Here is a 144179-nt window from a genome sequence, read left to right on the forward strand (position 1 = left end):
TTCTACACCTTGCACTATCAGTCACTCATGTATCAACACATCTCTGTGCTCAAAGCATTGGCTTACATTCTAGCTCTAGATGAAATGCATGTAATGCGTTAATATGATAGACATGATGTTGAAATTGAATATTCATTGGAAACTTTAAAGGACACAGTTGACTTGATGCCATTGAATTATCAAAACCTTTGTATATAAATTTACTTTCACTGAATGCTAGATTCAAATCAGCTAAATTTAGAATTTCTTATCAACCACCAGAGATTAACTCTTTGTGTTGATTACCATGCCACAATGAGAAGTACTCGGTTCTTTGTAAATAGAGTATGTGAACTTTTCCCATTCTCAGTACTTATGGCAGAAGGTCAATTTCAAGCTTATGATTTAGACTGCATAACATTTGTGTTGTCAATGGTCTGTGCAAAACATCAAATTACTTCTAATATGGTACCTGTTACAGTGAAAGGTGTTTCAAGTCACTTCAGAAGGCCACTTCTGGAGTAATTAGTGACATGGGGGAGATATGCAAATGCTTGTACAAAGAGAGTTTAAGGAAGGAAAGGGGAGTGAGGAGGATTTAGGGATGTAATGCCAGGCCTTGGGCCTCGACATCTGAAAACACCACCTGGAAACAGCTGATGTGTGGGAGGTAGTGATGCAAGACGTCAAAGTCAGAGGAACAAATTTCTGGGAGAAATGGTTGGAACTGGGATGGTGGAGGGAAGGAAGGAGGTGATCTATGAAGGGATTGAAACAAATTAATCATAATCTGGATGTCCATCCGCTATCTTAGATCCGCAGGAACAGTGATGATAAGTGAGCCTAACGGTGTGGGATTGGATAAGGACACACATTTCCGAATGTAATGGACCCTAAGTTTTCTGGGAGCAGCAAGCTGCCTGCACTTGTTGAGATGAACATACCCACCTCCAATCCCTACCTACTTCTAGGATTGGATTGATATGGAGTATGTCATCAAGTATTAATTTAACCCCCAAAGGTAACTCTGACTTCATTGGTGAGGCCCTTCAAAGCTCAGGTTCATCCGGCTATAAATAGCAAATCCCACCCACAGAAATGCTTTGATAGCTGGTTAAAATCTCACCTCTGGTGAGCCACAAAGTCCATGAAGGTGTGCGAATCTATATAGAAATGTTGGATAGGCCTGGAGGTGATAAAGGTCTTAGCATGAGATGGACTGAAACATGAATGAGGAGGTGAAACTGTGCAATTTTCAGATGAAGAACACATGGACTTAACAGGTACTCATGTTGTGATTCGGTAAGCATTAATTTCCTCAGAAAGTCACTTGATTTTCCATAATGCATTGCAAAGTTAAAACAGGTGCACCTTCGGCAATGAGTATTCAACACTTCAGTTATTCTTACCATAATAGAGACTGGATGGTATGTGGAGTAGGTCAAACCTCACTTAAAGGTATGACCAGCCTTAAATATTAAATGTTCTATGATCAATTGAACCCCATTTCATTAATTTTTAACAACTACCTAATTGCTAATTTTAATAAACCTGATGTGCAACTTTAGGTCCAAATTGCATTGTCTAATGGAAGATTTATTCTTCTGTTTTTCGAAGATTCAGTGAGCAAGAGCAGGCTTGTGTCAGTTCAGAAAGGGAATTACAGTAGTAAGGATTTCTGTTTGACCCTTGGGCATTTAGTTGTTGACAGATTCTGTGCATATCAAATCATTGTCTGGTTCAGAGGTATCAAGGGTTTCCTTAACAGCATACCCTTTACATTAAGCACATGACAAATATTAGGCAAAGCAGAAAAATAGAACAGCTGGTTTATGGCCACTATTCTCATTGAATGAATTGCTGATGTTATAAGGATAGAGGGGTGGGGGTACAGAGAAGGTCATACAATTCATCACAAAGTAGGAGGGGAAATCAAATAATAAATTACATGTGTCCTACACTGGACCTTAGACATTGCTGAGGTTCTGGCCTGTTCTAACTGCAGACCATAGGGGCTTAGGTCAAGGTTGTTTATTCAGCCTTTAGAAGCAAGTAACTGTTAAGGTATATGCAATGCTTAATTGCTATAAATCTGGTGTAACTGCATTCTCTAATAATATGACTTATTTACATGACTATATACAATTGCACCAAACTGCTTCCCCTCACTGAAGAAATTGCATGTACACAGTCTTTAAAGATTCATTCTGTTAACTCGCTTCCTTATTCAGTTTGACCTCCTCGGCTGTGTGCTTTTCTCTGACATTGTACGTGTTACTGATACTGAGCAATCTGATTCACTGCTATTCTGTGTCTCTTGAATAGTGGTTGACTCTGTATCAATGTCAGGAATAGATTCATCAGCACACATTATTTCAGTCTTCAGGTATGTCTCTTGCTGTGATCATTAGATCTACATGGATATTTCTGATATAATTTCTGATACAAGTACCCTTTCAAGACTACTGATTTAAATTACCTCACCAAAGCCCTATCACTGAGTCTCGTACTTGGTCATTGGTTTGGTAACTCAAACACTCTCACTCTGTTAAAATTTGCTTTTCTTTTTATCAAAACATTGCCGACTACTTCAATTGCTGTCTTTATGACTTCAACTGCTGTTATTGTTTTACCCTGTACTACCTCAATGCACTGTGTAGTGAATTGATCTATACGAACGGTATGCAAGACAAATTTTTCACTGTACCTCAGTACAAGTGACAAATAATAAACCAATACCAATACCAATTATGAGCATTCTCAGATGTCAGCACCAGGAAATCATCATTTATAAGTTGCAGTCAGAAAATCCACCTTTCCATAGAACCATAGAACCATAGAACCATATAGCACAAAACAGGCCCTTCGGCCCACCATGTTGTGCCGTCCATCAAACCACCCTCACAATACCTAACCCCTTCCTCCCGCATATCCCCCCATCCCACACTCCTCCATATGCCTATCCGACAAGCTCTTGAACCTGTTCAATGTATCTGCCTCCACCACCACCCCAGGTAGTGCATTCCATGCACCAACCACTCTCTGGGTGAAAAACCTCCCCCCTGACATCTCCCCTAAACCTCCCACCCATAACCTTAAAGCCATGACCTCTCGTCTTGAGCATTGGTGCCCTGGGAAGGAGGCGCTGACTGTCTACTCTATCTATTCCTCTCAGTATTTTATATACCTCTATCATGTCTCCTCTCATCCTCCTCCTTTCCAGTGAATAAAGCCCTAGCACCTTAAGCCTCTCCTCATATTCAATACTCTCTAATCCAGGCAGCATCCTGGTAAATCTCCTCTGCACCCTCTCCAACGCCTCCACATCCTTCCTATAATGAGGCGACCAGAACTGAACACAGTACTCTAAGTGTGGCCTCATTGGCCTTCTTAACTGCTCTTTCCACCTGTGAGGCAACTTTCAGTGAACTGTGAATATGAACCCCCAGATCCCTCTGCTCCTCCACACTGCCAAGTACCTTGCCATTCACCCAGTACTCTGCCCTGGAGTTTGTCCTTCCAAAGTGTACCACCTCACACTTCTCCGGATTGAACTCCATCTGCCACTTGTCAGCCCAGCTCTGCATCCTATCAATATCCCTCTGTAAGCTCCGACAGCCCTCCACACTATCCACAACACCGCCTATCTTAGTGTCATCTGCAAACTTTACTAACCCAGCCCTCCACCCCCTCATCTAAGTCATCTATAAATATCATAAAAGTAGAGGTCCCAGAACCGATTCCTGCAGGACACCACTAGTCACTGCCTTCCAATCCGAGGGCACTCCTTCCACCACAACCTCTGCTTTCTACATGCAAGCCAATTCCTAATCCACACAGCCAAGCTTCCTTGGATCCCTTGGCCTCTGACCTTCTGAAGAAGCCTACCATGAGGAACCTTATCAAACGCCTTACTAAAATCCATGTAAACCACATCCACCACACTGCCCTCATCAATCTTTCTGGTCACCTCCTCAAAGAACTCTATCAGGCTTGTGAGGCAAGATCTTCCCTTCACAAAGCCATGCTGGCTGTCCCTAATCAGTCCATGATTCTCTAGGTGTTCATAAATCCTATCCCTTAGAATCCTTTCTAACAGCTTACCCACCACAGACATGAGACTCACCGGTCTATAATTCCCTGGCCTATCCCTATTACCTTTTTTGAACAAGGGGACAACATTCGCAACCCTCCAATCCTCTGGCACCATCCCCGTGGACAACGAGGACTCAAAGATCCTTACCAGCGGTTCAACAATCTCCTCCCTAGTCTCTCGAAGCAGCCTGGGGAAAATCCCATCAGGACCCGGAGATTTATCTGTCTTGATATTATTTAACAACTTCAACACATCCTCTCTCTTGATATCTACAACCTCGAGAACATTACCCCTACCATCACTCCCTTCTGTGTCATCAAGACCCCTCTCCCTGGTGAATACCGAAGAGAAGTACTCATTGAGAACTTCTCCCACTTCCGCCGCCTCCAGGCAAATTCTCCCACCTTTGTTCTTAATCGGACCTACCTTCACCCTAACCATCCTCCTACCCTTCACGTACTTGAAAAAGGCCTTGGGATTTTCCTTAACCCTACTAGCCAAAGCCTTTTCATGTCCCCTTCTAGCTCTCCTCAGCCCTTTCTTAAGTTCCTTCCTCGCTACCCTATATTTCTCACGGGCCCTGTCTGAACCTTGCTGCTTATACCTCACGTATGCTACCTTCTTCTCCCTAACAAGTTGTTCCACCTCTCTCGTCACCCATGGTTCCTTCACCCTGCCATTCCTTCTCTGCCTCACCGGGACATATTTATCCCTAACATCCTGCATAAGATCCCTGAACATCAACCACATCTCCATGGTACATTTTCCTTCAAAAAGGACATCCCAATTTACACTCCCAAGTTCTCTCCTTATAGCCTCATAGTTCACCCTTCCCCAGTTGAAAATCCTCTTGTCCTCTCTGCACCTGTCCCTGTCCATGACAATTTTAAAGGTTATGGAGCAATGGTCACTGTCCCCCAAATGCTCACCCACCAATAGATCCTTCACCTGTCCCGGTTCATTTCCTAAAACTAGATCTAACATGACATTCCCTCTAGTCGGCCTGTCAACATACTGCGTCAGGAATCCCTCCTGGACACATTTAACAAATTCCGTCCCATCTAAACCTTTGGCACTAAGCAGGTTCCAGTCTATATTTGGGAAGTTGAAGTCTCCCATTATTACAACCCTGTTATTTTTGCTTCTCTCCAAACACTGCCTGCCAATCTGCTCCTCTATATCTCTACTGCTACCGGGGGGCCGATAGAATACTCCTAGTAGAGTAACTGCTCCTTTCTTCTTCCTTAATTCTACCCATACGGACTCTAGAGATGATCCTTCTACGACATCCATTTTTTCCACAGCCGTAACAGTGTCCCTGACCAGTATCGTCACCCCTCCTCCTCTTCTCCCCCCTTCCCTATCCCTCTTAAAACACCGAAAATCAGGAATATTCAATATCCACTCCTCTCCTGACGTCAGCCACGTCTCAGTAATAGTCACGATATCATAGTCCCCCATACTTATCCAAGCCCTCAGTTCATCCCCCTTATTCCTGACACTTCTTGCATTTAAGTAAACACACTTCAGTCCATCTACCTTACTACTTTCATAGCCTGTATTCTGCTTCTCCTTCCCCAAAGCCTCTCTACCTGTTCACTACCAAAATCACACAATTCAAACTGTAACCTGAACAAAACATAAACTTGAGCAGTAAGCACTTCAATCAAGTCAATTTTAGTCATATTAACTAAACTTTACCTGTTATTGCAAGACACAGACATTGCCTTTATTCTCTCCACCCCTTTCCCTCTCCCCAACTTAACAAACCCTCATTTTTTTCGCTATTCCAATTCTGAAAAAAGGGTCTTTGACTCAAAATGTTCACTCTGTTTCGCTTTCCATGGTGGCTGCCTGACATGTTGAGTATTTCCAGCACTTACTGTTTTCAGCCCTTTAAGACTGGCCTTAAGGGCGAATGACTGAATCACTTGTAACAAAAGTCCTTCAGTCAAAAGTCTGTTGCCGTGTCAAGGCTCATCTCTATTGACTTTCCATCAGTCAGGACTTATACAATGTAGTCATGTCTTCAGTAAGAAGGTATAACTCAGGGTGAACCAAAGTTGACTGAAATGCCCATTCCAAGATGTAGTGGGGACCCAACAACAGTGCTTATTTTTTCCTAACAGGCTGTAAACTGAAAAGAAATCCTGGAGAATATGTTCATACAGTTATTTTTTTCTTCTGGACGAGGTCATCAAAAGTTACAAATTATTTCATATAAAACAAGATGGCTCAAATGTGGCTAGGTCTGTCTTCAAAAATTATTTAAATATTAGCTTTAAGAACTCATAAACAAATTTAAATGCTGATAAGCTTTTTTTTTCCTCCGTCAAAACACCCATGTTGTGCTAATAGTCAACACATCAAACATTCCTAAGTTGGACGATTCATGGTCTTGTAGCAGGCAAACAGGGCAAAGATAGTGCAATCAAAAGGGAAGGTTGCATCAATCAAATTGTCACAGGTGTGATTTTTAGATTGTAAAGTAAGGAGAGCTCTGAAGATTTTGAAATGACTTGCAAAGAGCTATTCCACAGGTTGAGTTCTGTCTAAAATTGTCCAGGGTTAAAGAGTAAGTAATATTCAAAGTTAAAGCTGGCAAGGGAACTGCAAACAGAATTGACAACCGTGGAGAAAGAGAGGGGTGTATTGTATGTATATGCAGCAGGTTACAGTTAAGGGTTAAAGCAATGCAAGATAAAAACTATAGAGGTCTTATTAGAGGATGACAGTTTGAAGTATTTTACATCATATTAATTTCATGTAACACCTTATATCATATTATTTGTAGTGCTGTGTTTATATTAATTTATTTGAGGCATTTAGTTGCTTTTAATAAACTTTCTGAAAGAATTCTTGCTCAAGCTTTTCTGTGAGCCTTGACTAGTTTTCTTCATTCGGATGGGTTCAGGCTGAACTCAGAATAGGTGTAAGAGAAGCTACCTTCAGATTTGGCACCCAATACGTGGCATTGATGGCGAGAAAATGGAAGATATGATAGAGCAGTGCCTGAGTGAGAAAGTGGTCTGTGCTGTTGCAGCTGCAACCAATTAAAAATGTTGGGAAATGGGAGGAAATGCATGTTACTAAAAGAGTTGAAAATTGATAAAATAGGCATAGCTGTTATAGAGGCAGAGAACATAGCAGTTAAGTTGGCAATATGAGGAAAAATACATAAAGTTGCAGGAAAAACATGAAGGACTGCAGGAGAAGGATGTGGTAATAGTGAGATTGATGGCAGAAAATTAAGAGGTTATACAGGACAGAGAAAAAAAGAAGAGAACAAAGATGAGGTCAAATGATTTAGAGACGCAGATAGTTGAATTACGACATCAGTGTGGAAAATTACACGAAGCAGTGGATGATGAACAGGATGAAAATAATCAACTGTTTCGGGAGTTCAATGATTTAATTGCAGCTCTCTGCGTACTGTGAAACCAAGAACAGGAATTTGAAGCATGTGATGATCATTCAATATGCAAAAGAGAAACTGAATGGCTGCAGAAGAAGTTGCAGAGACGGAGAAGTGTGATTTGTCCGATGATGGGACTGTAGACAGAGGGAATATTCTAGACACATTGTGTAAAATGATAGAAGAGAAAACTATGGAAGATGAAAGAAAAAATAATAATGCAGAGCAAGGAGTAATGTGCCTGGTAGGGCAGACAAAACAATTCCTATAGAGACCCGGTGGTTTCAATTTATGATAAAGCTTATACTCCCTCACAATTAAAGGAAACTGCAAGAGATCTGGGAACCCTGCATTGGGGAGGAAATATGGAAGGACACCTTTTGTATTTGTAAATGGTAGCTGCAATGCAGGGCTTTGATTATGCCTAGAAGAAGTGTCCATTTTTTAGTTTAGATAGGACAGTGTTGGCTAGATTACTCCAATCATTAACTGCGCCTGGCTCGAGTTAATTTGAGATGATGAACATTAAGATAAGATGAGATCTTTATTAGTCACATGTACATCGAAGCACACAGTGAAATACATCTTTTGCGTAGTGATTTTGGGGGGCAGCCCGCAAGTGTCGCCATGCTTCCGGCGCCAACATAGCATGCCCATAACTTCCTAACCCGTACGTCTTTGGAATGTGGGAGGAAACCGGAGCACCCGGAGGAAACCCACACAGACATGGGGAGAACGTACAAGCTCCTTACAGACAGTGGCTGGATTTGAACCCGGGTCGCTAGCGCTGTAAAGCATTGTGCTAACCACTATGCTACCATGGATATGGGACAGGTAATCATTTAAAACCATAGCAAAAATTATGCAGGAGGAGGAGGAACACTCACAAGCATTCGCTAATAGACTGAGGCCTTTTTATAATGAAGTACAAGGTAGAGCGTTAGATCAGCACTGACGATTGGAGATAATCCCCATTGATACTTAGGAGCCATTCTAGTTTACACAGAACCTGTTACTAACAAAACCATGTCATGAACTCATTTGGGAGATCTGGGCATGGCAGAAGATCGAAAGTTGAGGAAATTGGTGAAGCTTTGGTAGGACAAGTAGGATGAACTCCCGCCAATGGCACATATAATTTTAAATGAATATTAGGAAGTAAAACCCATAAGGGAGAACTCTAACACATATTCAACATGTAAGTTGAAGCAGGAGCTTGAAATAAAGCAAAAACAAACTGCTGGGGGAACTCAGCAGATCGAGTGGCATCTGTGGAGGCAGAAGAAGTTTTTTAATTTCAAAAATAAACTTTATTCATAAAAAATATGCGTACAGAAAACACAGTGCATTGCTCTCTTTTCATTTGTAGTGTCGTACAGTTGATACTTTCACAGTATTATCAGTTCTATACACTGGTAATGTTAGCACATTCTGTGTACAAAGCACCATTGCCACTCATGTGGCCTCCTGCGATGATACAAACTTCAAGCGTTTGGGAGGCTCCTACACCGGACTTTGCCCCTCAATATCTAGTGGCAGAAGGGCCTTACACTGCAATCCTTCCCTACAAAGCCTTCACGATGGCTGCACCGAGCTTCAGAGCATCCCTCAGCATGTACTCCTGTGACCTGAAATGTACCAGTTGGCAGCATTCCCATATGGACATCTCATTGTACTGGAAGACCAACAAGTTTCAGGCAGACCAAAGAGCATCTTTCACCAGGTTGATGATCTTCCAGCAGCACTCGATGTCTGTCTCAGTGTGTGTCCCTGGGAACAGCCTGTAGATCAGAGTCTTCTGTTACACAGCTGCTCAGGATGAACTGCGACAAGGCACCGTGCATCATTCTCCAGATCTTCTCTGCAAATACACAGTCCGGAAAGAGGTGGGCAACTGTCTCATCCTCGTCACAGCTGTCCCGAGGGGAGCGTGCATTGGGAGTGAGATTCCAACCGTACAGGGAGGATCTGACAGAGAGGGCCTCTCTCACCGCCAGCATGCGAGGTCTTGGTGATTTTGGTGAGTACTGGCAAGGAGGCTTTCTGCCAGATGATTTGCACAGTCTGTTCAGGGAACTTCCCCACAGGATCCATTGTCTCTTTGTCCTGCAGTGCCTGCAGGACGTTCTATGCTGACCACTGCCCGATGGACTTGTGGTCAGAGGTGTTTTTTCTGAAAAAACTTTCCCAGGAAGGATAGGTGGTGCAGCAATGTCCAACTAACTGGGACATTGCGCAGCAATGGGGCCAGACCTACCCTTTGCAACACTGAGGACAGCACGTAGCGACACTTGGTGCCCGTGTATGTCAGTCTGATGCAGCCACACACAAGATGACCATCAGGATGAAGCCGATGTTGGTTCCATTGTCCAGGGACCTGTGCCTTGCGATCTGTCAGACCCATTCCATCTTGGATCCCCAGATGAACTGGAAGATGGCTCGAGTGACTGCCAGGGTACCAGGTAAGATGGGGGATGATGGACAGATGGAGCCAGGAGTGGGAGGAGGAGTTTAGAGACAGAAGCTGGTGGGTGATAGATGAAAACAGATAAGGAAGAAGAAGACAATGGGCAGATGGAACCAGGTGGGGAAGATGAGGGGAAGGTAGAGACAGAGGCTGGAAGGTGATAAGTAGAACCAGAGGAGGGAGGGATGGCAAGTAGATGGAACCAAATGGAGAAGGGGATATGGAATGTAGGCTGCGAAGAAACCCAGGTAGAGAGATTCATGCTGAAAGGAACTGTTTCAATTATGGTAATGTAGGACATATTGCCTTGGATTGTAGGTCAAATGGAGCTTGTAATCTAGCTACTGTCATTGATCAGAGGTTGAAAAGTGCGAAAACTTTGAAGCTGTGGAAGTTTTGGTTGACACGGGATGTTTGAATGCATGTGTGAGCATGATTATTATAGAGTCATAGAGTACTACAGTACAGAAATAGGCCCTTTGGCCCATCTAGTCCATGCTGGCCTGATCTTCTGCCTAGTCCCATCTACCTGCACCCGGACCATATCCCTCCAAACCCCTCCCATCCATGTACCTATCCAAACCTCTCTTAAATGTTACAATTGAACCCACATCTACCACTTCTGCTGGCAGCTCCTTCCACACTCACACCACCCTGAGTGAAGAAGTTTAGGTATTGGTATTGGTATTAGTTTATTATTGTCACTTGTACCGAGGTACAGTGAAAAACTTGTCTTGCATACCAATCGTACAGGTCAATTCATTACACAGTGCCATTACATTGAGTTAGTACAGAGTGCATGGAGGTAGTACAGGTAAAAACAATAACAATACAGAGTAAAGTGTCACAGCTACAGAGGAAATGCAGTGCAGGTAAACAATAAGGTGCAAGGTCACAACAAGGTAGATTGTGAGGTCAGAGTCCACCTCATCGTATAAGGGAACCGTTCAATAGTCTTATCAGAGTGGGATAGAAACTGTCCTTGAGCCTGGCGGTATGTGCCCTCAGGCTCCTGTATCTTCTACCTGATGGAAGAGGAAAGAAGAGAGAATGACCCAGGTGGGTGGGGTCTTTGATTATGCTGGCTGCTTCACCAAGGCAGCAAGAGATAAAGATAGAGTCCAAGGAGGGGAGGCTGGTTTCTGTGATGTGTTGGGCTTTGTCCACAACTCTCTGCAGTTTCTTGCGGTCCTGGGCAGAGCAGTTGTCGCACCAAGCCATGATATATCCAGATAGGATTACTTCTATGCTTTCTAAGTTTCCCCTCAGATTCCCCTTGTGCATTTCACTTTTCACCCTAAACCTATGACCTCTATTTCTAGTCTCACCCAGCCTCAGGGAAAAAAGCCTGCATGCATTCACCCTATCTATACCTCTCATAATTTTGTATAAGTCTGTAAGACCTCCCCTCATTGTCCTGCGCTCCAGGGAATAAACTCCTAACCTATTCAACCTTTCCCTGTAACTCAGGTCCTCAAGCCTCAGCAACATCCTTGTAAATTTTCTCTGCACTCCTTCAAGCATATTGATATCTTTCCTTTTAGATAGGTGACCAGAACTGCACACAATACATGCAATTCGTGAATACACACAATACGGCCTTACCAATGTCTTATACAACTTCAACATAACATTCCAACTCAATACCCTGATTTATGATGGACAAAGTGCTAAGAGCTCTCTTTATGACCCTATCTACCTGTGATACCACTTTCAAGGAACTATGGATCTGTACTCTCAAGTCCCTTTATTCTACCGCACACCTCACACCTCAGAGCCCTATCATTCACTGTATAAGTCTTACCCTGGTGTGTCCTCCCAAAGTGCAACACCTCACACTTACCTGCATTAAATCCCATCTGCTGTTTATCAGCCCATTTACTTAGCTGGTCAAGATTACGTTGCAACTTTTGATAGCCTTCCTCGCTGTCCACTACGCCCCCAATCTTGGAGTCATTTGCAAATTTACTGATCCAGTTTACCACATTATCATTTAAATCATTAATATAGATGATAAGCAACAACGGACCCAGCACCATTCCTGCGGCACACCACTAGTCACCGGCCTCCAGCAAGAGAGACAACCATCTACTACCACTCTCTGCTTCTTCCCACTAAGCCAATGTTGAATCCAAATGGCTACTTCATCCTGAATGCCAAGCAACTTAACCTTCTGGACCAGCCTCCCATGTGGGACTTTGTCTTAGGTCTTGCTAAAGTCCACATAGGCAAAATCAGCTGCCTTTCCCTCATCGACCATCTTGGTAACCTCCTCGAAAAACTCTAAGATTGTTCAGACATGACCTACCAAGCACAAAGCCATGTTGACTATCCCTAATCAGGCCCTGTCTATCCAAATACTTATATATCCTGTCCCTGAGAATACCTGCTAATAATTTGCTTACCACTGACATCAGGCTCACTGGCCTATAATTTCCTGGCTTATTCTTAGAGCCTTTCTTGAACAAGACTTTCTTGAATAAGACTTTCTTTTATGGTCTTAAATTTAAGAAGTCACCTTCAAATGTGCACGATTATGCTTTAAACTGCCTTGTTTCAATCCTGGAGAGTAAGTCATTTTCCGAATGGAAGTTCAGCAACTTTTCAATTCCTTTTGATTAACTTAAAGAGAAAGAGGAAGGAGAGACATTGTGTGAGGGAGTGAGGAAGTGAAAAAGGCTGTTGATATTTGTTAAATCTGTGTTCAGAGTATGTTTAATTAATCCCACCTTCCAGACAATAAAATGTGACTAAGGAAAAGATCCTGTGTTACTTGATGTGACATTAACACACAGGACCTCATATGCTTTAACAGGAAGTATCTCTTTAAGGAGTTGTGTGAATGTGTGAACTCTGTGAAACTTCACCTAGTTTTCCCTTTTTTTTCCTTAGGAATGGGTGTTAAAATTTTATTTGACTGTAGAAATCAACCGTTTTAAGTTTTACAGTTTTTTGCAAATGAAGGAAAGCACAAGCTTGGATTTTGTTAGTTACCTCTGTTTTTGGCACATGTTCTGTTTTTTTTAATTTGTTTTCCTTTTCTTTTTCCTTTGTTAACTGAATTAATATTGGAAGTGATGGAAAGACGCACATTCCACAATGGCCAGTTCAAGTCCAGTTAATGTTCTGATTCATGTGAGAGTCTCTAATTACAGATGCGAGATTCTTACAAATTAAAATTTAGGGTAGAAACTCAGTCTTTTTCCTAGTGTGGAAATGTCAAATACTAGAGGACATAGCTTTAAAGTGAGAGGGGGATAGTGTGGAGGAGTTTTGCAAGGTAAGGTTTTTACACAGAGAGTAGTAGGTGCCAGAACATGTTGCCAGTGGAGGTGGTAGAAGCAGACACAATAGCAATGTTTAGGAGGCATTTAGACAAGCACATGAACAGGCAGGGGATAGAGGAATACCAGCCATGTACAGTCATGGGATTTGTTAGAATGGCATCATGGTCAGCACAGACATGGTGGGACCAAGGGCCTGTTCCTGTGTTGTATTGTTCTATGTTTTATGTTCTATGGTCCATGTAAAAATTAGTAATTTGAACTGGCATTTTAAAAAATTGATGATTAATGAAACTTTAAAATTGATATTTTCGAAAATAGTTTGGAACAACTTGGAGTAATCTGAAATGTTAATGTTCTTAATGAGAATGTGTTTTTCCCAAAAGGCTAGGGCTGATGTTACTCATAATCTTTGCCATTTAAACCAATGTGAAGAAGAGCTTTTGTCTCAGAAAGTAAAAATGAGGACTCCTGTTTTGTAACTCTTGGGATGTTTAATAAAACACATTTTAAGTTGGGTTACTGAGTTCTACTCCAATCCATTCTGTGAGATTTGGGGTGTGGATTTCATTAAGTATATGCATGCATGTGAAAGGAACAATTACATTGGTAGCGAGCATGGCTGAAATATTTCAGCCTCACACAGTGGAATGGATAAGTTGAGGAGAAGATCTATCAAGTGGAGATAACTCATCCTGGTGGGATATCGGCATGGATATTAAAATCCATGTTTTGAGTTTCACTTCTACAGGAGTCAGGAGCTGAGAGTGAGAGCAGGAATCTTTAAGTAGGCAGGTCTCATTGATTGGCTAATTGGAGAGCACTTTAACCAATAAAAGGAAGGTGAGGTTAATTGAAGTAGCTATTTTGGTGTAGGCCATTGTCAGAGAGGGGAGTTGGACTTTGGTTAGAGAGGTTTTGGTGAGGAGCAGGTGAGCTTTTTAATTTCTTATTCATTCTGAGCACTTGACTCAGTGTTGGCAGGATGGCAGTTAGGGCAGTGGAATCCTCCTCTTGTAAGATGTAGGAAGTCAGGGAACCTCACAGTCTCCCTGATGATGATACCTGTGGGAATTGCACCCAGCTGCAGCTTATGACAAACCAACTCAAGGAGCCGGATCTGGATGTACTCAGGATCATCTGGGATGTGGAGAGCATTATAGAAGAGACTTTTACTGAGATAGTCACACCCAAAGTGCAAGCTTCAGATAGATGGATGACCACCAGGAGATGTAAGGGGAGTGCAGGGTTCCCCTGTGACCATTCCCCTCACTAGCAGATATACCTCCTTGGATTCTGTTGAGGGGGATGATCTTTCAGGGGTGAGCAGCAGCAGTCAGGTCTCTAGCACTGTGAGCAGCTCTGAGGCTCAGAGGGAAAGGGTGAAGTCAGAGAGGGCTATAATGATAGGAGACTTGTAAGTGAGGGGGACAGACAGGAAATTCTGTTGTCACAGAAGAGATGCCAGGATGATGTGTTGCTGCCAGGGTCAAGGATGTCTCTGAGCAAGGGAAGAACATTCTCAAGCAGGAGGTCAACCAGCCAGAGGTTGTTTTACATGTTGGTACAAATGACATGAGTAGAACAAGAGATGAGATTCTGTAGAATGAGTATGGGGAGTTAGGTAAGGAGTTAAGAAGCAGGACCTCGAGGGTAGTGATCTCTGGACTACTCCCAGTGCCATGCGCTAGCAAGTCCAAAATGGAAAGATAGGCCAGATGAATTTGTGACTGGGCAGGGACTTTAGTTCTTGGACCATGGGGATCTCTTCTGGGGTAGATGTAAGCTGTACAAGAGGGACAGGTTGCACTTGAACTAGAGAGGGACCAATATCCTTGCAGGGAAGTTTGCTTGTGCTATATGGGAGAGTTTAAATGAGATTGGCAGGGGAATGGGACTCTGAGCAGGAGCAAGCCATGGGATAAAGCAGTAACCAGCAAGAGCAAGGTTAGTAATCAGAATAGCCTGGGACACAAGTAAAGGCAGGGAAAAAATACTCAATTAAGCTATGCTTATTTTAATGCATGAGGATTAATAGGTAGAGTGGATGAATTTAGTGTGGTTTGGGTCTGGGGATTAGGATATTATAGCTATGACAGAAACATGGCTGAGAGGGGAGAACTGGCAGCTCAATATTCCAGGATACAGATGCTACAGGTGTGACAGAGGTACAGGTAAGTGAGAGGGTATTGCCTTTTTGATAAGGGAGAACGTAACAGCAGTGCTTAGAGATGACATTCTTGGGGGATTGTCTAGTGGGCCCATAATGGGTAGAACTTGGGAACAAGAAAGGGAGTGTACCCTCTAGTGGAGATCTATTATTAGACCCAATTGTCAGCAGGAACTTGGTGAGCAGATGTGTGGAGAAATTGCTCATAGTTGTAAGAATAATAGGTTTGTATTAGTGGGGAAACTTTAATTTCCCTGGTGTTGATTGGATACCCAGAGTGTTAAGGGCCTGGATGGGATGGAATTTGTGGAATGTGTCCAGGAAAGTCTCCTGAATAGAAAGAGAGGCCCCTATTTGGGAGGGTGCAATACTGGACAACCTCTTGGAGCGAGGCAGGACAAATAACTGTGCTGGCATTCAGGGAGCACTGTGGCTCACAGTGATGGAGGAGGGGAGCACAGGTTAGGGTCCTTAACTGGAGTTGGTTTATTATTGTCACATGTACTGAGGTACAGTGACAAACTTGTCTTGCATACTGTTCATACAGGTCAATTCACACAGTACATTCAGGTAGTACAATGTAAAACTTAACAATAAAGTGTAACAGCTACAGAGGAAGTGTGGTACAGGTAGACAATAAGATGCAAGGTCACAATGAGGTAGATTGAGGACAAGATTCCATCTTATTGTACTAGGGAACTATCCAATAGTCTTATAACAGTGGGATAGAAGCTATCCTTGGGTCTGGTATGTGTTTTCAGACTTTTGTACCTTCTGCCTGATGGGAGAGGGGAGAATGTCCAGGGTAAGTGGGGTCTTTGATTACGCTGGCTGCATTACTGAGGCAGTGAAGTATAGACAGTCCACAGAGGGGAGGCTGGTTTTTGTGATGCGCTGAGCTGTGTCCACAACTCTCTGCAGTTTTTTTGTGGTCACGGGCAAAGCAGCAAAGTTCCAAGCTGTGATGCATCCAAATTGGGTGTTTTCTATGGTGCATTGATAAGAAATTGAGGGTTGATGTGGACATGACAGACTTCTCTACTTCTTCAGGAGGCTATAGGTGCTGGTGAGCTTTCTTGGCCATGGTGTCAATGTGGTTGGACCAGGACAAGCTATTGGTGATGTTCACTCCAAGGAACTTGCATCTCCCAACCTTCTTGACCTCAGCACAGTTGATGTAGACAGAAGCATAGGCACTGCTCAATTTCCTGAAGTCAAAGACCAGCTTTTCTTTTTTGCTGACATTGAGGGAAAGGTTGTTGTCATGACACCATGCCTCTATCTCCTTCCTGTACTCCTTGTTGTTATTTGATATATGGCCCACTACAGTGGTATCATCTGCAAACTTGTGGATGGAGTTAGAGCAGAATCTGGCCACACAGTCATGTGTAAAGGGAATAGAGTAGGGGGCTGAAGATGCAGCCTTGTGGGTCACCAGTGTTGAGAATAATTGTGGCGGAGGTGTTGCTGCCTATCCTTACTGATTGCGGTCTGTTGGCCAGGAAGTCAAGGATCCATTTGCAGAAGGTGTTAACTCCCAGGTTTAGGAGTTTGGTGATGTTTGCTTGGAATTAGTACTGAAGGTGGAGCTGTAGTTAATAAACAAGTCTAATATAGGTGTTTTTACTGTCCAAATGTTCCAGAGCTGAGTGTAGGGCCAGGGAGACAGTGCCCACTGTAGACCTGTTTTGGCAGTAGGCAAATTGCAAGGGTGGAGGGTGTCTGGGAGGCTGGAGTTAATGTGTGCCATGACCAGCACTAAACGCTTCATGATGGTGGATGTTAGAGCCACCAGGCAGTAGTCATTAAGGAACATTTCCTTGTTTATCTTGGGTACTGGGTTGATAGTGGACATCTTAAAGCAGGTGGGAACTTCAGACTGAAGCAGGAGAGATTAAAATGTCCGCAAATACCCCTGCCAGCTGATCTGCTCGGGATCAAAGGACAGTCAGGGACACCATCTGGGTCAGATGCTTTCTGTGGGTTCACACTCTGGAAGACAAATCTTGCGTCTGTAACAGTCACCATAGGTTTGGGTGCATTGGAGGCTGTCATAGTGGGTGGTGACATACCAGTCCCCTTCTGTACAGAACATACATAGAATGTGTTAAGCTCATCAAGAAGTGATATGCTTATTATTGATGCTGCCTGATTTCACTTTGTCACCTGTTTAGAGTATATAAGCCCTGTCACAACTGACTGCTGGTCTGGGACTCTATTTTTGGACTGATGTGGTCTTTAGGCATCTCTGGCTCTATGGAGGTTGTATCTCAATTTCTTGTAAAGGTCAGGGTCATCTGATTTGAATGCTACAGTCCCAGATTTCAGTAGGGAGCAGGACTAATTTTGAGTGAATTAGACAGGACCTAGCAGAGGTCAATTGGGTGAACCTGTTTGAAGGGAAAGGAATGAATGGCAAGTGGAAGGCTTTAAGAGTGAGATGTCAAGAGTCCAGAGACTGCATGGTCCTGTTAGGGTGAAGGGTAAACAGGGCATGTTTAGGGAACCCTGGCTGACAGATATTAAGGTTCTTGTCAAGAAAAGAAGCATACAATGGGTTTAGGAGGTTGGGGACGAGTGAATCCCTTGACTATAAAGATTAAGAATACACTTAAGAGGGAAATCAGGAGGGAAAAGGGTATGAGATGGATCTGATAGGTAAGGTTAAGGAAAATCAAGAGGTTCTATTAGATATATTAAGAGTAAAAGGGTGGGTGGGGAGAGAGTAGGTACCCTTAGATCAGCAGGGCCATCTATGTCTTGAGCTGTGAGAGATCAGTGGGATTTTAACAAATGTTTCTGTTTGAGGAGAAAATTGTAGTTGCTCATGAGATAAGGGAAACAAGTGGAAATGTTTTGGAGGACATTCAAATTACCAGGGAGGTATTTGCAGCCTTAGATTGCATTAAGGTGGATAAACCCCCAAGACCTGACTGAGTACTTCCCCAGAAAATGTGGGAAGCTAGGGAAGGAATCGCAGAGGCCTTTGCAGAAATATTTGCTTCATTGTTGGCCACTAATGAAGTTCCTGAAGATTGAAAGGTGGCTAATGACCTTCTGTTTAAGAAGGGTAGCAAGGACAAGATGGGGAACAACAGACTGGTCAGCCTGACATCAGTAATTGAGGAGTTCCTGGAGGGGATGCTAAGGGACAGGATCTACTAGCATTTGGATAGCCAGTCTGATCGGGAGTCCGCATGGCTTGGTGCATGAGAAATAATGTTTGATGAATTTGGTGGGGCATTGGTTGTTGTCTATTTGGACTTTAGCAAGGCCTTTGACAAGGTTCCACATGGCAGGCTAGTCTGGAAGATTAGGTCCCCTGGAATCCAGGGAGACTAAATTAGGTGGATTCAAAATTGGCTCAGCAGTAGGAAGTAGAGGATGGTGGCTGAAGTTTGCTTCTAGGAACAGAGACTGGTGACTAGTGGTGTCCCGCAGAGGTTGGTGTTGGAACCTGTTTTTGTTATTTATATAAATGATTTGGCTGCAAATGTACAAGGCTTCAGTAACAAAATTAGCTATTGTTGATAGTGAAGAAGGTTATCGTAGATTACACAAGAATCTTGATCAGTTAGGGAAGTGGGCCAAGGAGTGGCAAATGGATTTCAATATAGATAAGTGTGAAGTGATGCATTTTGGAAAGTCAAACCAGTGTGGGACTTGCACTGTGAACGGTAGGGTAGAAGGGAGTAATGCAACAGGGAGTAAAAGTGCACAGTTCATTGAAAGTGGTGTCACAGATGACGGTGTTGAAAAAAGTGTTTAGCATGTTGGCCTTCATTAGTCAGGGCACTGAGTATAGGAGTTGGGACATTATGTTGCTGTTGTCCAAGTTGTTGGTGAGGCCGCACTTGGAGTACTATGTACAGCTTTGGTCACCCTGTCAAAGGAAAGGTGTGGTTAAACTGGAAAGAGTGTAGAAAAGATTTACTAGTATGTTCCTAGGACTAGAGGGCCTGAGTTGTAGGGAGAGGTTGGCCAAGCTCAGTCTTTATTCCTTGGGACATAAGAGAATGAAGGGTGACCTTGTAGCATTGTTTAAAATTGAGAGGCATCAATAAAGTGGATAAGCCTTTTCTCCAGGGTAGAACAGAACACTACAGCACAGGACCTTTTGTCCACAATGTTATGCTGACACTTTATCCTGCTCTAAGATCTATCTAACCCTTCCCTCCCACGTAGCCCCCTATATTTCTATCATTCATGTGTCTAAGAGTCTCTTAAATGTCCCTAATGTATCCATCCCCACAACCTCTGCAGGCAGTGCATGCCACACACCCATAACTGTGTAAAAGAAAAAAAACTTACCCCTGACATTCCCCTCATACCTTTGTCCAATCACCTTAAAATGATGTCCCCTTGTGTTAGCCATTGTCACCCTGGGAAAGTCTCTGACTGTCCACTCGATCTATGCTTCTTATCTTGTATACCTCTATCAAGTCACCTCTCATCATCCTCGTCTCCAAAGAGAAGCCCTAGCTTGCTCAACCTAACCTCACAAGACATGCTCTCCAATCCAGGCAACATCCTGGTAAATCTCCTCTGCACCGTCTCTAAAGTTTCCACATCCTTCCTATAATGAGGTGACCAGAACTGAACATAATACTCCAAGTGTGGTCTGACCAGAGTTCTATAGCACTGCATCACCACACGGCTCTTGAACTCAATACCCCGACTAATGAAGGCCAACACTCCATTTGCTGCCTTAACAACCCTATCAACCTGTTTGGAAACCTTGAGGGATCTATGTATGTAGACCCCAAGATCCCTCTGTTCCTCCACATTGCTAAGAGTCCTGCCATTAACCTTGTATTCTGCCTTCAAATTCAATCTTTCAAAGTGTATCACTTCACACTTTTCTGCGTTGAACTCCATCTGCCACTTCTCAGCTCTGCATTCAATCAATGTCCTATTGTAACCTGCAGCAATCTTCTACAATATTCACAACACTATCAACCTTCGTGTCATCAGCAAACTTACTAACCCACCCTTCCACATCCTCATCCAAGTCATTTATAAAAATCACAGAGGAAGGGTCCCAGAACAGATCCCTGTGGAATACCACTGGTCACTGACCTCCAGGCAGAATATGCTCCATCTACCACCACCCTCTGTCTTCTATGGGCGAGCCAATTCTGAATCCAAAACAGAGTCCAAAACTAGGGAGCATAGGTTTGGGGTTAGAGGGGAAATATTTAAAAGGGACCTAAGGGGCAACTTTCCAGAAGATAGAGTATATGGGATGAGCTGCCAGAGGAAGTGGTTGAAGCAGGTACATTAGCATAATTTAAGAAGCAGTTGGATAGGTACATGGAGGAGAGGGGCCTGAAGGGATATGGGCTGAATGCAGGAAATTTGGACTTGCTTGGTGGACAATGTGGTCAGCATGGATGTTGGGCTGAAGGGCCTGTATCCACACTGTATTGCTCTGACTGTCTATAACTTTCATTGCCTCTGCCACTCGATTTGTGTGCAATAAAATAACTGCGGGGGTCCCAGGCATAAAGCTACAATGGACCTCTTGCATCACTCAATTAATACTTAGTGGCATGTAAAATAATTTGTTTGCTTGTATCTTTCTTTGAAATCCTGCTCCCAAGACTGCCAGAGAATGTGTGCCGGAGGAAAACCCATGTCCCAAATATTGGGATAAAAGAAAAATATGACACTATTTGTTTTTTGAGCTGTCTTATTATCAAGCCTTGAAGTTTTGTTGAAGCACTGATGCACGCACTTCCAGCAAGAGAAGCTGTATTACAGACTCCCTTAGGAAGTACACTGAATTCCACTTGTCTGATGAATGTATTTTCCTTGCTGGCTTTCAAAATTTATATACCTACTTTCAAAACAATCTGCATACATGGTATGTAAAATGTATTAAATCTGAGAGTTATGATGTTCAATCTAGAAAACTCAATCAACCAAAAATAATGTGGTTTAGCATATAATTATTATAGAGCAAACTGGTATGTCAGGAATTTCTAAAAGATCAAGTAGTAAAGATGATAGTGACTGAAAAGGAGAGTGTACTTCTTAAGGCATATGACCATTGAGATTTAGGAAGGTTACACAAGGTTCATATTCTACCCTGATTTCTTTAAGTGACTAGTATGCATTCAGAATAATCAAATTGTCCAAACTAAAGAAATTGTTCCCCTGTACATTGTAGGCAGTGGAAGCTGTTTCCATAAAAAATTTTGTGCAGGGCCACTGGAGGAAACATGTATTTTTAACATGGTCAATCTCCAAGGTGAAAATGTACATTGGTTACTTTTTGTCCTCCTTTGGAATAAGTAGAATGCATGCTTGACAGTTTTATTTGATTTAATAAGTTTGCACCAATGTTAGGATTGCCTAAATGGAATCTGAATATTCCTTGGAGGCAAAGCTTTTACACATAGGAATGGGCATGGCTATAATACTAGGATAGATCTGTTAGAAGGCTGAAAATCTGCATCTTTTCACTGAATTCCCAGAAATTGAGAATCTTGGTGGGGTGTCATCCACCCAATCCAGAGATGATGGCCCTATGAGGAGGGGACATTAGCAAGGTGTTGATCCTGACCCAGCAAACTCTGTATCCACAGCCAAGCAGGTCAAAATAAAATGAAGATAGGCGTTCCATTGGACTACCTTGGAAAGGGCTAATTTGGTCATCTGTCTAAGGTAGGGTAGGTTAAGTATAAATTAAGTGCGTGCCTCTGATTCTGGAGTAAAATTATTGGAAGCTTTCACATTTTTTTGTAATTTGCACATTATTTTTTGCAAGGGTAGGTTGAGCATAAGGATGCTTGATAAAATGTGGGAGATAAAGCTTATATTGAGCAGCTTTGTAACAAGCCTCAGCCCCACCCCAGCATAGCCTTCTGTTGAAATACCTCCAGACTAAGATGTGGAGACATTTAGGTGTAGTTTCTAACTCCCTGTTAAAGGGAGCAACACATGGTTGTTGACATTTGACTGAATTGAGAAATCTGGGCTAAAGATAGCAGTTTCTAGGAGAATGTACCAATTTGTTCTCCTGGTGTTTGCATGTGAAATTTGTGCATAAACCTTGTGTGATGGCTTAAACATTTAAGCAGTCCTATTGTTTGTTTCAGTGTAAAATAAGGGAATAATTCAAGAAGCCTGCGCATCACCTGATTGTAGAATGCACTGACTGAAGTCCTGCAGTTTGTGGTCTTTGCAGCAGTACTCAGTGGCAAATAGAGAACTTGAATAACTCCTGTGCCACCTTTGTGGTCAGCGTTTGAGTTGAGACAAATGCAGCACGATACCCAACCTATGAAATGTTCTTGCTACCAATGCAATTATGTCGTTGGTACAAACAAAGTTCTGATCAAAGATGATCTCTCGGATGTTGCTAGGGAGGGAAATGGACAATGGGTATGCCTTTCAATGCCAATGGAAAATGGTTAGACTTCCTGCAGAAGATGGTCAATGCCAAGAAGGAGCACAACCTAATGAAAGCTTGCTACTAAACACATTCATAAGTCTAAATAGTGACATAGGCTTGTGCTTTTGGGCATATCATGGTTCTTTGACTGACCAGCAGTGTGGAGTTAACACTAGAACCAAAGGGAGATCAGTTGTGCCCTGGTGGCACATTCAGAGAGAACCACATTGCAGCACACTACTTACAAAATAAAAGGCTGTCTGCCTTATCTTCATCCTGCTGTGGCAGGGAGTAGGTGAGGGCTGTGGCTTCATTGGACAGACTGTGAAAGTCATCAAATGACAATGGGTATGAGACTCCGAGAGAAGGGCAGGACTGGCAGCTCAGTCTTCCAGGATACAGATGCTGCAGAATTAAGAGGTACAGGTAATTGGGGGGGGGGTGTTGCCCTTTTGATAAGGGAGGATATAATAGTTCTTAGAGATAACATTCTTGGAGGATCATTCAGTGGGGCCATATGGGTAGAACTTAGGAACAAGAAGGGGAGTGTACACTCCTCTGGAGATGAATTATTCTAAGGGGCTGTATTATAGATGCCCCAATAGTCAGCAGGAACTTGAGGAGCAGGTGTGTAGAGAAATTGCTCAGTTGTTAGAACAATAAGGCTGTATTAGTGGGAAATTTGATCAGTGTTAAGGGCCTGAATGGGGTGGCATTTGAAATGTGTCCAGGAAAGTTTCCTCAGTCAATATACAGAGGGTCCTACTTGGGAGGGTGCAATATTGCACAACCTCTTGGGTAATGAGGTGGCAGTCAGGGAGCACTTTGGCTCTGGCAACCGTAATTCTATTAGTTTTAAGATGGTGATGGAAAAGGTCCACAGGTTAAGGGTTCTAAACTGGAGCAGGGCTAATTTTGAGGGAATTAGGCAGAATCTGGCAGAGGTTGATTAGGAGAGCATGTTTGAAGGGAAAGAAATGAATGGCAAGTGGGAGGCTCTTAAGGGTGTGTTATCAGGAGTCCAGGGGGAGCATGTTCCTATTAGGGTGAAGGATAACCCTGGCAAGTTTAGGGAAACTTGGCTGTCAAAAGATAGAGGCTCTGGTCAAGAAAGAGGTAAGCATACATTGGGTTTTGGAGGTAGGGGATGAGTGAATCCCTTTGAGTTAGTCAAAGCAATACAGCACAGGTATAGGCCATTCACCCCAATGTGTCTATGCTGATCACGTTGTCCACCTAGCTAGTTCCTGTGTCCGGCCCATATCCCTCCATGTACCTATCCAAGTGCTGCTTAACTGATACTATTGTACCTGCCTCAACCACTTCCTCTGGCAGCTCATTCAATATACACTGTCCGTGGGGGGGAAAAAGATTGTCCCTCTGGTCCCTTTTAAATCTCTTCTCCCTCACCCTAAATCTATGCCCCTTAGTTTTGGACTCTGCTACCCTGGGGGAAAAGACTGTTACCCTCAACCTTATCTATGCCTCAAATTTTTTAAACACTTCTCTAAGCTTGCCCCTCATTTTCCAATGTTCCAAGGAATAAAGACCTAGCCTGGCCAACCTCCCTATAACTCAGGCCTGTAGTCCTGGCAAAATCCTTAAATCTTTTTTGCACTCTTTCCAGTTTAACCATGTCTTTTCTATAACAAGTGACCAAAACTGTTCAAAGTACTGCCTCACCAACGATTGGAATTGGTTTATTGTCACATGTTCAGAGGTACAGTGAAAAACCTTGTCTTGCATACCATTCACACAGATCAATTCATTACACTGCTTTGAGATGGTACAAGGTAAACCAATAACAGAATGCAGAATAAAGTGTAACAGCTATAGAGAAAGTGCCTTGTAGGTAGACAGTAAGGTACAAGGTCATAATAAGGTAGATTGTAAGGTCAAGAGTCCATCTTATCGTACTAGGGAACCATTCAATAGAAGCTGTCCTTGAGCCTGTAGTATGTGCTTCCAGGCCTTTGTATCTTTGATTATGCTGGTCCTGAGCAGAGCAGTTGTCATACCAAGTGGTGAAGCATCTGGATAGGATGCTTTCTAGTGAGTGTCAAAGGGGATATGCCAAATTTCTTTAGCCTCCCAGGAAGTAGAGGCACTGGTGAGCTTTCTTGGCCATGGTGTCTGTGGTTGGACTAGGACAGGCTATTGATGTTCACTCCTAAGAACATGAAGCTTTCGACCCTCTCGACCTCAGCACCATTGAGACAGGAGCATGTGTACTGCCACCCCCCTCCTGAAGTCAATGACCAGCTTTTTTGTGTTGTTGATATTGAGGGAATGGTTGTTATTATAACACCACGTCACTAAGCTCTCTCTCCTCCATGAACTCTGACTCATTGTTATTTGAAATACAGCCCACTATGGTGGTGTCACCTGCAAACTTGTAGATGGAGTTGGAGCAGAATCTAGCCACTCAGTCACGTGTGCAGTGAGTAGAGTAGGGGACTGAGGTGCAGCTTTGTGGGGCACCAGTGTTGAGAATAATCGTGCCAGAGGTGTTGCTGCTTATCTTGTACTAATTACGGTCTGTTGGTGAAAGGCAAGGATCCAGTTGCAGAGGGAGGTGTTGAGTCCCAGGTCTTATAGTTTGGTGATAAGTTTGCTTGGAGTTATAGTATTGAAGGCAGAGCTCTGGTCAATAAATATAGCCTGACATGGGTGTCTTTACGATCTAGATGCTCCAGAGATGAGTGTAGGTCCAGGGAGAAGGTGTCTGCTGTAGACCTGTTTTGGCAGTAGGTGAATTGCAGTGGGTCAAGATTGTCTGGGAGGCTGGAGTTAATACTTGCCATGACCTGCCTCTTGAAGCACTTCATGATGGTGGATGTCAGATCCACTGGGTGGTGGTCATTAAGGCAATGGTTACCTTTTTCTTTGGTACCAGGATGATGGTGGTTGTCTTAAAGCAGGTGAGAACCTTATTGAAGCAGGGAGAGGTTTAAAAATGTCTAAGTACCCCCTCCCCCCCCCCCCCCCCCCCCCCCATCATTTGATCTGGACAGGATCTAAGGACATGTCCACATGCACTATCCAGGCCAGGTACTTTCCATAGCTTCACTCTCCGGAAGACTGATCTTGTATCCACAATAGTGACTGTGGGTTCAGGTACATTGGAGGCTGCCAGGGTAGGTGGAGACATTCCAATCCCCTTCTGTTCAAAATGTACATAGAATGTGTTAAGTTCATCAGGAAGGGATGTGTTGTTGCTGGTGATGCTGCCCAACTTTGTTTTGTAGCCCATTTATAGCATGTAAGCCATGCCACAACTGATGGCTGGTTTGGGACTCTTTTGGACTGGTATTGTCTCTTGGCATCTCTGATCAATGACTTGTACAACTGTAACATAATGTCCCAACTTCTATTCTCAGTGCCCTGACTGATGAAGGCTAGCCTGCTAAACACCTTTTTCACCTCTCTACCTGTGACGCCACTTTCAATGAACTATGCACTTGTCCTGCTAGGTTCCTTTGTTTCATTACACCCCCTAGTGCCCTACCATTCATAGTACAAGTCCTTCTCTATTTGACGTTCCAAAATGCATCACCTCCCACATCTATATTAAAATCCATACACCACTCCTCAGCCCACTTCCCTAACTGACCAGAATTCCTTGTAATCTATGATAACCTTCTTCACTATCAATAACACCTAACTTCATGTCATCCACAAACTTACTGATCAAGCCTTGTGCATTCACATCCAAATCATATAAATAACAAGGGTCCCAACACTGACCCCAGAGGGACACCACTCATCACTGGTCTCCATTCTGAGAAAAAATTTTCAAACACCACCTTCTGCTTCCTACCTCCAAGCCAATTTTGAATCCACCTAACTAGGATTCGATGGAACCTAATCTTCCAGACCAGCCTACCATGCAGAACCTTGTCAAAGGCCTTGCTAAAGTACAAATAGACAACCACTTACCATACCTTCATCTACCCTTTATATTACCTCTTCAAAACACTCTAAAAGGTTTGTCAAACACAACTTCCCACACAAAGCCATGTTGACTCCTAATCGGGCTCTGTCTATCCAAATGCTGGTAGATCCTGTCCCTCAGAATTCTCTCCGGGAATGTCCCCACTACTGATGGCAGATTGAGTGTCCTTGCTACCCTTTTTAAACAATGGAAGGGCATTGGTAACCTTCCAGTCTTTAGGAACTTCACCAGTGGCTATCAATGAAGCAAACATCTCTGCAAGGGTCTCTGCAATTTCTTCTCTATCCTCCCACAAAGTCCAAGAATGTACTACCAGGCTCTGGAGGCTCCACCCTAATGTGCTTTAATGCTGCAAGTACCTCTTCCCTGGTAATATGAATATTCTCCAGAATATCTCCACTTGTTTCCCTTATCTCTTGAGCAACCATGATTTTCTCCTCAGTAAATACCAATGAGAAATGTGCACTTTAAGAAAAAACCCACCCATCTCCTGCAGCTTGAGCCCTGCAGATCTAAGGAGTTCTACTCCCTCTCTAGCCATCCTATTACTCTTAATATATCTATAGAACCTCTTGATTTTCCTTAGCCTTACCTGCCATATCCATCTCATACCCTTACTTTGTTCTCCTGATTTCCTCAAGTGTATTCTTAATCTTTTTATAATCAAGGGTAAGGATGTACAAGTAGTTGGTAAGGCCACATTTGGAATACTTGCAGTTTTGGTCATCCTGTTACCAGAAAGATGTGGTTAAACTGGAAAGAGTGCAGAAAAGATTTACAAGGATTTGCCAGAACCAGATGGCCTGTGTAAAAGGGGGAGGTTGGCCAGGCTAGCTCTTTATTCTTTAGAATGAGGGGCAACTTTATAGGAGTGTTTAAAATTGAGGCATGGGTAAGGTGGACAGTAAGTCTTTTACCCAGTGTAGGGGAGCCCAAAACTAGGGGGCATAGATTTAAGGTGCAAGGGGAAAGATTTAAAAGGGACCTGAGGGGCAATATTTTCATGCAGAGGGTGGTGAGTATATGGAATGAGTTGACAGAGGAAGTGGTTGAGGAAAGTACAATAGTATCATTTAAGTACTTGGATAGGTACATGGAAGGGAGGGGCCTGGTTGGATATGGGCTGAACTCAGGAAATTGGGACTAGCTAGGTGGACATCAGTCAGCACGGACTCATTAGGCTGAAAGGCCTGTATCTGTGCTGTGTTGCTCTATAACTCTCCAGAACATGGTCCAGGCAACTTGCTCAGGAATACTGGCAGTTCTGCAGTGAACTGGCAACAATTAGTCCCCAAGCACTGACAAGTTCTGAACTCCCACACAAATCTGGTGCTTTTGGCTGATATTCACCAGAGACTTCCTGGCTGCTTTCCTCTGCTGGACTCTGCAGTGGAGTGTGCAATTGCTTGTGTTCTCTAGCACATCCACTGGGGATCTGTCTTTCAGAACCTGTGCCAGGTTTGACCCAGCCAAGTGTCCAGATGCCCATTCACTTGAATGCTGATTATGGGGCTGTGGAGTGCAAAATTCATAAAGTTGCATTTAATTGCCTGTGTTTGATTTAATGTTTTCAATTGTTTGAATGTTTGTTTTTGGTTTTTTTGGTAGTTCAAGGTCATTCAGAAGTATTCAAAAACCTTTTCAGCTTAGACAGGAATCCTTTCTGTGGATGTGGTTTGCTAGCTGCCAAAATATTTTCAACCATTTCAAAGTCAACATTGAGTTTATTGTTATATTTCCAAGTACTACTTTGCACAGGTGCAATGAAAACCTTACTTGCAGCAGCATTACAGGCACATAGCCTCAGATACACAATATTCACAAGAAAAACATAAATTAAACAGCAATTGCACATAATTTTTAAAACAAAAAAAGCAAAGTCCATTCTGGTGCAAAATGGGACTAGTGTTGCTATTAGTGAAGTAGTGATTAGGGTTGTGCAGGATGTTTCAGAACCAAATGATTGAAGGGAAGTAGCTGTTCTTGAATCTGGTGGAGTGAGAGTTTAGGCTTCTGTACCTCCTGCCTGTTGGTAGCTGCAAGAAGATGGCATGGCTGGGGTGTGGGGGGCGATCTTTGATAGATGTTGCTGCCTTGAGGCAGCAACTCATGTACTTCCAATGGTGGGGAGGGATGTGCTTGTGATGTATTGGGCTGAGTCCACTTCTCTCCATGGCTTTTTGCATTCCTGCACATTTGAATTGCTGTACCAGACCATGATGCAACCAGTCAGGATTCTTGCAATAAGTGAGATTTGTCCTTGTTTATCCATGGGGCTAGACTATGTCACACAAGGTCTCTCAAAACTTGTCCTGGATGCTTGAGTTCAGCATATTTAGCCTTTGGAATAGCTGTCAGTTGAGTTCATGACCTCCAGTAGTGAGTGAACATTTTAAGGTGCTTTCAGCAACTTCAGGGCCAAAATCTTCACTTGACCCCAGTGATGTTTCCAGTGGCTGTGGCCCTGTACCTCTGATTTAATTGTACCCTCTGGCAGTCTACCCAGCAAGGATGATTAATGGATATCTGGAAAAATGGATAGCTTTGTCCTGCAAGGTTCACCTGGCCTTCATCACAGCAGCTGAAATACGGCAGAGACATTGGACTTCCTCTAAATGAATAAATCACTGGATAACTTCCCACCTGCATAACATTGACCATAAGAAACTCTATTGAGAAGGTTGTTGAACTGTTTGAAGTTCACAAGGATGTCCTTAAGTTTTACCCAGAGTGTAAACTATGTACCAATTCTGCAAATTCTAGGTAAACCTGATGAATTCCCCTCAATATGAAGAACCCCTGTCCTATTGCAAATGCAATGATGCATCACAAATGCAACATGCATCAGCATAGAATGGTTGCAAGTCTGGGAAAAATCAAGGTCATTCTGTTCTTCAGTTCCTGTCAGGTATTGGGGTGGGGGGGAGGGGAGAGCTGGTGGGTGAAATGTGTGGGTAGTGGGTGGATGGAACTGGAAGGGAGATGAAGATGCATAACTAGTGGGGGTATGGGAAAGGGCGCAAAATTGGGAGGATCGGAGGATGATCTGAAGGAAAGAGTGGGGGTTAGCAGGGAAACTCACTGGAGGTGAGGGTCACCTGAAACTAGAAAATTCAATGTTCATATCATTGGGATGTAGAATGCTCTGGAGGAATGAGGTATTTCCCTAGTTTGTGTTGGGCTTCACCCTAGCAGTGGAGAAGGCCAAAGATGGACAGGTCAGTGTGGGAATGGAAAGAAATTGAAATGACCTGCAACTGGGAGCTCAGGGTTGTCTTTGGACAGCATAGGTGCTATGCAAATCATTCACTGAGTCTGTGCTTGGTCTCAATGTAGTGGAGGCCACATTGGAAGCACCGAATGCAGCAGACAAGTTTGGAGGAGGTGCATGTGAATCTTTGCCTTACCTGGAAGGGCAGAATTGTGTTGAGGGAGGGTGTGTAACCACCTGCAGTTGCAGGAGAAAGAGCCAGGGATCAGGGAGGAGTGGATAGGGAGGGATGAGAATCACAGCATGGTCCTTAAGGAAGGCAGAAAGGGGTGGGAAGGGGAAGATGTCACTCATGGTGGGATCCCATTGCAGATGGTGGAAATGTTGGGTCTCATTCCACCAATCACCCCCGTTTCATCACTTCTTCCCTGTCTTCCCTGTCTTCCCTGTCTTCCCTGTCTTCCCTGTCTTCCCTGTCTTCCCTGTCTTCCCTGTCTTCCCTGTCTTCCCTGTCTTCCCTGTCTTCCCTGTCTTCCCTGTCTTCCCTTGCAGGGGGTCAACCTGAAATGTCAACAATACCTCCATTTTTCCACCCCCCTACCCCCCCCACAGATGCTCCTCAGCCTGCTGAGTTCCTCTAACAGATTGTTTGTTGCTCCATCTGCAGTCTCTTGTCTCCATGAAACACAGCATTGAAGCCTTTACCTCAATAATGAAGAAAAACACTGCAGCTGCAATGTTCAACCCGGCCAGACCTGGTAAGTCTACCATCACTAACTTGCATGTAACTAGTCAGATATTAAATGTAAATGGGGGTTTCTTTTTCCTCTTCTGTCCTAACTTTTTGTGCCTGACCTATACTATGTCAAGTACATCTACATGGCCCAATGTAGCAGTTGCCAAATGAGTTGTTGGTCCAATGGTGCATGCTATTTACTTTGAACATGCATGCTATTTACTTTGAACATGCATGCTATTTACTTTGAACATGCATGCATCATGTGCATGGAACTGATGATTCAGTGATACAAGACAATGAGATGTGCTCGTAATGTTTTATTCCCAAATCAATTGATATTGCACAAATGGGGCAAGAAACCTGTGAATTTCTATCTTGTTCTCTGAAGGGACCATGTCTCAATTTCATATTTTCAGAAAGCTAAAGAAAGCCACTACCCATCTCTATAGCATACAGCAGAACCATGTCCTTGACATCTTTTCTCAGGTATGCAGAAAGAAAAAGCATGTGCATATTCATATGATTGACTACAAAACCAGCCCTTGTAATCATAAAAGAAATGTTATCATTGTAAGTGTTTTCTTTGGAATATTTTGATCCCATAATCACTCCCTGGCTGGGATCAATGCAGCCTTCCAGGTCCAAAGACCTACTGCCATTTGATCTTATTTATGTAGCTGTGATTGAATTGACACACATCACTTGCTGTGTCTCACCTGCCAAGAACTGCAAATATTTGAAATGTCAATCCATTTGATAATATCAAAGGTTTTGAAATAACAAAGATAATAAAAGAAAACATTCATGTCTCAATATAAAGGGTTGTCCCAGCACACAAATTCCAGTTGAGTATGAAAATCTGACTTAAAGGAGATGGCCAAGGCTGCTTGTTGAACAATCCCAAACCAGACTCACTTCTGCAGAGTCTTCATTGAACAGGTCAAGGTCATTCAAGTAGGTAGATTTATAATTTAGTGGCTGGTGGTAATGTTTACTGACATGAAGAAAATTCTTGCTTCTAGAATCTAATTATTTTAATTGATGAGTACTTTAAATTTACAGTAAACTCGGGTCTCGCTCCACCAGCCACTGCCTGGTGAATTTGTCAATTCACAAGGGGCTGCAGAGCACTGAAGCAGATGCAGTGCACAGCAGTATTCATCTGGTAAAGCCAGATCGATTGTTTCTAAATGTAAATACAACTACACAGACTGATTTTTAATCATTCTTGTCTGGCAGCAACAAAGTGGGAATCTAAACATTTTCCAATGCATTATTGTCTGCCATAACTTTTAACTGTTCCGTTTTCAGAACTGTCATATTTTCAGCAGTGTACCTTGCTAATTCTTTAAGGGTGGGATCAGTGGATAGCATTTCAAACCTGGCACGATGTTAGTTGTTAGTTGTAGCTGTGAAATTTACATCCACATCTCAAGCATTCCCCAACCTCCTGAGAGGGTGGGTCTGTGTAAGTTCCTCTGAAAGGAGGAACCATGAGTGGTGTAAGAATGTATTGATTTGATGATACAATGACTCAAATTAAGGAAAGACATGTATTTCCTGTATGTTATTATGAATAAAGGATATTTTTGTAATGTACTGTTTCTTTGGAAAATTTGACTAGGCCTAATTTGACTTCCTGCTGCAAGTTAATCGTGTGTGGTGAATGCAAATTCTGCATCAGTAGTGCATTGGATGATGTAAATTGCCATGCAACACCTATTGAACAACCATCTGCTTTTACTAATGCAGCATTGGATTAAGTCCTCCTCAAAATTCCTTTCCTTACCTTTTAATGCTTCTGGCACCTCCACCCATCCTGACACCAGTCTCAATCCAGTTCCTAAATGTTCTCATTTCTCTAGTATTCTACTCCTTCCAATTCTCTGGAGTCTTCTGACCCAACAATACAAAGCTCTTCAAACAACCTGTTATGCAAGCCCAATCCCCGACTTGCTGACACCCTCCATATATGCCCAACTTTATCCAATTCCCATCAATCTCCTTTTGAGGCACCCAATGAGGGCCCAGATCTCCATCCTTCCTCCTGCTTTCCCCTTCCACCACCACACCGCGCCCCCCCCCCCCAAAACCAAACTCCAGGTTACAGACATTGACAGCAACTCCAATCCTCTCCCCAGCCCAAATCCTTTCAGATAACCTTCATCTTGGGCCCTGATCCTGAACCTACCTGAAGACCCACTCCTACAATCAGCTTTCTTTAACTCGCCTCCAATCCCTGGCCATGGGTCAGTGGTTTGGTTTCAGATAAGAGGCAAATATGCCTGGTGTTCCCCAGGGATCAGGGTTTGGAATGCCACATAATCTGCAGTATAATAACCCATACTGGATTTGGAAGGGAAAAAAGGTTGAGTAAATCAACCAAACTGAATAAAAGATTGAAAGAAAAATTATACCCAGTGATCTTTTTGAGTTTAGAAATCAGTGTTGGGATTCAGTCATATCCAAAAATTGGTCTTGCGCTCAAATGGTTTCAATCACTATTGTGCTTTCTGCTAATTGTTATTTCTAACCTTTCAAAGAAACCATTGAAATAAAACTTGTTTTGATGGAAGACAACCCTTAGTCAAAACTGATAATTCTAAAGTGTTAGCTATTGCATACTTTTGAAATTATTAAATGGTTTTGTTTGATTTTGCTTTTTACAATTTTTAATCATGTGTTACACAATGCACTGACTAAAATGGTTTTGATATAAACTTTTTTCATCTGTACTAATTACAAATGAGTTAAGAGCAGGTGTAGGCCATTTGGTCCCTTACACACTCTACCATTTAATAACATGACTGATCAGATTTTATTGTAACTTCAACTCTGAATCCCTGTCCAGCCACAGTAGCCTTTACTCATTTATTACCAAGAATCTATTTCTCTGCCTTAAGAATATTTAAAGATTCTGTTTCCACTGCCCTTTGCAGAACAGATTTCCAAAGACTCAATCATTTATCTGTTTTAAATTGGTGACCACTAATTTTAAAAAATGATGCTTAGTTCTAGATTCTCCCATATGAGGAAACATCTTCTCCAGAGGACCCCTGGGATCTTGTTTCAATAAGTCCTCTTCTGAACTCTACTGGGTATAAGCCAAACCTATCCAACTTTTCTTCATAAGGCAACCTGCCAATTCTATGTACTAGTCTAATGATTAGTCCTGATGCAGTGTTTTGACCTGAAATGTTGACAATTCCATTTTCTCCCCCAACCCACAGATGCTGCTCAACCTGGTAAGTTCTTCCAGCAGATTGCAGATACTAGAATCTGGACCAACAGTCTCTTGTCTCCATTATTCTAATAAACCTTCTGAGCTGCTTTCAATGTATTAACACTGCTGAACTAAAGAGACTAAGATGTGATGTATAATTAAAATGCTACCTTCCTATTTGCTGTACTCCAAGTAGTTAAAGTGAACAATGTTGTGTATTGCTACAGAAATTTAATAAATTACAAAGGCATTTAGACAGGTACATAAATAGGAAAGGTTTAGAGGGATATGGGCCAAATGCAGGCAAATGGATTAGCTCAGGTAGACAACTTGGTCAGCATAGATGAGTTAGGCTGAAGGGCCTGTTTCTGTGCTGTATGACTCTAGTTATCCCCTTGCAATAAACAATAACATTTTATAAGCTTTACTAATTACTAGCTGTAGCTGCATTCTAGCACTTTGTGAAACCACCTTTAGGACTAACTGACCTCTCTGCATTTCAGAGCTATGCAATATCTCAATTTGGGTAACATGCTTCCTATATACTTAAATGTCTGCTGGAGTATGGCTGGCAGGATTTGGTGAGCAACATGACCACAAAAGGGAAGTGTGACTGGATATCCAGCAAGAGGTGAAAACAGGGTGCAAGCCAAGTCCAGTGCAATGCAACTCATTGCATTTCTGATCCCATGAATGGTTTTGAGCTGAAATTTAAACCAAAACTCCACTTCAGAACACGAGCAGAATTTCAAGTGCAATATATGCCTGGTTTGTTGACTGTGCTCCAAAAAGAAACCTGTTTGAATAATTTTTGTCTGTTAATCTTGGTGGGCTAATTGGAATAAAGGAATCACTGAACCTGGCAGCCTGAGAAACTGAATACTGAGATACTATTTTTAACCTTCTATCATAATCAGATTGTTACAAGTGTATATATTATTAAATCAACTCCCTTGCAATGTCAAGTTGAATAACTCTTCTCTGCCATTAGCAATCATTATTGCAATCACCAATGTAAAATATTCAAAAGATTAAGTTGGATAGCATTGTAAAACAATAGCTGAAATGGCAATGCACGATTATCTCAGACTCATTCAGCTGCCTGCAGGTTGTAACACAAAGCTCAAATTATCAGCTCGTTATCATGATTTCAGCATCCAGGTAGTATGAACCTTATGGGTCATTGCCTTAGTTCATCACTACACGCCCCATTTTCATTCTGCACACCAATTGCTCTCATAATCTACCTATTTTGTGTACATGTGAGTTCATAGTTATACAACATGGAAGCAGGCCCTTCAGCTCAACTCATTCAGGCTGACCATGATGCCTTTCTGAGGTAGCCCTACTTGCCTGCATTGGGACCATATCCCTCTAAATGTTAACTGTCCATGAACCTGTCCAAATGCCTTTTAAATTTTGTAACTGTACCTGCCTTCACCTCTTCCTCTGGCAGCTTATTCTGTATACCCACCACCCTCTGTGTGGGGGGGAAAAAACTTGTCCCTCAGATCCCCTTTAAATCTTTTCCCACTCAAATCTATGCCCTCCAGTTTTAGATTCCCCTACCCTTGGGGGGGGGGGGGGGAGGGAGAGGGAGAGGGGGTGATGTGGAAACAGTGTACATCCACCTTATCAACACCTCTTGATTTTATAAACCTCTATAAGGTTACCCCACAGCCACCTTCGTTCAAGGAAAAACAGTCCCAGCCTATCAAGTCTCTTATAACTCAAGCCCTCCAATCCTGACAACATCCTTGTAAATCATTTCTGCACCCTCTCCAGCTTAATCACGTCCTTCCTATCATATGGTGATCAGAACTGCACATAATATTCCAGGTGCAGTCTTATCAATATCTTGTACAGCTGTAACATGATGTCCCAACTCTTGTACTCAATGCCCTGTCTGATGAAAGCAAGCATGCCATATGCCTTCATCACCTTGTCTACCTGTGTTGCTACTTTCAGGGAACTTGGTTCCTTGGTCTCTCTTCTATAACACACCCCAGGACACTTTATTTACTGTGTATGTCTTGCCCTGGTTTAACTTCCCAAAATCCATCACTTGACACTTGTATGAGTTAAATTCCATTTGTCACTCCCTTGTGCTGCTGTTGCATGCAGTAGAGCCTTTCCCCATATGGCAGCTGACACAATGCATTCCACAGATGCAGGTGCTCTACAACACACAATAACTGATGCTTGCAGCCCCAAAACAACAGGTACCTACCAGACACATTTTCCCAGAGTGAGGAAAGTATGCTTTGATCTTATCGTTAGATCCATTTATAGTGTCAACTATTTATTCTGTTTCTCTGCCTATGAAAAATGGGCATTCCAGTGGAAAATTTTCTATCGAAACCTGGTAAAAGGAAACAATCAAAATACAGACACAGTAAAATGGAACATGGACCATTCTGGGAGCAAACAAAAGATCTTGTAAGAAATTTCTTTTAGACATTGGTTGAAAGTTAGTTGGAATAGTATTCCCCTCATTTGCTCAAATCCTCACAACAGTTGGCTCCTACTACCGCACTTAGTCCTAAAATGTTTGCTTTCTATATGCCAAGTTTTCCAGGGCTGATCACCAATTCACTTCAGAGTTACTACTTATTGTGAATTAATCTTTTTAAAAAGTGACCATCTGTTTTACAAAGCCTGACTCACCATTGGAAAAGATGCTAACTTATAAACAGGGCAAAATACAGACCTATCCATTCATGAAAATAAAATTTTGGGCAGATGTTGCATTGAGTCAAGATATTCTGATCACTTAAGCTGAAGTTTCATGCTCAAACCTTTCTTCAGAAATGTTTCTTCCTCGACAATTACATTCCACACGGTGTTATTGAACAGTGTTTACATTGGTCCCTCACTTACCATTCAGGATCTGTTCCCAGGAATGACGATGTTCGTAGGTTTGCTGTTAACAGAGGTCATTATAGCATTATACATAGATGCATTACTGACAATACTGCTGTGCAGGGAACCTATCACAAACCTCTGCTCCACATGTTCTATTCCTGGAATCTAAGTGCTAGGAAGCAGCCTCAAAACCAGCAATGCATTTCCTGTGGCTTTTCACAACCTAATGATTTCTCTGTGGTAACAAGCTCAATGGTGGTAACTGGCCCTTGAGCTTGTGCAGCCAAACGAGAAGAGGGGGGAGACAGTAGCTTCCAATGTGAGCTGAAGAGAAGTGGTGGGATCCAGGCTGGAGAAGTTCCCCATCAATGGTGTACTGTCACAGCTCAGCCCAGCTCGTCCAACAGCAGCCCTCACAGGCTGCATTGAGTCATGGGCAGTTCATTGCCTGGAGAGCACCATGGGCGGCCAGGGATTTGTGCCAGATCCCTGGCAAAGCAGCCTGTGCAGATCCTCCTTAAAATACAGGAGATATGTATCAAAGTGTTCAGACTGGAGGTTTAGGAGTGCTGTAATGAATCACTGCTCCATGGAGCAATATCAAATGGGTATTCATATGGAATCATTTATTTAATTACACTTCCAGATTTCCCAACTCATAATTACCTTCAATCCTTCAAGGAACAAGCAGGTAGTTACTTCATTCTTTTCATCATAATAAACTACAAGCGTTTATGCATGCACTCACAAGCTTCAATATTAATAAATTCAAAACTTTGCTTCCTTAGATGCATCCACTGGGGTATTAGCTACAGGTCAGTTAACAAAGCTTTCTTGGTTCTAAGTCAGAAGGTTGCAAGTTCAAGTTTCATTCCAGAGACTTGAGAGCAACAGTGATTTTTCCATTGGAGAACTGATTGTGTGTTATAATACTGGAGATGATTTCCTGGGAGAATACGTTAAACACAAGATCTACTCACTTTCTCAGATAAATAGCTCCGTGGCACTATCTCAAAGGAGAGCTGGAGAGCAGACAATGTCCTAGCCAATAGTTAGTCAACGTAATTTATTATCCAGCTAAACTGATTTTTTGTCGCCTCTGGCACGGAGAACGAGATGAGGTCTAGGGTAGATCAGCCATGATCACGATGAAAAGCAGAGCAGATTTGAGGAACTGAGTGGCCTGCTCCCGCTCCTATTTTTCTTGTGTTCATGTGTGTGTACAATGTGTTAACGGAAGCTTACTTTGGTGCAAACTGAATGCTATAGTTTCTAGTTTATAACAGTGACTGTGTTTCAAAAGTAATTCATTGGCTGTAAAGTGCTTTGGGATGTGTGGCTTCATTTTTTTTAAAACAAGTATAATGTATCATAAGTCAACCATCTATGGTGTTTCACACAGAATGTCAAGAACAAAACAAAGTATATTATTCCAGATGAAGCAGAGTTAGAGGGAAGAGTATAATCGGATGAGGTACACAGGGATAATTAATGTACTTAAAATCATACACTCTGTCCTTTTTACATTGCCAGTATAAATTCCTATGTCAACCTCTATAAGGGAAACTGCCCATGTAAATTTGTAGAACTATAATTACAGTTGGCTGTGGTGACGCTGCAGTCCCTCCACTAATGGCAGATTATAATAACAGTATGCCAACTCAGATCGTTTTCATTATTAATATGGGCGTGGGAATTTATAATGGAAAGAATTGAAAGGAAGTGTGTGCAGATGCATAACTGTGAAAATATTATAACTCAATCTCCAGTGGTGGCTTTCATGGGAAGTTAGGGGATATCTGATCTGGACTCTGGATTTTATGGTGCCTAATGAAGAATGTATCATTGTACAATTATTTAGAAATGGCAATGGAATGAAAGCATGCAATTAGAATTTGGGTTCATATGTTAGGTTATGGGATTTTGATGTAATTGTAGTAGTTTGAAATAGGGGGAAAAGAAGAATAATGTGCAATACAAAATTGCAAAGTGATATGTAATTATATTGGTTATTTGTAATTTTCACATGCAGTTTTTTTATGATCTGTATCTGGATATCACTTTCCTGTGTATTTCATGGGTCAGTTATATGATAAATGTTTTGGAATGTTATACATGTATGTGTTAATTTCATTGCTTGTTCAAATCCAAGTGCAGAGTTATGTCAACGATCCTTAAGTTGGTAGAACTTTCATCTCTAATTCAAAAGGTTATTATTCATATTCCTGAGAACTGAGTACAAAATCTAGGCTGACAATCCAATGGTTCTTTTTGAAGAGATATCTGCCTTCACTGATGTATATATAAAAAAAATCCAGTCACATTATTTGAAGAATAAAGAATTTCTCAATTGCCTGATTAAAATGTATTCTTCAACTTATTATTGAAAATTTGATTGGTCATGATTGTATTGTCTGTAGGATCTGTGGGCACATTGTTTGCCCACAGTTCCTTTCCTTACATGTTGAACTCACTTTGAAAAATGTGTATCTGGCTGTAAAGTGCTTTGAACATCCTGAGGCACATAAGTATTAAACTTAGAACACAGAACAGTACAGCACAGTACGGGCCCCTCAGCCCACGATGTTGTGTCGACCTATGTAAACCTACTCCATGATCAATCTAGCCCTTCCCTCCAACACAGCCCATAACCCTCCATTTTTCTTACATGTGACTATCTAAGAGTCTTTTAAATTTCCTTATTGTATCAGCCTTGACCATTGCCCCCAGTAGTGCATTTGAGGCACCCACCACTCTCTGTGCTTTGAAAAAAAAAACTACCTCTGACATCTCCCCTAAACTTTCCTCCTCTGACCTTAAACTGATGTTCTCTGGTATTGTCCATTACTGCCCTGGGGATAAAGGTGCTGGCTGTCCACTCTATGTCTCTCATGATGTTAAACACCTCTATCAAGTCACCTCTCATTCTGCGTCACTCCAAAGAAAGTCCTAGCTCATTTAACCTTTCCTCATAAGGCAGGTAGCATCCTGGTAAATCTCCTCTGCACTCTCACTAAAACTTCCACATTCTTCCTATAATGAGGTGACCAGAACTAAAGACAATACTCTAAGTGTGGTCTAACCAGAGTTTTATAGAACTGCAACATTACCTCATGGTTCTTGAACTCCATCCCCTGACTATTGAAGGCCAACACATCATACGCTGCCTTAATCGCCCTGTCAACTTGCCCGGCGACTTTGAGGGATCTGTGGACTTGGACCCCAAGATCCCTCTGTTCCTCCACCCTGCTAAGACTCCTTCCGTTAACATTGTACTCCACCTTCAAGTTCGGTCTTCCAAAGTGTATCACTTCACACTTTTCTGGATTTAACACTTTTCCGATCAACTCTGCATCCTGTCTATATCCTGTTGTAACCTACAACAATCTTCTACACTATCCACAACACCTTCAACCTTCGTGTCATCTGCAAATTTACTAACCCATCCCTCCACTTCTTCATCCAAGTCATTTATAAAAATCACAAAGAGCAGGGGTCCCAGAACAGATCCCTGTGGAACACAATAGTCACCAACCTCCAGGGAGAATATTCTCCATCTACTACCATCCTCCGCTTTCTGTGGGCAAGCTAATTCTGAATCCATGCAGCCAAGTGTCCATGGATCCCATGCCTCATGACTTTCTGGATGAGCCTACTATGGAGAACTTTGTCAAATGCATTATTAAAGTCCATACACACCATATCCACCGCTCTACCTTCATCAATTTCTTCTGTCACCTCCTCGAAAAACTCAGGCTTGTGAGGCACGACCTGCCCCTCAAAAAGCCATGCTGACTATCCCTAATAAGACTATGCCTCTCCAAATGCTTGTAAGTCCTGTCCCTTAGAATCCTCTCCAATAGCTTGCCCACCACTGACGTAAGACTCAATGGTCTATAATTCCCAGGATTATCTCTATTACCTTTCTTGAACAAGGCAACAACATTTGCCATTCTCCAATCCTCTGGTACCACTTCTATGGCAGGGGAGGATGCAAATATCATCATCAATGCCCCAGCAATCTCTTCCCTCGCTTCCCATAGTAACCTGGGATATATCCCATCTGACCCCAGGACTTATCTATCTTAATGTTTTTCAGAAGCTGATGAATGTGAGGTCAGTGCAGATTATGTTGCAAAGTCCCTCTCCTTAGTGAACACAAAATATTCATCAAGGACTTCCTCTGCCTCCAGGCACATATTTCCCCCTCTATCCCTAAGCAGTCCTTCCCTCACTCTAGTCATCCTCCTGTTCTTCACGTATGTGTAGAATGCCTTGGGTTTTCTTTAATTCCACTCACCAAGGCCTTCTCATGCCCTCTTCTAGCTCTCCTAAGTCCCTTCTTAAGCTCCTTCCTGGCTACCTTAAGAGCCCTGCCTGATTTTTGCTTTCTAAACCTCAAGTATGCTTCCTTCCTAAGTATTCTTCATATGACCTAAACAGCCTCATCATTTCTGCTGTGCATTTCCCTGGGAGCATCTGTTCCCAACTTACGCTTCCAGGTTCCTACCTAATACTATCGTAATTAGCCCTCCCCCAATTAAAAACCTTCCCCTATCATCTGCTCCATGGCAATGCTAAAGGTCATTGAATTGTGGTCACTCTCTCTGAAATGCTCACCCACCGAGAGGTCTGTCATCTGACCAGGTTCATTGCCCAGTACTGGATCCAGTGTGGCCTCTCCTCTAGTTGGCCTGTTCATGTACTGTGTCAGGAATCCTTCCTGGACACACCTAACAAATTCTGCCCCATCTAACTTTTTGCATTAAGGAGATGCCAATCAATATTAGGGAAATTGAAGTCTTCCATGACAACAACCCTGTTATTTTTGCATCTTTCCAAAACCTGCCTACTTATCTGCTCCTCAGTGTCCCAGTGGCTACTGGGGACCTATAGAATACTCCCAATAGCATAATCACTCCCTTCCTGTTTCTGACTTCCATCTTGCACTGACTTAGTAGATAATTGCTCCACAATGTCCTCCCTTTCTGCCGCTGTGATACCACCACTCCCTGCTCTTTTACCACCCTCCCTATCCCTTTTGTAACATCTAACCCCAGAACATCAAGCAGCCAATCCTGCCCTTGCAATAGTCAAGTGTCTGTAATGGCCACAACATCGTAATTCTACATACTGATCCATACTCTAAATTCGTCACCCTTATTCTAAATTTTTTTTAATTAAATTTCATTGACAGCACGGTAACAGGCGCCCTTCTGGCCTAACGAGTCCGCGCCGCCCATTTTAAACCCAAATTAACCTACCCATACGTCTTTGCAATGTGGAGGAAACTGGAGCATCCGGAGGAAACCCACGCAGACATGGGAGAACGTACAAACTCCTTACAGACAGCGACGGGAATTGAACCCCGATCGCTGGTGCTGTAACAGCGTTGCATACTTCTCGCATTAAAGGAAACACATTTCAACCCATCCAGCTGACTGCATTTATGCCCTGTCCACTGCCTATCCTTCCTTACATGGCATATACCTTTACACAAGCTGCTCCACCATCTGACCTCACCCTTTGGTTCCCATCCCCCGGCAACCTAGTTTAAACCCACACAACAGTTCTAGCAAACCTGGACTACAGAGGATGCCATCTCCCTGGCCCTACACTCAGCTCTGGAGCATCTGGACAGTAAAGACACCTATGTTAGACTATTGTTTATTGACTACAGCTCTGCCTTCAATACAATAATGCCAAGCAAGCTTGTCACCAAAATCTGAGACTAGGACTCAACACCTTCCCTCTGTAACTGGATCCTTGACTTTCTAACAAACAGACTGCAATCAGTGAGGATAGGCAGCAATACCTCCGCACGATTATTCTCAACATTGGTGCCCCACAAGGCTGTGTCCTCAGCCCTCTAATCTACTCCCTATACACTTATGACTGTATGGCTAGATTCTGCTCTAACTCCATCTACAAGTTTGCAGATGATACCACCGTTGTAGGCCATATCTCAAACTGCAATGAGTCGGAGTACAGGAAGGCCATAGAGAGCTTAGTGGAATGATGTCAACAAAACAGCTGGTCATTGACTTCAGGAAAGGGGGCAGTGTACATGCACCTGTCTACATCAATGGTTGCTGAGGTGGAGAGGGTTGAGAGCTTCAAGTTCCTGGGAGGTGAACACCACCAACAGACTGTCCTGGTCAAATCATGTAGATGCCCACGACCAAGAAAGCTCACCAGCGCCTTTACTTTCTCAGGAGCTCAAGAAATTGGTTTCTTCCCTTTGACTCTCACCAACTTCTACTGATGAACCATAGAAAGCATCCTATCTGGAGGGATCATGGCTTGGTACGGCAACTGCTCTGCCCAGGACCGCAAGAAACTGCAGATAGTTGTGGACCACAGCCCAGCGTATCACAGACATCAGTCTCCCCTCCTTGGAACTCTATGTCTTTATCTCTCGTTATCTTGGTGAAGCAGCCAACATAATCAAGACCCCACCCACCAGGGACATTCTCTCTTCTCTCCTCTTCCATTGGGTAGAAGATACAGGAGCCTGAGGGCATGTACCACCAGACTTAAGGACAGCTTCTATCCACTGTTGATGAGACTATTGAACGGTTCCCTTATGCAATGAGATGGACTACGACCTCACGATCTACCTTGTTGTGACATTGCACCTTATTGCACTGCACTTTCTGTATAGCTGTGACACTTTACTATGTACTGTTACTGTTTTTACCTTTACTACCTCAATGCACTCTGTACTAACTCAATGTAACTGCACTGTGTAATGAATTGACCTGTACGATCGGTTTGCAGGACAAGTTTTCACTGTACCTCAGTACAAGTGACAATAATAAACCAATACCAATACCAATGCAAGGACATTGGTCCCTCTCAAGTTTAGGTGTAACCCGTTCCCTTTTGTACAGGTCATACCTTCCCCAGAAGAGATCCCAGTGATACATAAATCTGAAACCCTTGCCCCCTGCACCAACTCTTCAGCTACGTATTTGTCTGCCATATCTTCCTATTTCTTACCCTCACTGGCGCGTGACACAGGCAGCAATCCAGAGATTACCACCCTTATGGTCCTGCTTTTAAGCTTCGTTCCCTAACTCCCTATATTCCCTCTTCAGGGCCTCATTCCTTTTCCTATCTATGCCATTGGCACCAATGTGCACCACGACTTCTGGCTGCTCTCCCTCCCCCTTAAGAATGCTGTGGACTCAATCCAAGAAGTCTCTGACCCTGGTACCTTGGAGGGAACATACCATCCGGGAGTCTTGTTCTCATTCACAGAATCTCATGTCTGTTTCCCTAACCAATGAATCCCCTATTCCTATTGCTCTCCTCTTCTCCCCCCTTCCCTTCTGTGCCACAGAGTCAGACTCAGTGCCAGAGACCTGGCCGCTGTGGCTTTCCCCTAGTAGATCGATTTCCACATTCCCCCCCGACCCAAAATAGTTAAGTCGATGAGTCAATTCATTATTTTGACGAGGTACTTTAAAAGAGTAATTTGATAAGTTATTGTCAAATGGAGTGGAGGGATGAAACATCAGAAAAGGATACTGTTGGCTATGAAGAAGTAAGTGATAATCTGCAGAGGAGAACAATGGATGTAAGCATCAAGCTAGAAAAGGTTGATTCACTGGTAATGTTGAAAAGTTGGAAAACAAAGTTTTCTGATCAAGAAATTCTTTTGTAGAGTTCTGAACAAGACACAGTGCTGTGCAGTTGAAAATCAGCAAGACTGTGCCCATTTCTGAATGTCTTAATGTCTTTCAGGAAATATAACTCCTCCTTTCTCAGTAGAATTTTTATTCACCTCTACCACTTCTTTCATGGTGTAGAACTCCCCCCAACTGATATCAACATGCATACAGTGTGCAAATTCACTAGTACTGAAGTTTTCAATCTCCCTGGTCTGAAAACCACAATTCCTATTTCTCAAATAACAAGCAGCTTTTACTATTCTTTTGTCCCCTGGAAACCATACCATTTAAAAGGCCCAGCTCTCAAGCTGTATTCTTTGTTCTCAAAGTGATCTTTGACCTCCTGAGACCTCCCACATCCCAAAAATGTGCATGATGGTAGGTTAATTGGCCACTGTAAATTTGCTTGACGCTGAATGGTAGAATCTACAGGGAAGTTGATGGGAATGTGGGGAGAATTGAAATGAATTAGGGTAGGATTAGTGGAAATGAATAATGATGGTTGCGTGGACTCTAGAGGGTCAAAGGGCCTGCTTCTGTACTGTGTCTCTCTATGACTCTATAACTGACCCATGTGAAGCAGACAACATGGGAACAGGGATACACAAGAATGTGCATATTTCCACAAAGTTCAAGCATGCAAATACTGCACTTATAGAGGTCTCCCCAGCAGCTTCTTGTCAGGAGCACCTGGCTGTAGTCCAGGGAGTCTACACGATGGCCCTTGCACAAAGATCCACACTGTTCTTCACCAATGTAATCAGGCCCCTAAAGCCCCATGGAAGTTTTCTTCTACCTCCCCACACCATCTATTCATTGAGCATCTATTGCCAAAGAGCAGCAACAGTCTCCAGCAGCTGGAAGAGTGCAACTTGGCTATATGTCCCTTTAACAGCTGGGTGTGAGGTTGTAGTTCTTAGGCTAAATGCCAGCAGTTGTGAGAACTGGGAAAGTTCAACAGAATTCACGACTCTGAAGCTGACCATTTTGTGCCATTTTCTGACTTTTATAAACAGCATTTAGAGTGACAAACAATCCTAGTTTAATATCATTAAAGGACTGCCAAGACATTTTCTGGACCAGGAACTCCAAAGAGATGTGAGCACAGAAGAGGTCATTGAAAGACAGAGGGTGCAGAAAAATAAGTTTTGCACAGCACTAAAAGGAATGGTGAGCTAAATGTAATTTTTTTTGAAGTCCTGGAGAAAATATGACACAATGTTCATTAAAATAGAAAAAAAATGCCAGTGTAGATACAAAAAGGGGAAATTGAAAAATAACATGACCAGTGTGATTTCCATATGCTTAATTTAGGCTGTTGTGCTTAATTTAGATGAAAAATAAAGTATGTGCGATAAGACTAAAATGATCAGAAGAAGATTGTCAAAGGCTACAGCAGAATATAGATCAGTTGGAAATATGGGCAGAAAATGGGAAAATGGCAGATGGAGTTTAATCCGGACAAGTGGCAAGAGTGAGGTGTTGCAGTTTGGGAGGTCAATGTAAGGGGAAATTACAGTAAATGACAGGACCCTTAGGAGCATTGATGTACAGAGAGATCTTGGGGCCCAAGTCCATAGCTCTCTGAAAGTGGCCACACAAGTAGATAAGATGGTATAAAAGGTGTATGGCATGCTTGCCTTCTTTGGTTGGAGCAGTGAATATAAGGTCAGGAAGTCATGTGCAGCTGCATAAAACTTTGGTTAGGCTGCATTTGAAGTCTAGTGTGCATTTCTGGTCATCCTGTTACAGGAAGAATGTGGAGGCTTTGGAGAGGGTGCAGAAGAGGTTCACCAAGATACTGCATGGATTAGAGAGTATTAGCTATAAGAAAAGGTTGGACAAGCTTGGATTGTTTTCTCTGGAGTGACGGAGGCTGAGGGGACACCTGATCAATGTTTATAAATTATGAGAGACATACAAATGGTAGATAGTCAGAGTCTTTCTCCCAGGGTAGTAATGTTAAATACTAGAAGACATAGCTTTAAGCTGAGAATGGGAAAGTTTAAAGGAGATCTGCAGGGTAAGCTTATCACACAGAAAGTGTCCGGAACATGTTGTCAAGGGTGGTGGTGGAAGCAGACACAATAGTGGTGTCTAAAGGGCATTTAGACAGGCACATGAACAGGAAGGGAATGAAGGGATATGGGTCATGTCTGGGAAGATAACTTCAGTTTAATTTGTCATCATGGTCGGCACAGATATCATAGATAGAAGGGCCTATTCCTGTGCTGCACTGTTCTATGCTCTATGTTCTAAATGCTTGGAGTAGACTGAAAACAAAATAGTGTATAGAATTTAAGAACAAGACTTTGCTACAAAAAGGGTAATTGCAATAAAACTAAGCAAAGCACTAAACTCTTTACGTTCAATCTAATGTTCAGGTCAGCGCATATTTCTCTTTGTGCTTCAGGGTTAGCAATGTAAATTTCAGGCAAAGTGGTCCGGGGAAGACGACCTGGACTTTTAAAGGATGCAGTGAGAATTGGGCAGGAGGGGGAGATGGATGGCAGTGGAACAGTGAATGAATGTGGAACATTGACCGGAAGGTAAAGGTTAAAGTCACAAAGACGGGTTGAGTCCTTCTCACCTGACAACCCTGTGCCTGCTGATCTACATCGTCCACCAATGCCTTGGATTTAAACTTCTCAACCTCCTGTTTAAATCCTTCCATGACCTAATCATCCTTTCACTTCTAGCCATACAAGTTTTCCATAAATTCTTTCAACTTTATCACCCAATGCATCCCTGAATTTTTTGTTCTGACTGGATGCTGAATCCTATATTTCCTCTGTAAAAAATGTTCCACTTCCCAGTTCTCCTCTAAGACATTTAAAAAAAATCCCTCTGATCAGATGTTAGCTCGCCCTCCTGATATCTCTTCTTGGCTGTGAGTCAATTTCTAATTGCACTCCTATGAAGTGTGTTTTGACATGTTCCTACTTTAACGATGTTATATAAATGGAAATTCTTGTCTAATTCTCTACAGGCATCTTAGTTAAAAAGTAAATGATTTATAACTATTTAAAAATTTCCTATTTTAATTTGATGAACATTTGGTTATAGGAATATATATGAGTGGTTTTAGACTTAAATCATTTTGCTTTAGTTTCAAATTTAGGAGCAAGGAATTAATGGTTATTGAAGAGATCAGCCAGGGGAGGAAAGAGAGAGAGAAAGACAGAGAGAGACTTGTAATGATTTAATAAATTGCCAAGTTGCACATTGTTATTTATTATACTGGACTTCCTCGTCTACAGATGGCAACTTAGGCCATATTATTCTTCTTGAGCTTTTAACAAGGCTTTCCGTGTACCGACCATAAGCTCCAGCTAAGATGACAGCAAGGCTGAGGAGGGTCAGAATTCTGTGTGACAGTTTGATGGCTGCAGAAGTGAAGCTGTCAGTAAGAGGGCCATACAGTGCCAGCACAGGATATGGAGGTTATGTTCCAAATGTTCATAGGCACAGAAAAAAGAGAAAGAGAGACAGGACTTGGTGAAGCCTCAATGGACACAATGTAGGAAGTGTTCTCCATCACAAAAGTCCATGGGATTACTCTGCAAGCAACAGCAAAGTCCATTTGACAGCTGGCAGCAATGAGACTAGAATAATGAAAAAAGATCAGATACTGGCTGTACTACTGGGTGGAGGGGCTGAAATTACTAGAGCAACAGCAAAAATGTAATTCAAACTAGTTGTAATGAATTTATTTAAGTAAGATATGGCTTTACATTGATTGACACATAACCTGGATGTTTGAATTTTAATATGTTGCACTGCTTTAGTTCCGTAATTTGTGTTAAATTACAAGAGTTGTCAGGGATGTGTCCTTAGTATTATGGAGCAAACGTGTATATGCACACCCGCATTCTCCGGGCCTTTTTTGGAATGATTATGGGATGGTTGTGTGTATGTGCATTGTGGAAGGGTGTGGTCAGGTGAGAGGATGTGGGGAGACCTATGCCCTTATTACTGCCCCCACTTGGATCCACACCTTGAGGATTCTCCTTTGGATTACAAAGTTTGTAAATCATATTTTTACTCCTCACTCATGTATGAGCTCCTGGAAATGCTGAGAACAAGAAGGCTATAAGTAATATTGTGCAGACAACCACTGTTGTCCTTGAGATTCCATTACCTGGAGCATTAAAGAGTGCCCTTCAGAAAGGGCTTCTCACTTCCTCACCAACTCCCACAGCCTTTATAATCTTGCATTAATGAGGTCAAACCCTCGCTCCCTGCACAGTAGCAGATGCACAAAGAGCAAGATGGAACATGACAAACTAGGTAGGTGGTAAGAGCAAGAGGCCCTCCTTGGATGTGCTGCTAGGCACGTAAAATCTCTCTATGGTACTGCTGAGAACCTTTCCCTACTGAATAAAGACTCAGACAAAGAAGCAGCATTTGCCTGTGTTGCAACAGAAATAGATGTCTCAGTCATCAAATACTGCACCGTAGTTGAGTCTTCAGGAATTGACATGGAGCTGTCCACAACTTTCATGCTGCAGTGAATGAGTTTCAGGTTCCACAGAAAGCTGCGCACAAATTCAGAGCTGTACTCTCCCTATATGGCTAGTTTATGTAGGCTTTCATATAGGCTGACAATGCAACAAACATCTTGGCATGGGCACATGTGTCTTCGTCTATAGGCTGCCCTATTATAGTCCTTTACTGAGTTTTCTAGGATTAAAGCATGTGTGCAATCTCAATCTCCAGTTAAATAGCACACAATCTATCCTTTCCCTCTTCCTGGCCATTTGGTCTTGTTAGCTCATCTTGTGCAGATCCAGTCTTTATGCTTCACTTTCTCCTCAACCAGGGCAATATCCTTCCTGCATCCAACTTCAGCTTTCTAAGAATTTTTGTAAATTTCAATGAGATATTTTCTAATACTTTGAAACTCGGGAATACTGGCCTAATTGACTCAATCTCCCATTAAATGGGAAACCTACATCCTGGTAACCAATCTAATGAACCTTTGTTGAATCCCCTCTATGGTCAGTGTATCCTTTTTTAATCTGTACATAGTTCTCCAGGAGTACTCACTGAAGCCAAATATAATTGCAGTAAGACATCTTTATTACTGCACTCAAACTTTCTCATAATAAAGGACAACTTAACACATGCCTTTCTAACTGCTTGCTGCACCAGTATATTGGCTTTCAAAGGCCTGTGTAGAAGGTCACCTAAGTCCCTTTGAATGTTGACATTACCCAATCTCTCACATCTTAACTGTAGCACGTCCACCCATTCCACCAGCCTGTCTTTATCTTCAGAAGCCCATTATAATTATCCTCATGTTTCCAAGTTTTATGTCATCTGAGAAATTGGAAATTGTGCACTGTACACCTAATTCAAGTCATTAATATATATTATGTAAGGATGGGGTTCTAGTGCCACATCCTGCTGATACAACTGTATGTTTCCTCCCAGCCCAATAAAAGAACAGTCTCTGTTGCTCTGTTTCAGTCACATAGCCAACCTTCTATACACATTGACACTGCCTCCTTAAATTTCAAGGGCTTGAAACTCGACAACAAATTTATTTGCAGTGTTTTATTCAAACATCTTTTAAAAGTCCTTATAGACCACATCAGCTGCCATTTTTCCCCAGTAACCCTCTCTGTTAACTTGTGAAGAAACCCTATGAAGTTAGGTAAGCATGAAAGTAAACGTGATTTGCCTTTAACAAATTAATGTTGGGTTTCCTAGTAAAATTACTTCTCCTATAATGACTAACTATGACTAACTCCTGTAATGGCTAATTATATTCTCTAAAAAGTTTCCTACCATTAAGGTAAAACGGATTGGCCTGAAGATTTCCAAATGCTGAGCAATGACTTTCAGCAGTGGTTGGAGACAGTAAGAACTTTCCCTCTAAGAGGTGCAGGCGTGAATTCAATCATCAACAGTTTGATCCAGCTGATTCTGGGTACTCCTAAAATTATTCTCCATTAATGCTGGTTGATGCTTTTTAAAAGCAGCAATCATTGCCTAAGGATATCTCACAAATTTCAAGCAGGAGTTATGCCGAGTCAGAATCCCTGGTCCCTTTGCACATCACTATTTTACAGCATGTTTTCTTCCCTCATCAAATTTCTTGATTGTAATTATATAAAGTCATTTCCCCTCACAAAATCAGCAATCATGATGGTCAGGGTAAGAAAATTTGGCACCAACAAGATTGCACAGAAAATTTACTGGCATAACTCCAATAGGAAAGCTAGTAAATGGAAAAAATAATTACAAAATGGGAGTTTGTCAAGGTAATAATCCTGTGCTCAAGGTTGGTGAGTTTTTGCAAACTGTTGAGCCCTGGTTTTGTGGTTTAGATATTATCTAGACCAGTCAGATGTTTTCAAGTCTTCTAACATACACAGCCATCTGTTATTTCTGTATGTACTCTGCAAAGTAATTTACAGCAATTGAAGGCAGTTTATTGTTAGTCACTCATAGATCTATGCACTCGTCCTATTCCCATAGATACCTACAGAACTCACTGCTGCAAAAGCTTCTTTGGTAGTGTTGATATTATATAATATTTTATTATTCATTAGTTTGCTTAATGCAGTTCATATTGTAACTCAGGGATGACCATAAATTTTTCAAAGGAGTCAAATCCCAGATCTTTCAATAAAATCAATTTTTGTATGCTCCACTTTTCTACTTCTATACTTTTATATCAAGAAAATATTTTTAAGGATGGGTAAATGGAAGTTTCCAAGGATTTTAACAGTTATTTAATATACAAGCATTAAATCCATCATTACTAGAATAAGAATTACCTGAATTCTTAATGAAGGCTGATGCGAGATATGCTTTTTATATATTTCATACATGTTGAATTAACCATGGTAATCAATGATAAGAATTAGATCAGTACTGAGGGGAGATGAACAAGAAATGCCAGAAGCTATTCCTGCACTTGACCATGGATTTTTTTGATACTACAGCTTTTTTTGTGGTCATATGTGTACAAACAGAAAAGGCAGGCAAAGTACTTAAACCTAAAGGAGGCAATGATGGAGTAAGGAGAGACTTACACAGGAGAATATATACCTCTCGGCTGAAGCCTCACAATGCTGCATTTGGTTCATGATGCAATTCTTAAAACGGTGCATTATTGGCCTTTTATGAGCAAATTGTCAGATAGAGTTACCCCAGCAGGAACGTGATAACTGTTATTTCAATTTCAGAAACCGCTGTTCTTACCTCAGCCATGCAGGGACTGTAGAAGTGAAAACAACAAAAAAAATGTTTAAAGAAAGCCAAAAATATAAAAAGCTGGAAATACTCAGCAGGTCAGTTAGTTTCTGTAGACAGAACAGATATATTATCTGGCCTCAAGTCTTTGTCAGAATCTGGTACTAAAAGTGATTGTTGTCAATATCTATGCTGTTGATTTCTTTTAATTCCACATGATAGCTCTGTTAACAAAGGTTATTTGTATGCAACATATAGATCACAGTTCTATTTGTTAAGCATGCAATTGCCACATCTATTTATGACTCATTCATTACATACTTTCTCGGCAGGTTAAGTTTGATGACTTCAATGTTTGGCAAAAGTGATTATTTAATCAGCCAGAGTCAAATTAGAATTAAGTGAACTGAAGACCTTGCTTTATTAATCAAAGGATATTTTGAAAGACATTTCAACTTCTGAGTCAAGTCTTCAGATATTCCCTTTAGTAAGTATGAAATTATATTAGTGTAGTAGATGAGGAACTTAAAGGTCACAAGCTAAAATTTTCATCACAGAAGGTTGAGAGATTTTAATTTAATAAGCACGATGATTTATATTTCAATGACAGAAAACTAATTGTGAAAAATAACATTCATTCAGTAATGTCCACTTGATCTGTCATACATGTCATTCCTGTCCTATTCTTTGTAGTTAACATCTACTGCCTTCTGAAATGGCTAAAAAATCTTTTCAATTGTCAACAATTGCCATAGATTTAAAAAGGAATAAAATTCCAAACCCATTTTGAAGCATCAAGAATAAAATCAAGGCAAACATAATCTTTAAAAAAAGCCACACAAATATATGGAATCTTATTCTCAAATTAGGAGACTTATCCAAGAGACTATTCAAGCTGTTGTTTAACAATTGACTTCCTGGAATTGTACCTTGCAGTCAAGATCACAGATTATCATTTCAACAGCTATTTCTGACCTCAGTGGCACTACCACAATTAGGACAGCGTGAAAAAAAAGTAGGCACAAGAGATTCTGCATATGCTGGAATCTGGAGCAACACACGCAAAATCCTAGATGAACTCAACAGGTCAGGCAGAAAAATAAACAGTCGACGTTTTGGGTCAAGACCTTTCATCAGGACTCTTTCCTCCTTTTTGAGTCTAAACCTCATGAGTTACTTTATTTCACCTGCACCTGTAGACCACCTTAAATACTTTTGTTGCTACATGCTATTGGTCCCTTCAGCAATTTATGATAACTAGTAACTACCCAGGCAACAATAAGTGTGTGGCCTTCATGTCTACTGATGAAAGTGGAGAGGAGAGTGCCTCAGTAATCCCATGCTCAATTACATCTTAAGAGAACGGAGTTCTAAATTTCAATATTTGAACTTATAGTATTGAGACATTTATCATTTGGTAAAGTGTCAATAGAATCTGATTCTCAAGTTCATTGAGATCCGGAACTGATAGTGTGTGATGTAATTCATACAGAAAATAGCACTGTGTAGCATTCTTTAAAACTGAAGAATAGTGAAGATTTTAAACAAACTGGCTGGAGGAGGGAAAAATAAATGCTGCCATGGTAAGCTAGAGAGTATGTAAAAAGCAAGAGCTTCCAGGATTCAATGAATTTATGTTTACTTTGTCAATAATCATAACAACCCTCCAAAACACAATTCAAATAAAGTTCCACCAAACCTAAAACAAACTGAAAAACTTTGACAATTCCGTCCCCTTCAACACCCTATCCCACTACCACTGAATATAGTTCTTAATGAACTCACCTCTGCAAAATCATGTTCTCCTGTCCAACAGAAGCATTATTCCATTACTGCTTCTGGTTCACATCCTTTGTCCTCCCAATTATTGAACTACTTTCCCCACCACACTCACTACTTCCACTGTAATGTTCTCACTCCATTCTCACTTCCCTTCTTATCACTTTCTCTTTCTCCCCTTCCTCTGATCATATTCCCTCTTCTATTTTGTTTCCATTCTTCCTCTTCCCATTCTCTTCTCTTCTAGCTTCTATCTCTCCCTCTCCATCTTTCTTCACTCTCTCTCTCTTGCTCTCTCTCTTTCTCTCTCTCTCTCTCTCATCAGTGCAATTCATCATGCTACCCTCTGAAGACTGCACTTTCTCTAGGCTAATAGTCTTAGGTTTCAGCTGCCCTGTGCACCCAGACTTGACAAGATTCATCCATCCATTCTGGGAGTGTGCTTTATCTTGCAGGGTGAGTGGACACAGATGTTGAGATCACACAGCATTAATTGAATTATAAAGTATTCTAATATTCCGAAGACTCACACGAACCATGCACAGACTTATTTATGCATCTTTGCTCTGAACCTCCACATAGATTTTATAGAAATTACAGGGAATTTACAGAAGATATACTTATTTTCACAGTTACTAACCAAGATACATCCAGTGTTTGCCAATATTAATATCTTCTCGGATGCTTTCTGAATTGCACCTTTTGATTTCAATTTGGTAGCATGAAAGAGAGTGACAGAGAACACTATGTTCGAAGTTGATGTTAGAAACTGATATTGGGCATAATGTAAAGCAAGTGCTGATTCATTCTCAGGCCTTTTTATGATACTGACAAAGAGCAATTTTATCCTGTTTTTCTCTTTAATCTGTTGCCATACTCAAGCATAGTATAATGAACATTATAAATAAGAATGGACTATTTATAAAATAAAGAGACATCATGAAAACTGCAATTGGAAAATGCATAAAATTAAAATTAATCCCAATAATATATTACAGTGAAACAGCAATGAAATTAATGGGAATGTAAAATAATTTAAGGTCCCAGGCTTACACAGGTTTGTTACTTTGACTATGGCAGACCATCTGCAGGCACATCATAAAATTTTGTGTTTAAATATGAATACCACTACAACCTTGGGAGCATTAGAAATGAAATAGATAAATTTCACTTTGCATTGCTTTTACATTCCCCTTGTGATATCTGTAGGCACTATCAAAATAGATGATTATTGATTAAACAGTAATTAAATCAGTTCCATGTTAGACTGCACATAGAACTTATATATAATTAACTGCAGCTAATTTCACAATGAATGCAATGGCATAATCATTCATTGTGTGAGTATCATTATGCATCCTGCCCAAGCAGTGCATAATAACTGGTACTGACAACTCATAGTGGTACAAAAAATGACCAAAAACAGTAGAGAGAATGGGATTGGTAGTGTATCTACTACATGATTTAAATTTTGTTGGATTTTTCTTTCTATTGAGGTCACTGTGCAACACTACCAAATCCAAGAGAAATTTAAGGCAGATTCTAAATTTGTAATGTCAGTTATTCATCTCATTGAGATTCACCAGACTCTCTGCACAAGTGGACTACTGCAATTTCTTGACAAGATTTACTTGAAAGTAAATCCATAATTATGAAACAGTTTGGGATGTCCTAGAGACATGAAAAGTGCTTGTCTGAAATGCAACTTGTTCTTTTATCCGACCCTATTGTTTCACATAATTTGCTCTCCATTGCTCTGTTCCTTGTCAGTCAAGGATGCATTATCCTCCTTCTGAAGACTTTATTTCTCAAAGGAATGTATATTTGTTGAGAAAATGTTTGCCTTGTTTGTCTTATGGCAAACCCTTCATCTAGTTTTCAAATATATTTTGGTTAAATCATCCCTCCATCTTTTGATTTTAAGTGCATTACTCTCAAACTTGATTTAAAAGTCTATTATATTGTGACTACACCATCTTTTAGCGAGAAAGTTTCACACTCCAATACTTTCCAGGTGAAAAGCTTTCTCAAGTATCCTCTAACCTTTCTGCCAGTAACTGTAATTCTATGTCCTTTATTTACTAACTTATTGATCCCTGCCATAAGATTGCTATTTAATCCTCTTTCCTTACACATGGTGAAAATTTTATTTAGCATGTTCCCCAAGTGGTTTCATAATGCATTTCTCCAGGAAACTATCCTGATGCAATCTATACTGTTGTCCTTCAAACCTTTTGCACCTGGAGGATGCACTGAGAGTGGCAAAGATGCAGAATGTACACTGGGTGGGAGACTTAACATCCATCACTAAGAGTGGCTCTGTAGCACCACCACTGACTGAGCTGGCTGAGTACACAATGGGCATTATTGCTAGATTGGGTCCATGACACACAGTGAGGCAACCAACAAGAGAGAAAACCTACTTGATCTCATCTTCACCAATCTACCTGTCACAGATGCATCTGCCTACGACAGTATCAGTAGGAGTGATCACTGCAGGGTCCTTGTGGAGACGAAATTCCAGCTTCACAGTGAAAATACACTTCATCACATTGTATGGCATGACTAACATGCTGAATGGGGCAGACTACGAACAGATCTCACAACTCAGGAATGGGAACCCATGAAGTGCTGTGGGCCATCAGCAACAGCAGAATTGTACTCAACCACAATCTGCAACCTCATGGCCCAGCATATCCCCTGTTCTACCATCACCATCAGACCAGGGGATCAACCCTGGTTCAATGAAGAATGCAAGAGGCATGCTAGGAATCAGACCAGTCACATCTCAGAATGAGGTGTGCCTGGTGTTACTATTTTCATGCCAAATGTAATCAGTATGCAATATGCAGAGCCAAGCCATGTCACAATCAGTAGATCAGATCTAAGCTCTGCAGTCCTGCCACATCCCATCTCGAATGGTGGTGGACAATTCAACAACTCACTGGAGGAAGACAAGGCTCAACAGATATCCCCATTCTCCATTATGGGGGAGCTAAAACGTTTGTAAGAATCTTCAGCCAGAAATGCTGAGTGGATGATCCATCTCAGCCTCCTCCGTGGTCCCTAGCATGATAGATGCCCATCTTCAGTCAATTCGATTCACTCCATGTGATATCAAGAGATGGCTAAAGGCATTGGATACAGCAAAGGTTCTGGGCCCTGACAATATTCCAGCAATAGTACTGCAGACTTATGCTCCAGAAATTACTGCACACTTGGCCAAGCTGTTCCACTACACCTATAAAACCAGCATCTACCCGACATTATGGAAAATTACCCAGGTGTGTCCTGTCCTCAAGAAGCAGGACAAATCCAACCCAGTTAATTACTGCCCCATGAGTCTACTCTCAGTCATCTGCAAAGTGATGGAAGGGATAATTGATGGTGTTATCCAGCAGCACTTGCTTAGCAACAAGCTGCTCACAGAAGCTCAGTTTGGGTTCTGTCAAACTCACTTAGCTCCTGACCTCATTGCACCCTTGGTCTAAACATGGACAAAAGAGCTGAACTCCAGAGGTGAAGTGAGAGTAAATGGCCTCCTTTAAGGAGCCCTGTCTAAACTAATAGGAATCAGAGGAAAAAAACTTATGCTGGTTGGAATCATACCTAGCACAAAGGAAGATGGTGTTGGTGGTTGGAAGACAATCAAGGTTGTAAACTGGATTCAAAATTGGCTGTGTGGGAGAAGACAGAGAGTGGTAGTGGACGATTGTTTCTCAGACTGGAGGCCTGTGACTAGTGGTGTGCCTCAGGGATCTGTGCTGGAACTATTGTTGTTTGTTGTCTATAACAATGATCTAGATGATAATGTAGTAAATTGGATCAGCAAGTTTGCCGATGACACTAAGATTGGAGGCGTTGTGGACAGCGAGGAAGGCTTTCAAAGCTTGCAGAGGGATCTGAAACAAATAGAAGAATGGGCCAGAAAATGGCAGATGGAATTTAATGCAGGCAAGTGTAAGGTGTTGCATTTTGGAAGGACAAGTCAAGGTAGGACATACACAGTAAATGGTAGGGCACTGAGGAGTGCGGAGGAACAAAGGGATCTGGAAGTTCAGAAACATAATTCCCTGAAAGTGGTGCCGCAGGTAGACAGGGTTGTAAAAAAGCCTTTTGGCATCCTGGCATTCATAAATCAATACTTTGAGTACAGGAGTTGGGATGTTATGGTGAGGTTGTAAAAGATATTGGTGAGGCCAAATTTGGAGTATTGCGTGCAGTTCTGGTCACCTAACTATAGGAAGGATATCAGTAAGATTGAAAGAGTGCAGAGGAGATCTACTAGAATGTTGCCGGGTCTTCAGGAGTTGAATTACAGGGAAAGATTGAACTGGTTAGGACTTTATTCTTTGGAGCGCAGAAGAATGAGGGGAGATTTGATAGAGGTTTACAAAATTATGAGGGGTATAGACAGAGTTAATGCAAGTAGGCTCTTTCCACTTAGATTAGGAGAGATAAGTACGAGAGGACATGGCTTTAGGGTGAAAGGAGAAAGGTTTAGGGGGAACATTAGGGGGAACTTCACTCAAAGAGTGGTGGGAGTATGGAACGGGCTGCCATCTGATGTAGTAAATGTGGGCTCACTCTTGAGTTTTAAGAATAAATTGGACAGATACATGGACGGGAGAGGTCTGGAGGGTTATGGATTGGGTGCAGGTAAATGGGACTAGCAGAATAATGTTTTGGCACAGACTAGAAGGGCCAAATGGCCTGTTTTACTGTGCTGTAGTGTTCTATGGTTCTATGGTTCCATCTCAACCACAGGACATCATTGTGCCCTAGGCCCAACCCTCTTCAGCTGCTTCATCAATGACCTTCCTTCAATCATAAGGTCAGAAGTAGGGATGTTTCATTGATAACTGTGCAATGCTCAGTACCATTTGCAACTCCTCAGATAACGGAGCAATCCACATCCAAATGCAGCAAGACCCGGACAATATCCAGGCCTGGACTGACAGGTGGCAAGTAACATTTGTATCATTATAGAGACATAGTTGCAAACAGGGGACCATATTCAAGGGCAACACACAAAGTTGCTGGAGGAACTCAGTGGTCAGGCAGTATCTATGGAGGTAAATGGACAGTAGATGATACATCAGGATCATGAGCTCATTACATCATAGCATCATTAGGTTGAGTCTTGGAATGGAAAAGTTGACCTGTGCACAAAAGTTGAGCAGATTAGGCCTATACTCATTGGAATAAAGAAGGATGAGAGGTAAACTGATAGGGTGAATGCTATGTTCCTCTTTTTATCTAGAGCTGGGCAACATAGTTTCTGAATAAGGAGTTACTTAAATGAGAGAGAAAAAAAATTACAATGAATAGTTAATAGGAACAATTGTTCACATGCAAACACCAGACTACAACCTATTTCTATTGTATCCTGGGATTGATATCACAGAGCTCCCAGCATTTTATGGATAGTACAAGCAATAATCAGCTGTTGAAACTCCAAGGCAAACCTGTCAACAAAGACCAGTATCAATTACAATGACAGCTTGAAATGTTTAGGCAGGCTGTAACCACTTGAAATGATTGACTCTTGAAAATAAGTATGTTATGTTTACATAGGTGGCAGCCACTCGACACAATCGGTTCACAAAACTAGCCACAATATTCATCCAAGCCCTGATTGGTTACACTAAGGTGTATATGTATGTACATCAATATGTACTTGTCCTGTAATGGTACAGACAGCAAATGTACCGTCATCATGAGGCCTTCTGGAATACTTGACCAGCGGTACACAGCAAATGGTGCAGATGAGACACAGGTTGAGATAACAGAAGTCCACACTTACAGTTTGAGAGGCATACTGAAACTCTGAGCCAGGCCACACTGATAAGATAAGGCTAGTCAAAAAAATTTTTAAAAAGTTGAAAAATGTCAAGTTTATTGTCATATGCACAAGTATATCTATGCACAGGTGCAATGAAAAACTTACTTGCAGCAACATCACAGGCACATAGCATCAGAGACACAACATTCACAAGATAAACATAAATTAAACAAAATTATATAAGAAGGAACACAATTAGAACAAAAAGAAACAAAACTAGTGGCTGAGGGAAACAATGGACAATCAAGATACCTAACACCAAAGTAACAAGGAGATGCCAAGAGGGGACTACCGTCTCAAACACATGCCATCATACCATGGAAGTCTGCTGTAGCTATCTGAACATCAGGAGCACCAAAAATGACATCTGATGGGCTGTCAATTACTTCTCACATATTATCATTGTACCAAAATAAATAAAACACCAATTATTTTGATTGTAAGGGAGACTCTCTCACCTGATCTCCCCTCTATGCGTGCTTGTACTGAGTATCATTAAAGGTTAATTTTATCTATTGCTCCATTGTATGGCTCTTCACCCACAATGGCCCATTTAAGACAGAGATAAGGAGGATTTTTTTCTTTTAGTGGGTTGTGAATCTCTGGAATTCTCTATCCTAGAGAGCTGCAGGGGTGGAGTGACTGAATATATTCAAAGTGATGTAGACAGGAGTTGAAGGGTATGGGGAGAAAGTGGGAAAGTGGTTTTGAAGCCAAGATTGGATCTGCAATGATCTTAGTGAATCATGGAACTGGTATGAGGGGCTAATTGACCTAATCCTGCCCCTATGTTCTATTTTATTTATAGTTTAATAACTATATAACCCAGAAGAGATAATGAACTAGGAGGATAGCAACACCAAATTAGGAAGATGTAAACTGACAGAATGGGCAAATAGCAAATGAAATTTAATACAAAGAACAGATATACTTTTGACAGAGAAAAAAATTTGCAGCAACAGTATAGACCAAGTAGCACAGAGCAGAGGGAACTCGATGTAAATGTACAGAATATTAAAGGCAGCAAAGCTTGTTGAGAGAGCAGTTAGTAAAGTACAATATTTGTGATGTTGACCTCATAAAAAGAGGTATAGAGTATAGAAGGAGAGAGGTTATCTTTTTAAAACAGTGATTCAGCCAAACACAGAATATTAGGTTGGATCACACAGATGGCTCGCCTGAGGGTCTGTAGGGAGTCACCAGCCAGCTTCAGTGCATTTGACAGCATCTTCCAGACTTCGCATCTGTGCACTGGTATGCACCGTAAGTCACATTTGGATGTATCTAACTCTTGCCCTGTCCCTAGACTTGCCATCGAGTCTAGGGATGTTCCATAAGTTGCTGAATTGGAGTACTGGATATTCTTCATCTCGAGCTCTTCAACTCTACACCAGGCATTTAGGTACCTCATCCATTTGAATGGGATTGCCACCTTCATTAGAAAGATAGGTTTACTTTATTTTTATTTCCACATGTATTTAGTTTTTAATTAATTAACAACAGTTTAATGATTGTGTGTATTATTTTTAATTTTTAAAAATGTTAAAATTATTTAAATCAACTCCACCTGTTTTTAAATGTCTCTGAATATCAGAAACATTTAATGGCAGTGATGTAGGCCATTGACAAATGAAACTACATCTCAGAATAGAGTAATGATCTTCCTAGACACTCGATTCTTTGATAGAATTATAGATTCATTACAGCACAGAGGAGGCCATTCAGCTCATCAAGTCCATGCCAGCTCCTTGTAGAGCAATCTTATAATCTTATAATCCGTTTTTTTCCTGCAGCCCTACTTACTATTTTTCCTCAAGTGCCTATCAGTATGGTAGTGTAGCAGTTAGCATAATGCTATTACAGCGCCAGCGACCCGGGTTCAATTCCCACCGCTGTCTGTAAGGAATTTAAATGTTCTCCCCGTGATTGCATGGGTTTCCTTCAGGTGCTCCAGTTTCCTCCCACATTCCAAAGACGTACAGGTTAGGAAGTTGTGAGCATGCTACGTTGGTGCCAGAAGCATGGCGACACTTGTGGGCTGCCCCCAGCACATTCTACACAAAGTTGAATTTCACTGTGTGTTTCGATGTACATGTGACGAATAAAGATATTATCTTGTCTTATCTACCTCACCTTTGAAAGCACAGACTGATTCCATTTCCAGCACCTTTGAAGGCAGAAAGTTCCAGATCATAACCACCCTCTCCACATAAAGAGATCAGGTCATTGCAGGAGCCGATTCCTCGGGTTCCATCGTCTGGTCACTCCTCACGATGTGTTCCACTAATGGGACAATTGTGGAATTGAGGCTTCTGTCATGAGAAATATTTGGACTTGTGTTAGCACTGAGCTTGGATGGCAAATCTGACTGAGTACCATCTGCCCCATGGTGTTCCATTCTGGTCACCATCACTCAGGGAGTGTGTAAAGGACTTCAGAAGGATGTAGAAATGATTTACTGGAATGGTTCAAGGATGAGAGAATTCAGCTGCTAGGTTCAGCTGGAGGGTCTTGCAGCAAAGAAGGTTGAGAGGAGATTTGATGGATGATGACAGGTTCAAAGCAGGTAAATAGAGACCTGTTCCATTTGCAGATGGTACGAGGGCTAGAGGACAACGATTCAAAGTTATTGGGGAAAGGACACGGAGGGGTATTTTTTTGATATAGCACATTGCAAAGCTGTACATCTGAACAAAGCAGTAATAACTGAAGAAGCAAATTTGGAGACTAATACTGACAGGCATCCAGCTGTGATTTGAAGGGTTCCAGTAGGATTACCTATCTCGTCTAGCAGCAGCAATTCATAATTTGTAGGAGTGTGTTGCTCCAAATCCTCTTTAACTCCTCACACAGGTCATAAAGCATTTGCTTATTAAATCTAAATCTCAGTCAACACTGTGTGCCTGACCAATCTATAAAATTAATGTGACATCTGTAAATCCTGAGGGATGACTTTATTTTCACAACCCAACCATGACAGTACTACCAACTACAGTCTGCCATTGTAATCCCAGGTAATTCACTGAATTGGCAGCCATTTATAATCAGTTTCATTCTTTGACTCGTTTCAGAATGGTGCAAACAATTGCTCTGAAATTTAGTTCTTCACATTTCAGTTGTGTGATCCAATTATAATTTCAACATGCAAAGCTCAAATCAATGAGGTGTAGCTTTTAGCAAGCATGCAGCATTAAAATAAGGATATGTATCTATTTGATGGCATGTTTAATTCTATATATCGAATTTATGGCACAATGTATTTGCAACTTTTAAAAATCAGGCTCCAAGCAGAACTTCATGATTGGTAGCAATGTTTTTAACCAGCATGCAGCTTACCCATAAAATTAGCCTTGAGCTACTTAGCTTGGGAAATGAATTGAACATCATGCATACTTTTATTTAAAACTTTATTTATACAGCATGGTAACAGGCCATTATGGCCCAACGAGTCCGCACCACCCATTTAAACCCATGTTAACCTACTCGTATGTCTTTGGAACGTGGGAGGAAACCGGAGCACCCGAAAGACACCCACGCGGACACGGGAGCAAACTCCTTACAGACAACGATCGCTGGCGCTGTAATAGCATCACGCTAATCGTTACGCTACCCTGCCATCCAACTGCATATTTTTCTTGACCCTCTCGGTTCAAAGAGTTACATTTTTCTGACGTTCTAACAATTCCTGCTAAAGTACATGTTGCAACTAATGTGGATAATTGCTCCCTTAATTTTATGTGGAATGAGTGAGAAAAACCATATCATGAATGGACAATATTTAGAGATTCGCAACTATCTGAGTGAGTTTATCTGTTTCTGTCAAACCCAGTGTGCACGTAGCATCCAAGTTCAACCTGGCTCTGTTGAAGGAAGCCAGTCTTTACTGATTCTGCATTGCTACAGATGCAATAACCTATTTATGCCATCTGCTGCAGGATGTCATGACAATGTCAAAGACTGGGAAGAATTTTTACATAATTGCAAAGATCACAACAGCACTAAACTTCTATACAACACTATCATTCCAGGCAACAATAGGTTTAGTTGGCAGTTTATACTTATCTAACAAAATTGACAATGTAGATAGATAATCACTTCTTTATATTTAAAAGAACCTTACCCCTTCACATTTGTGATCTTGTTACAAGAATGAAAACAACAGATCTGGCTTGTTAAGTTGACAATTTAAACGAGTGCAGAGTTTTTTTTTACCCTTTATTTTAATTAATATTAAGCATTGATGAATTTATCAGTTAAACATTTGAATGTAATTTGCTTTTTAATATTATTTTTAATTGTTTTCAATGACTCTTGCTGTCAGGATAGAGATGATAATAAATTTATTCACCCAGAATTCTCAGCCTAAGAGGGCCATGGAGGCTCAGTTACTGAGTATATTTGCGAGCAGTCAATGGATCTTTGGATACTAAGAGAATCAAGAGATATAGGATTTGTACAGGAAAGCAACATTGATATAAAAGATCAGCCGTGATCTTATTGAGTGGCAAACAGGCATGAGGGGCTGGTTGGTCTACTTCCAATCTACTTATATTTATACATTATAAGAAAATCAGGAGACAGAACCTCAAGATCTGAGGTCATGTCAATATTGCAAATCATTCTGCTTTATGGAATGGCTGTGATGGTCCATTCTCCAGATCAATTGGACCTGTGGCACAATGTTTATGTTCGTGCCATTGTAGGTTTGAGTATGATTCAAGTCAATGCTGTGAAATAGAGCCAATGCTGTTCAAGTTATAAAATGTACCATACTGTCCTAAAACCATGTTTGTCTAAATGTGAAGCATGAAGTGTGAAATCAGCAGACTCTAAATAAATGCAAGTGCAAGTTTTTTGAATGTGCATAAATAACTAAATAAGTATGCAGCCTGGGATTGTAATTCAAAAGTGGAAATGAATACCTCATTCTAAAGCAACATGTAATAAAATAATATATTATCATCAAGCAAAAACCTATAGGAAACAACAGCCTGTATCATACGTGTAGAATGAATTTCAACAGTATTTTAGTTGTTGTTAAAAGCTTGGTACAAATATTCTCAACAATACTGAAGAACCAACTTCAGACCATGCCATGCTGTGCAGTTCGTAAAAAGGGACTGATCTTCACAAACTCAGCCATACCCATCTACCTACAAATGATTATTTCAAAAAATAATACCCTTTTTAAATCCTAAAAATCTTTGAAACGTCACGTGTCACACAGGTCCATATCAGATGGCTGTAGGTTCAGAAGCTGTCCAACCCTGCAATAACAGTATATATTTTACAAGTATTTATTTACATCAAAGATATTCTCTGAAGAATACCTTCAGGGTCAGGAGTTGCTGATACTATGTTGTTTCTGATGCTCAGCAATTATCATTTTGTGAACAGGCCAGCAATCTGTGACAAGGACTAATGAATCTGCACACATTACTGAACAATTTGTTCTGCCGTGGCCCTCATGCAAACAGCAGCTTCCTCTCAAACTCTCACTTACGCATCAATTATAAATTCCACTCAACATAGAAAGTTAGAGCCAGGGTGAGTCAGTGCATTAAAACTTCTAATGACAAGATTTATGTTCCTGCAATGTCACTTAATCTCCACAGCCCGGAAAGAAAAAGAAATGAGTTTGTAGGGTCTTTTATCCTGCAATCAACTCATTTGAATGATGATACTTTGTAATTGTAGCAATCGCTCACCACAGTCACAACATCACTTGAATATTTGACTAAGTTTTTATGTTCACATCTCTGGACTTGAATTTGCATCCTTAAATGTTTGCATGAGGGCCATGGCAGATTAGTGCAAATTGTTCAGTAATGTGTGCAGATTCACTAGTCCTTGTCACAAATTGCTGGTCTGTTCACAAAATGATAATAACTGAGCATCAGAAACAACATATTATCAGCAACTCCTGAGAGATGAGAGTGTTACTAATGGAGGAACGGCTGACACAAGGTGAGCAATCCTCCTGAGAAAGTTGGGTTGCCAATTAGTTTATGGAGATTGGTCAATTAGAATGTAATACTGACACAGGACTTTTACTTAATCTCAGATGCATGGGTTTCCTGGCTTTTCTGACACCTGTTGTTGAAGCAAAATTGCTGCAGGGCAGCAATTGAGAAGGCAGAATTAATCAATCAAATATGTAGACAAAGCACAGAGAGGTGTAAGAGCAAAAGGCTCATTATAGCAGGGGATTTCAACACTACTAGTTGGATTGTTGTGTGCAGTTCTCTCCACCATACAATAGGAAAGACATAAATGCTCCGGAGAGGGTGCAGAGGAGATTTACCAGGGTGTTGCCTGGGATGGTATGTTTTAGTTATGAGGAGGCTGCATTTGTTTTTCTTGGGTCAGGGGAGACTGAACAGGGACCTGATTGAGGGATCCAAAATCATGAGGAACATAGATAGATTTAATAGTGAGAGGATCTCCCCTGTAACAGAGGCATTTAAACCAGGGAACATAGGTTTAAGGCATAAGACGGTTAAAGGAGATCTGAGGAAACTTTCTCTTTCACCTAGAGGGAGGTTACAATCTGGAATGCTTGAGAAGGTGGTGGAGGCATGTACTCTCACAACATTTGAATTGCCAACGTATTGAAGGTAACAGATTAAGTGATGGTAAATGGGATTAATATAGATGCATACTAGTTGATCACCATGAATATGATGGGTGAAGGGACCTGTTTCTGTGCTGTATGATACTGTGGTTCTATGACTCTGAAGGAAATAAGACAATAAATTCTCAACACTCACAGCTGCTTTCCTACCAACTGAGAGAGTTGACTTTCTGCACTTTGGAGATTTGACCTACACTCTGTAGGTTTGTTCTGTCAGATTCACAGATGGGAAGCTAAACAATTAGCACCAAGACCCACAGCCTACTGGTCATGGATTTGCAACTACGCACCAGAGAGATCTAGCAGAGATGGGATGAATAGAGAAGTGTGTAAGGGATAAAGCAACCATAATTGGGAGTATTGGGGTATAAATGAGAACCAGCCTTCAAACTACTTCAATGTAACACCTACAAGCAGTAATTTTTTTGAAATTACAAGGATAGCTGCATGAATAAACATCACTGGCTCTGAAGCAAACAGGTTACTAGCTCATAACAGGAAGCCACACAATTGATATGTTTTAGACAATGACACTTGTATAAAGTTACATTGTTAAATAATGTGACACCCATTGGTTCTGTAAGGGCACTGAAACCAGCCTTTAGGTGTGGGACATCTTGAGCTTTGCGCCATTGTAAAACACACAGGGCAAAACAATAGATAAATGGCTATGTTAATCAGACTACACTGAAACCCCTAGGATGACATCAGGGAAGGCTCCAGACTGGCTATTTTGCCACTTAATGCATGATCATGGTCATATTTTTCAAACAATACTTGGGGTATTAGTGTATCCAGAGAGCCATCCCTTAATGCAATTGTAAAAGAGGCTGTTTTGATAAGATAAGATAAGATAAGATAAGATAAGATAAGATAAGATAAGATAAGATATCTTTATTAGTCACATGTACATCAAAACACACAGTGAAATGCATCTTTCTGCGTAGTATGTTCTGGGGGCAGCCCGCAAGTGTCGCCATGCTTCCGGCGCCAACATAGCATGCCCACAACCTCCTAACCCGTACATCTTTGGAATGTGGGAGGAAACCGGAGCACCTGGAGGAAACCCACGCAGACACCGGGAGAACGTACAAACTCCTTACAGACAGTGGCCGGAATTGAACCCAGGTCACTGGCGCTGTAATAGCGTTACGCTATCCGCTATTCTCAGTAAAGATGTTTGAATATTCAGAGTAGGTTCTGTCAGTTTAGATCTAGTCCCATTGTAAACATGTAATTCTACAAAACAACTTGTGGGTACCCAAAAATATTGAAGTAAATTGTGCATTGTAACCATTGAAACTGTATTTAATCACCTGCTATTACCTTTGTGTTTACAGAGTATAAAATATCAATATACTTGGACAGAGAACTTCTCCAGGAGATTCTACTGAGAGAATCTCCCACCAGATCTCCCTGTATATCTGCTTGCTGTGCTATTGTAGCTACTTCTAGGGTATCCCTGTGGTTCATTCAAAGTCACAACAAGGTGCAGCTATCAGCAGCTCCACCTGTGGCACAGAGTGAACTGGCAGAGACTCTGAAACATCTGAACAGCAGATTCTGAGAAAGCCAGGGATGTCACCTCAGGCGGTGACAGTGGTGCAGCTTGTAGGGCCGCTGCCTCACACCTCCAACAATCCAGGGTCAATCCTGACCTCTGGTGCTGTTTGTGTGAAATTTGCACCTTCTCTCTGTGACATGTGGGTTTCCTCCAGGTGCTCCGGTTTCCTCCCATCCTAAAAGTGTGCAGGTTGTTAGGTTAGTTAGCCAACCTAACTTGACCCTATTGTGCACGTGGAATCTGGAGAGAGTTGAGGGGAATGTCTGGAGAATAAAATGGAATTAATATAGGGTTAGTGTAAATGAAACATTAATGGTCAATGAAGACTCAGTGGGCCAAAGGGCCCATTTCTGTGCTGTATGACTGACTCTATGACAGATATCTGTAGCTAACTGGGCCTGGGCTCTTTTGGACTGCCTCCAATACCACGATAATCTTCCTTAAGTAAGGGGGCCAAAACTGTGTGCAGAACCCCACATGTGGCCTCTCCAACGCTCTGCACAATTGTAACAAAACATAGAGAATCGAGATTCTGCAGATGCTTGAATCTGGTGAAAAAAACAAACTGCTTGACCTGCTGAGTTCTTCCGGCAGTTTGTTTTTTGATAACAAAACATAGTATGAGGGATTAGCAAAGGTAGATTTAAACTGTTCAGATTCCTGCCCTGACTGCTGAGGTGATTGTCTCATAGATCCTGCCACAGACTGCTCCTCCTGCACTTGTGCATGTTGCAGCCATAGGGGTGCCAAGCAGCATGGAATCTGCAGAAAGGGCTAACAACGTTTGAGTGGCACAGCGTTCTTAATGCCAATCATTTCATTTTTTAGATGGTTGCAAATTAATTTATGAAAGAAAGCAAATCTGATGCAAGCCCTTTCTCAAGAGAGTGCAGTTTATTTTAAAACTGAGAAGGGAAGTAGAATGCCACAAGGCTAATTTTTCATAAGAAAATAAGAACAGGAGTAAGTCAATTAGCTCTTCAAGCCTGCTCATCTATTCATCAATAGATGCTATTCTACCTCAACCACATTTTTCTGAACTGTCCACAGTTCCTTTGATTCCCCTTGAACTACAAATCTATCAATTTCTGTTGTGAATTAATTCAATGCTGAGTCACAGCAGCAGTCTAAGGAAGACGATCCAGAGATTCTGCACCCTCTATATACTAATCTGTCATAAGTGGCAAACCTTTATTCTAAGACTCCGAGCCTTGGTTCTAGACTCCTCTGCCTGGGGAACCATCCTCCCTGCATCCAGTTGGTCAAGCCCTGTTAGTTTCAATGGGATCTCCTCTCATTCTCCTAAATTCTTGGGAATACAGACCTTCAAGTTTCAGTCAATCCCCCTGACCTTGCAGACCTATGTTCCTCTTTTTTACTGGTTAGGAACTGGACTTTGGGCATGATTTATTGGGGGTGCTTTGTCCATTATGATTCTGAGGCAGTTTATGGACAGACTCTGCTATTCTTCTGCCTTTGCTGACAGCAATGCTTTCCCATGACAAAAGTCTTTCATGGGGGCAGTGCTGGATTCAGTGAAATATTGTAATGAACATAACATTCACTGATAAGATACACCGGCTGTCAGGGTTAACGTCCTTTCATTGATGTGAAAGTTGCAAATAATAAACCTTCAGTTTCAAAGAATAGAGAAAAATTTACACTATGTTGTTGTCTCCTCCCTAAGACCTTCTGATCTAAAATGAATGTCTCAAAGTGGTCTTGTTCTGGGCTCCAAGAACCCAGCTGATGACACTACAGCAAAAACACAAGGAATGCCCCAGCCCAACTCACTCAAATAAGAATGTTTGCTCTGTGTTGCTGCCACAAAGTGTCTGACATCAGAAAGAAAGAGGTTTACACAAAGGACTTAAAATCAAATACTGGAATGTTTTGCAGTTTATGATGATGGAACGTTTTGCAGTTTATGACACAAAGAAATGTAATGGCAATTTTATTGTTAAAGCTAAATCAATAGGCTAGCAAAAGAAGGCCACAACCCTCAAACACTGCCTCTGTAATCGTTCTGATCAAGGATTATGTGATAAGTCTGAAGTGCATCTGTTGTTTTGTTCATGTCACGAATGTTGTTAGATAAACATTGTGTGAGCTGTGTCAATTATTCTTGACCTGAGATTAGACAGAAACATTGCTGCTGTTTAATGAATGAAGTCCCTCTCTTACTGGTGATTAAAGGGGATGAGTGGAACTACACTGGGGAGCAATTTGAATATTTCATAATAAGGAGTAAGTGACATAATATTCTCATTTCTAAATGGAAGGAGAAGGAAATGTTCCATTAATGACTACTAATGTCTTACCGGTTGAGTCAGTTAAACTGAAAATATGACAATAATTAGAAAATGTTTAACTGGCCACAATTTAATCTAGAGGGAAACTTTATTCTTAAGAACGTTCTCGTATTTCAAAAGGAGCAGGTCTTTTTTAACTTTCTGTTATTTTAACACTGCAATTTAAGCAATTTAAAATAAATAGGTTATTATAGGTATTAAAGCCACACTTTAATTCGGAAGCAACTCAGAAATTCTGAACTCCATAGTCATGTATAAGTAACAGGGAAGTTGGCAGGACTACGGGGGAATAAGATGGGACTGAAGGGATTGCTCTGCAGGAGCCAGCAGCGACTGGACAAGATAAATGGCCTCCTGCGTTGTAAGAAGGATGTCAAGGCAACACTGAATTTGTCTTACAATGCATGGGATCGCAAGAGGCTGCAGGGGGTTGTAGACTCAGCCAGCTCCATCATGGGTACAACCCTTCCCACCATTGAGGACATCTTCAAGTGGCAGTGCCTCAAGAAGGGGGCATCCATCATTAAGGACCCACACCATCCGGGACATGATCTCTTCTCGTTACTACCATTGGGGAGGAGGTACAGGAGCCTGAAGACCCACATTCAATGATTTAGGAACAGCTTCTTCCCCTCCGGCATCAGATTTCTGAACAGTCCATGAACCCATGAACACTACTTTGTTATTCTTTTTTTGCACTATTTTTTATTTTGTAATTTATAGTAATTTTATGCCTTGCACTGTACTCCTGCTGCAAAACAACAAATTTCATCACATATAAGTCAGTGATAGTAAGTCTGATTCTGAAAGTACAACAGGTCAGGCAGCATCTCTGGAGAGAAGAAAAGAGTTAATCTTTCAGGTTGAAGATTTTTTATCTGAATTGGAAATGAAAGAGACCAATTTAATTTTGAATTGCAGAGGGATTGTGTAAACTTTGGACAAAGGGATTATCTTTGATAGGGTGAGCCCTGGTTGCCATGGTGATATGCCATTTAGGTTGATGAGGGAAAATGGGGGACTGAAACAAACAATGGGATATGTAAAAGCTGTGAAATGCAGGTCAGGTGTTGCAAAGAACTGGAACCAAAAGGAGAATGTTGGAAATGCATGTCAGATCAGGCAGCATCAATGGAATAACTGTAAAATCCTGTAAACTCTGCCAAGCAAATTGTAAAAGTCATTTGGTAGAATGTCTAATCTCAAAACAAACACCAAAACCTTGCTTGGTCGATTGTAAGAAAGGCTTCCCCACTCAGATCTTTCTTGCACAGCCAGGGTCTTAATCCCAATGTATGTTTCCCTCAAGATGTATTTGTTGTGGGTAAGACTATCATCCAGGTTAATATAATAGAAATATGGTAAGTGAATATATTGATATGCTGGGAACAGTGAATGTTGGGAGATGGATCTCCTATAGTATATAACGGTAAATTTTATGAATTAAGTACACTTTTGGAAAAAAAATGTAAAGATGGTTCAACATTTCTGTCTTCAGTTTGTTTGAATAATTGACACTTAGTTCAAGTGCAGTTTTAATCTCAATGAGCACACAGAAAATCTGAATAACATTTCAAATGTAAATGGATCTGCCATTTAAAACTAATTCCAGGGAGGAAATATTGTTACAGTCTTTACAAAGCCTCAGAACGAATCTTAAATATATCTGCTCTTACACAGAGAATAAACACCTAGGAAAATAGAAGGGAAAGAACAATCAAAGTGGAGACAAGAAATGAAATCTGTGGACAGACGATGAGGTGATGCAGTACTGGAGCCTGGTTTGGCTGCTGCATGAGGTGGTGCCATATTTGGAATTTCAGTCTATCCTCAGCAGAGGACCACAGCTCAGCGGGTCTGTGATGAGTCATTAACCTAATCAATTGTCTGTACAGATGATGCACATCCCCTCCTTCTGGCCCACAAGTAATCATTTTACAAGTAAAATGCATTTCTGGGTCTCATGCTTCTTAGTGTCTTATGCTGCTGGCCAGCATAGTTCTGGTTTTGAATCTGGCTGCTGAGACTTAAAATAACAACATGGTCTGAATGACCTCATCAGATTTTACTTCTGAATTTTGATGAGGCTATCAAATGGCTGGTGCATAGGCTTCGAACTGATTGCTAAAATGAAGCATGTTCCACATCCACCAATTGTCATAAGAGTACATCACTGAAACTATTTTAATTCTTCACACACCCTATTCTCTTAGGAGGTGGAAGGTTAAAAGCAATTTTTTTTTAATCAGCCAATTGTGGCTGATTGTTATGTATTATTAGTAATGTCTGGAATTTTAAATCTCAGTTTCTTTTTATCCTTCAGTATGAGGTTGTATATCAATAGCTAAGTCAATGACTCAAATACATCTGGCACTTGGTTCTGTTAAGCATCACTTCTCCTGAAATATTTGAAGTTTGACACTTTCTCCTTCATTTTGATTAAAATGTAGACAGCTACATAAATTACATAGAAAGGAGATTATTCAGGGTAATTAATATCAACATTTTAAAAATTACTTAATTGCTAAAGTTACTAGCAATCAAGCAGGGTGCAACACTGGTATCACCAACTGGATATGTGAACAATGTTTCCCTCAATAGTGGAAGAGACAAGAGTAACTAAAACTTAAGAGCAAATACAGCAATTGTGGTCAGAACTCAACTTTATAAAATAAATAAATAAATAAACCAGCAGTTATCAGACGAAGCAACAAGAGACAAAAGAAAGAAATTAAATAAGACACTTGAATATTCATGATTTATGTCTTTGAATTGAACAAATTATTTTCTTTTTATCCTAAGAAGCTGGTTTCTAAGAAGAGTCCATTCATCTGACTCTTCTGAGATCCAAATTAAGTGAATTTTCTTAGCTTCCACCTGGTTTTAGATGAACATGTATCCATGGGACAAGATGGAGATAATTGACACTTCCTGTTGTTGATAATCCAACATCTTGACAGACGAAAGAAGATACCACAACATTAACCAGGCTGTCAATGGGATATGGCAGTGATATGAGTGAAGAGATAAATGTGTATACAATAACCCTCTCCAAAGTTGCTGCAGGACAGCTTGTGAGATGCTGCTTCCTGACTCGCCTCTGGCCTTGGCCTGGGCTCTCTAGTCCCTGCATCAGCCTTTCTCCATATTCGAACAGCTGTGGGTAGGATTCTCTCTGTTGTCAAAAGCAAATGCTGAACTTTTGCTTAATCGTCACAGCTTTTCTCATCCTTTGCACAGTGGGCATTTCTTGGCCATAGACATAGCTTTCTGCCAATGATTTTGAAAAAGTACTCTCTGTCCCAGCCAATGAATCCTGCATGTGTCCGACTCTGAGTTTGGGCTGATTCAAGAATCTTAATGTTGAATCACCAGTCCCAACCAACGCAGTATCATGGACAATAGCATACTTTAAGTTGAATTCTTTTCTCAAGCCAAACCAACTAGCCAGTGTTGTCTTGCCTTACAATCAGCATAGTAGAATCCTTGCTTTGAGGGTTACAGACTCTTTATAAGTTGGACAAAATGCATCATTGATTCCATCACTAGTCTCATGAAGGTTGCATCTTTTGAAACAGATCTAATCATGTTGCACAGGTCTTGTTAATGCATTTGTGTATACTCTCTGCTAGCTTTCCAGGCCATAGTCTTAGCCTCTTTGAACTAAGTGTGTTTTGGACCTGATTGGTTATTGAAGTAGAATTGAGTGAACTTGCCTTTACTTTTCCATAATACATGTGCAGATGCTGCAAACAAGTCAGATTGATTTTCCTTTGTTATTCAAAAGATATTCTTGGCAGGAGTCAAAGTCTTGATCATTTTCAGAAAATGGTGAGGGCACTTTAACATTTTGCACAGTTGCCAGAGGCCTTTATGGGGGGGGGGGGGGGGGGGGGGGGGTGGCAGTGTTGAGGTCTGCCCACTGATTTTGCATATTGGAGGAGAATGGCCCTTACAGAGGCATGGTCAGTGTTGTAATCAGCATTGTGCATTGACTGATCATTAATCAGGATAAATTCAATCTGTTGCAGGAGTTTTGATTTGGTTGGTTCTGTATCTGTAACTTGCTGTGGCTGTGCATACAAAGCAAGGGAGAAAAATTAATTCACACACAACATAAGGTAAGACACACAACAAAACATAAGATATCTTTATTAGTCACATGTACATCGAAACACACAGTGAAATACATCTTTTGCGTAGTGTTCTGCAGGCAGCCCGCAAGTGTCGCCACGCTTCCGGTGCCAACATAGCATGCCCACAGCTTCCTAACCTGTACGTCTTTTGGAATGTGGGAGGAAACTGGAGCACCTGGATGAAACCCACACAGACACAGGGAGAACGTACAAACTCCTTACAGATAGCGTCCGGAACCATCATAATGCAATGATGAACTCATGGTTGCTCTACAGCAAAGGTAACAAAGTGACTGATGAGGGTAGTGCAGTTGATGTGGTTTGCAAGGACTTCCAAAAGGCTTTTGACAAAGGTCCGACATGGGAGACTGGTCCAAAAGATTTGGATCCATAGAACCCAGGACAAGTTGGCAAACTAAATCAAAAATTGGTTTGGCAATAGGAGACAGAGGACTTGATGGTAGAGGGCTATTTTGGTGATTGTATGCCAATGACTACTGATATTCCACAGGGATCAGTGCTGGGACCCTTGCTACTTGTAAGATATGTGAATGATTTGGATAAGGATGTAGGAGGTATGATCAGTAAATTCGCCGATGATACAAAGATTGGTGGAGTTGTTAACTGTATGGAGGGTAATCTTAGGCTACAGGGTGATATTAATGTTTTGGTGAAATGGGTTGAGAAAAGGCAGATGGAGTTTAATCCAGATAAATGTGAGGAAATGTATTTTGGATGTACCAGTGAGGCTAAGGCATACACACGAATGGTAGGGTCTTAGGGAATTTGTGGAACTTGGCGTGCAATTCCAAAGGTTCTTGAAGGTCGCAGTGCATGGTTAAGAAGACAGATGAGATACCGACCTTCATTAGGCAGGGCACTGAATACAAAAGCAGGGAGCATAACCAACTTTATAAAACAGTGGTCATATCTTAGCTAGAGTACTGAGTGCAATTTTGGTCATCACACTGTGGGAAAGATGTGATAGTGCTGGAGAAGGGTGCAAAGGAGATTCACCAGGATGTTGCCTGGGATGGAATGTTTCAGTAATAAGGAGAGACTGGAAAGGCTAGGTCTATTTTTCCTGGAGAGGAGGACGTTAAGAGAGGACGTAATTGAGGCATATAAAATTATGAGGGTTATTCATAGTGTTGACTGCAGGAAACTTTTCCCCTTATCAGAGGTGAATAAAACTAGAGGACCTTGATTAAGAGATCTCTTGATGAAGAGGGGTATGAGATTTAGAGGGCATCTGAGGGGGACCTTTTTCACCCAGTTAGTGGTGAGTATCTGAAATATACTGTCTGAGTAGAAGCAGAGTCACTGACAGCATTTAAGAAGCGCCCAGACAAACACTCAAAAACAAGACGTAGAAGGCTATGGGCCAAGTACTAGAAGATGGGATTAATATAGATGGATGCCTACTGGTCAGTGTCTAAAAAGAATGATTGACAGAGCAGCTAGCTTAGTGTCTGGGGAGTAATACTTTATCTCAGAAAAGGGCTAACAATATCTTGTCCAGTTGAAGCAATACTCAAAATAAATCAGTGTTCTTTGTTATCTACTTTGCCATAGCCCTCATTAAAGACAATTGGAAAAAAAATCAAAGACATATTCCAATTAGTAATATTTATTATTCAACATTTAATAACCATTTTATTGAAAAATAATTAAGCAAACATATATCATTCTGTAGAGAAAGCAACCACGAATTTCCTTAGGCTCTTCTGGTCCCACTCAGGCTACCTTGATTGAATTATCTTTTATGAGCCCTATGCATAGTGTGAAGGGAAAAAGCCTTCAGGTGTTGTCACTGGAACAGCAAGCCATATTTTTAGCCATTAACACATTTCACTTTATTCAAAAAGTACTGGAAAGAAATGTAATCACCTGTGATTGACACATAAAGCTACTTACCTTTGTTACTGCATTTTCACTTCAGGGCTGAAAACAAACCAGAAAACAAAGTTATGATCTTTTCAAACTTGTGGAACATTATGGAGCATGTAAATATGCTGATTTTTAGTTATGTATATTGGAAGCACCTAAACACAATGTATCAATGCAATGAAAGGTTGCAAACTAATAAAAATCAATGAAAGTGAATCAGCATTAATGTGAATGATGAATTTGTGGAGCATCAGAATCCACAATCGTGGCAGTCATCTTGGGCTGTGTTCAGTCATTGGTTATTCTCTATGTACTAATGGGAAACAGAGGATGACAGGATTTACCAGAATTGCAATAGAGAATCTATTACATCTGAGGTTACTTCAGAAAATAATCTGTTTTACAATTAAAGTCCAATAATATGGAAGTCGTACTTGGTTGGTTCTATATTTTCCAGTGTTGTTATAAACCACTTTCTCCTGTCAAGCAGGACAATACTGGTGCCTGGTTTCTCCTTTAATTGTCACATACTTACATTTTGATAGGCCTAGAATGCTCATCATCACTAACCAAAAATTCTGATAGGGGTCACTTATTAGCATCAGACATCTGAAACATAACTAGCTTAGCTGTAAAGCTTTCATGTGTAAATATGTTACATTTAATAGTAGTTAACAATTGATAATGTTGCCAGGTTTCTCTTTTATTTTACCATTTTCTAAGGATTTTCAAAGAAAATTCTTAACCTAATTTACTTAATTTTGTAAACCTAAAACTTACAGTATTTACATTCCAATTAATACACTTCACTTTATCTGGGCCATGCAAGAAAAAAAATCCTTAAAACCTAATGAAGATGGTCATTAATTTCATGAGAAAAATACAAGCAACATTTTGCCATAGCTATTCTTAGTTTTATTCTTAGTTAGATGTGGTTTGGCGGGAGTTAAACAAAGGAGATACAAAATGTAGGGCTGGTAGGTTTCCCTCCAATCCCTTCCTCAAAAGGGTCCTGCCAGAGAAGTGTAGATTTGGAAATGGTTTGGATGGTGAGGCCAACAGTGAACACCATCTGTTGGTTTTAGATTCATTGGGTATTAAAGTCATGCTGATTTTTCTGCTGATTCACATTGTTTCTATTCAATCAAATACTTTTATGCATGGTATTGAGCTTCTTAAGTGGCATTTTTGTGAATCATTTTATTTTTCTGCATATCTATTAATCTTTGAACTGCTACGGGAGTTATCTAGCCTAGAGTTTATCACAGCCGATGTTTTTATTTTAGAAAGCTATTAAACCTATGAAATATTGGCATGATTAATTTTCTGACACTGGTTGTTTCAGTTTTAAAATCTTATTGCTTCCATTTTATACACAAGAAGTTGTATGGATGTGTTATTCCAAAGCCCAGCAGTCTGCTTTAGATTGCCAACGTGCAAATTTCAGATATCTTTATAATCAGGGGTAATTGGCCCCCATTTATACCCAACTTCTTTGTTTGTGTTAAAAACACCGTGGAAGGAAAAGGAAATATTTTAGCATATGGAGATGAAACGCATTTGAGATTGCCCTTGGTGAATATTGAAAAACTTCCATTTGGAAGAATAACAGATTCAAGGCTTTCTCAATCACCAAAGCACCATTCTAAGCAAGTTCAATAATGGAACAATGGCTGTTAGAATAAACATGCAATAAAAAAATGGAGATGTAATTTTGAACTGAAAGGGTAAAAAAGATTACTTTGCAGTACTATTTGAATAGAAAACTTGATTCTTGTTTATTTTCAAACTAGAAGTAAATTATAATCCCATTTAATATGCCCAATAAGATTGAGAAGCAGCTACATCTGAATTGTGGTACTATGTATGGGCTAGCAAGGGAGAGTAACAGCCTGCTGTTAATTAGAAGCCACCTTAATCAGAGTAATATGGTATCTGATCATCTTTGCTAGCTTTCTAGTAAAAATAAAGGAAGAACTTTTAAGGCTGTTGTATCTGTACACACAAACTGCTGTGATTGTGACTGAGAACCTGGAGACTGGAAATTAGTAAATATAAAAGGCCTTTATTCAACACAAACAGATCTTCTGGAGAATCTCTTTCTGCTCTCCCCACAGTCAAAGGGACTAATGTTTTTTTATACTTCATAAACACAAAAACAAAGACAATAATAAATGATTAACTAGAGTTTAAATGGCTATAATTACCTACTTAACTGTAACATTTTGAAAGTAGACAAGTAATTTTTGCAGTATTACATATTAGCAATGGGAGCACATCCCAAACGGCAGAAGCACAAAACACCAGACACCCAAAATATACTTCTCTTGTTGAGAGATGGCTCCCTGGATATACAAACAGCCAGAATATTGTGTGGAAGAACAGATACATTCTGAACTGTGTAGTATGTGGCAGGGATATGCCTTTAATGATGTGTTGAATCAGGAGATGGCCACTTAATGCCTTCCCTGATCTCATCATGAGGGCTTCAATGGGGACTAATTAACATGAATATTTATCTGTTGTCTTCCCCTGCATAAATTACAATGATATAGAATCAGAATGTCCCACACTCAGTGACTAGTTTCAATGGCGGTAGGTATCAGTGGAAGTTAAATTGTAAACAGTTTTTTTGAAGGCTGGTTCTTGTTTTAATTAACACCTGTTATCTATATAATTCTAGAACTCCTTAATAATGTTTAAGGCACAGCATTTCCAAACATGGTGATTATAATGAAATTGTTGATCATAAATAGTCATGAGACTAGAGTCCACTCCAGACAAATTCATCTTCGTACCACTGTAATTGCCCTTACTTAACTTGAGGATATTGATTATGGAACCTGGGTATTCACCTTCAGATTGTATCTGGAATTCCACCATGTTGTGCAGGCTTCTCCCCTTACTCACAAACCTTTTTATTAATCCTATCTCTTTGCACATGACCAAGTCTAAATCAGCCTTTTACTGGGTGGGTTCTGTAACATTTTGCTGTAAGAAATAATCCCTGGTACACTTCACAAATTCCTCTTCCACGGTGCCCTTGCATCCAAATCTCATGACACAACAATGCCATTAAATCGTGTTTTTATGAAGAAAGCTTCTTTCTTATGAGACTGATAACCTATAATTGGATTGTGACGGTGTATAAACATGTGTTATTTAGAATACTAGCTTTGATGTGATTAGTAATTTGCAATAAATTTACTTCTCAATATTACTGATCAATACATACACCTGTTAAAGCTTATTTCTTCACAGGATGTGAACATCACTGGCATATCCACCATTTATTGTACATCTCTAATTGCTCCTGAACTGAGTAACTTGCTGGGCCATTTCAGAGGGCATTGAAGAGTCAACAATGATGTAACACCTAAACCAGGTTTGCTAAGGATGGCAGATTTCCTTCTCAGATATTTATTTTACAGTATCCAAGAGTTCTAAGATCATCATCACTTACAATGGCATTCAATTCCATATATATTTAATTAATTGAATTTTTTATTCCCCCCAGCTGTCATGACAGGGTTTGTGCTTGTGCCTCCAGATTAAACTTCTTGAGATTTTAGATCGATGTTCTGGTCCAGTAAATTAACCATTATGCCGCAGTACCTCAGTAAATTTGATGCAGCAAATTTTCCTTTTTTTTAAATGCACGAATGGTCAAGAGTTACTTATTCCTTTGAATGTGCACCTGAATTTGTATGCAAATTAAGACTGCATGACAGCTGCCTGGAAACTGACAATAAGCCAAATGTAATCTATTTTTTGGTTTACGTTTCCTCAAATAGATCAAACACTTAGAAAGGCTCTATTGCCATGTTGGCAACTACAATTTTAACACACTGATTGTCAGTTAAAAGAACAGATGTAGTTTAAGTAATCACAGTGTACTTTGTGTTAGATCCATTACTAAAATGAGAAAAAGATTCAGTGAACCTATTTACATAATGCCAATAATTTTAGTTTCTTTGTCATTTTGATTAAATCTCATCGATAAACAGAGAAAAAAGTGAAACGTCCATTTACATGTCATTCATCTTTTGTCAACTAGTTTTGTGTCATCGATCGATGTTTCAACAGCTATTATGATATTGACTATCTTGAGCACAAGGTGGTAAGTGATTGACAATGCTACACCATAAGCAAGGCTTATATTATGTAAAATTAGCCAGCCTTTTGTTTTGCCTGTCACAAGATAACCCGCCTGCTCTTGGCAAACATTGAAAACTTATGCTTATCCTGCTGGTGATTTTCCATCAGTTATTTTCAGATCATCAGAAAATAGCAGGGACTCTGAACTTCACTTCTTATATCTTATATAAAGGTAGTAATAACTTGGTAACACTTAGGAAACAACACTCAGTGAGATAAATAGAGTGGTAACTCCAAATACTTCCCCTCAGTTAAAGGTGGAAAAGGGATCGACTGTGCAGAGAACTTGAGTGCATTGGCAGATTTTGTGTCAGCCATTTTGCTTAATTACATTCCTGAAACTGTCCATTCCTCTAAAGCTTCCCCTCAAAAGGATTGAATTATAACTTAATTAACCCCAATAATATGACATTTTCAACCACTCACCATTGATCCTGTGCCTAGGATCTGATGTTCAGCTGCTGTGCTCTTGAAATTCCTCCTCAAACCTTTTCCTCTCCTTTTAGTTCTGCTGAAAATCCTTCCAATTGCATCTTCCTAATGTGTCCCTTTTTTATGTTTGTTTTATTTTGGATTTCTGAAGGGCCTGAGGATATTGTTCTGTATTATGGATGTCAAATAAGTGTAAGTTCTTGTTATTGCTGTTATGTGATCCAAACAAAACTGTCACTACCATAACTATATGAAGTGCGAAACAATTAAATAATAGTGGGAGGGTCCTTATAATATTTGCACTTTGCTATTGTATGAGTGTTTGTAATTGGGGTCATGAATCATGATTGCAAAGGCTAGCCCTAATCTCACAGAACATTCATTCGGTGTCTTGGGACCTTTGATAATCAAAACGCTGTGGTCTGCTGCATTGTAAAAGCATCATTGCTGGCCTCTGCATAATAGCCACTAATGTGCAGGATCACATTTTTGTAGTTAAAAGCTGCCTGCATGTTTATGGAGCAACGTCTTTTCCTGTTTACTTTTGCATTCTGGTTGATGACTGTAGCCTTGGCAATGATCACTTGGGTACATTCTGTATTGCTGTGAGCTCATGAGAAGTTGTAAGCCATAAAGATATTGTCCCCTCATTGTTGATCTTGTTATTCCACTGGAAAGTGCTAACCCATTTTCTCTGGTAAATATGGTATCAGTCTCCTGTTTTGAAATTGGAAAATGAAGACTGATTGAGTGAAATTGGAACTTATTGCCTATAACTTGTTAAAGGAAGTAATTTCAGACTCCTACCATAACACTTAATGTCCTTGGATGTGTACTTATGGAGCTGTTACCTTCAGCGCTATGGACTAAGCATTGGAAATTGGGATTATGTTGGGTAACTCTTTTTCAACCAGAATTTACACAACAGGCCAAATGGCCTCCTCTGAATTGTAAATTTTCCATGATTATATCTACCAAAACCTCCTGTGGTGAAGGACGCAGCTATATTAAAGATTAACTCCATTGCATAGGCATCTTATACATGATCATGACATAAAAGAGGCCATTCGGTCCATCAGGTCCATGCCAGCTCCCAGGCAAGCAATACTATTAGTCCTATTCCCCCTCTCCTTATTTACTTGCTTAAAGTAGTATGTGGTAAATCAGCAAACTTAACTCTGCCACTGGCTACACAGTGAAGCAGAAGTGATGAGGGTATTTACATTCTGAAAGAATTTCCTTTACCTATGTAGGCATGATACTGTGGGAGGATGCGGTGGGAAAGATAGTGAATAGGGGCACAGCACAGGTTTTGTTCCCCTGAAAAATCTGTGCAAACATCTTTCTATCATTTGGGCACCTTTCCCCAGTCTCCCATCTACAACACAGATGAGGCCATTTGATCGATAAAGAGTCACCCAAACTAATCCTTCCCCTTTTAAATTACCTCATAGATTTTGAGCCTTCTCCTAGTCCAGGTGAATGGCCAGTGGACTAATTTGAATCCATTAGAGTAAAAGGCAATGATGTAGCTTTTACAAGTTAGAATGATATACATAAGGATCCTGAATGAAGAAAGCAGTGTGTGAGCCTGAAAACTGGGAGACTTTATGCAGTGATTAATTCAACATGGAAACAATTAAGTTGCAAAACTGGGCTCAGTGGTGCCTGTTGTTTCAATGCTACAGGTCCCAATTTGCAACAAATTTCTTGCATGAATCTTTCATGTTACTCATTTCGTCCAGCCAAATGGATTGTGGAGATCCAGCTATCATAATGTGTTAAGAATGCATTGACTAGCTAGTGTCAGGAAGGAAAGATAGCCTCCCAGGCTATCTGCAGGGATTTCAATGATTTATAGTTTGCTTGGTGATTGATTAGAAGAGGTGTTCATTGTACAACTGCAGGAGTTTGATTGTTGGATACTCTCGAGTGTATATGAGGTGCCATCTGGTGGCTGCACGTGTTAAATCGAGTGAAAGGGTGCTTTCTCCATCACTACCTTGTTGCCCTACCCTGGCCACCTGGCCTGATGGAAGTTCTTAACTACCTGAAAGAAAAATAGCACAACATAGGGTCATACTCAGAGGTTGGTCCATGCTTTGGATGCATGCTTACATCATTAGGTTGGGTGGCCTTCTTTCAACCAAGGTGGACACCAAAGGCCAAATACGGCTTGTAAATGGAAAAAAAAATTGTCGGATGAGGGGGAAGTGAGATGTGAGTAGGAGTTTGTGAGAAGATCTATAATCTCACTATTTATGTTCAAATGGTGAGTGAGATCATTTGAGCAGCTTCGTTTGTTTATATTGTTCAGGTGAATTCTTTGTAAGATACTCACCTCTCTTAAATAAAAGTTAATTTCTCTTTGTAATAATTCTCAACTATCCCTGTGATTAAAGAGGAACTGGTATATTGTGGCAGCATTGGGACCATGATTATTTAAGTCAAATATCACCTACTATTGGTGAATATCTTGTAGCTGGGGTTGTTATTTGAAGGTCAATCAAAAACTTAAATGTGTATAATCACAAGCTTACAAATACATGATGGAAATGTTGCAGAAGCTTAGCGGATATCTGAGTTAGCTTGTCAGAATCTGGGCAGGAGATGAAATGAATTCAGGTTCAAAATTTCTTCCTGTGATAGAGGTAAAAGGGTTTATTCCACTTGTTCAGAAAATGCTGAAGAGATAAAAAGTATAAAATAGTACCTGTGCTCAGGAATTTTTCTCCATACTCCTAATTGTTGAAAATCATTCTCTTTGACAGGTTAAAATTTAACAGGAAAAGGCGAGAGACTGATGAATTGTAGGATCAATATAGAACAGAATTGCAAAACTTACTGAGAATCATGTCTTTCACGTGATCATTCCAGAAGATAGACGTAGGTTCTGACATGTTTGAAACTGCAGATTCAAGGATGTGAAAAAGATTGATTTGAGAAACTATTCTGACCTTAAAGAAAACAAGTGAACTTTGTCATGGTAGAAATATATCAATAGGACAGAATGTGAGTGCACTACGTAAACCCAAGGAAATCCCAAGGGGTGACAGAAAAGAAGCCGCAAGCTAAAAGTAAAATACATCAAGGAAGTGAGTGTTGGAACTTTAGGGGGATTCATAAGTTCCACAGTAGAGAATTGTGTCCTGCTTTGGGCCAAATTTGTAACATAGGCAGAGTGAGCAAACAATTTGCAAAGAAAATCTATGGAAAGGAACCACATGCTCAAGAACAAGCAACCAGAACAATTCATGAGGAACCAGGAACAACAGTTTTTTTTTGTCAATCAGGTCAATGCTTATTCTGATTTGGGAAATGAGTGTGTTCCAATTAAGTTGGAGCCAGGCAAATACCTGAGATTTCAAATTAAAAAGTGGGTCCAATATAATCTGCTTCTCTGATATGAAAAAGCAACAAAACATTTTAAACTTGCAAAGGTGGAACAACTTAGAGTTGCAGTTAAAGCTCTGTAGTTCTGTTAGATGAACTCTAAGATGCAAAGACATTTGGGTGTCCTAATGCATGATTTGCAAAAGGCAAGTTTGCAGATAGAGTAAGCAATAAGGAAAGCTAACAGAACGTTGTTGTATATTGCTGGGGGATTTGAATACCAAAGTAGGGAAGTTATTATTCAATTCTTTAGGGGACTGGTAAGACCACATGTCGAATATCATGTCCAGTATTGGTCTCCTAGTTAACGAAAGGATGTTAATGTATTGAAAGCAGTCCAGAGAAGGTTTACTGAAATGCTGAATTGAGGTTACATTCAGATTAACCATGATCTTATTAAGTGGTATAGAAGCCTTGTGGGGTTGAGTGGTGTACCTTTGTTCCCACTTTGTACATTGACATTAATAATGCCAAGAAAAAAATCAAAATGCTGTTGAAAGTAGAAACCCTGACTGCAGTTAAAAAAGCACCTGGATGTGCATTCAAAGACCAATAATCTACAGGGCCAAGGACCAAGAGCTGAGAAATGGAAAATATATTTATTTTTGACTGGCATGGACACAATGGGCTGAAATGCTTTCATCAGGGATATAATTGCTGATTGTTTCATGGATCTGTGTTCAAGGAGGTCCAAGGAATTGAAGAGGGTATACATTACTTGGCAGGCCATGAAAAGAAATACATTATGCTCTTTCCAGGTTGAGTATCCAGAATATTGACAGCCTTTATACTTTTTTATCTTTGCTACTCAGGAAAGGCTGCTTGTTGATTTCGCCATGGGGTGAGTTCCTGGCCCCAGGAGACCTTTTGCAATGTGGGACAGACCATCATACATTTGCAGATAGTTCCAAAAATGATCAGAAGATACGACCCCTTGAATCTCTTCTCTTCAGTCAACACATCAACAAATCTACTACAAACAGCAACAATCTTTGTCTAATATGACTGTACCAGTTTATTTAATACTAAAAGAAGCCACACAAGATGTTAAATGCATTAGTAGATAAATGCTTAATGTCAAAAACCTACATTTCATGATCAGCTCAAACAACATTAACCTTGCTTTATGAAGCAGACTTTAAGGAGGCCAGGCTCATTGAACTAACATGCATACATTTTACTTGAACGAAGTGCTGTGGGTAGAGATTTGCTGCAAGTCAAACTTCAGCAAGGGATCTCAATGGAATAATTAACTGACTGAAATTAAGATTCTCTTTGCCAGCAAAGCTGCTTCTATTGGGCAACAAAAGAATCACCTCCTGCAAAACATGAAGCAGAATGAATAAGCTGCAGAAGGTTCCAGAACCAATTTTGCGCCAAATACCTGACATTGTCATTGGAACCTCATAAAATCAGCCATTATATGGAAGGATGAAATGACATTTTTGCAATGCAATTCCAGTTTGATGCATTGCCAAGGCTACTGCATCAGTTGTGCAGAAAGCAAATGGATCAAAACTTTACAACACAGAGCAGTGTCAACTATTAATCAAGTTTTTGTTCACCTTCACGTGAAATAGAGGTGCAAGACTGACAAGACTGGATGAATTTAAATCAAGCTGAACAGAATCTATCCTGTCTGTCTGTCCAGGGAAATAGTTCTTAAGGGGCAACATTACAATTGTCCTTTGATTCAATTAACTGCAATGACCTTTCATTACAAATGGAGTTGAATTCTGATTTTTGTATAAGTTGTTTGCAAAAAAAAAATTCTGCTGGGGGCAGCATTTCAGTGGAATTAATGAGAATGGTTACATTTCTCAATATTTTAAATGGTTTAAATGAAATCATATATTTTGAAAGCATATGACACAAGCCTAGTAACAAATGTACAATTGGAATGAATAGCTATTATCCCAAATGCTTTGTAAAATTGCTTAATATGAAAGATTGGCTAAGACCTATAATATTACATATCTGACATGGCTTGGAGTGTTGCACCAGAAGATTGCAGTGTGTGTGATTTTAATGTATTGATATGATATCTTTTCATTTTCAGGATGTAGACAATGCTGTTATGTTCCATATTGGGACCATCACCTTTTAAGATAGATTTTGCTAGCTCCATGTGGAAAAATGCCTTCATAAGCCTTCTCATAGCGAGCTGTTTTGCTCTGATTGTACTATGTAGGTGGCTTTTTGTTCTTCTTATGACTGTTACTGCTTAAACTCTAATAGACACTCATTTGTAAGCACTTTGGCATGAGATTCCAGTCTCTTCCAGTCTTCCCAAGGTCAATGACATCAGAGATTTTTTTCAGTTTGTAATCCCATGGAAGTGGTATACACAAGCTGGCCATCATGTCATCTATACACCATTCATTGTTAATTTGGCATGAGTTACTTTACTCCAAGGGGTACTTGATATTGTGCCTCTTTCAAATTTCTGCAATGCTTGGTTTGTCCTTGCCATTCAACTCCATGATGACAAGGCTCATTACACACTTCAGGTGGTAAGCCTTGAATCTAGAAGAAACAGCCTGGTCTATGGGTTGAAACAATGCAGTGTTAGGGGGAAAAATGCTACCTGGATATTGTAGCCATATCCTCAATATTAACCAAATGTCAAGGGGCATTGTCAAAGATGACCAATATTCTGCTGTCCAGGGTGTTCCTTGCACAATGATGTTCGATGAAGGACAAGAGAAACGATGTAATATAATCTTGGAAGTACAGCATCATCACCCAGGGTTTTTTGTTAAATCACCACACCATAGGAAAATTGTCATTGGATATCCCAATAGGGAAATCAGTCAAATTCTTCAAATGGTAGATTAAGCTTACAGTGACCATCAGCATTACTTGAAGGAAAAGTGTAAGGCGATCTTTGGCTGCCATGAAGTGATCCCGTGAGTTGAATGTACATGAGGCCAAAGTCATTCACATTAAACACTTGCTTAAGAGGGTAACCACCCACCTGAATGATTTGTTTCAGCTCCTGTGGAAAATTCCTCCTGCCACAGTACCTGTACCTGCTGAGCACGCCTCCTCCCTCCCCCCACCCTGCTAGAGGAATGTTATGCTGGTTATGCATATCTTGAAACATTTTCAGAATATTATTCACTATCCTTGCATTCCTCCAAATTCTTCCAAACTGACCTCACTTATTTTCTGAAACTTGACCAAATTCAAGGGCCACATGCCATTGATTATGATCTTCCAACTGCACTCTGAACCCTTTCTCCATTCCTTCTATTATAATGTTACTGCCCTTCATAACATGCAATGCATTTCCAGGGTTAACACTTTGAGTACTAAGTTTTGTCTTGTCAGTGTTTGTAAAGGATTGTTTGCACTGTCAATGCTGCAAGGTTTAATGAACAGCTAATGTCCACCAAATGTTCACTTTTTTCACTTCCATTAATTATATTCAGCTAACTTTTAATGGATATACCTTGCAGTAACATTTTTAGTGATGTACAATCTTTATGTTAGGGTGTTTTGAAGCCACCTTGAAGGATGCAGAAAAGTGTGAAAAATCACAATAACATCTAGAACCCTGTGATCTCCATGAAGATAAGATAAGATTTCTTTATTAGTCACATGTACATCGAAACACAGTGAAATACATCTTTTGCGTAGAGTGTTCTGGGGGCAGCCTGCAAGTGTCGCCACACTTCTGGCGCCAACATAGCATGCCCACAACTTCCTAATCTGTACATCTTTGGAATGTGGGAGGAAACTGGAGCACCCGGAGGAAACCCACACAGACACGGGGAGAACATACAAACTCCTTACAGACAGTGGCCGGATTTGAACCTGGGTCATTGGCACTGTAAAGCGTTATGCTAACTGCTACACTATTGTGCCTGCCACAAAATGGTATGGAAGTAAGTGTGAAATGCATTATGGGCAGAGAATTCACACGTTACTTGTAGCAAATAATAAACTGTATATCGAGGATACCTAAAGATCCGATACCGTTCGTGGAAATTTGTAAGCAAAATGTTTATTAAACGAGGAATCACTGTATTCATCTGTGGATGGAATAACAGTCTAATTCTATACTCACCTAGCATCCAGGTAAAACAACAGAAAAACTTTGAAATTTTTTTTATATTAATTAATTGAGCATTATAAATGTGGTTGGTATTATTGACACAAGCTGATTATAATGGAAAGACAACAGAATTAAAGTTTCTGGATGAAGATCTTCACTAGGTTTCCGAGAAAGAGAGAAAACAAGTTAGTTTTACTTAAATTCTTTGACCTGAAGTGTTAACTCTGTTTCTCTTTTCACAGATGCTGCCTGACCTACTGAGTGTTTCCAGCATTTTCCATACTTAAAACTAAATTGTTGACTTAATCAGCAGAGAGTAGGTATTGAACCCAGGATGGACACAACCCTTGAGTTTTGTTCAGCACAGGTAACTACACCACCAGTCCTTGACATATAAATTTGCCTGCATCTCTTCAGACAAATTTGTCAGCACTGTCACCTATATTTATTATAATTGTCAAGTTTGGCTTGTTGTTTCACATCATTTGGCAATTATAATGTGTTGGTCTATAATAAGCAGTACAGAGGAAGGAGGAAGAAGGAAATGTGCAAATCTATCCTGTCACATGACTTTGCTCTTTCACTTTTTTTCTTATTTCCCATTCCTGTATTTTTCTTATTTGTCGTGCTAGGTACACAAGTGTGAACACAGAAGGCCACAGTATAAAATCTACAAACTGTTCCAATGTTTTTCTTAATTTATTCTCATGATTGATCTAAAGTTGTTGATTACTTTCACAATTCTTGATAATGCTTCTCTTTTCACGCTCTTTTAGTTTTCCTTTTTCTGAATAACTGATGTTTGGATTTACATTGTCCTTGCTTTTCCTCTGCTCTGTTTAAATAAACTTCTTGCTCTCTCTCATTGTGATTTATTTTTGGTTCCTTTAAGTCACTCTCCTTATAAATAACATGTGTGAATAAAATCTTAATGTTTTGCCCTCAATGACTTACAGTAAATTAATAACTGTAGTTGTTCGTATTTCAATTACTCTTCTGGTCTTTGTCACTGAGAAGCAGCAATGTCACAATAACCTCTTTCTCCTTGTCCTCCTGTGGTATTCCAATGAAGCTGAACACCAGCTCAAGGAACAGCACTTACTTTCCAAGCACTTTAGAGCCCTCCACCTTTCTCTTGGACAGCAGGTACTGGGAATGTAGGATATATTCACCTGACTCCCAAGAACAGGAGATGTTTTGTCTGGGACTTGGGGTAAGATCCACTCTGCCAGTGGGATGATCTGCAACTCCTTCCATAATTCGCAAAATTTTCCTAAATTTTCCCACCAACTTCTCCACTGTTATTGTTTTCCAAATGTTCACCTGTTTTTAAGGCCTCAGATTTATTTTTCTTGTATTATATTTTTAATCATAAATCTATTATAATGTAGCCTATAATTTCTGTCATTTGATTACCTGCTCACCTCCTTTTCTGTCCTGTTTCCCTTCCCCATGATCCCATGGTTTCTGCTAATACGTAAACCTGACATACTATTCCACACACATTCGGCCTGACCTATTGAGTCTTTGCAATACTTTCTATTTTTATTCAGTTGTCAATGCTCTGAGAAAATGTAATTTGATTTTTGAGCTCTGCTGAAGGTCAGTGATAGTTACTATGAAAGGATATGTCCTTCATGAGGAGGCAGCTGGAAGGTATTGTTAAGGTATCGGCGTGTATGCAACTGTTCCACTCCCACCTGCTTCAATTCTATCCACCTTGACTGATACGTCCTACAGTCAAGCATTCAAGTTTAATTGACTCCACCTGCTTTCCTACCCCAATTGGATTTGATTTGAATGATTGGATGTTGATTTTTAATACATCATGGCAGATCCAGATTTTAAAAGAGATTCCTCCAAATTTGGAGGTAAAAGCAGGAAATCAAATTTTGGTTTACATGGTGGAGAATTGAGCTATCAGGTCATTGCTTTGCTGGTCAGATGAGACTTGAATAGTAATAGGTAAGGTAGTCAAAACAAAACCTTTCTATCACTTACTACAGCCATCAAGTAGATTTTCCTTGCTGTTCTTCCAGATGAATGAATGTAACACAGATCAGGGATAATATTTATTTTTAAACAAAAGGGCAGCACTGCACATTCAATTATATAGTGTTCACACCTTTTGGACATCCACCTTCCAGTGACTGTGAGATGTTGCCATGACAGCCATCATTGCAATCAGTATTCTCTTTGACACTGATGAGGTTGTTAGGCCACCCTTAGTTTAATGGATGTTGATATCACACGCAACATTGTCTTTTATATATGTCAACCTACTATGGTTGGACCATTTGGAAGTACTTAAAGGTGGAGATAGATAAATACTTGACAGATCAAGGTATGGGGAACTGGCACAGAAGAGGTGTTGAGGCAGATCATTCATGATATATTAAATGGCAGGCCAGTCCTTGAAGAGCCTGATGGCCTACTCCTGCTCCTATTTTCTTGTGTTCTTGTTCACTAACAAGACCAAAATTGATGCATATGTTTATCCACAGTTGACCCATAAGGCATAAGTTACTGACCACCTCCTTTGGGATACAAATATTTTTCTGGATACAATATTAACCTAGTAAAACGGCAGAGAGAGAGAGAGAGAGACGTAGAGAAAAAAAGACAGAAGTGGAAGCAAACTGAAGTTTTAGTAGCTCAATTGGCAGGGGACAAGGGAATGTGACATAGCATTAGATAAAAGGGTTTATCTTAAACTAAGACCTACCTCTCCTCTGTAAGGACATGACATCAGGAAAGGCTGACCTGCTCAGTCATCAGACAATATCAGTATGTAGACCACTGAGATGAAGACTGTAAATGGGAAAAGTGACCTGTTTAGTGCACCAGATATAATGTATCATTGGATATTTTTGCAGATTGATCTCCAAGACAGTTGTAAGAATTTACCTAGATGAGTTTCTTGCATCGAAAGTTTCAGAGAGAGGAAAGAGTATGATAGTGTCAGCTGTCATATTTAGGCTACTGTAAACTCTCAATCGCAAATAAAGGTATATCACCACAGTATAAGGACTTCTAGTCTATTGTCATTTACTAAAATCCCTAGTTGGAACTTCAATACATCTAGTAGTAATTAAGTTACTGCCCAATGTAAATGATGGTAGGCAAGGTAGTAACAGGAGACCTACAGTACGTAGAGTCATAGAGTTTGTATAGCACAGAAGCAGGCTCTTTGGGCCACCATGTCCATGCCGACATTTTTACTCATCTTCACTAATACCATTTATCCGCACTAGGACCAAGTCCTTCTACACCTTGCTTATTTGTCTGTCTAAGTGCCTCTTAAATGTAGTAATTGTATCTGATTCCACCACATCCTCTAGTAGCATGTTCCAGATATCAGTCACTCTCTGTGAACAAATCTTTCCCCTTAGATTCCTTCTAGAACTCCTTCCTCTCACACCTGAAATAGATGCCCTCCTGTCTTTTATCACCCTGCCATGGGAAAAAAGATTCTAACTATCTTCCTCATCTATGCCTCTTATATACTCCTATCAAATCACCCCTCAGTGTCCTTCACTTCAGGGAAAACAAGCCCAGCCTATCCAATATATCCCCATGACTAAAGTCCTCCAATCTAAAACAACAACATGGTGAATCTCCTCTGCACAATCACATCCTTTACATAGTGTGGCATCAGAAGTGCACAAATACTCCATAGTGGGGCATGACCAGTGTTTTATAAATTTGTAACATAACTTGCCAACTTTCACATTCTATGCCCTGACCTATGAAGGCAACGATGCCAAGTGGCTTTCTTCACCACCTTATCTACCTGTGATGCCACTTTCGTGGAACTATGGACTTGAACCCCAAGGTCCCTCTGTTCATTAACATTCCTTCGTGCTCTAGCATTTTACTATATATGTCCAACCCCTTTTTGTCTTCCCAAAATGCATATATTTACACTCAGTTGGCTCTGATGGGTAAGGTACATTGTTCACAAGTTTTACAAGAGACGCTCAAGGCAGAAACTCTACCCTAAGCTCTATCATGGCAAGAGATTGCCTGGTAGACTGAGGAAATGCTTCAAGGATGTCCTCAAAACCTCCAACAAATATTTCATCATTCCCATTTGATCATGGAAGTCTCTGGCACATGACTGCTAAAAATTAAAAAAGATCCAGGATGAGTCCGTGTGTCAGCAAACACAGAAGTTTAGCGTAAATGGAAGAAGGAGTGCATCACTTTGCCCACCTAGCTGCCTATCCTGTTAAACACCTCTTTCCCTGTGGCAGAGTGTGCAGGTCCCATATTGGCCTCCATCTACCTCAGGATCCTTAGAGCTGGTATAGAAGCAGAATGCCCTCGCAAAAGCAAGGTCAAGGCAACATTGGATTGCACATGAGTCTCAAAGATTTGATCCTAGTGGTGGTGAGTATACACAATATTTAAATGAGTTATGGCACCTTAAAATGAGGTTTGTTTCTTTGATGGGGCCAGTCATTCCACAATAAATCAAAATCTAAATATACCCATTTTATATTACAATGCTGCTTTTGAACGTCAATAGACTTCAGATGTTCCCAGGCATTCAGAAAATGCTGGGAAAAACCCAACAGGATAGGCAGCATCTGTCAAAAGCAAACAGAGTTACTGTTTCAGGTTGATGAACTTTCAAAAGAAGTGCTGCCTGCCTACTATGAAACAAAGATATGAATAGACCATTGTTGTGATTTTAAAAGAACCACACAGAGTCTGGCACTGTAGATTTAACAGGTCTTCATTCAGCACAAGCAAAGGCGCAGGTCAGGTCTGATGAAAGAATCTGCCCAACTCAAAATACATCAAGTTTTTATACCCTTGAGGTACAAAGATAGCAGCAAGTAATTAAGTATAAGTACAATAGTTATGATTCATAGTTTACTTCAATACTTTGGGTGTGGACAAATGGTTCCATAGAATTATACATTTACAATGGGAAGACGTTTTAACTAACAAGACCAAGGTAGCTCACATTGATGTTCTAAAACCTTGAGGATGAAAGAAAACCAAAACGTCTGTATTGTGAAGGACAGTTCTTTGGATACACATACGCCTCAAGTATTGATCAATGGAACAAATATGACTATGATCACATTTGAAGTATTAAGTGACAAAGTAGACCATTTGGAACCTCCCGTGATCTCACTCCATGGTTAGAGACTCAGGCCCACTTTCCCCCTCCCACCACCTCCCCCAACGCTCCCCACCCCCGGTTGTGTTAGCATGGTGCAAATCTTAGTATGTCTCATTTCTAAAGCCTGGTTCTAATGCCTTGAACTTCATCTGGTGTTTCTTATTATTGATGGATGTCACATTTTTAACAGATTATCTATTGAGAGATTGCCTTATCAGCCTCCAAAGCATTATCTATTAAGTGTCCTTCTGCTGCGAGCCAGTAGTCTGTCTGCCCCCGGTTTTTGTTCATGCAGCTCTCTTTGTAATTTCCAAAAAAAAATTACTGCTTGTAAGTTACATCTGGAAGTAGTTTGAAGATTTGTTCTTCTTTGTGTTAATGGAGACTATACTTTATACTTTTATACCCACTGACTATGGCTGCTACTCCCTAACAATGAGCCCATTTATCAATGTATCAATGGTATTGAAATACATCACCTGAAAAACTGAAATTAACATTTTATAATTTATGGCATTACATTTACTGAAATATACTTTACACTATAATATCATTAATACACTTAATATAATATCATTATATTAAGAGTAATAACTGTTACAAATCACAAATTGCAAACTCAGTTTTTCAATGTATTCAATGACAACATTTCTTCTGTATTTGAAAGGGTAAAAACCAAGGGCAATAGATAAAAGACCCAAGTCCATTTTCCACTTTTGATATTGCTCAGTTTTTGCTTGTTCTACTGCAGTTCAGCAGCTTCATGACTGGCTAAATCAGAGATTACTCTGATTTCAGATGGGTGCAATCGCAAAGAAGGTGTGCCAGTGGTTCTACTTCATTAGGAGTTTGAGATTTGGTATGTCACCAAAGACTGTTAAAAATTTCTATAGATGTACAGTGGAGAGCATTCTGACTGGTTGCATCACAGCGTGATATGGAGCCTCCAATGCACAGGATCACAAGAGGCTGTAGAGGGTTGTAGACTCAGGCAGCTCCATCACGGGCACAACCCTCCCCACTGTCGAGGATGTCTTCAAGAGGTCGTGCCTTCATCACTAATGGGCCTCACCATCCAGATCATGCCCCCTTCTCATTACTACTACTGGACAGGAGGTACAGGAGCCTGAATACCCAAACTCAATGATTCAGAAACAGCTTCTTCCCCTCCGCCATCAGATTTCTGAACGATCCATGAACCCATGAACACTATCTTGTTATTCCTTTCTTTGCACTTTTTTTTTGTAATTTATAGTAAATTTATGTTTTTGCACTGTACTGCTGCCACAGAGCAACAAATTTCATATCAAATGAGTCAGTGATAATAAATCTGATTCTCATTCTGATTCTGATTCTGGATTTATGTATTCATAACTGGAGTACCCATGCAAATGGAATTTTGAGAAGATTGCTGGTTGCTACATACTGCAATATCATAAATATATTAAAAACAATTAGTTCTATCCTCAATCATAGGACTGGGGCTTTCTAGGTTGTCAGGCTGTTGGCCCTCTATAGGTACAACAGGGTGCAGCCATGTCAAAGGGCCACCAGGAAACTGGAGCAGTTTTCTGGTAGTTCTAATAAGATTGGGACAAGCACAGATCAGAGGATAGTCTGGGTATTTGTGGAGACATATACAGAGATGCATGATTGAAGATGATATTATTTCTATATTTTGTTATCCTGAAGCATTCCACTATTGGCTCAGGCTAATTTAAAATTTATTTTTAGTGTATTGAAAGCTTTTAATTTTCATTGGGTTTTGCCACATATTCCTCTCTCAAACCCACACTACTAAAGTGAGGCAAATTCATTGTTTGTTTCATTTGTTGTTGAGGGGACTTTAATGTGCATAAACTGGACTCTGCTTCTGCCTATAAGGAATGGTGACTACTTCACTAATTCGGCAGCCCTGAGAATATTAAAACAAAATGTTGTGTTCTTCTTGATAAGAGTAAGAAAATAGTAATAATTTTAAAATATAAATTAATATTTTTCTGCAGCTAATATTCATAAAAAATCCCTAGATTGAAAATTGACAGTGAAAACCTTCTGTAAGAATGTGTGGAAAGGTAGTGATCCAAATTTTATTGAATAGAGTTCTTCACCCAGACATACTCTGCAGATACCCATTCACCTCCACTTAACCCAGTTCAGATCCAGAACTTGCTGGACAAGAGCATTCTGGTTTCAACTGATGATGTCATAGTTGTGTCATGGGTCATAACGTCTGCTGAGAAAACCTTGACGTAAGAGATTCTGCAGATGCTGGAACCTGGAGCAACACACACAAAATGCTGGAGGAACTCAGCAGGTCAGGCAGCATCCATGGAGGGAAACAATTGTTTATTTCCCTTCATAGATGCTGCCTGACCTGCTGAGTTTCTCCAACATTTTGTGTGTATTGCTGAGAAAACCTTCACCAGATGATAAATCCACAAGAGACACCAGAGACTGCGGATGTTGGAATCTGTAGCAAAAGACAAACTCCTGAAGGAATTCAGTGTGTCAAACATCATCTCTAGGGGGAATGGGGGTGCAAAGGAATTGTCGATGTTTTGGGTCGGGCCTTACATCAGGATTGATAAATCCATGACTCAGCTTTGTAAAAACTCAACAGCTTTGATAGATGTTAATCTTTTTGAACATTATAAGAGTAAAGATATTGTGAGAATAGATGTAAGGCCAGTCAAGGACCCGACATTAGGTTTACTCATGGAAGGAGGGGGTATGGGCGAGGAGTTAAATGAGTACTTTACAACAGCTTTATCAAAGAAGATGCTGCTGGAAAGTAAAGGAAGATGTAGTTATGATACTTGATACTGGTCTAAATATTGATGCAGGAGGTAGCTGAAAGGCCAACTGTATTCCAGGGGAATAAATCATCCATCCTAAACAGGATGTGTCTGAAGTTGCTGAGGGAACTATGGGTAGGAATTGCAGAGGTACTAGCCATGGTCTTCCAGACAAGGACTGGGAAACTACATATGTTGCAGCCTTGTTAAAATAAAACAAAGCCAACCAGTCAGCTTAACTTCATTAGTGGCAAAACCAGCAGAACCAATACTTAGGGAATTATTAGCAGTCATTTCAACAACTGTGGGTTGATAAAGGAGAACCAGCATGAATTTGTTCAAGGCAACCTGTGTTTTACTAACATAATCTTTCAATGAGATGGGATTAATGAGGCAAGTGCAGATGATGTGGAATATATGGACTTTTAAAAGATATTTGATAAATTGGTGCATTAGCATCAAGATTGGAGCCAATAAGATAAAGAAGGGCAGTAGCAATATGGATTAAGAATTTGCTAAATGATAAGTATCAGATTAGTAGATAAGATAAGATATCTTTATTAGTCACATGTACACAGAAACACACAATGAAATGCATCTTTTGCATAGAGTGTTCTGGGGGCTGCCCGCAAGTGTCGCCACGCTTCCGGCGCCAACGTAGCATGCCCACAACTTCCTAACCTGCATGTCTTTGGAATGTGGGGGGAAACCAGAGCACCTGGAGGAAACCCACGCAGACATGGGGAGAACATACAAACTCCTTACAGACAGTGGCCGGAATTGAACCCTGGTCGCTGGCGCTGTAAAGCATTATGCTAACCGCTACACTAAGTTGTCTTTTGAACTGGTGGGAAGTGTACATTGGTGGTTGTCAAAGAAAAATACACTACCACTATGTTTCTTTGTGTATGTTAATGACTTGGTTTTGTGTATTGTAGGGCAATTTTGCAGAAGGCACAAAAACTGGAAACAGAATGAACTGGCACGGAGCATAATAATCAAGAAAGAAATTGCTGGTGGAGTGGGGGAAAGTGTGCCAGATAAAATTTATCGCAGATAATTGCAAACGTTGTATTTCAATAGGAAGAATGAAAGAGGCAATATAAACCTGGGAGTGCATATACCAAGTTTGTGGGAAGTTGCAGGACAGATTGACAAAGCATGTAAAAAAGCATACAGGATTTGGGCTTTATTTATGAGGCAGTGAGTACAAGAGCTTGAAACTTTATAAGGCTCTGGTTGGATCACATCCTGTTATTTTATCCAGTTCTGAGTACCAAACTTTATGTAAGATTTACTAGACTGATTGCATAGATGAGGAACTTAGTTACATTGATAGATTGGAGAAGCTGGAGTTGTTCTAGAAACAGGGAAGTTGGCAAGAGGACTGATAGAAGTTCAGGTGGAAACTGCTTGCATTGACAGAAGGGTCAAGAACACAAAGAATACAGAAAGAAGAGGATGAGTAAAAGAACCAGAAATTATTGTGAGGAAAGTTATTTTACACAGTGAGTAATTAGGGCCTGGCATGTGCTGCTGGGGTACTGGTGGAGGCAGATTCAATTGTGGTGTTCTATAGGCAACTGGATTAGTACTTGGGGAAGTAGGGACTAACTGGATTGTTTGTGAATAAACTATTCAATGGGTCAAATGGCTCCTTCTGTGCCATCTCCTCTCTGTGATTCAAATTCTGAATTCAGGGCTGCAAATTTGCGATGTGATGTGACATCAATGATTTTACTAGGCAGACAATCATTTGTATTTTGCAAGGAAATGGTACAACATAACAACCAACTGACACTTAACTGTTAGCGATGAGCGTGCCATGTGTTCTTTCCTCTAAACATAGGAGTGCTGGACTCCTCAGTGTCTCCAACGTTGAAGTGGGACGTTGCAGCAGCTTCCAACCATTTGTTAATTGCTTTAGCCAGATCCAACTTGGCATAGAAACAGCTCCTTCATTCCTTTCAATGGAAGGGAATATCTGCAAGGAATTAATTTAGATTCTTGAAAAATTGTTAATTTAATTGTTATAAGCAGTCTTTTAATTTAATAATTTTATTTTAATGGTATTTTAATTTTTGAATGTCAGATGCAATTAGAGTCCTTGACACAATGATTAAGCCAGGGAGCATGGCTTAGTTGAGAGTCAGTCTTTTTCAGCAGCTTTGTGGGAAGAAAGTGCTTAACCCAACCCCAGCCCAATGCCATTATATCACAGAACAACTTGTCGACATACAGGACTCACCATGAGGCAGCTTTCGAATGCAAATTCCTGTTGATACAGCAGTGGTTTCTGACGTCAGCAGTGAAGGTCAATCAGGAAAATTGGTATCTGCCTACTGCCTGAATCCAATTAAAATGATGGCATCTCATATTGGATCAGATATATCTGGATGTGCTGCCTTTGGTGCTTGAAGTAATAGCAGCTCTGAAAGTCAAAGTCGAGTTTATTGTCATATGCACAAGTATACATATGCACAGGTGCAATGAAAATCTTTCTTGCAGCAGCATCAGAGGTACATAGCATCATGTAAACATCATTCACAAGAAAAACATGAATTCAACATAAGTTAAACACAGTTTTTACAAGAAAACACAATTAGAACAAAAAGACAAAGTCCGTTATAGTGCAAACTGGTCAAAGTGGTCATAGTGCTGTTAAACTGTAATGAATGGGGTTTTGCCGGTTGGTTCAAGAACCGAATGGTTGAAGGGAAGTAGCTGTTTTGGAACCTGGTGGTGTGGGACTTTAGGCTTTCATACCTCATGCCCGATGGTAACTGCGAGAAGATGGCATGGCCCGGATGGTGGGGATCTTTGATAATATATGTTGCTTTCTTGAGGCAGCACCTCCTGTAGATACTACCAATGGTGGGGAGGGATGTGCCCATGACGTATTGGGTAGAGTCCGCCACTCTCTACAGCTCCTTGTGTTCCTGTGAATTCAAATTGATGTACCAGACCATGTTGCAACCAGTCAGGATACTTTCAACAGTGCATCTGTAGAAGTTTGTTGGAGTGTTTGGTGACAAGCCAAACCTCCTTAACCTCCTGAGAAAGTAAAGATGCTGGAACACTTTCCTTATGATTGCATCCATGTGCTGGGCCCAGGACAGGTCATCCGATACGTTAACACCCAGGAATTTAAAGCTGCTGACTCTCTCCACCGCCAATCCCCCAATGTAGACTGGTATATGTTTCCCTCCTTCCTCTTCCTGAAATCAACAATCATTTCTTTGGTTTTGCTAGCATTGAGCGACAGGTTGTTGTTGTGACACCACTCCACCAGGTGTCCTATCTCACTCTGGTAAGCTGACTCATCGCCACTTGTGATTCATCCAACAACAGGAGTGTTGTTGGCAAATTTGAAGATGGCATTGGAGCTGTGCTTAGCTACACAGTTGCGTCTGTATAGAGAGTAGGGGGCTAAGCACACAGCCTTGAGGTGTACCTGTGTTAATGGTCAGTAAGGAGGAGATGTTGTTACCAATCCTCACTGATTGAGGTCTGCCGATGAGGAAGTCGAGTATCCAGTTGCAGAGGGAGGTACAGAGAACCAGGCCTTGAGGCTTGGTGATGAGTTTGGATGGGATAATTGTGATGAGTGTTGTGCTGCAGTCTATGAACAGCAGCCTAATGTACGAGTTCCTGTTGCCTAGCTTGTCCGGAGCAGAGTGAAGAGTGAGAGAAATCACATCTGCTGTTGACCTGTTGTGGCAGTAGGCAAATTGGAGCCGATCCAGGTCATCTCTGAGGCAGAATTTGCTACGTGCCATAACCAATCTCTCAAAGCACTTCATTATGTTTGATGTAAGTGTCACTGAACGGTAGTCATTGAGGCAGGTGACTGCACTCTTCTTGGGCACCGATACAATAGATGCTTTTTTGAAGCAGATGGGAACCTCAGACCACTGAAGTGACAGGTTGAATATGTCCATAACTACTCCAGCCAGTTGATCCACAGAGATCTTTAGTATTCAGTCAGGTACACAGTCTGGACCAGACGCCTTTCGTGTATTCACCCCCTTGAAGGATGCCCGGCCATCAGAAACTGAAACTATAGGGTCATCCGGAGATGTGGGGGCTTCTGTGGGTGTCTCATAGTTCTCCCTATCAAAATGTACATAAAAGGCATTGAGCTCATCCAGGAGTGATGGGTTGTTGCTGCTAATGCTGCCCGATCTCACCTTGTAGGAAGTTATGTTGTGCAAGCCCTGCCACAGCTGTCAAGCGGCCATCTGTGATTCAAGTTTAGTCAGGAATTGCCTTAGTGCTCACAATGGCCTTCTGGAGGTCGTACCTGGACTTCTTATATAACTCTGGGTCGCCAGCCCTAAACACCACAGATCTAGCCCTCAGCTAGAATTAATCTCCTGGTTTATTCAAGGTTTCTGGTTGGGAAAGACTCAGAATGTTTTTGTGAGTACACACTCATCTATGCATGTCCTTTTGAAGTCAGTGATGACTGTGGCATATTCATTTAGGTCTGTTGACAAATTCTTGAACATGTTCCAGTCCACCGACTCAAAGTAATTCCCAATTCGTTCCTCTGCCTCTGCCATCCAGCTCTTCATAGTCCTCTTCACTGGTGCCACACTCTTCAGTCTCTGTCTGTACGCAGGCAGAAGAGGCACAGCCAGGTGGTTGGATTTACCAAAGTGCGGGCGAGGGATGGAGCAGTAAGCATTCTTGATGGTGATATAGCAGTGGTTGAGTGTGTTGAGTCGTCTAGTATTGCAGGTGATGTGTTGATAGTAGTGACGTGGAGACATCTTCAAGCTGGCCTGATTAGAGTCTCCTGCCATGACATGACAGGTGTCAGTGTACTCGTTCTAGAGTTCCAACCAGGGGAATCATTCTTGCTGTATCCTGTTCATTTAGCCTTCTCAGTATTTTCCATACTTCAATGATATCCACTCTCATTTACTGCACTGTAGTGGATCCAGGCCAAGTTGACTCGACCTCATACAACAGTCCAGCCATCCCAGAAATCAGTCTGGTGGACCGTCACTGCACTGCTTCCCTTTTTTGGATAAGGAGACCAAAACTGCACACAATATTCCAGATAAGGTCTCACCAAGGTTTTGTATAGATATTCCTTGTTGCTGCACTCAAAACCCACTACAATGAATGCCAGCAAACCACTTGCCCTTTTTCACTGCTTGCTTCCCCTGCCAAATTGCCTACAGCAACTGCTGTACAAGGACTTGGCGATTGTAAACAGTGGATAACATCACATTTATCCACCCTGTACTGCATCTGCCATGTATTTGCCCACTTGCTCAACTTGTCCAAATCGTCTTGTAGCCTCTTTGAATGCTCCACACAATTCACAATCCCACCCAATTTTGGGTCATCGGCAAACTTAGAAATGAGAAACTTAGAAACATTTGATTCTCTCATCTAAATTGATACTGTGAATAGTTGTGGCCCAAGCACTGATCCCTATGGTACCACACTCGCCACCGCCTACCACCCTGAGAAAATTCCATTTATTCATTGTCTCTGCTTCTTGTTTGTTAATCAATTTTCAAGCAACGTCAATATATTACCTCCAATCCCATGTGTTTTAATTTTGCACATTAATATCTCAGAGTCATAGAACATTACAGCACAGGAAGACCCTTCAGCCCATCTAGTCCATGCTGGCCTGATCTTCTGCTGAGTCCTATCTACCCTCACCTGGACTATAGCCCTCCATACTTCTCTCATCCGTGCACCTCTCCAAACTTCTCTTAAATGTCACAATTGAACTGGCATCCACCACTTCCCCTGGCAGCTCGTTCCACACTCGCACCACCCTCTGAGTGAAGAAGATCCCCCTCAGATTCCCCTTAAATATTTCATCTTTTACCCTAAATCTATGACCTCTACTTCTAGTCTCACCCAACCTGAGGGGAAAAAGCCTTCACCCTATCTATAGCCCTCATAATTGTGTATACCTCTATAAGATATCCCCTCATTCTCCTGCACTCCAGGGAATAAAGTGCTAACCTATTCAACCCATCCCTGTAACTCAGGTCCTCAATTCCTGGAAACATCCGTGTAAATTTTCTCTGCACTTTTTCAAGCTTATTGATATCTTTCCTATAGGTAGGTGAAAATACTCTAAATTTGGCCTCACCAATGTCTTATACGACTTCAACATAACATCCCAACTCCTCTGATTTATGAAGGCCAATGTGCCAAAAGCTCTCTTTATGACCCTATCTACCTGTGATGCCACTTTCAAGGAATTATGGATCTGTATTCCCAGGTCCCTTTGTTCTACTGCACACCTTAGTGCCCTACCATTCACTGTGTAAGTTTTACCCTGGTTTGTCCTCCCAAAGTGCAACACCTCATAGTTGTCTACATTAAATTCCATTTGCTATTTATCAGCCCATTTATTTAGCTGGTCAAGATCACGCTGCAAGCTTTGATAGCCTTCCTCACTGTCCACTATGCCCCCAATCTTGGTGTCATCTGCAAATTTGCCAATTCAGTTCACCACATTATCATCTAAATCATGAAAATGGATAATAAATAACAGCACCGATCCCTGCAGCACACCACCAGTCACAGGCCTGCATTCAGAGAGACAACCATCTACTACCACTCTCTGGTTTCTCCTGCTAAGCCAACATTGAATCCAACTGAATACTTCACCCTGAATACCAAGCGACTTAAACTTCTGGACCAGCATCTCATGCGGGACTTTGTCAAAGGCCTTGCTAAAGTCCATGTAGACAATGTCCACGGCCTTCCCTTGGTCAACCTTCCTGATAACCTCCTCGAAAAATTCTATAAGATTGGTTAGACATGACCTACCACGGACAAAGCTATGTTGACTATCTCTAATCAGGCCCTGTCTATTCAAATACTTATACATCCTATCCCTCAGAATACGTTCCAATAGTTTACCCACAACTGACATTAGGCTCAGTGGCCTATAATTTCCTGGCTTATTCCTAGAGCCTTTCTTAAACAATGGAATAACATTAGCTATCCTCTTGATGAAACACTATGATGCTAGAAGAACTCAGCAGGCCAGGCAGCATCCATAGAGAAAAACAGGCAGTCAATATTTCAGGTCAGGACCCTTCCTCAGGACTGAAGATAGGAAAAGGGGAGGCCCAGTATATAGGAGAGAAAAGCAGAGCAGTGATAGGTGGACAAAAGAAGGGAGACAGGGTGGGCACAAGGTGGTGATAGGTAGATGCAGGTAAGAGACAGTGATAGGCAGGTGTGGTTGAGGAGGGTAGAGCAGATCACCAGGGGATGGGTCAAAGGTAAGGAGGAAAAAAGGTAGTATAAAGAGAGATAGGCTAGGAAAGGGAATAAAAGAAGAAGCATGGTTGAGGGGTGGGTGTGCGTGTGTGTGTGGGGAGGGGGAAGCAGGTTGAGGGGATTAGTTAAAGTGGGAGTGTTCAATGTTCATGCCGTTAGGCTGCAAGGTTTCAAGATGGAAAATGAGGAGCTGTTCCTCCAGTTTGCGCTTGGGCTTCTCCTGGCAGTGGAGGAGGCCAAGGACTGACATATCTGTGATGGAGTGGGAGGGAGAGTTGAAGTTACTGGCAATGGAGAGATTCAGATTGTGGTTATGGATGGAGTGCAGGTGTTCTAATGAAATGTTCGTATAGTCTGCGTTTGGTCTTGCTTGACCAAAACGTTGAACCAAAGGTCCTGACCTGAAACATTGACAGTCTGCTTTTCTCCATGAATGCTATTTGTCCTGCTGAGTCCCTGCAGCATCATAGTGTTTTTCATCTAGATATTCCAGCATCTGTAGTCCTTTGTTTCTCTATCATTATCTATCCTCCAGTCCTCCGGCACCTCACCCATAGCTAAGGACATCCTAAGATTCTCTGCCAGGGCCCCAATTTCTGCACTAGCCTCCCACAAGGTCCAAGGGGACACATCATCAGGCCCTGGGGATTTATCCGCCCTAATTCACCTCAAGACAGCAGAATCTCCTCTTTTGTAATCCGGATATGGTCCATGACCTCACTACTCTTTTTCCTCAGTTCTCTCGAGTAAATACAGACACAAAAAATTAATTTAAGATCTCCCCCATCTCTCTCAGCTCTACACATGGATGTCCACGTTGATCTTCAAGAGAACCAATTTTGTCCCTTGCTATCCTTTTGCTCTTAATATAGCTATAGAAACTCTTGGGATTCTCTTTCATGTTGTCTGCCAGAACAACCTCGTGTCCTCTTTTTGCCCTCCTGATTTCTCTCTTTAGAGTTCTCTTGCATTTCTTATACTCCTCAAGTGCCTCATTTGATCCTGATATGCACCACCTTCTTTTTCTTTACCAGGGCTTCAATATCCCTTGACAACTAAGGCTCCCTAAATCTATTAGCCTTGCCTTTTATTCTAACAAGAATGTATAGATTCTGTACTCTCAGTATTTCACTTTTGAAGGCCTCCCACTTACTAAACATCTCTTTGCCAGAAAACAACCTATCCCAATACACGCCTGCCAGATCCCTTCTGATGCCATCAAAATTGGCCTTCCTTCAGTTTAGAATCTTAACCCTAGGACCAGTCCTATCCTTCCCCATAATTACCTTGAAACTAATAGAATTATGATCACTAGATGCAAAGTGTTCCCCTACACTCACTTCTGTCACCTGCCCTGTCTCATTCCCTAAAAGGAGATCCAGTACCGTGCTTCCCTAGTTGGTACCTCTACATATTGATTAAGGAAACTTTTCTGAACACATTTGACAAACTCTATCCCATCCAGTCCTTTTACAGTATAGGAGTTCCAGTGAATATACGGAAAGTTAAGATCACCTACTATCACAACTTCATATTTCCTACATCTGTCTGCAATGTCTACAGATTTGCTCATCTAAATCTCTTATGTGGCATGTTATCAAAGGGCATCTGAAAATCCAGATATACCACATCCACTAGTTCTTACTTATCTATTCTACCACTTACATCCTCAGAAAGATCCAGAAGTTTGTCAAACACAATTTCACTTTCATAAATCCACGTTGACTTTGTCAATCCCAATGATATTTTTTAAGTATCCTGTTATAACATCCTTTACTGAAGACTGGCAGTTTCTCTTCTACTGAAGTGAGACTAACTAATCCGTTGTTCCTTATTTTCTCTCTCTCCCTTTTTTGAAAATATTAGGGTTACATTTGCCACCTACCAATCTGCAGGGAACATTCCATAATCTATGGAATGTTGAAGGCTGACAACCTATACATCCACTATTTCCATGGCTACTTCTTTTAGTAGTCTGGATTACAGATTATCAGGCTCTGGGGATTTATCAGCTTTCAGGGCCATCAATTTCTCTCTTTAGTTTTGAAGTAACACTAACTTTGTTTATTTTTTTCCTTTTCATTCGACTCTTTGTTCCCATAACATTTCTGGGAGGTTATTTGTGTCCTCTTCCATGGAGGCAGAACTGGAGGATCTGTTTAACTGCTCTGCCACTTCTTTGTTCCCCATTATAAATTCTCCTATTTTGACTGTGAGGAACCTACATTTATTTTCACTAATCTTTTTTCTTCTTACATATCTGTGGAAGCTTTTACAATTCACTTTTATATCCTTTCCAAATTTATTCTATTTCTTCATCTTTTAAACAAACTCTTGGTCTTTGTTTGCTGAATTCTAAATTGCTTCTAATCCCCAGGCTTGTAACTTTTCTCTGGCAACTTTATAATGTCTCCTTTTTGGATCTAATGCTTCTTCTGGAAGCCATGGTTGGATCATTTTCCTTTAGGTATTTTTTGGTCTATTAATTCCGCAATCTATTGTGGCACATTCACTCCATGTACCTTGATAGTCTCTTCCATTTAACCATGTCCCTCTCTATGATACCAGTAAAAGGAAGGGATTTGACTATCACCTGAAAGGAAAAGGGAAAGGAGAATCTTGTAATAAAAGACATATTTTAGAAAAGTATTTCATGCATAACTTTCTCTGCACATTTATTTATGGATTTCACAGAGCTATAGAGAGGTACATTTTTATTAACTGAGTGTTTCTGTGCATTCCACAGAAATGACATTTGGTACACTCATAATTAACAATATATAAATGTATATAAGATGGAACAACTTGTTTTTATGGTCATAGGTTTCAAACAGCTTATTTTTAGTTTTAAAATAATCCATTGAAAATTAATATTAGTTTGACTTGTATTCAATGAAATACTGGCTCTGTTGTTTCAAACAGATACCTTGCACATACGCAAAATCCAGAGTGAAAACAAAATCTGATAGGGTTATCAATTAAATCTGCAATTTTAATAATCTGCTACATGGATCTCTCTGTTAATTAGCTTCCTGCACATCATATTGGAGTATCCAGACTGAATCAATAGAATGTGGGTCAAATGGTACCTTTTGTAATGCAAGCACGTAGGTGGATATGCAACATTTCTTTGTGCCTTTCATTAATGTTTGTCAGATACATTGTATAAATATTTTTCAGTAACCTAAAGATGACCCTTCAGACCAATGAAATAGCACTGCTGTGATTATTAATAAAACCTGACATTCAGAAAGTTTTTCAATGAGTATACTTAATGCAAAGTAAGGGAACTGTTTTTGAAGCAGTAACAGTTTTAATTTTAAACATTATGTTGATTTATATTCACTGGGTACTATATTTTTGAACTGCAGCCTCTCACTTCAGATTGGAACATTTAGCACACATTATTTAGTTTACAAAATGCAATGTTTTGGAATAACATGATCAATGGTTCTATTTAATGGTACAATTATGCATGCAGTAGAATTCAGATAAGACCCAATTTAGAAGAATACACCAAGACATCCCTACTTACCTAACAGAATTTAACAAAATATGAATATCTGTAAACAAGTTTATCTTCATGTTGTCACCTTGTAGTTTTGTTTCCTTATGTAAAATTAGATTTTGCATAATTATTTCATGAAGTGCTATCTGTTGTGATTTTTTTCAAGAATATGGGAATGTAGGACCTGGAGTAGGAAAAGGAACTAGCTATTTTACCTCTCAAGTCTGTTCCGTCATTCAATATCATTGATGACCTGTGACATAACATTTTATATCTGATTTCACACACACACACACTAATTTTAATACTTCAAAGTCTGTTAGAATTAAAATTAACACAGGACCTCATGTCATTCCTGGAATATTTGGTTCTAATTTTTTTGACCATGTCCCCTTATCATTGACACCCCAACATGCAACAATAGTTTTTTTCTACCTATCAGTTCCCCTTAATATCTTGAAAACTATATTCATATCACCCCATGAACTTCTAAATTCCAGGAACTACAACTCTAATTTGTTTAATCTCAGAATTTATCTTGAAGAGTTCATATAACGCTCTGATAAATCTCTGCTGCTCTTCCTCTGTGGTCAACATATCCTTACTAAATTGTGACATCAGAATTGCTCATGATACTCCAAGTATTGTCCGAGAGCTTTCAATATTCATGGCATTAACTTCTATCTCATTGTATTATGCTCCACCAAATATAAATGTCAGCTTTCCACCAGCCTTCTTGGGCAGCAAATGCTCTTCATGGAGAGTATTTTGATACCTAAGAAAGAAGTTGAGAAAGCATTCAGAATGTCAGACATGCATATCAGTAATCAACAAGTCCAATAACATGGGGAACTAAATGGTCAAAACAATAGACCAAAACTGAGAAGATCATGATCACCCCACATTGGTGTCACTGAATCCAGTTTAGGTCAATGAGACAAAATAAATGCTGACAGCATTGCACAGGAGAGCTCACAAGTTGCTTCTAGGTCTTGGTGGTTTCAGCTGTGAGGGACCACCCATTAAAAATGGGGTCTAGAACCCGAACAGTAAATCAGAGAATCACAGATGGGTTACTGTAAGGAAAGGGGCCATTTGGCTCATCAAATCTTTACCAGTTGTTTGTAAGAGTAATCCAGCCAGACCCACTCCCCTGACCTTTCTGTATAGTCCTAAAAATTCTTTCCTATCAGATGTTCGTGCACCTCCATGGTGAATGCTACAATTGCATCTGTTTTCATTACCACCTCAGCAATGCATTTTTGACCCTAACTACAGAGCGTGTAAAAAAAAAGCTTTTTCTTTGTATTAGTTTTGATTCTTCTGCCACTTTTCATTCTCTGTCTTTTAATTCTTGAAAGCTATGTCAATAGCACCAGTTTCTCTCCACCAACTGTTTACTTTTTTGAATATCTGTACTAATCTTCTCTGTTTTAAGGAGAATATTTCCAGCTTTGCTAGTTTATCTGCATAACTAAAGTCCTTCTTTCTTGGGAGCATTTTGGGATACCTCTTTTGTTCGCTTCCCAAAGATCCAGTGGGTACCACCCTTGAAACTATAGATTTGGAAGATTATGACCAGTGTCACATCAATTTCCTCCATTACCTACCTTAGCAATTTGGATTGCATCCCATCAGGAAGCTGCTAGCCTTTCTAGCACCCCTTGTTTAACATTTTTTAGTCTATCCAGAATTTCAACTACATCTTCCTTTGCTGTAACTCCAGCAGGATCTTCTTCCTTGGTGAAGGTTATTATAATGTATTGTCTCCAGAAATAGATTTCCTTTTTGATATCTAATCAGCCCCATCTCCTCTTTTTTTGCTGTTCATATACCAATAAAATACTTCTGGATTTTTTAAAATATTGCTGCTAGTGGTTTCTCATATTCTGTCCTTGGCTCTCCTCCTTCCTTTATTACTCCCTCTCTAAACTTGCAGAAATCAGTTTGGTTCTCATTTATCACATGATATTTGTCATGTATTCTTTCTTTTCTGCTCTCTTGATCTTTCTGATAATATGTGCAACTCTGCTTTTAATTTCCCTACCCTTTCCCCTATGGGAATATGTCCTTATTAAGTATTTCTCCTCAGTTTGTACCATGGAATCAGAATCAGAATCAGGTTTATTATCACTGATGTATGTCGTGAAATTTGTTGTTTTGCAGTAGCAGTAAAGTGCAAAGACATAAAAATGACTATAAGTTACAAAAATAAAAAGTAGTCCAAAAGAGGAATAACGAGGTAGTGTTCATGGGTTCATTGAACGTTCAGAAATCTGATGGCAGAGGGGAAGAAGATGTTCCTGAAACATTGAGTGTGGGTCTTCAGGCTCCTGTACCTCCTCCCCGACGGTAGTAATGTGAAGAGGACATGTCCCAGATGTTGATGGTCCTTATTGATGGATACTGCCTTCTTGAGGCACCGCCTCTTGAAGATGTCCTTGATGATGGGAAGGGTTGTGCCCATGATAGAGCTGGCTGAGTCTACAACCCTCTGCAGCCTCTTTCGATCCTGCACATTAGAGCCTCCATACCAGGTTGTGATGCAACCAGTCAGAATGCTCTTCACCGTACACCTGTAGAAATTTGCAAGAGTCTTTGGTGATGTACCAAATCTCCTTAAACTCCTAATGAAGTTGAGCCATTGGCGAACCTTCTTCATGATTGCATCAATGGGAGAAAGACATGAAAACTTTGGAACTAGGAAAGGTAAATTGCAAGGTCTTGGGGATAGTCCGCATTACAGTAGAGGAGATGGTGGATGTCTTAAAAGGTATGAAGGTACACAAATCTCCAAGGCCTGACCAGGTATATCCAAGAACATTGTGGGAGGCCAGAGAAGAAATTGCGGGAGCCCTGGCTGAGATATTTGTATCATTGTTTGCCACAGGTGACATACTGGTAGACTGGAGGGTATTGTGGTTTTATTTAAGAAGGGCGGCAAAGAAAAACCTGGAAACTATAGACCAGTAAGTCTAACATCTGTGGTAGGTAAGTTACTGGAGAGAATTCTGAGGGATAAGATATACGTGCATCTGGAAAGATCTGTTGATTAGGGGTAGTCAGGATGGCTTTGTGCATGGGAGATCATGTCTTACGAATGAAAGAGTTTTTTGATGATGTGACTAAGAAAGTTGATGAGGGCAGGGCAGTAGAATTGGTCGATATGGACTTTAGTAAAACCTTTAATAAGATTCCACATGGTAGGCTGCTCTGGAAGGTTAGATCACATGGAATCCAGGGAGAGCTGGCTGATTGGATACAGAATTGTCTTGATGGTTGAAAGCAGAGGGTGATGGTGGAAGGTTGTTTCTCAGACTGGAGACCGTGACTAGTGGTGTGCCTCAGGGGCTGGTGTTGGGCCCATTGTTGTTTGTCATCTATATCAACGATTTGGGTAAGAATGTACAAGGCATGGTAAGTTTGCAGATGACACTAAAATATGTGCTACAGTGAACAATGAAGTAGGTTCTCAAAAATTACAGGGAGATCTTGATCATCTGAATAAGTGGGCCAAGAATGGCAAATGGAGTTTAATTCCGATAAGTATGGAGTGTTGCATTTTGGAAAGTCAAATCCAGGTAGGACTTTCACAGTAAACAGCAGAGCCTGGGGGAGTGTTGTAGAACAGAGGGACCTTAGAGTTCAAGTACATGGTTTACTAGAAGTGGAGTCACAGGTAGACAAGGTGTTAAAGAAGGCTTTTGACATGCTGGCCTTCATAAGTCAGGGCATTGAGTATAAAAATTGGGAGGTCATGGTGCAGTTGTATAGAACTGGTGAGGCTGCACTTGGAGTATTGTGTTCAGTTTTTATCATCCTGCTATAGGAAAGATGTTATTAAACTGGAAAGAGTGCAGAAACGATTGATAAGGATGCTGCAAGGACTTGAGGGACTAAGTTATAGGGAGAGGTTGGACAAGCTAGGACTTTATTCCTTAGAGCGGAGGAGACAGAGAGGTGATCTTATTGAGGTGAACAAAATCATGAGGGTCATGGATAGGGTGAATGCACGCAGTCGTTTCCCCACAGTTGGGGAATCAAGAACTAGAAGGCGTAGGTTTAAGATGAGAGGGGAAAGATTTAATAGAAACTTGAGGGCAACTTTTTATACAGAGGGTAGTATCTATGTGAAATTGGCTGCCAGAGGAGGTGGTTGAGGCAGGTACAACAACAATTTTTAAAAGACATTTGGGCAGGTACAGGGATTGGAAAGGTTTAGAAGGTTATGGGCCAAACACTGGCAAATGGGACAAGCTTGGATAGGGCATCGTGGTCAGCATGGACCAGTTGGGCCAGGGGGCCTGTTTCTGAACTGTATAACTCTGTGACTCTATGTGTCTTGGCTAACGCTCAAACACCTCCACCTGGAAAGCTTTGATTCCAATTAACCCAAGCTGCATCTACTTACATCCCACTCCAATTTGTGCTTCTCCTTTCTACCTCAGAGTGGTTTATGTCCTTTTCAATAGTTATTCTAAAGCTTATGATATAATGATTACTGCCTCCTGCACGTTCCCTCACTTGCATCACTTGCCCTGGCTCATTTCCCAGAATTAATTCCAGCAACGCATCCATCCTTAATGAGCCAGAAACATACTGAACAAGAAATTTCTCCTGAACACACACTAGAAATTCCTCCTCTTCTTTGCTCCTTATGTCATTGATGTCCCAATCCGTATTAGGATAGTTAATATACCCCATTATCATTTCTCAATGACTTTTGCACATATTTTTTTCTGAAAATGTTCTCCTTAATATCTGTCCCACCAGTTAGTGACCTGTAGAATAGTCCTAGTGGTATCATTGTGGGTCTATTATTATTTAATTCTAAACAGAGAAATTCTGTCCTTGATAATTCCAGGACATTCTCCTTCTCTAGCACTGCAATATTTTCTTAAATTAATTTTAATGTTCTGCTGCAGAGGGGGCTTACACCAGTCCTGTGCAAGTTGCCCTGGCAGAAATATGTTAACAAAACATCAGTTGGACAACAGATTGGAGGAAGAGGTGGAGTTGCCTTGGGCGGAGAAGTAGAGTGGCGCAGTGAAAATGATTGGTGGAGATGGTTGGAAGGAGTTGGTGAGGTTGAGAATGAGGACATGGGAGGTAAGAGAAAGAATTGCAAGTCACAGATTTCATTGGCAATAGGTGAGTACATCAGGCATGGGAATGCAGTGGGAAACTGTTGGCAACAGTCACTACAGAATCAAAGGAAGAACCTGTAATAGATGCTTTAGACCATCCAGCAGTGGTTCAGGTAATGTCAGCCATTCAAAATAACACCAAAGCAGACCTCAACCCTTGGGTTAATGCCTGCTTCAGAGCCTGAAGCTTAAATCATTCACAGGCCTTATCTGCACAGAAGAACTCAGCACCCGTCATGCCAAAATGAATATGACAGCTTGCCATTACTGCACAGCCAATTGTCTTGAGGAATATGACAGTCCTGGCCTCTGTGCATATGCACAAAATTTCAAATTGTGCTATTGAAATAAATTTGATAGGATTTGATAAAGTGGCATGATGAAGTTTGTAAAGAGCTCAGAGGTGTTGGAAAAATATTATTATTATTATTATTATTATTATTATTATCAATGTACCAAAGCCGTTAAACAACTATATAGAGAGAAACAGGGAAAGAAAACATGTGGACTCAAACTTTGATCAATTTGATCACAAGCTCATACAAAATCAAAAGAAAGAAGTAACAACAGCAAGGTGAAAACATTTAATATACCAAGGGCATGCAAGCAATTAAAATGATAGCTAACTAAAAATGATGGTTGAACAGATGTGTGATGAAGGAGAAGAATTTAGTTTTGAGATATAAGCTTCAAACTGTATGGTTTTGTGTAAAGCTTTGAAATATGGATGTAATCACCTCCAGTAGAACACCCTATGGGGAAAGGAGATTGTATTTGGCACTTGGCTTCAAGTGGAAATAAAAAAATAACCTTTGCATTGTGGCATTCAACCTATAAAACTATTCTTTATTGACTTGCTAGGTGCCAGAGGCTGGTAAATTCTGGCCTGTAAGAATCAGTTATAATGCTGAACAAAGTATTCCATATTCAATATCTTGAATGGACAAAAAACACTTGGTGATTTTGCTACAATTTTCAAAACTATATCTTGTAAAATGCAAATATTCTCTTTATGCATCAGGAGCTGAACTTAAAACTAAACCAGTTATCAATAATTGACATGAACTTTCTGATGAAGTAGACACTGGAATTACTTATCAATTAGATGCTATAATGTACCTTTAAAGTCGTTCTGGATGGATAAACTGAAATGGGTTTAATTGCTTCCCTGTTTATAATTACCTGTGTTCTTTGCATGATACATTATAAATCCCTGATACATTTCTCACTGATGAAGCTCACTGAAGAGTTGGCTTTATCACAAGAAAATGGACCCCTGTTTTTTTTTCAATGAAGCTACATGCAGGTATTGAGTAATTGAATGAAATATTAAAAAGAACATGCATATGCATCCATCCTAAAACATACCCTTAAACATAAATCAGAATGAAAGTCTCTGGGTGTAACATTAACATAGTGTAAACAGTGTAAAACACGATAGAGAATTAGAACCATATTTCACAGTGATCTTCATTTTTATCTGAGACAAGTAAATCTTGGGAGCAATGTAAACTGGGTTGCCCCTTTGTCATCACTGGTTTTATATCTTTGTCCAAAGGTCAGAATGATCTTTTCTGTCAACATAAAGGGAAAATATTAAGTGCTTTCAAATAAGTTGGTTATTGACAAGGCATAGGACTGACACAAATTAAAACTAATGTGATGTTAATGCTAATTTGAAAAATGTGATTCTGCAGAGAAGCCATAATGTTGAGGCAAGGTTGAAAGAAGTTTATTCTGCAACAGGCCTGACGTGGGTGCATTCCATTTTTGATTCTCTGGGCAGATTTTCCCTTTCCTGGGACTGTTATTTCAACAGGGCACAATATGTAGAAAGAAAAAAAAATAGCTAGATAAATAACTAGGGTAAAGATGACAAATATTTAGTCTAAGATAGCTGAAAGTTTGATGCAGCAGATGAGCTTCCCTTTGTCCAGTTTTCCTGTCGTTACTTTATGCTGGCATTGCAATCAGCTTAAGAAAGCCTGCCTTCGGGCTTCCAAACTGGAGAAGTTTGATTTCTTATTGGTTGCATTTCTCATCTTAAGAAACACAAGGAAATCTACATTTATGAATACTAGTTATAGATTTTGTTTTGTTAAATATGGAACATTTATTCTGTTTGGCTGGGTAATTATATACTTTCAAATCCTTCCCTTACAAACTGCACTTTAAAAAAAAATCACTGGAAATTTCCTGCAAAAATTACAAACTTTTCCATCAAAAAGCAGCAAATTATTCTACAAGACTATTTTTTTTTCAAACTGCACTGGAGTGATGCTGACACAGTATATTACTTGTACAACTTAAATGTGAATTCACTAAGCTGATGGAAGTCTTCATTCTTTGATGGCTCTTCAGGGGCCTGATTAAAACTGATTTAATCAGTCTCCCCTTAGACATGCATCCATTGCACAGAGCTTCTTAAGGTGAATTCTAATACAAGTCAGAGGGGCATATGCATAAGTGGTGTGGGAGATGAAAATGGAAACTATTTAGAATGGGTGCTATTCTTGGGAGTGTGAAATGCAGTCATATATTTGTGACCTTGGAATTCTCTACTGCTGAAAGTACTATGAATGCTCAATTGTTCAGTAGATTCATGATTTTAGACTTTCAGAATCCATGAGAATCAAAGATCATGGTCATTATGTTATAGACTTGAATTACAGGTCAGCATGATCTTATTGCATTGGTAGAGCAGGCTCAAGGTCTTATGCATGACATACTCCTCTTTATATCTTTTGCTTCCTTTTGTTAACATTATTGAGACTTTGTCTTGCATTCAGTCTATGCTGGCAAGTGTATGTACTGTAGCGTTGAAGAATGTTTGTTATTTTTGCTGATTTTTTTCTGTGATTCATTCTTGAAGACTGGTCATGTTGGACAAAAAGAATATTTCGAGGTGCGACTATCATATTTGCCACACGTTGAGGTGACTGATAGAACTAATGCTCTATTGTTTATTTTTGCAGATCACAATGAGCTGAGAGGAAACCATTCCAAATTACATCATTGTACAATGAGTGAGAACCGGACTCGAAGAATTAAACTAAAGATCACATAATCCCTGGAAGTTGAGGAGTGATTTTATCCACATTTTCATGATTTTGGGAAAAATTGAAAGGATAAGTAAAGGGGAAGCTTTTTTTCCACTGCTTGGGAAATCTCAGATCTAAAGGATATAATTGAAAAAGTTAAAGCCAGGCTCTTTAGGAGTGACGTTAGGAGCCATCTCTACAGGCAGAGCATGGAGGAAATTTAAAACTTCCTTTTGGAAATGGCAATTCATGATGTATCAGTTGTTAATTTTACATCCAGGATTTTTGTCAACCAAAGATACCCAGGTACATGGGGCTAGAGTCAGGTCATAATCTCACTGAGTGGTGAAGCAGGCAGGAGTTGTATAGCTTCTTACCCTCCCAGTGTTCTTACTAAGAGCAGTAAACATGCTCTGGTTGGTCTCTTGTACATTTCTGCTTTATTCAAGAAGAGCAGGGCCAAGAGAGGGAACCTGGGAATTATAGCCTCCATTAGAGGAACCTTAACCCTGTCAATTTCATGTGACAATCCATAGTTGAAGATGCAGAGGTACAGTTAAGGCAGAAATACCAACAACTTACAAAAGACATTATGCTTGCATTATATCATATGCCCTAAACCAACTTACGGCCATTATCTTTCCAATGCATGGCATTGCATGTGGTCATCAAAATCTTAAGCATTTTATCCTTTGGGATCATTTCAAGCTGCCAGTAGTGGTATCAACAATCTAAGACAATCAGCTGCCAATCGATGCATGAAACAACCTACTGATGTTTTGTTTTCTCGAGCTAGTAGGTTCGTATTCTTTTACATGGATGACTGCACAAAAGGACTACAATCACATAGTGACAGGAACTAGAGAGCTCCAGGGAATCACAGAATCATGTAGTTCTACAAAGTGCTGATCAAATTCAAGTTTAGACACTGTTTTAATATTTAGACGCATTAAGAAAAACCCTAAGTTCACTATTACAGACTTCTAGGCACAACTTTTATTTCAAATTAAATGTTGATTATCAGGTAATTTAATAAGCCTGCAGATACTGTAGCAGCATATGATTGAATAGAACTTCATTAGTCAATGAAAATAAAAAAAAATGCAGATGCTGGAAATATAAAGTAATAAAAGCAAATGCTAGAAACACTCAACATGTCAGGAAACATCTGCGAAAAGAGGAACAGTTAATGTTTCAGGTCAAAGACCCTTCATCAGAACTGAACAACAAAATAAAATCATCTGGAAGCTCAGGGTTCAGCCTCTGCTGACTGAATGCTGTTTGGTTTCTCCATTGCAGAGGAGACCACATCGTAAGCACTAAATGTAGTATACTAGACTGGAGGAAATGCAAGTGGATGACTGCTTCGCCTCAAAGAGCTGTTGAGTCCCTGGATGGTGGGAATGAAAGAAATGAGAGGACAGGTGTTGCTTCTCTTGCAGTTGCTTGGGCAAGTGTTGTGAAGAGAGTGGTTGGTTTGGTCAGAAGGGCGGACCAAGAAGTGGAGTAGGGAAGAGTCTCATCAAATGCTGAAAGGGGGAGGGGGGAAAGGTGTGTCTGATGGTGACAGGAATAGCTAAGGATGATCGATTGTATATGGAAGTTGATAAGTTTGAAAGTGAGGACCAGGGTATACTGTCCTTGCTCTGTCCAGGAGGAGAAAGGGTGAGCAAGAGGCATGGGAAATAGATGAGATCCTCAGCCTCTAAGAGGCCAGGCTGGGTTCAGTAACGCTGCAGGAAAGGGAAGTTCGCGGGATGGAATGTTTTCAGTCAAGAGGGGTGTGGCCTTGGCACACTGTTGTCTTTCAGAGATGAATGGTAGTGAGGGTGTTCACCAGATCAAGTGAGGATTGTAACCATGAGGGTGGGAGTAGTATGGCCCCTGAAAGAGAACTGGTGGGTGACTTACTTAAGAGGACCGACACAGAAGCAGGTCCCACAAGCCTGATTCTATAGCAATGAGCTGTAGACCACCAATGCAAATGAACATCCTGGAAATGTTTTACAGGTACAAACGGAACATCATCACATGTAATTTGTACATCCAGTGTTTTCTGTACATTACACAGCAAATTTACAGAGGATCTTGAATAGAAATTGCTGATTTCATGAAATTCACTGTTAACTGATTTTCATTAATGATACATTTTTCAAAAATGTGGTGCTACAGAATCTGCCTTCTTGACAAATCTGTGTTATCTGATATTTGAACACGAATGAGGCATTTACATATTGATTATAATCTAATCTTTGGAATAAAACTACAATAATTACCTATAAATTATACCTATCAAATCTGGTTAAAAGCAGTATATCTGAAATTCTTATTTTGTAAATAATGAAGTATTAAACAATTTTATCCATGTTCATGTTCAAATTGCAAAATGAGCAGTACACACTCTGTTCTTTTCCATTTAAATATATAACATGTATTATTAATAGGCCATGTGGCATTTAATATGTTGCATATCTCCACTTGTGAGCTGACCATAACCCACCTTTGACTTTGCTATTCCTATGCTATTTGTCAGTGTCAGTTGTAGAGATACTTAAAATATCAAGTAGCTGGCCACTACAATCGGAAGTCATTGTATACTGATCTCACATCTGGAAAGTCAGTCACAAAGCCATACATTTACTGTATTTGCAAAGAACACAGAGCAGGGTAAGAATTATTGATGTTTCAGATTTGAAGAAGACCTGTAGAAATTACTCCTTGGGTTTCCTTTGATTAATTGCGGCAAGGTGTCAGGAGCAATATTTTTGGAGAAACAATTTTAACCTGCCTTGTTCATTGGCATTAGTTCTAGTGTAGTCAGGGGGTAAGGGAAGTGCTGTCGTAGGTGAGGGTTGATACAGTAGGAAGATTGCTACAGATGTTGGAGTTCGAAAACAATTGAAAAGCCGGTTGCTGTAAGAATGAGAAAATACTCCTACTCCTTCTGGCTCCACAAAAATATTTTAATGAAGTGTTTTGAACAAACAAGTTCAAGGATCCCTGAAGGTGGCAGCACAGGTAGATAAATTGGTGAAGAAGACATGCGATACTTGCCCTCATTCGCCAGGGCATAGAATATAGGAGCAAGAAGGCTAAGGTACAACTAGAGGAACATAGGTTAGGCCACAGCTGGAGTACTGTGTACATTTCTGGTTGCCACACTATAGGAAGGATGTGAAGGAAAGATTCACCAGGATGTTCCTTGGATAGAGCATTTTAGTTATGAGGAGAGACTGGGTAGGCTGGGTTTGCTTTCCTTGGAGTGGAGGAGGTGAAGGGGTAACTGAGAGAGATGTGCAAAATTATGAGGGGCATAGATGGATTGATATGAGGAAACATTTCCCCATGGCAGAGGTGTCTAAAACAAGTGGATGTAGGTTTAGAGCAAGGGGTAAAAGGTTTAGTGGGAACTTTTCATGCAGAGGGCTGTTGGAATCTTGAACTTGCGGCCTGAATGAGTGGTGGACATAGGTACTCTCATAATATTTAAAAAGTATCTAGACAAGCAGTTAAATTGCCAACATAGATGGTCCAATGCTGGCAAATGGGATTAGTACAGATAGGGACTTGATGAATGGCATAGGCCTGGTGGGCCAAAGGACATGTTTTTGTGAATGATTGTCAGTGATTCTATGAAGAATGTTAAATAACCTATTTTAGATGACATCATTACTCTGTGCAAATAAATGACATAACTCCCCATACTTAGGATTTTTATGTTAGAGCTGGTTGATTCGAGGTCATCTGGAATCATTGTTAATGATGTCTGTGCATAAGTGGCTAAAATAGTTTGAAATTATCAAACTAATTTGATAATAAATCAATAAATCAAAACTAATAAATCAAACACATGAATACGAATTAGTAGGAGTAGGGCATTCAGCCCTGCTAGCACACTCTGCTCTTTTATAAGATCCTAGGTGATTTGATTGTAACTTCAGCTCTGCATTCTCACGGTAACCTTTCATCTTGTTTATCAATAACCTATTCAAATTTGTCTTTAAAATTTCCAAAGGCTGCTTGCACTGCCTTTTGTGGAAGGGAGTTGCAAAGATTCATTACTCTCTGATAGAAAATAAATTCACCTCCTTTTCTGTCAATGGATGACTCCCTATTTTTAATCAGTGACCCCTTGTTCTAGGTTCTCCCTTTGAGAAAACATCCTCTTCATATTCATCATGTGAAGGTCCCTCAGGATCTTATATTCATTCATTCAAGTTTCTCTCACTGTGCTGCATTCCAGCAGAGAAACCTTAGCTTGACCATTCCTTCCTTGTAAGACCATCTGCCCATTTCAGGTATTAGTCCAGTAACGTTTTTCCGATTTTCTTCCAGTGCTTTTAAATCTGTCTTCAAATAAGGAGAAAAATACTGTACAACTACTCCTGATGATGGGAGAAATAAAAGACTGCAGATGCTGGAATCTGGATCAAAAAAATAAACTACTGGAAGAACTCAATGGAGGCGAAAGGGATGTGTTGATGTTTCGGATCAAGACCCTGCACCAGGCCTGGGCCAGTTGGGGATGTGGGGGTAGGGGGCTAGAGGAAAGTTAGGCAGTATTTAAAAGTGCGGGAAGGGGTGGCAAGAGCTAGTAGATGATAGGTGAAACCAAATGAAGGGGGGAAATGATGGGCGGATGGAACCAGGTAGGGGAGGGTGGAGGGATGGAAAAGTTGAACAAAGGCAGAGCAAAGCTGGGTGGACTGGTGAGAGTGGGAAAGGAACACAGCGGGAGTGGGCTACCTGAAATTGAAACATTCAACGTTTATACCATTGGGCAGTAGACTACCCATGTGGAATATGACGTGTTGCTTCTCTAGTTTGTGTTTGGCCTCACTGTAGTAGTGGAGAAGGTCAAGGACAGACAGGTCATTGTTGGAATGGGAAGGGGAGTTGCAACCAGAAGCTCAAGATGGCCATTGTGGACAGTGCAGGTGATGGTTGCCTAGATTATGCCAGGCCCTGTTGACCTAGATTGTGTTTCACTAATGCCCAGTATCACTGAAGTATAGCCTTCATACTTCTGTATTCAATACTTCTACCAATAAAAATAACATTCTGCTGGCATCCTTAATTACTTGCTTCTCCTGTTGCCTCTGGTGAGTCATGCACAAGGACACCAGATCCGTCTATATGTGAGAACTCTGCAATCTCTCAGCACTTAGATAACGAGCTTCTTTTAATTTTTCCTTGCAAATGGATAATTCCACATTTTCCTGCATTATATTCCATTTGCCAAATCTTTGCCCACTCACTTAACCTATCTATATCCCTCCATAGCTTTCTTATATCATCTTCACAGCTTTATTTCCTACCTATCTTTGTATCATCAACAAATCTGGCAAATACACTTTCAGTTCCTTAATCCAAGTCGTTTATACAGATTCTAAAAGTTGACAGCTGAGTACCAATCTCCCTGGCACACCACATGTTGAATACCAGTAAAAGATTCAGTTGTGCCTTCTCTCTGTTTCCCATTAACCAGCCAATCATCTATCAATGCCAATAAACAGCACTATGAGCTGTTATTTTGTACAATAACTTTTGATGTGGCACCTTATAAAATATCTTCTGGGAATCTAGGTATCATATCTCCACTGGTTTCCCTTTATCCATAGCACATGTAAAGAACACCACTCAGTTGGTTAAACATGATTTCCTTTTCATAAAGTTTAGGAACAGGTAATCAATCATCAACTGTTTAGAGGGAATTTGAATTATTATGAAAAATATTGCAGTGAATTGGTTTCATTTTATTCCCAAAATGATTCTATATATTATAGATATGGAAAATAAATATTTCTAACAGTAAAGAAATTAAATTAATGCTTGACTGAATATTTGTACTTGAAATTAAGTATTAGTCTTAGAAAATATATGTGATAATTATTTGCAAATGAATATTTTCAGTTTAAATATTTAAAGATGTTTTCAATATCATTTAGGCACAACACATTAAATTTATTGAGAGTAGCGAGCTGGCTTAAGTTAACAACCTAATGGCGCATGAACATTTATCTAGTAATGATAATATTTTTATAGGGTTCAACATAGTGTTTCAAAGCCAGTAAAAAAATCTACCAAGATTCTTGATTTAGATAAAGTTATCTTCTGTACAATTAGACTAACTATCTAAGTAAATTGGGCAAATCTGTGGATAGGTAAAATCCCATGATCTTCCATGATCCCTACAAATCTTCCATGTAGGAGATCTTCCAAAAATAATTGAGAGTGATAACATGCATTGATATCCTTATATGTAAGAACTTTATTTACAGGATAGAAAAATCTGGATGACTGAAACAGGAAGGAACAACAAAAGGAAACTCATGGAGAAGGGTAATAAAAAACAAGCATGGGTTTAGGTGATCTGGACTCATATAAAGACCAACAAATATCAGCAAAACAAACATCAATCGGCTCAAAATAGAACGTGAAAACTTGCAAGAGATATAAAAATCAACACTTTAAAAGAAATAACTATGGTAAGGAAAAATAGTGGCCATCAGCAACATTGGTCTTTAAACAAAATACAGCCTTATTGTAAATGAAAATAAGGTAAAAGCATTTTGTCAGTATTTACAGGAAAGGAAGAGCATAGTATGCTAAACATCTTGAGTACTGAGTGAGAGAAATCACCAAAATTAGCACAAGCAAACAGTAATGAGAGAAATTATACCACTGGAGAGTGGAAAATCCACATGATTTCCATCTTGGTTTTTAGAGTAGATGAGACAATCATTCATATCTTATCTATAATCTTCCAAATCTCTCTTGGTTCAGATACTCTTCATTTAGTTTGGAAAATTTTGTAAGTGAGAGACGTTATCCTGACATTTGTTGTTGCAACTTTTCTAGAGTCCATTATTAAAGATAGAGATGCTTCATACCTTGAACATGTTCAATCGACTAGTATGGGTTTGTAAAAGGTAGATCATACTCAATGAGCTTAATTGAATTTTTTGGAGAGGTGTCCAATGTAATGGTCAGGGAATCTCTGTGAATGTTATTTGCATGTACTTCCATAAAACTTCTGAAAGAGGCTAATCACCTAAATTGAAACCATGTTATTGATTGGCTAGAAAACTGACTGAAAGAATGGAAACAGGGGACAAGGATAATGGGCTAGTATTCAACTTGAAAGGATGTGACTGGTGGAGTCCTACAAAAATCTGAATTGGAGCTTTACCTACTAACAGATGGTGAGATTGCAAACCCAGGTTCCTTCAATAAGGGTTTCACTATCTCAAAAACTGTAACTTTAAGTTAGCCTTGCACCCCTTAAAGTAGAAGTACCCTCTGGTGGGTCCAGGCATTGAAAGTCATTCCACATCAAAGTCTAGCATGGGAAATATATCAGTGGCTGACCGTAAGAGATAACAGCCCTCAGAAATTGCACTGGAGATCATGTTGGACAAGGTAGAGGAGGAAAGATTTTTTTTATCTAGTGGAAATGGGATGATGACAGAAACTGAATGCAGCGCCACAAGGATTCAAAGACTTCAGATGAGTAATTAAGGTCAGTAAAAGCACCTTCCCACAAGTGCAGCCTGACCTGCTGGGTATTACCAGCATTTTCTGTTTTTACATCATTCTACACAGAGCTTAAGTGTTCATTATTTCCAATGTGGAACAGGTGGCCATCCTCTGACAGCACATCTGTAGAGGCATTTATGATGCAGCACCTGACGTCAATATCTTAGTTTTTATTACAACACCAGCAAAGTCCTTCCAACATCTGAGCGCTGCAGTAAAATCTCAGACCACTGTTGGGTAATTTCAGTTTACTGCCAGGAAAGCCCAAATAAGCCTCTAGTTGCAATCTGCTCTCCATTAGATTTGCTTCCTAAAGTGTCTTCCTCTTTTACAACAGTGTGAAGTTAAAATAATTCTCTGTTGCCTCATCATTAAGCAACCACAGCAACACATCCTCCATTGCATTTTGCTTTGATGTGCAGTATTCTATGGCGTAATCGAGATGCAACAATAAAATAACCCAGTGTTATAGTCATGCAGCTGCCATTGTCAGGTTGCTGACTTTGGCCCAATATTAGCCACCAATGGTTTATTGTCTGTGAGCAAAGTGAAGTGCCTTTCAGATAAAAACATCTGAAATCAAATTCCCCCCAGAATGATGGACAAAGCCTTTGTTCAATCTGCAAATAAGAGTTCAGGGCCTTATTCCATAAAGTGGGTGATACCCACACTTATCCCATTGCTGGAGACATTATGACACTAGGAATCATACAACATGGAAAAACAAGCCCTTTGACCCAACTCATCCATGCTGACTGTGTTGCCCAGCGAGCTAGTCCCATCTGCCCACTTCTGGCCCATAGATCTCTATACCTCTTCTATCCATGTACTTATCTGGATAGTGTTGCTAACATGCCCACGTCAATCACTATTTCTGGCAGCTCATTCCAAATAGGCATCAAATATGTACTTGCACTCTTAGGTCTCTCTGTTCCATAACACTACCCAGAGCCCTACCATTCACTGTATAATTTCTACCCTGGTTTGATCTCCCAAAATGTAATACCTCACATTTATCTAGATTGAAAGCCATTTGCCAATCCTCAGCCCACATACCTAGCTGATCAAGACCCCCCTGTAATTTTTCATAACCTTCTACACTGTCTACAGCACCACCTATTTTAGTATCATCCACAAATTTAGTAACCATGCCTTGTACATTCACATCCAAACTGTTTATATAAATTACAAATAGCAAAGATCCCAGCACCGATCCCTGTGGCACACCACTAGGTACAGGCCTCCAGTCCGAGAAGCAACCCTCGACCATCACCCTCTGCTTCCCACCACTGAGCCAATTATGAATCCAATCTACTATTTCCCCTGGATCCCATGCAATCTAACCTTCCAGACTAGACTGCCATGAAGAACATTGTGAAAGACCTTGCTAAAGTCCATATAGACAACATCCACTGCCCTACCCTCATCTACTCTCTTGGTTACCTCCTCGAAGAACTCCAAGATATTTGTCAGACACGACTTCCCATGCACAAAGCCATGCTGACTGTCCCGAATCAGACCCTGTCTCTCCAAATGTTTGTGGATCCTGTCCCTCAGAATCCCCTTCAGCAATTTACCCACCACTGATGTCAGACTCACCATGCTGTAGTTTCCTGACTTGTTTTTGCTATCCTTTTTAAACAATGGTACCACATTAGTAAATCTCAGTCCTCTGGAACCTCACCTGTGGCCAGAGATGAAGGAAAACTCTCTGCAAGGGCCTCCGCAATTTCTTCTCTAGCTTCCCACAAATTTCGAGAATGCACCAGGTCAGACTCTGGGGATTTATCCACCTTAATGCACTTTAAGGCCTCCAATACCTCCTCCCTGCAAATTCGTATGTTTCCCCCACTTCCTTAGCTTTCATCGTTTTCTCCATAGCAAAAAAAACTGAAGAGAAATATTCATTAAAAATCTCTCCTTTTCCCTTTGGTTCCACACACAGACGGCCATGCTGATCTTTAAGGGGACCTATTCTGTCCCTAGCCACTCTTTCATTCTTAATATACCTATAGAATCTCTTGGGATTTTGCCTCACCTTGAATTCCAGATCCCTCTCATATCCTCTTTTTGCCTTCCTAACTTCTCTCTTAAGTGCACTCCTACACTTCTTGTAGTCATCAAGAGATTCACTAGTTCCCAATTGCTGATGCGCAGTGCATGCCTCCCTCTTTTGCTTAACCAGAGCCTCAATTTCTCTCGTCAATCAGGGTTCCTGAAACCTGCCAGCCTTGCCCCTGACCCTAACAGGAACATGCATGCCCTGAACTCTTGACATCATACTTCTAAAAGACTCCCACTTGGCAGATGCTCCTTTCCCTGCAAACAATCTCACCTGATCAACCTTGGTGAGATCCCACCTAACGGCTCCAAAATTTGCTCTGCTCCAGTTCAGGAGCCTAATCTCTGAACTGGTCATATCTTTCTCCATAACTATTTTAAAACCAATAGAATTATGTTCACTGACCCAAAGTGCTCACTGACAGTCACATCCACCACTTGCCCTACCTCATTCCCCAGGAGGAGGTCCAGTGTTGCACCCTGTCTAGTAGTAGGTCCCTCTATATAGTGATAAAGGAAGCTTTCTTGGATGCATTTCACAAATTCCACTCTGTCCAAGCCTTTTACACTATGGTTGGCCCAGTCAATAATAGGAAAGTTAATATCTCCCACTAAAACAACCCTATTATGTTTACAATTAGCTACAATCTCTCTACATATCTGTTCCTCCAATTCTTGATGACTATTGGGGGGGGGGGGGCGTATAATACAATCCTGTCAGAGAGACCATCCCTTTCTTGCTTCTAAATTCTACCCATATGGCCTCACTGGATGATTCCCCCAAGAATATCCTCTCTAAGTACCATTGTTATGTCCTTTTCTATCAAGAAGGCAACTCTCTCTCTCCCTCATACCTGCACCACTGTCACTTGTAATGGTTTCCATAAGTCATAACAAACCAGGAAAGACTTACGACTGAGATTTGGTCTACAGGGTTCATTCACCCATAGTTGCTCGTCACCACAGAACCAGGGCTACCCCTGATGTAACAACGTGAGAAGGTGGCACAATCCAGTAAAAGTTCCAGATAATATCAAAGCATTCCCAGAAAAGAGCAAAGTTTAATACAATTAATTAGCTTCTTAACATCTGCTATCACCCTTTCCTTCTCCCAAACAAGTCTCTATCCTTTCTGGTTAACTTCAAATGAACAACCTGCAGCAGCATAAATGGATATTTGTTTGGTATCAGCCATACATTATGGTGTTACATTCGGCCAAGCACTTTCACCCAGAAGCCTTAATTTCTCCTGCTCACTCTCTGACCTACAATGATGTCATCTTAATTGCACAGACATTTTCAGATGTTCTGCAGAATTTTGTTCATTACACTCTGAAAAGTGTTCAGGGAAGACTTAACCCAGTACATCAACACCTTCTTTATCAATGGATGGGTGGCTCTGACTCCTCAGATCCACTTTTAAATGTGCTTAGGTGTGGAACATGTTCAGCTTGCCTGTTCCACAAAAAAAAGTATGCGAGGTGGATAGTGGATATTGCTTATAGTACATGGTTCTGTTCGGAGGGCTATTATGGCTGACACAGATACATATTCAGAATCAGAATCAGGTTTATTATCACTGACATATGTCATGAAATTTGTTGTTTCGTGGCAGCAGTACAGTGCAAGATACAAAGACATGAAAATGACGATGTTACAAAAATCAATAAATAGTGCAAAAGAGGAATAATGAGCTAGTGTTCATGGGTTCATGGACCATTCAGAAATCTGATGGCAAAGAGGAAGAAGCTGTTCCTGAAGCATTGAGTGTGGGTCTTCAGGCTCCTGTACCAAAAAAAAGTATGCGAGGTGGATAGTGGATATTGCTTATAGTACATGGTTCTGTTCGGAGGGACCTTGTAAACTCACCTAATCACCCCCTCTTATCTGCTTGGAGGCGACCATCTCTGGAGTCCTCCAAAAACATGATGTTGGATCTTCACCAAAACTCTATTCTTTTCTAACTTGTACAGCTCCTCTTCCACCTGTACCTTAGAAGCAAAAGGAACAGATCTTGGCCAACATTAGGTAGGTATGGTCCCCAGACGAATGTGAATGTGAATGTGGGTCTTGTGACCAACAATATCTCTTTTGGTGAAGAAGTGCTCGTACTGTTCCAAAAGCTTCTGCAGACCCAATGATATAGAACTAATGGTATGGATCCCTGCCTAGTTGATATGCAGTGTGTCTCAACAGTTCTTCCCCATCAGTAAGTGCAATCTTGCTGACTACAGTCATTCACAGTTTGCCTGCCATGCTCTTGTATCAGACAGTGCATGCCTCTTCAATCAGAATCTACAGGACTGCACCAAAGTACACCCACAAAACAATCCCAATTCAGTCCCCCAGAATAGATGTTCAGATGTGCCACAAGCCATCAATAAGCAATGTGCTCAATAAGTGCTGCCTCAAGAAGGCAGCATCCATCATTAAGGACTCTCACCACCTGGGACATGCCATCTTCTTATTACTACACTTCTTCACCAAAAGAGATATTGTTGGTCACAAGACCCACATTCACATTCACATTCGTCTGGGGACCATACCTACCTAATGTTGGCCAAGATCTGTTCCTTTTGCTTCTAAGGTACAGGTGGAAGAGGAGCTGTACAAGTTAGAAAAGAATAGAGTTTTGGTGAAGATCCAACATCATGTTTTTGGAGGACTCCAGAGATGGTCGCCTCCAAGCAGATAAGAGGGGGTGATTAGGTGAGTTTACAAGGTCCCTCCGAACAGAACCATGTACTATAAGCAATATCCACTATCCACCTCGCATACTTTTTTTTGGTACAGGAGCCTGAAGACCCACACTCAATGCTTCAGGAACAGCTTCTTCCTCTTTGCCATCAGATTTCTGAATGGTCCATGAACCCATGAACACTAGCTCATTATTCCTCTTTTGCACTATTTATTGATTTTTGTAACATCGTCATTTTCATGTCTTTGTATCTTGCACTGTACTGCTGCCACGAAACAACAAATTTCATGACATATGTCAGTGATAATAAACCTGATTCTGATTCTGAATATGTATCTGTGTCAGCCATAATAGCCTTCACAGGCTGCCCACATACTTGAGTGGTGACCTTATCACCATCGCAATGATTTCCTGCTGAATCCACGTCCTGTGACCATCTGACATAACACTGTGGATGAACAGAAGAACACCTAATCATATGGATTAGGAGCTGTAGGAGGCCACCCAGCCCCTTGAACCTGTTTCACCATTAAATAAGAACGTGGTTCTTCTGATGGTAACTTCAGCTCCACATTCCTGTCTACCTATGGTAACCTTTCACTCCATTGCTTATCAAGTACCAATCTACTTCTACTTTAAATTTTCATTAACTATTTCCATCGTCCTCTGCAGAAGAGAGTTCCAAAGATTCACAGCCCTCTGAGGGAGGAAAAAAAATCATCTCATCCCTTTCTTAAATGGATAAACCCTTATGTTACTGTCAATTTAACCAATCAATATTCCTCCTTATGTCTTTTTCACAATTTACTTTCCTAATTTTCCTTGTGCAATAAGTAAATTTAGTTACCATAGCTTCGATGCCTTTACCTAACCCATGATATAAATTGCCCCAGTAACAATCTCTGTGGCTTGGTACGCCTTGCCAACCAGAAAATTACCCATTTATGTTTTAATCTTTGTTACCTATTAGCCAGCCAATTTTCTATCCATGCCAAGATATTACTTCCTACACCATGTTTTTATTTTCTGCAATAAATTTTCATCTTATTAAATGAAATCTTATTAAATTAAATCATCTTATTAAATTAAATCTTCATGAAATCAAAGAACAGTATGTCCATCTGTTCCCCTTTACCCAAAGCTCATATTACAGCATCAAAAAATCCCAGTGAATTGGTCAACAAAATTTCCCTTCCACAAAACCACTGAGAAGGAAGTGCTACCATTCGCATTTTCTTTCATTTGATTTTTACCGCACTCCAGATTCATGCCTCAACAAAACTGTCTCACACTTTTTAACCTTACTTTCCATGGAAAGGCTATTCTCCAGACTCCCTTCAACATTAAGCCCTCCATTTTAACAGCTCTGTCAAAATACCTTATACCAAATATTCCCATGACACCTGATATAAAATAATCATCAATCTGCTCCTCTGTACCCATATCTTTAACTTGACTCTGTGATCACAAACCATTTCTTCTGGACACTGATTGCACATACCACATGTGTAATTCATGAAACTCTCTGAAGGCACTGGTTTAAAACGTCCTGTGAAAATAATTAATAAAATAAGCAAATTTGCAAACGATCGCATCCATGCTTGCAGAATTAAGATTTACTGTGGCACATAGTCTCCTAGCCCTACTCACAGAAATGGTATTACTATCCATTTTACATACTTTGTTTTCTGAGGTGTCCCAAAGCCTTTAAAAAATCACTTATGCTCAGTAACATCTCTGTAGAGCAAATGGCTGCACCTTCTCAGATCATCAGCACATCTGCAGCATGCACTGTCTGCCCATCATTATCAGTATATCTGGAGAATCTCGTTCTCTTATCCTTCACACCTTGTTATTTCCTCAAGCAAGATTCCAAACTTGACACCAATGCAGCACATGGGTTCTATCGGTAGTAACATCTCCTCCTCACTGACAATCAACACAGGTGCATCTCAAAAATGCGTGCTTAGCCCACTGATCTACACTCTCTAAACTCATGACTGTGTGACTAAGCACAGCTCAAACGCTACCCATAAATTCACTGATGACACCACTGTTGTTGGCAGAATCTCAGATGGTGATGAGGAAGCGTACAGGAGTGAGATAGATCAGCTGGTTGAGTGGTGTTGCAACAACAACCTCGCACTCAATGTCAGCAAGACCAAGAAATTGATCGTGGACTTTAGGAAGGGGAAGTCAGGAGAACACACACCAGTCCTCATTGAGAGGTCATCAGTGGAAATGGTGACCAGCTTCAAATTCCTGGGCATCAGCATTTCAGAGGATCTATCCTGGGCCCAACACATTGATGCAATCATGAAGAAGGCACGCCAGTGGCTCTACTTTATTAGGAGTTTGAGGAGATTTGGTATGTCACCAAAGGCTCTTGCAAATTTCTACTGATGTACAGTGGAGAGCATTCTGACTGGTTGCATCACTGCCTGGTATGGAGGCTCCAATGCACAGGATCACAAGAGGCTTCAGAGGGTTGTAGACACAGCCAGCTCCATCACGGGCACAACACTCCCCACCCTCGAGGACATCTTCAAGAGGTGGTGCCTCAAAAAAGCGGCATCCATCATTAAGGACCCTCACCACCCGGGACATGCCCTCCTCATTACTACCATCAGGGAGGAGGTACAGGAACCTGAAGACCCACACTCAACATTTCAGAAACAGCTTCTTCCCCTCTGCCATCAGATTTCTGAACGGTCCATGAACCCATGAACACTACCTCATTATTCCTCTTTTGCACTATTTATTTTTGTAGCATGGTAATTTTTATTTCTTCATATCTTGCATTGTACTGCTGCCGCAGAACAACAAATTTCACGGCATATGTCAGTGATGATAAACCTGATTGTGATTCTATATTGCTATTTAGTAAGTCAGGTAACAAGATTGGAGCTTTTAACCAACAGCTCTTTATTGAAGGTGGACAACACTCAATTAACTACAGTGGTTGATACGATAATAAAAGTCAAACCACATGATACACATTGGTTTCTGAAGATATATACACTCTCAATATATGATACACCAAATCTATTTTATATTCTTAGAATCATTGAATCTTACATTGCAGAGAAAGGCAATTTGCTTCATTGTCCAGTCAGCTTCTTTAAAGAGCTAACCAATTAGTTCACTACCTCTTCTATAGTTTTCCAAGCATTCCCATATTCCAATGTTTTATGAACCTCCCTTTCTGTTGCAATTTGCTATTGTAATTCCTTATATTTTTGACATTCACTTCTCAAGAGACAGTGTTACATCATTAAATCTCCAATTTCACACACCCACATGCACAAGCACACACACACAACCACAGCAGCACTGAGGGACTTAATATACACGATGGCTGAAATGGAAGAAGAGACTATAATAAGTTTTCCAACCAGTTGTAAACCATGCATTTTAATAACTTCTTTGTTTTTTTTTTCCTTTCTTAATCAAGATTAAACTATAAAATATAAAATGTTTAGCATGGAGCACTGTCATGTTAATAAACATTTTGCATGCTTCATCGGTTCCATCTTAACATCCAGCAGTCTAAAATCATTCAAGGTCACAATTAGCACCTAGCACAGCAGTAAGCTTAATGCATTTGATGCTAGAATCTTAGCTTGCCTAGAAAATGAGGTCAGCCAGGAAGATCATCTGTCAACGGATGCCATTGAATATAAACATTTAATATGGCAGACCAGATGAATAAATAAGAATCAGAAAGATCTGTGCTATCATTTTCAGTCTGATAATCTAATTAGATTTTGCAGTGTGTAGTTTACATAAATTTGGAAGCAAATTAAGCTGGTAGGAGTTTGCCTGAAGTTCTAGAACTATGATGTGGAAGAAGAAAATGTGTCAAGCCTTCACTACAGTGCATGCACAGGTACAGTAGTTAACATAGAATGTGACAATGAAGCAATTTTGATTTCAGTCTGAACTGTTTGCTTGCTTCTATCAAAGTCTATGTTTATTATTAAACCATCCTCTCTGTAAACATTATTCAAAAGCATTTCAGGTGAATATAAATTAGGAACAAATTCATCTTGCTAATATTATCACTGCACTTGTTTGTGAGATAGTAAGGGTAAGATGGCCGCCATAGGAAATAATTAGTGTATTCTTCTTTTCTCCTTCTCCTTTCTTTCTCCCACTCCTGGGAATCAAGGATGACTGAATTCCACTCAGCTTTATGGGTGTTGAGGTGGCTGATAGCACCATTGTGGAAACTGCGGATTCTTCCACAGATGGGGCAGATGGGTTTGTGAAGTGGTCTACTCCTTCTGTCACTTAAGCAGGCTCTCTGTGTGCTCCAGATGCACAACCGTGACACTACTATCCAATACTATCCTGAAATTGAGCCCATGTGAAAATAAATAGAATATTCTGGTACTGTTTATATTTGTATCTCTGATGTTTTCCTGGCATTAAACATGCATCTAATGATGTCACTATTTACACAACATCAATTTCCTCTCTTAAGAACACAATGAGCAGAGTTGCAACTTAGGACCTTTGTGGTTCATTCACAGTAAAATTTGCAGCACATCTGGCTAGTTTCTTGTTTAATCTCACTAATTATTTTGCAGTTGTATAAATCACATTGGTGAGGCCATACTTGGAGTAATGTGTACAATTTTGGACATGCTGTTACAGGAAAGATGTGGTTAAACTGGAAAAAGTGCAGACAAGATTTATGAGGATATTGCCAGGACTAGAAGGCCTGAGTTATAGGGAGAGGTTGGCCAAGCTAGGTCTTCATTCCTTGGAATCTAGGAGAATGAGGGGCGACCTTGTAGAAGTGTTTAACTTTATTAGAGGCAAAGATAAGGTGGATAGCAATAGTCTTTTCTGTTGGACTTCTGTAATAGGTTAGGGAGTCCAAAACTAGGCGGCATAGGTTTAGGGTGAGAGGAGAAAAATTTAAAAGGGACCTGAGGGGAAACTTTTTCATTCGGAGGGTGATGAGTATATGGAATGAGCCGCCAGAGGAAGTGGTTGAGGCAGGTACAATAGTATCATTTAAGAAGCAGTTGGATAGGTACATGGAGGAGCAGGGCTTGGAGAGATATGGGCTGAATGCAGGAATTTGGGAATAACTGGGTTGGCACCATGATTGGCATGGACTCATTGAGCCAAAGGGCTTGTATCAGTGCTGTACCGCTCTATGATTCTATACTTAAAGAGATACTCAGTTGACATTTGGAGACCAGAACTGACTACAGACCTTTAAATACCTTCCAAAGTCCTCAGTGCTGAAACTACTATGAAATGCTCTATCCACCATTTAGCTGCTGAGATACTCATTCTTTGCAAGCATCATTACAAGTGACTGGACTCACAGTGTGCATCAGGCACTTCAAGGCAGAAAGCAAAGACATGCCCATTTTTTGAAGAACCTACTCACAAGGACACTAGATGTTAACTGGACCCCTCTGGTGAACAACGTATTTCTAGCCTTGGATTTTCCTTGGCTGTGATCGCTGAGTTAACTGAATTGCTGTTGGAAGGATTCGGGCATAGTCTCATGCCTGAACTATTCTCTCTGAAGGTCAGAGTCGCCTTGGCTCTGAACTTCATTGGCACAGGATCTTTCCAAGCAGCTGAGTTGATGTTGGCCAAGCCTTTGAATTTGCTGATCACTGCTGCAGCAGAAAGGTCATCCAGGCACCTTATTCATGAAGAAGTGGCTTCATCTGCTTTGATTTAAGTGAAGAACAGGAGGTGTCTTGGACACAGGGATTCTCCAGCACCTCTGGTTTTCCATGAGTACAGTCAACTATTGACTGCACTCATGAGCCCATAACAATTTCTTAACTTAACTGCAGAGAGTTGTGGACACAGCCCAGCACATCACAGAAACCAACCTCCCCTCCTTGGACTCTGTCTTTACCTCTCGCTGTCTTGGCGAAGCAGACAGCATAATCAAAGACCCCACCCACCCAGGTCATTCTCTTTTCTCTCCTCTTCCATCAGGTAGAAGATACAGGAGCCTGAGGGCATGTACCACCAGGCTCAAGGACAGCTTCTATCCCACTGTGATGAGACTATTGAACAGTTACCTTATACGATGAGATGGACTATGACCTCATGATCTACCTTGTTGTGACCTTGCACCTTATTGCACTGCACTTTTTCTGTAGCTGTGACACTTTACCCTGTACTGTTATTGTTTTCACCTGTACTACTTCAATGTACTCTGCACTAACTCAATGTAACTGCACTGTGTAATGAATTGACCTGTACAATTGGTATGCAAAGCAACACTGTACCTCGGTACGTGACAATTATAAACCAATACCGATACTTCACCATCATCCCTTCAGATATGCAGGTGGTGTTGGGTCACAGAAAAAAATTTCTTTATGGGCCATGTCATTTTCCTAGGAACCACATGTTAGTAAGGAGAATGTACTGCCAGACTATTTAGCAGTCAGTACTGCCTGGAGGATCAATCCTGAAGTGAGGGGCAAAACTCTACTTCCTTGGCTCCTCACAGACTTGTACTTTCCAATCACAGCAGCTGAGCACGGAGCAAACGCTATGCAAGAGTTGGAATCATTGTGGAAAACACCATCGGACATTTAAAAATGCAATTTTGTTACCTGCAGGAGTCCTGGGATCCCTTTAGTAAATGTCAAGCAGTGCAGGGACTTCATGCGCTGCATGCTGCACAATCTGGCAAATAAATCTCAGTAGCTGGTACCGGAGAAAGGAAAGCAAAGAATCCCAGAGTACGAGGTCCATGAGGCAGAACCTGAAGAGTGCCAGGAGCAAGAGCAGCAGGAGGAAGGAGGGTGGCTACCAGGGCGATCCCCATCCTCAGCATCCATGGCATTATTGGGAAACAGAACTATAAAGCGATTAATTCTAATCATAATACATCTTACCAATTCTAACAACAATGAAGCATAATAGAGGCCAAATAACACATATCCTATTAATTTCAAGTGCATTCTGAAACTGGAATTCTTCAAAATATGCAATATAGATTCCTTCTCCTAAGTCCACCCAGAAGAAAATTGATTCCTCTTACACCCATCCCTCTAATCAGTCACTCCGTATATTAGGCTGACATGTCAGATTTAAGGTTATTGTATTTGTTCTCTAACAGGATATAAAAAGGGAAGGCTCATAATGCACTAGTTTGGAAAATTACATTTCATTCAATAACGGATAATACTTAATGGAAGACCAGGTTTGAGGTTTAGATAGCTTCAGGCTGAGAACATCAAGGCAGCCCTCTGGAATCCTGTCTCACTGCTCGCACTCCCTCAGGTGTGCCGCTCCTTCAGGGGCTTGTAAGAGCATTTCCCATTTCGGAAAATACATTGGGAGTGAAACAGTCTGGGCTGAGCTGAGTTGGATAGTGACACAGAAATGGCAATAGCAAAACAGCAGATACAGTTTTTAAAAAGTGAATGTAGATTGCTGACTCACTGTCACCGATTTGCACTGTTGCCCAGTTTCACCTCCATTATTCTCCAAGCAACATATCAGTTTCATTTGCCATGTATTGAGTTGCTGCAGTCCAGAACAGTTATTTCTGCTTATTTTGTGAAAGGAAAAATACAATAAACTTTTGCAATTATAGGAGGAAGCAAAATGAGGCTCACAAGCCATGAAAAGTGATTGTTGGAATTGGACAGTAAATGCATTGCTGGCAATGTAACCTCCTACCATTAACAGTTATAAAAATCTGACCCATACCATAATCTAGCCTCCATCCTTAATAGTGAAAAATATGAGGAATCTATTTTTTAAATCTTGGAAGCCCGCAGTCATATTTTCCATTATCTCTTTCCTGTCTGGGGAAATGTGGCTTCAAAAAGATATTTTAGAATTGTACACAACAGCAATACGTATACTAAAATTATGACTTACAATTTAGCCACAGAGATCACTATCTTAAGGAGCCATCTAACTAATTTGAGAAATTGTTTGTAGCTATAATATGCTGTACATTATTGTGATGAGAACTTTTATATCAATCTGTAAGCTTAAAAATATTGGCCAAGAAGTTTTGTTGTACAGCACAGTGTTCATAGACAACACCTGAGTGAAGCTTTTGATTAAAAGAAAACAAGGGACTGATGTGTCTGTGATATTCTTTGAAATCAGTTTTGCTTCTGAGATGCTTATGTATAGAAATGCCTGAAGTGATATCTTGCAGTATGATGTCCATATCTGTACACCATAGTTTGGGTAAAAATGGTGTGTGTACCCCTTTAGGAATTGTAGCATGTGATTATCCGTTCTCCGCATATAATTGTTACATTGTGAATATTTAACTGGCTCAAACTGACTGGAACTAACTGAAACCAGTGCATTTACCTTATTTAGCTCTCTCATGATATTATACACCTCTAAAAGGTCACCCCTCAGTCTCTTATGCTTTAAGAAATAAAGCCCTAGCCTGCCCAACCTCTCACTATAACTCAGGCCCTCAAGTCCTGACAATATTCTCATAAATCTTCTTTGCTCCATTTCCAGCTTAATGATATCTTTCCTGTAACAGGGTAACCAAAACTGTATACAATATTCCAAGTGCGACTTCACCAACATCTTGTGCAACTGCAACATAACATCCCAACTCCAATACTCAATGCCCTGACTGATGAAGGCCAGCATGCCAAATGCCTTCTTCTCCACCCTGTTTACCTGTGATGCTGCTTCCAGGGAACTATGTACTTACTGTATACTCCTAGGTCTCTCTGTTCTACAATACTCCCCAGGACCCTACCATTCACTATGAAAGTCTTACCCTGGTTTGATTTCCCACAATGCAACACCTTGCACTTATCTGAATCAAATGCCATTGTTCGTTCTTCCGCCCACTGATCAAGATCTCCCTGTAATCTTTGATAACCTTCTTTGCTGTCTACGATACCACCTATTTTAATGTCATCTGCAAACTGACTAACCATGCCTTGTACATTCTTATCCAAATCATTCATATAAATGACGAACAATAATGGGCTCAGCACACTACTATACACAGGCCTCCAGTCTGAAAAACAACCTTCCACCATCACTTTCTGCTTCCTCCCATCAAACCAATTATGTGTCAGTTTGCCAGCTCTCCCTGGATCCCATGTGATCTCACCTTCCAGACCAGCCTGCCATGCGGGACCTCATCAAAGGCTTTGCTAAGTCTATATAGACAACGTCCAACACCCTGCCCTCATCAATACTCTTGGTTACTTCCTCAAAAAACCATAACATTTTAATAAACTTGCATACTTAATAGAAAATGGAATGTATTCGGTAAAACATCAAATAACTTCTACAGAAAGGTAACTTTTACAATTCACTCATTGCTTCAATAACTGTGATTTAAAATTCACATTCACTGAGTGGTTAAGTAAGTCAATGTCACAACATAAGGAGTAAAACAGCTAAAAGGACTTTCCATCATTTTTGATTTATAAAAGCATTGACATTTCATTACAGTCTGCAAATTTAATGAGCTGGTAGCCAACAATCCTGTATCCACATGAAATTTCAGCAGGATTAGGACTCACTGAATATCAAAATATCAAAGTCTGAAAACACCTCACATTAAAGCAGTTGGAAACATCCATTTATTTGAATGTCAATATTTATTATATGTGGGTTGAAATGCATAAAGGACCATAATAAATAGACAACATAATGCAGTGGATTATGAAATGAATACTAAAACTATACTCTCACCTGCCCAAATAATGCCAGGGTATCAATAATCTTTCAATACAGCCACCACAGTAGCTGCCTGATCATTTACATTCTCATTTTTCTCTACAGTTGGCACTAACTACTTGGTTGGCTCATTGTCTTGACAGTGGGTATACTTCCATGAATGCCTAGCAACATTTAAAATGAGTCTGCAACACAAATCTGGCTGTACATCTTAAAGAAGAGGTGCATCGTAAATGCAGCAAGTTTGGGCAGGCATTCTAGAACACATTCCCATCAAGGAATAGGACAAGAGAGACCCATCACTTTCTTTTCTAAGATTGCACTGGAAACTTCAGCCTGACATCTGAAAAGTGTTGTGGTGGAGGGAGATTTTCTGTTTTTGCAAAGGAGCCAAGGGCCCTCTAGTCACTCTCAACAAAGGCAGCATGTGGACATAGTTGGGTCCCAAGGATGTAGTGCAAGCAAGACTTCATTTTTGTGATCAATGTCAATGAAAGCATCTTCAAATACAATATCTCATCAACTACTAGTCTCAGACATGGTTCAATTCATTTCAGCTCATAACTCACCCAACCAAAATCTCTATCAATTCACAATCACAAATTGCATTTGTATTTTCCATCACTCCACATATAGAAGTTTGCTCTTACAGCTAGCTATTCAATTCAATCTCATGCACGATGCTCCTTTATATACAAATCTCCTGGAGGACATGCAGGTAGGCACATAATGGTTGGGCATCAGCAGAAAACAAGCAGGCACAATGCATCCTGCTTCCCTATGGAAAAGGCAATGCTTGCCTTAACTGCTGTGATTATTACTGAAATCATGCCAGTGGTGGGGTTGAAACCACAGAAGTGACAAAGGTATCCTTACATAATCTGCCTCCTCACTTCCCATTGCTCCCTGATCTCATATATCTTTAAAAGTTAAAGATAGTAAAATTACGTACTTCTTCCTCTATTCTACCCCATCACTATGTCCTTACACTTGTTCATTTCTGCTCTCAAACCATCCTAGAACAGTACCTTTTTGGGCATTAGAAGTAAAGTCTGGAGTGCTGTCATTCAAGCTAACACTTTCAGGCATCAGCTAGAATATGGTGACATATCAATATGATTAATTTATTGAACCTATTTCCAGAGGCCTGGGCTTAGCAAACCAGGGATACAAACGTTAATGTCACCACTGCAGCTGGAGAACCTAAACTCAAGTAACTGATGTCTTCTCTTTTTTTATATAAGGAGTCTCTATCATGACATTGATCATATAATTAGTAAAAAAAATTAGTAAAAATTTCATAAAGACCTAGCCAGTCCACTAATGTAAAAACAGAAAATGCTGAGGACTCTTGCGTATCCCCTGAAATAGAGATAGAGAAGTTAAGAAAGAGGAGGGAAGAGTCAGATGGACCATGTGAAACTGACAGCAGTGTGGAAGCTGGAAACAAAGGTGGTGAAACCTCTGAGTTCTCTATGAGAGAAGCAGCATCACCAGAATTCATCAGTTCAAAAGCAGCATTCATCAGTTCACCAGAAAAGAGATGAGGGACTGGGATTGAGTCAGACTGTTCCACATAATCCATAAAGAGGTAGACATAACTTAGATCCCTATGGGTTCCCATTCCTAAAACATTCATTTGGAGAAGATGTGTGGAGCTCAAATAGAAATTGTTTGGTGTGAAATACATTTAAAGTGAAGGACGATGGTGGAGAAGTGGAACTGGTGGGGCTCCTGTTGTCAGAAGAAGAAGTCCTCAGGCTATCCTGGTGTTGGATGGAAATAGAGAGAGAGCCAGTTGATACCAGTTCTGATGAAAGATCATTGAGCTGAAACATTAACTCTTTTTGTCTATTCACAGATGCCACCTGATGTGCTGAGTATTTCCAGCATTTTCTTTTATTTCAGATTTCCAACATTTACAGTATTTTGCTTTTGGTTCACTAATGGCCTGCAACTCCAGACCCTTAACATATCAGGAATACCTGATCAGTAACGATAGGCTCTATTTTTATTAAGATTTCCACTAAAATTCTGATTAGAAGCTTGTCCATGGTTGTCCTCAATCCACGCAACAAAAAAAAATTTCTGCTGCTTCTGGTCATAACATAAACAATGACATTCTTCAGAATATTACAAAGAATGCACAGTGACAAAGGCATAATCCAACGTTGTATTTGTAGATTTGGCTCAGGTTGATTATTTTTCAAATAAATTGATAATTAACGTCACATATTGATAAACACTTTACACATTTAATAAGTAATTTATATTTGACTGCATCCATCATTACTGTAGGTATGAAACAATCAACAAACCAATTATGATTAGAAAAGGAGTTAAGCAGGGCAATCCATTACACATTATTTTGTTTCATGTTGTTATGGATTCACTCTTGGATAGGCAAGGTATTGGATTTCTTCATGAAGATAAAGTCTTCAAGGGACATTCAGTGGTGATCTTATGCTTTTACATAAGTCTTATGGTTTTTTTAATAAAACTGACTTGAGATTAAGACCACCACTTTCTAAATGTTCATAACATGTAACTGTCTGGTCAATTTGACAACTGGGTCACTAACAAATTGAAATTAGAATAAATTGAGTCAGGCAACATTGAAAGATATACTTGTAGTTGTATAGATTTTTAGGTAGGACATAAGAGAGATTAATATATTAGTAAATTAACTCTTTGAATCAAGTATTTGAAATAGAGTCTACTTAAATCAACAGAAAATTTGGAAATACTGGAAACGTATGACCCCAAAATTTATTATCACCTCACCAAAGTCAATACTTCTGATACCAACCATAACATTTTGTGATGGTAGTCTATGTCAACCCAAATTATAAATTCAAATACAATCTACCATTATATTAAAAAACGGATTATTTTGGGTGGGCTGACAACACTAATTTATGGTGCCTCCTTTTTTGTGAGGATTAATCTGACACACAAAGTCAACAAATTTAGGAATATGAAAGATTTTAGTGATACTAGAAGTCCACAAGGTTGTAAAGCAATTAACATGTCAATTATGGTGATTATGGTTATTGGAGGGGAAATAATAGATAAGCTTAGCTCATCAAGTTATTGGTAGCAAATGTTTTAGGAATGATAAGATTTCAAAGTAATGAATTAAAATGTACAAGCCAAAGACGGAATTTAGATTTATAACTGCCTTTCTTTTGGAAACTGATACATGTCGCACAGTCTATGATGTCAATTGGCAGACCAACAACTGATAGTTCTTGCAGAGGATATAACATTGTCAGCAAGATCATTTCCCAAACTCTGGAAGGTGTATTTTTATAAAGGATGTGTGGATTAAATGCCATAATAGGACTGTAGAAATCTTATACAACCAAGTATGGATAAATGATTTTTGAAGACTTGAGAATTAAGACTGATGACAGGACTGTTGAATGTCCATTGAATAATTTAAAACCCCATAAAAATTGCAGAATGTCAGTTGTATTAATAATAACAGTTCTAGAAGTTAATGGGGCCAATGCTTTAAGTCTTTCAATGCCAAGAAATTTCACCCTAAAATACAAACTGATCTTGCAAGAAAAATTCTTCACATTGACAAAAATACTATCTGTGGCTCAGCTGGTAGCAATGTCCCGAGTCAGAAGGTTGGTGATCTAAGAATCACTCAAGACTTGAGCACAAGAATCTTTGTTGACATAGGAAGTAGTCTGATGTAATGCTGCACAGTTGGAGATGCTGTTTTTCAGATGAAACCATTCTTTCATGAGGGTCAGCATAAAAAGTTCTGATGACACTATTCCAAAGAAGAACAAGGCTAGCCTAGTGGCCTAACCCATTGCAAACCTCCAATGAATGTCTCCGATCATTTTCATTATCATGTATTTTTGTGAGAAAATTTATCATATTATAAAAGACACTATATTTCAGAGATATTACATTGTCTGTAATGTGCTTTGGAATATGCTTAGGTTATAAAAGGCAATTAATAAATATAATTATATTTTATCTCTTCATTTACACTGCTGTCTGATTTCCACTGTCCCTCTGGACTATGGGATTGCTGGGCTGAAAACCTACCTGGATTTCTACTAGAAATGAATGATTGTTGCCTTTATTGCACTCAGTGCATTTGAAATGAGAATGGTAAAATTGTAAAGCATGCTACTGACTTGCTACATCCAATTTATCCAAAGTGTGTTTTGAATATTAAACAACAAAGAAACACAACACTTGATTATATCCTAATATCATCAGAATATTTGGGCCATTGTCTGGTGCAGTTATTATGACAACAGGGCCTTGGTTTTGTTGACACTCTAGCAAGATGTATTCTATTCAATATGCTGAATATAGTTGAGTTTTATAAATAAGTGACACTGAGATTGTACAGGAATAATAGTTCCCAAATATGCTCCTTATTACTTCCATGTCAAGATGTCTTGCTAGAGAAATGAGTGGAACAAGTTGCAAAACTTTTAGTGACATACCTTCAGAGATGTCACTGCACCGGTCTTCAAAAGAAGGCTAATCCTTTTCCGAAATGAAGCCTACCCTGCAGCCATAAGCAGCGCCGAAACAATCTGGCTTGAAATGGCACTAGAGTCAATACTGCATCACCTGTGCACTGAACCCTGGAGCAGCTGAGAAAGATGTTTATTGGTCTCAGGAATGTTGCCAAGGTAACCACTGCCTACATTATATTCAATTGTATGATATTACATTTCAAAGCATCTTAACAGCACTTCATTGTAAGCTTAACACAATATCACAGTAGAGGATTGGACATATATTTTCCTAAAGTACAGATGCAGTTATTTTTTCAAAGGAAACTGTCCAGAACTGCAATAACAATCAGCTTGCATTGAGTCCTACTACATACAGAAAGAAACAGCAAGTGAATGGTCACCACCAGGTACCTTCATGCTGCATGTTCGCATAACTCACAATGCTTTCAGCCTTGGACACGTGGGTATTCCAGCATCTGTCACTCCTGAATCTGCTTTCAGGAGACACGTAATATATATTATATTCAAAAATTCTAATATCCTTCAGCACAGTAAAGGATGTGTTGAAATTGCTTTAATGTGATGAAAATTTATGCAACTGAAGCCCTAGGTCTGAGTCTCAAATAATTGCATAGTTGAGGCCCATGTATATTGAGCCCAGGGCCATTTGTATGTGTTGTTGGGGTGGGGGTATGGCACAGTTTGGTGGCTGCATTGGGGCACATCATGTAGATGGATTGGAGTTGGTTGGGATTTGATGTTTTTTGTGCCTTAGCCTGGAAGTGAATTCAACAGCCTGATAGCTCTCAGTGTAAATATTTTCATTTACTTTGCATTACATCATTTATAACTAGTCTCACCTTCGTAGACCCTCTCCCTCAGCCCTTCAGCAAATAGAAATAATTTTCTTCCATCTACATTGCCCTATGTTTTAATAATTTTCAATCATGTCTTCTCATTAAAATGTTTCTGATTAAAGAAGACCAAATTTTTCAAAGTGTTTATTTTCTTTGTTCATCTTAAAAGCCTCGGATAACTAAAGGTTGAGATATTTTATATTACACATCCATCTCGGATTGTCCCAATGTGCCTTGCATCCTGTGAAATATTTTTGAAGTGTACTTTTTAATGTAAAATACTAATGGTAACTAAGTGCTTTTATGGGATTGGTAGCAAGAAGCCTAGCAATACAACCAGCAGAAACATGTGGAAAGGAGACTGTGTGGATAATGAATGAGTGGCATTTTCCAAACCCTTACTACCTTTCACCAATGCAGGATGATGATCGCAACAAAAGCAACAGTGAACATAATGGCTGTATGCTACTTCATTTACTATTTTGTGCTTTTCAAATGGTAGACAGAGAGTGACACTAAAAACATATTTATAACTGTTAAGGTTTCACCCTTTGAGCAAAGTGATATCCAGTCGTACCTACCTAAAACTAAAATTAATTAAAGTCTGACGCCAATGTCTTCAATCTTCTTCAAGACTCCATTCCATAGACACCAACTCCATCCCTTACCCTACAACTGTCCAAAACTGAACCAATACACAAAATGCTGGAGGAAATCATCAGGTCAGGCAGCATCTATGGAGGAAAATGAACAGTCAATGTTTCAGGCCGAGACTCTTCATCAGGACTGTTCATTTTCCTCCATAGATGCTGACCTACTGAGTTCCTCCAGCATTTTGAGCGTTGCTCCAGATTTCCAGCATCTGCAGTCTCTCATGTCTCCAAAATTGAACCACTGTGTTTCAATCTTCTCACATTTGAACCTGAGTTGAATTTCTATGCCATTACTAAGTACACCTACTTCTTGTATTATTGGAAGCCTTGTCTCCTGGTGAAATTCTCAGTCAAGCTTTTGATATTCTCATTTATCCTTCATAAACAGGATGCAATTCAAAATTCTGTTTGAAAATCAACAAGTTTCTAGATGCTGGAAATCTACAATGAAAACAGAAAATGCTGGAAGCACTTAGTAGGTCAGGCAGAATCTGAGAAAAGGGATAATGTTTCAGATCAGAGACCCTTCTCATGTAACCAAAGGAGGAGCAACACCTGTCTTTTCACCTCATCTTCCTACCATTCAGAGTCCTAAACAGTCTTTCCAAGTAAAGCAGCAGTTCACTTGCTTTTCTTCCAAACTAGTGTACTGCTTTTGGTGTTTATATCACGGATCAGTCAATCACTATGTGGAGCACTTGTGTTCAGTCTACAGGAGAGGGCCCAAGCTTCCAGTCGTCTGCCACTTTCACTCAGGTCTACCAGTCTGTGGCATCTTGCATTGTTACAACAAAGCCCAATACAAGCTTGAGGAGCAACACCTCATCTTCCATCTGAACATGTTGCAGCCTTCCGAACTCAACATTAAACCCTCCAAATTTAGCTAACTCATCCTTTTTTTTATGCCTGTAGCAGAGCTGGCCATTTCTGCTGTAATTCATGAGAGTTTCGGTCAGTTTTTCTCTCTCCGTTAATACAACCTGACCTGTTGGGCTTAGAAACATAGAAACATAGAAAACCTACAGCGCAATACAGGCCCTTCAGACCACAAAGTTGAGCCGAACATGTCCCTACCTTAGAAATCACTGGGCTTACCCATAGCCCTCTATTTTTCTAAGCTCCATATACCTATCCAAAAGTTCCTTAAAAGACCCTATCGTATCTGCCTCCACCACCGTTGCCAGCAGCCCATTCCACACACTCACCACTCTCTGAGTAAAAAAATTTACCCCTGACATCTCCTCTGTACCTACTCCAGCACCTTAAACCTGTGTCCTCTTGTGGCAACCATTTCAGCCCTGGGAAAAATCCCTTGTCCCATAGCCCTACTGTTAATGCCCCGTTAACCCATTTGACCTTATCTCATTTGACCATATCAAACCATCCCTCCCGCCATC

Source organism: Pristis pectinata, chromosome 10 (assembly GCF_009764475.1).
Source record: "Pristis pectinata isolate sPriPec2 chromosome 10, sPriPec2.1.pri, whole genome shotgun sequence".
NCBI lineage: Eukaryota > Metazoa > Chordata > Chondrichthyes > Rhinopristiformes > Pristidae > Pristis > Pristis pectinata.